We start from the raw sequence: 142048 nt of genomic DNA, 5'->3' as shown, positions 1-142048 counted from the left end.
ATTCATGAGCGAAGAGAGGTTGCTCCTCCTTCCCAATTTGACTATTGAAAACAAGACTACAAGGGACCACGTGGCCCACAATGCGACCGTGGTGCACGAATGCTAAATGCAAATATTGTGTAATCAAATTATTAAGAATTGAGCTTTAAACTGCGCAAACTAACTTACATTTTTTATTTATGACATCCACCCAATAATACTGCAGCAGAACAACACCCTAATGTTCAATTTCAATTAGTTTTATTTTGTATAGCCCAAAATCGCAAATTACAAGTTTGCATCAGAGGGCTTTACAGTCTGTTCACATGCGACATCCTTGCATCATCATGTTGAAATGATAGTGTGTTTTATTGCTTATTACTTCAACTTTTAATTATGTTAGTCTTCTTTGAACTTTACATTGTCTTGCTTTAGGGGGTCGTTTACCCAAATTACCAAAGAAAACGTACATTTTCTCATTTTCGATCACTTTTAAGTTGGGCAAGTAAATATAATTTTTGTTTGTGGTCACACTATTTTACTAATGTTATTGAAAAGAGAAACAATCAGAAAGATTAGATACAACAATAGGACAATTTGGTTATGTCATTAAAAATAACTAAATTACTAAATTTAGCATAAAAAACAGAATATCATTGGTATGTCGGAGGGATAAAAAACAAAATGTTTATGACAAGTCCTTCCCTTTCTAAAACATGCTTATTTCCTCACCGGTGAGGATTTCTAACCCAGGACTTTCATGTATTTCAGCATTGTTGACTAAGCTGCTGCCAGAGGAGCTTAATTCATTTACAGGCAGACGTGTTTTTTTCTGTTGAACTGCATTGCCTTGTTTTGCCTCCTGGTCTACCTCTGAAAACTAACATGCCTGGAACACATCTGAGGAAATGTTTGAGTTTTATCTGCTTTTTCCATCAGACGTGCAGGAGATGTGGATCATGAAATCTTGAAATAACTGTCGAGCTATTGTTGTAGTCACAACACTCATCTCACCTCACTACATTCATGTCACCTTAAATGAATGGAAGTCAGCGTGAGAGGTGCATCTTGACTTAACTCCAGCCTGGTCAATGTATTTCATCTTACCCAGGCTGTCTGGATATTTACACTCTATACTGGGACAACGTTGTTCTGTGATCTTACTGATACTCATATAGTTACATGCAGTACTTGATCCAATTTCAGCTATTGAAAAGTTGATGTGTAACTTGAAAAATCCACTTCTATGCCTTACTTTTAACACAATTTTGTAGTTATGTTATTGATCGTCATCCACTTAATTAATACAACTCACAAACCTGTGATATATATATTTTGTTACGATTCTTTAACATGTGACTTGTGTTATTCTGCTTTATCGCTTTTTAATAAAATATCACACCTGCTGACTCTTTTGTTATAGATTTTTGGACAACAAAATTCTTTCAAATTGGTTTAAATAGTTTAAATGTGTATAGACAGAAACCGTCCTTCAATGCTCAAAGAAGAAACCAAATGGTGAGGACAGTTTACTTTCGGATCATAACGCATCCGAGCTTCAGTTCAAGCTTGTCAGAGACGAAAGTCCACCAAATTAGTATAATACAAATCTACGTTTTTCTTTTATCAAACATGGAAGTAGATAGTACAGCTCAAAGGAGCTTCCCTGACAAGCTACTAAACCTTTTAACACCAATGACATAACATACATCAAGAAAAGTGCATCACACTCCATTTGTGCTCCAAATGAAAACAGTGCAAGATCATGCGTGATGCTTCCCGTTATTCTCCCTTGGACACGCGACCTACGTTACCCTTGTTTTCCTCTGAAAACCACGTCCACGTCACGTACTGTGTCGCAGGGGTGAAAACCTTCACCAGAGCTCCAGTTGTTCCCAGAACCAGTCCACTTGTCCCTTTTTTGTTTTCCTCCCTCAGAGACTGTCTGCTTCTGCGTGATGTAACTAATGGAAGAGAGCTGTTAAGCGTTGAGGGCTTTGGCTACGTCTGTGAAGACCAGGCGACTGGGTCTCTGCGTGGTCCCCTGGGAGGTTGTGAGAGTCTGCAGAGGAGATGGAACCGTTAGTGACATCAAGGAGTCTGCAGCCTTTTTGGCCCATTTTCATTCCCTTTAGGACCATCAACAGCTGAATGAACTGGAGGACGTAACGTGTGACTGATAACTGACCAGAGGCAACATATAAAATCAAAGACTCTGCAAACCGTTTATGGTATGGAACCAATCCACTAGAGAATTTGAACTTGCATTCTGAATATTGATAGATAACTAGAAAATGCATTTCCTGCTGAAAATGCGTTGGAATGCAAAAAGCTGAAAGCTGAAATGAACTTTTTAAAATAGCTGAAAATACAGAAAGTTGAAGGGAATTTGAATACATTTGCTGAAATTATAGATATTAGAAAAGCTGAAATGAATTTGAAATTGCTGAAAATACAGAAATGGGAGAAGCTGAAAGGAATTTCAATAGATTTGCTGAAAAAGCAGAAATGAAAACAGCTGAAATAAATTTGAAATATTGCAAAAAAATACAGAAATGAATATTGAAAAATTGCTGTTGATAGAGGCATAAGAATAGCTGAAATTATTTTAAAGAACTGCTGAAAATACAGGAAGTGGGGAAGCTGAATTTCAATAGATTTTCTAAAAACAGAAGTTGCAGGAGCTTAAATTTGTTTAAAATTGTTTGTAGTAATATTAGTAGTAGTATTAGTTATAATTGTGGTATTAGTAGTACTAGCAGTAATAGTAGGTTTAGTATCAATAGCAGTAGAAACAGCTGTAATACTATTAGCCATAGTCGTATTTGTAATAACATTAGTAGTAGTTGTAGTATTAATAGCAGTAGAAATACTAGTAGTATGGTAGTAGAAGTATCAGTTGTAGTACTAGAAGTACGAGTAATATTCGTAGTGGGAGACAGAATGTTTGTTATTCAAACTAAGAAGTTTTTAATTAATAGGCCTCATCACAAACATTACAGTAAAAATTCCCTCCATGTGGCTTTTATTTTGAAATTATTGGATTGGGTGGGTTGGGGGGGTGTAGATAGAGGGAGGGAGGGTGAGAGGGTGAGGAAGGGAGGGGTGGTGAGGAAGAGATAGAGGGAGAGAGAGAGGAGGAGAAATAGACAGACATACTGACTGACTGAGTGATTAACAGTGAGAAGAGGTCAGGGTGGAGGGGGGAGGGGGGGCTAGTGTCTTTATCATATTGGTCTGTTGACAGAAAGCATAGCTGCGTCATGTGACTCCACTAATCAGGTCACAAGGAGCAGCTGTGAGCCACAGACAGATCCTGCAGCATGTGAGTGCTCGTAACCACGACAACGCCGCACCTGTGCGGCTGCAAAAGTGCAGACACAGGACAGCGAGTTACACAGAATCCACACCTCAAACAAATGAGAACCAGCTCAAAACTATAACAGCTATCTAAAAAATACGGCGTTTGTATGAGACCCAAGACTCTACCGAACGCGTGGATGTGTTTTTATGTCTGTCCGGTAATGAATACGGCTCCTATGGCCGTTGACAGAACGTGTACCTTGTGGATTTTTGTGAGAAATATGTCGGCAGATTTGTATTGGAGCCTATGGGGCTTTTGGCAGAGGTTGTGTCACTCAAACACTCCTTGCGCCAAAACTAAAAAACTCTGGGATTCCATGAACACATTAATCCAATCAGCACAACCATACCCTCATTAATCTGAAGAAATGAAGCCTCTAGAGTGTATACTTTGGCTGCAAGGACAGAAGTTCCATATTTTTTTAACCAGATTCCTGCGATGCCCCACACTCTAGCCTCGAGCTCTCCACTGTAGCAGACGCAATACACACTCATGTAAAAGTCAGAAACGGAGCGAAAAACTAGTGAAACATAATCAGTGATTATGAAAAAAGTACAATAGATATCCACAAGCAGTTTTTTTCATAAAATAGTTTAGACCTGTGTCAACATTTGAAAGTTTAAATGGTGTCTGTAGCTGAAAGATTTGCGAAGCTGAAAAATCTGAAAGTTGAAGAAGTTTAGGAGGATTTGAAAGCAAACTCCATTTGAAAACCATGTTAAAATATTAATGATTATTGATTTATATAAATTCAAGCATAAGAGGTAGAAAGCTGAAAAGTCATAGCCCTCAAGCCAGAAAGGAGCTGAACATTTTAATATTTGAACGGTTTTAATAGCTGAAAGTGTGAAGGAGTTGAAAGGTGCCGCGGAAGAAATAGAAGATGAAGAATAAAGATTCGAAGAACAATACTTGGAATGCATCTCAATGCATTCCAACAATTAATTGTAGTTCTGATATGCAGATGTTTCCTTTGAAACAGGGTTCTGACTAAATAATCTTTACTAGTTTGCTGCTTACAACAGCTGGCACAGTTTGGTTGTAGTTTCCATAAGCAAGATGGGGTTAAAAGCTATGGAAAAAGTTAATAAGCAGACCAATAAATATCTCAAATAAAACCACATTTATCAGTACTTCTCAATATATCCGTCTGATAGAACAACACAAACTGGTGTTTTGCATCGTTTTTGCACACTTTTTGTGTATGTGGCCCCTGGAATATTTGATGAAGTATTAAGTTGAGGGAGCACAGTGGAAAGGATGAAGGATAACATGGATGTATGGTTAAAGGTGAAGACTGAATCTTAAATTAGTATATACTTTGATTGAGATTTGAGATACCAAGATATTGATAGATGATGAGGCTGAGGAAAAGATTGGATTTTAGAGGGATGTTCAAAAGACACACGGGTGATACTTTACCTAGTGCGTATTACCATTACGCCAATGTCAAAACTTAAAAGAAATCAAAGGAAATGAAGATAAATTATGACACAAACAAAAACGTAACAGTTTCAGATTCACAGATATAAGTTGCAATAAATAAGCTGATCATTAGTGATTGGAAAAAATTGAGAATTTATCCAATAGTTATTACGTTTATAAAATGTGCTAAACGGGCCAGAAGAACTGCTCTGAAGCATTTTGATCATATTTTGTTACTGATAATAGTAAACATTGTATATGTCATTAGAATATGGTTATCAGGTATTTCGTGGTCATCGCTGCATGGACTGCTGTGGTCTGAACGGGAGCACTTTAATTCTCGTTAAGTAACTTGTCAAATGGCGTCAGTGGTTCCGGTGGGAAATCTACCTTTGCATTGGGACCCGTGAGGCTGCCGTCCCGGCCGTGGTCCAGTAGTTCCTGTTCCAGCAGGTCATCCTGTTCTTCCGCCGGGTCGAAGTTGTACATGGGCATCAGCTGGTGCCTCAGCTTCTCCAACCTGGACAACAAGAGTAAAAAAAAAGATGAGAGACCAGTCGGCATTTAAAGCTGCCGTTTGTAATGTTCTCTAAACCATTTTTGTTGTTATATTTTGTTGAAATTTCAAATGCTTTGACAAAGAAAGGAGAACAAAATCGAGTATCTGTGGCTGCAATAAGCAAAACCTATCGTTTTATTTTGTCCTGGATTTTACGGGTGGATAAACGTTAATCTTGCATACTATAACTAGCTAAGTGATGAGACGGTGTACTTCATTGCCAATGTGTGTATACAGTACCGATGTCTCCAAGGTCACACTAATGCAAACTCCTCTGATGGATTAATACACAAATCGTATGTTTGTTTCAGTGGCAATGTATAAAATGAAATAATTCAACTTTTTAAACTACATTTTTGACTCTTTAACACAGCCACAAAATAACCAAATACAGCAAGACTTAGTTGATACCAATTGGCATTTTGTAAACTGAAGCTGTGGGATCAGCAAAAAATGTTTTTGAAAACTTACCGCTTTCGTTTCCGAATATACAGCATCTAGGACGGAGACAAACGGATATAATGACAAACAAGCAGTGTTGATGATGGACGTAATGCCCAGAAATTAAATGACTGAGTGCAAGTATACGGTAGCAGTACATAGTGACAATTATAGATTAGCGGTTTGACGTCAGCTCTTCTATTCCATGTCGATGTGTCCTTTGCAAAGACCCTTAACCCCTGCATTCTTCTCAAAGGCTGTGCCACCAGTGTATGAATGGGTGCGAGTGGGTGAATGACAAGTGGTGTTAAAGCTCTTTGAGTTGACGGCAGACTAGAAAAGTGCTCCATTTACCACAAACGGGAAGAATCCAATCGGTCACGATAGTTCATAAGGAGAAAATGATTATTTTAGAGACATATATTTAAATTACTCCTCACAATTGCCACGGCCAAGCCAATGACCGTGATGATGCCGAAGGGTACGAGCACCATTCCGAATCCCGAGCCCTCAATGGCCGCCTCCGGATACGCCGTGGCATTGAAGCTGGTGTCGTTTGTTGTTATAGTAACAGTCATTAATGTCATTCTGGAGGTGACATTGTCTCTGGCGCTCTTGCTCGTCGAGAGGAAGGGGATGGCGCCGGTCGTGGAGAGAAAACCTGTCGTGGTCTTGGCAGCGGTGACCGCCATGGTGACAGCGCGTAACCGTTTACACTGAAGGGCGTAGTTTCGATGTCTGTGTGTGGGTCTCGTCGTATCGCTCAGCCTCTGGGGAACATCGCATGGTCGACACAGGTGTCTTCCTTTTGGTTGGAGGTCTGCTGAAGCATTGATGATACTCTGGTCATATGATGTGGGGGCTAAAACCTAAAACAGAAACAAAGAGGTCAAAGGGTAGGTTATAAGTAGATGGTGGTTGCATGGAGCATGAATAAAGATGAAGTCTTTTTAAGTGCAGCCCAACTGCCGCGATATAATTTCCAGTTTGCTTCTGTGCACTGATTATTTGCTTGAATGTTTGTTTTTAAAAAAACAAACCCACAAACGCTTAAGTTTTGGCACACCTCATCCTGGAGCTCAGTCGAACCCCGGCTGATTGTGCCAGCAGGCGTGGGGTGGGTGTTTTTGGGCAGGATGTGGGTAGCAAAAGGCACAAGAGGAAAGTGGCATAACGAACTTGATAAAATATAGAGAAATTATAACCACTCAAACTGTAACGCGCAGTGTGAGGAAACGTTTTGGCAGCTTACACCCACACGTGCACAGCTTCCATAAATATCCGCATCCAAGCCCTCAGCACATGTACCTCCGCTTCCCCCTCCCCACTACACACACACACACACACACATTTCCCATGAGAGAGAGCAGCAATGTATGGGGAGGACTTGCATACAGCATGCGATGTACAACGTTTAGTTTAAGCAGAAAATGGACACATTTCTCCTTAGTGCATCCTGTCTGCTGAGCCCTTAACGAGGAACATGTGCAGATGAAGCAAACAAACAACGAAACCAAAGGCTGGGGTTCAGACTGTTGTCTAGGTAACAGCCCCCCTGCACAGACATCTTGGTCTGAATCACGTTAAGAGTTGTATTCTGTGTGTTACTGACGCATAACGATGTGTGTGTCATCTCAGCTGTCCTGTCCTAACAGCTGAGCTGCTAATCCCTCCAACGTGACCGGGTCCTCCTCCATGTGTCCTCTCAGATTAGAGATGCGCACACGTACCTTAACGTGCAACATGCATGGTCTCAGAGGTGATCCGCGGTGGCCCGGGGTGAGCTAGAGGGGGGTAAATTCCCCTGGGAGAAGCAGCACTTCCTCCAGCGGCTGCTGCACCTCCTCCTGCTCCTGCTCCTCCCCCTCTTCTTCTGCTTCCCCCCTCTTCAGCAATGCAGGTACCGCACGGGCTGTTTACAATGACAAACCAGCCATTTTTTTTTGTTAGGATGGACTCCACACACCAGATTTAACACTATCCCTGCAGCCTGCAGCGGATCACCTTCCCGTTCTCCGGTCGTCTCCTCGGATCTCCTCCTCCCCCCCTCCCACTTCCCCGTCCTGCTCTTTTTTTGTTGTTGTACTTGAAACAAACAGAGCAATCGGAGGCTGCTGCAAGGATGCTGCAAACAGAGAAGCGGTGCGACAAGCTCCCTCCCCCTGCCGCCCTGTGATTGGTCTAACGGCTTTAGAATGACGTACGCGGTTGGCTCGCTCGGCTGTCCGTCTGGCTTTGCGGGATGGGAACGGGATTTAATGGCTCTGCACACCAGATGCTGTCAGACTTGTGTGAATGACTGCATCCGGGCAGCAGCTCTGTGGAAATTAACCCTGTGATGTCTTCTCTTCAAGTCCCCATCCCCTTATACTCTGACCAAACAGGACACGGAGGGGGAGAAAGAAAATCACACAGGCATGTGATTGCACACTTCTCTTTTTTACGACTAAAATGATTTAGAAAACAAAGCTTTGTGTGCAATTGCAACACGCTGCACAATAGTTTCTTGAGCTCAATTTTGAATGAGTCCCAAATCATCATCTGGAATCAGGAAACATTTATTGCCAAAATATGTCAAACATACAAGGAATTTGTCTTGGCGGTTGGTGCGTGACAGTAGACACAAAACAGACAATAGACAACAAGACAGCAGTGCACAAGTAATAAAATAAAATACAATGAAATGCTAATGCAATGGGTTAGTAGAATAAGGCTATGGGTTAGTATAAAATAAGAGAATAAAGTTAGTTAAAAATTTGAAATATTTAAAAAGTTAAAAAATATTTTAAATAAAGTGCACTATCGAACAACTGACAAAGTGACGAGTGACGACAAAGAACGAAGCGCACCGAAGCACCGTGGCAGCCATCATTGGCGCAAGATAGCAAGATATTTTGATTATAAGAAAATGCATTATAATTATGCAACTCACTTATCATCTTGTCATCCAATGTATTTCAATCTAACAAAATATCTTTGCATATACAAAAGTATTTGGACGTTTTTTAATGAAATCATGAATGCGGTCCTCGTCACAAAAACTACAATGAAAAATATAAAGCATTGTGTATTTTGTAATTAAATGTTCTAATAAACAACAGAAGATAGCAGGTAAAATAACTCTGGAGTTAATCTCAATCAGAATTATTTACGAGTGTGAGTGAGTGTGAGCAGACTGGAGTCTGCATGTTCTCCCCGTGTCTGCGTGGGTTCTCTCCGGGTTCTCCGGCTTCCTCCCACAGTCCAAAGACACGCACTGGGGATCAGGTTAATTGTGGACTCTAAAATGCCCGTAGGAGTGTTAATGGTTGTGTGTCTCTGTGTTAGCACTGCGATTGTCTGGCGACCAATCCAAGGTGTACCCCGTCTCTTGCCCGAAGTTGGTTGGAATAGACTCCAACCCCCCCGACCCTGTGTGCAGGATGAGCGGTGTGAAGATGATCAAGCTGATTTGAAGTGAATAAAGAAGCAGATGTACATACATTGTTTTTCAACATAAGTCGATATTGTTCTAGTTTTTATTTTTTTGCCTACAACACATATGAAAGAGAAAAAGATTGTTGGATTCTATGTCTGGTGAAAACAACAACACAGAGATTACAATTATCCGCATCCCAATACTGCATCTCTGAAATAAGCCAGTGGTCACTGGTTACAATGAACAAATTGCATGAATTTGTTGAATGATATTTTGCATTAAATCGAGTCTTCTGTTTTCATATATGTATTTACGAGAACCCACAGATTTTATTAAGAATCTTCTATTTGGATGAAAACGGTATAGGGCTGCTTTTCCTCGACATCAACACGTAATATTTGATAAAAATAGCACTATATACATTTTTTCCTCTTTTCAGGTTGGAGACAGATGGTATAACACGCTTGTTATAAGATAATAAGATCAATAAGAGCAAATTAAGATTAGGGGAAGACTGAAACCAGAACAGAAATGGTGAATTATAAAATGTGTACTCAAGTATGGGTAGCTTTATTTGACTAAAAAGGCAACTTCAAAGATTCGGAAATTTATGCTTTGAAGCCCTTTTTTATATTGTATTTAATATTTTTATATCTTATATTCTTGATATGGAAATGTGATCATATTTTGAGGTAATTGCTTGTGTAGGTGTTTGTGTGTGTGGTGCAAAACAGGATGCACCAACAGTCATTTCATGAATAGACACAAATTACATATAGTGAAACACTGACATCCAGTGATTCACTTTGAGAACTGCACTAAAAAGCTATACTACCAGATAATGTTTTTATAATACAGAATATAGATGTATCTAGATTTACATTTAATTAAAACCCAAATTTGATCACCTGCGAAGAGTGTTGTACACATTATCCCACACATAGGTTAAGGGCCAGGTTATTATTGGAGAGCCACCTTTAGCAGATGAATTACCTCATTGATTTTGGGTAAACTTTAGATACAGTTTCTAATACCTGACTTCCTGGTGCAGCTTAGAATACAAGCATTGCCTAAAGGTTTTAAAGGTGTGTGCGTTGTTTCTTACAATACAACAGTCACCTATGACTATGACCTATGCTCCCAAATATTGAGTTTGACGGCAAGTCTGTCAAACTGGATTACATTGATGTGTAATATATAATATACTTACTATAAAGGGGAAGTGCATATGGTATCAGAGGTGTGTAATACCTTAATATGTCTTATTTCAAACTTAAAGTAGGTAAAAAAAAGGCAAGTAAAATGTAAAGTAGGGGAAAAAAGGCAAGTAAGTCTAACCTCATTATTCAGTGACTTGCAGCATTTCATATAACATTTAAGAAGACGTACATTGGAGAACAAATCAGCACAGCGTCTGGATTTACTTCATGTTGTACCGACTCTTGTCTGTGGAGTTGGATCCTTCCTGAGGACCGGACAGGCACTGTGCAAACAGTTACCGAAGAATGATGAAGACGTTTTTGCTTCATCATGGCTACAGTTCTATGCTCTTTCCCCAGAGGTTAACGGGGCACGCTTTATGGCCTTTTATGGATGAAGTTGCTCATCACCATGAGGAATATTTGATTACTCAAGTAACAAAAAGGTAATCTGCTTTATAACAATATTGGAAGATAAATGGTTTAATAAACGTGTATTAGTTTAAGAATAATGCCGTACCCAGGCAGGAATAATATCTAGAAGATAATGAAATATGAAAAATGTGCATTTTCTGACCTCAACATCACATGATGTACTTTTGGGAACTGCACCAGCTTGCTGTTAGCTATTGTCAGGTGTTAATTCAACTTAACACTATACATATAATAACGTATTGTTGTGTCCACTCTTTCTGTAATTAGCTTTCGAATGGAATGAAAGTATCATTGTACATTGCTAAAATGTATCAACGGTAAATATATGACTTCCGATCGTTTGGTGATATTTCAGGTGAATGGATGTTTACATCACTACAAAATGAATGAATATATATATATATATATATATATATATATATATATATATATATATATATATATATATGTATACATGTATATATATGTATATATATATATATATATACACAATATATATATATATATGTATATATATACGTGCCCGGGCACCACAGCAAGACACCGCAATGTTTCCTATGACGGCCAGATGTTGCTGTTGTTGTGCTATTATTAGCTCGTTACTACTACTTCCTTCTTCAGGAGCGAAGTTTGCGGTCCGAACAAGCCGACTCAGCCAACCAACAAACGCGACCCTCTTCGTTCCACAGACCCACCATCCTGACGGGGTACTCTACCGAAGTGACCCACGAGTGTCCCCGCCGTGGGTTGAACACCCCTCGAACGTGCTCTACCCGGCGCTGCTGCAGCGTGGGGTTTCCCGGCGCCGACTGCAGGGTTTACCGCGCCCACCTCCGCCTCCACATCTCGGCGGCTCGACGGCCGGACGGGAGCGTGACGACGCAAGGCTGCTCCTCGGGAAGGAAAAGGAAACAACCTTTACCGCTGGCCGGCTCGCTAGCGAGCGAGCTGCCGCTGCGCTGTCCGTCGATGCGCGGATCGGAGGGTTACACCGTCTCCGCTTTCCCCGTCAATGGCGACACGCAAAAGAACCAAACGCAAATTGAACCTGGTAATGTGAAACGATGCTGCTTCTCTCGCTCCAACACTGCGGTCCACTCGGCAGACACTCGAGTTTTAGTGCACGTGTATGCTGACATTTACGGTATTGATATACATAGAATGCACGCTATTTAATCAAAGATTCTGTGTAGTATGTGTGTGTTCAGGACCATTCACAAAAACTATTTTTGTACAAAAAAAGGAATACATTTACTGTACAAAGTTCAAAGGGACCAGTTTCTCAAAGTTTCAACTGCAATAAAAAGTTTTTTTCTCAATAATTCCAGTCAAAGACTGACATGTGTTAAGGAAAGTCCCATAAGTATATGTTCAAAAAGGTAATTTCTCCATATTTGAGCTAGATAATAAAAACATTCTTCCCAATAATTTCACACAAAGACCATTGTACATGTGTTAAGGACCCCTCTGACTACTCTTGTACGAAAAATGAAATAATTGCATTATCCAAAGTAGAAGTCGAAGTCCTATCCTAACAGATAACTTCTCGATGTTTGAATGGCAATGAAAATACTTTTCTCAATAAGTCCAAACAAAGACCAATGTAAGAAGGACAAAAAAGACTGGGGTATAAATAAACAAATGCTTAAATACATGTATGAATAAATAAACGCTTAAACAAAACTACAACGAGATACATAAATGTCTTAATATAAGTTGATACCTGAACAGAACATAGTTAAATAAATTTATTTCTACATTTCTGTATTTCTACCTTCATTTATTTCTACATTTCTTCATTTATTTATGTCTACATTTCTTCATTTATTTATGTCTACATTTCTTCATTTATTTATGTATGTATTTCTGTGTCCGTGTGTTAATGAGCTAAGCGACCTGAAGCAGGATTGGTCAAGCGGAGGAGCAGACAGAAGCAATCGATCCCCAGCACATCGCTCCTGTAGAGCACGTCTATAAGGCGTGGGCTTAGTTAGCCATCAAGTTTATTCTCCAACGTCCTCATTCTCTTTGCTGATTATAGCTTCTGTTCACTTGATTCTAGCAGAGGAGAAGGACAACAAGGGGGTGATCTGTTGCTGCACCTCTTGTTGTCCTTCTCCTCTGCTAGAATCAAGTGAACAGAAGCTATAATCAGCAAAGAGAATGAGGACGTTGCAGTTGTATGTTCAGTGTCATTTGAGAAAAAAGTCTGTAAATAATGTTGAAAAGTTCAGAGAAGACTGTTTATTAAAAAAATAAAAATTATATACACACACAGTGCTGTCATTAGCATTATTTTTACTTTTTTGTTGATCTTACCGACGATAAGTTTGAGATTAGATAGATGGAGAAGGTCCATTGACAAAGGCATTCCACCAGGGGGCAGCACGGCATTGGTTTTGTAATCAAACCCAATAGTTCTGAAAAAAAATACAATCAAGAAAAAAACATAATATAATAATGCCACATATCTCTAGAAACATCAGAGCCCGGGCTACAAAGATATTAAAGCGGTTTCTAGATGCTCAAGCAAGCAATAAATAAATCCCTTCCCAAACTGCACATTTCATCCACCATCCCTGCAAACACGACCAGAGACCAAATGCTTTGTTTATCTCTGCAGAATAACAAAATATATAAAACACACACATTCTTTACTTTGTTCCTAAGAAACCTCTCAGAGTGGCAGGATAAAGATTTATGTATATATAACCTAATCTCTGAAGGTAAATCTATAAATATCCAGTTATGTGGATTGAATCAAATTCACCACAAACACCACATTCACTGAAACACAGCAGATGTTACAGTGTAGGTAGCATATGTTTTTGTAAGTTACACTGTTGGCTATTTTAATAAAACAAAAATATCAGCACTGCCATTACCTTCTAACTGGAAAATCTCTTCTTCACATAAATACAGTGGTATGAAACAGACGAGTGACACAATGAAGGCTCTTCAGCATGGAGACTGGCGTGTAAATAGACAGGGACCAGACCCCAACACACATCTCGGAGGTCTATTCAAGTGCACTTGGCATCCGTATACTTGATGTGTTTATAAGTATATTTTAAGATCAAGTTGTTCTTTTGACTTGGTGATGCAAGTACAGAAACATCTGGCTGTGGGAATGCCTGAGCACTGCAATACAAAGACAACAGAGCCGTGTGTTGGTACAGCTGCCCTGTGGTTTCTGTGCACACACACACACACACACACACACACACACACAGGTATAAAGCAGCAGTCACTCTCTTATTCCTGATCTAAAGCATGTGTGTGGTGGTGGAAGGGTCAGAAATCATTCAGAACTGAATCATGCAAGTGTGACTAACACAATGTTTGTGTGAACACTTGAAGCCCACAACAGACGTAGTCTGTGAAATGGAAATCATTTTTCACTTAAGTGCTGGTAGTTTATGCTAAAAAAAAGAAAGAATCCGGGTTGATTCCTCTTCAACCTCCCCATCAGCCGTAGCGTCCGTATCAAGTACATGGATATTTGCCGCAGGGCGAAGGCTTTTACATTACAGGTCATTTAGCTGACACTTTTATCCAAAACGACTTACATTGCATTTTTAGCCCATGGCTTTTAACATTTTTGCCTGGGCAGCAATTAGGGGTTAGGTGTCTTCCTCAGGGACACTTTGACATGGGACATGGAGCAGCCAGGATTCGAACCACCGACCTTGCAGTTCCCAGTGCACCCTCTCTGCTCAATGCGCCACCGGCTTCAATTGCCGCTCTCTTTGTTGACTATAAATGTGTTTGCATCCCTGAGCTACTCATCTGGGTGAGCTGATCCCCGAAGGTCAAACATGTTTATTTCTTCTGGGATTGGATCTCCACTCTGCTGAGGAGGAACCTCGCAGCAGCCTCAGACGGGTTTGCTCAACAGGGGAGTCGGGACTTCACACACTCATGCATCAGCTCCTTTTTTGGGGACATGCTGTACTTTGACCTTGTTTGAACCGCAACACTATTACAATAGTATGGAGTGGTAGTGGCTTCCAACTTTAGAATCTGAAAGAGTATCGAGGCTCGACTTGCTGACTCCACAAACAGCAGAATTAAAGAGAGGGCACAGTGTGTGGTGGAATAGTGCAGGGGACTAGCTGTAAGGCTGAAGTGTGGAGGCTCCTTGGTTCAAACCCTCTCTCTGAGTTGGAGCACATGACTGCAGACATACATTTGCACAATAGGCTTTGAAACAGGTTTGAGAAGCGCAATTTCAAATTTAAATACGAGAAACAGAGAAAGCAAGGAGGATGTGGCCAAATAGTGCAAGGGAATGACTGAAGGGCTGCTGTCTCAGACCTCCTGTTGTAGGTTGTGGGTTCAAGCCCAGTCATGGGGATGAGTCCCAGGGTTTGAAAGAGTTTTGAGGTTTAACTGGCAAGCTCAAGGTGGAATAGGAGAAATTAAAATTGGCTCGATGTGAGGTGAGCTAGCGCAATAGGAAAACTTCTGTCTCAAACCTGCACTTGCAGGTTGTGGGTTCAAGCCCACTTGTGGAAATGAGTCTTAGTGTTTGAGGAGTTTTGAGGTTTAACACACATTCGCAATGTCAAATAGGAGAAACCAAGTTTCTCAAGTGTGAACAGGACTGGTGGTGCAGTGGTGAGTGCAGGGGCCAAAACCTCTGTAAGTGCCAGTGGGTTCAAATCCCAATGTCGCCAGGTCTTGAGTACGCTACTGTGGAGGTAGTAGTGGGGGCATTGTCCCCACTGGATGTTCCAGAGAAGTTGAGCCTGGGGGTTATGCAAAAACAGAAGGAGACATGGCTACAGTTTTGGTGGCATTGTCAAAAATCTTTTGGATAAAGAAATGAACTAATCAATTGCTTTAAGCTGTACATGTAGCTTTCAACTTTTTTGCCCCCACTGTGACACATTTGTGTTTCTTCTTAACTGGCATGTTTCCATGTTATACTTTTTTTTCCCTATGACATCCCCCAACATATTTTGAAATTTTCCACAAGATTACATGTCATTTAGCTGATGCTTTTATCCAAAGCGACTTAAAATAAGTGCATTCAACCAAAGGGACACAAACTCAGAAGAGCACGAAGTGCAATTTCCTCAAATAAGCCAATTTGCTATGGATAAGTGGCAATATAAGTACAATTTCAGTGCTACAACATGTTAGACTTTTAGTCAAGGTAGAGTCTGAAGAGGTGTGTCTTTAGTTTGCGATGTGTTTATTTTTTATGGCATATTAAACTATGACATTTACAACATGCTCTAATATATCTTGCAGTATTTTAGTGGCACACAATTTTATTGTATTTATTATTTGCTCACCTTTTATCATACTACACTATGACATTTGTGGGCCATGAAATATGTTTACCTCATGTTCATTGTTTAAAGAGGACATTGCCTCCATCCACAGGGTACAGATAGTAACTGCATGTTTTTATGTAAGAAAATGTGAAATACTCCGTACACTAAGATCGTTTACCCAAGTGAAGGTCTATCCTTTCACAATAAAGGTTTAGCATTCAAATGTTTCACTGAAGTAAAATAATTAGTATTATGAGCTTATTATATTCAAATTGGCAAAAGCGAAAGTACAAAGTTCCTGCACAAGAACCTCTTTCATAGAGATATTGTTACTCTTACTTTATAGATGAGGTGTTTGGTCAAGTTATCGGTTGGGTGAATTGTTTGCATTTTCTTAGAAATGAGCCCTATTTCCAAAATTCTTATTAAGATAATGCAAAAACTAAGTGAAACACGAAGGTCTTTTAACAGGAAGAACGTAAAATCTACTGACCAGTAGGCGGCAATGCAAAACCACTTCACAGTCAGTGCATGTATGAAGCAGTTCACTTCATCGATCATCTTCCTCATCACCATGAAACCCTTTTCATTGGACGTCACAAGACAAAAAAAACAGACGTTTCTGTGAGGTTTCACTGATTTATTGTTTTGTTAATGTTTGTGCAGGGATAAGAGTAACAAAAATCTACAGGCTAGACATGATATTTCCTGTTCCTATCATACAATGTTATTTATACAAGTATCCTTTAACAATATGTATATATTCGATCAAATTAACCTTTTACACTTCAAGATATATTGATCATCTTTTTAAGACGGACGGAAAACATTAACGGTAAACAAATTAGCCTAAACACCCATATAGCCTGTACTGACCAAATGCAAATCTAGACATTATGTAAGTTTCAATGATACTGATGTGTTTTATCATGTTTCTAGTACAACACCATCAAAATGAACAAACACATCCTACAAATACAGCAGAGTTCCCTGTAGTGTTTGTAACGTTCACTCGAATTGCAGGAGAACATGTCACCTTTTTCTATTGAGACAACACACTAATATTTTATATAGAGATATTACTTTATTTTGATAAGAACATTTTGTTGATTGTATTATTTATTCATGTGTATTGGTTATAAGGGTGGCTTGTCTACAAAGTTCACAACAGCTGTCAATGTCGTCTGTGCAACGGTGTTGTCCAGCAGCTTGGTCTCCTTCTCTGACCCGTTCTTAGGTCAATGACAAATATAGTTCTTAAAAAAAGGGTACATTTTGTTTCCTTAAATCTACATTTTGAAACAACTTCCATGCAGCAATTAATATCGGATATCAGAGTCACAAAGAGTTTGTGTCGGCCCCTTTTCCACCGCTGAGACGCTGCTACAAGGAGACGCTGAGTCTCAGGTTGTTTCTGTTAGTGGTGCTGTACTGGTACCAGTCAACCTGGCCCGTATCAGTGCTACTGGCTGGTGACGCCACCACTGCCTCTGCTGCTCAGACTGGTTGTAAATATGATGTGGTATCTTTAAAATATTATATTCTTCTCAAATTATTTAGTAGAAAAAGTAAATCCCAGTGACAGTATACCATACTTCCTTTGTAATTTTAGTTTCCAAATAGTGGCTCGAACACCATCTATGTGGCCATTCGAAGAACTACATACATAATCGGATTTCACCTGGGTTTTACAAGTCACCCATGGCTGTGCCTGAAATCATCCTCGCTCACATCTCCCTATGGAATGAACTAAAAGGTGTAGCGTAAAACTATCATTTCTGCGTCTGAAAAGTTACGCACTGGTTTGCTGGCTTGAATGCAAATTTGTTACATTCGATTAAATCAATTTTTTTAAAGGGGACTATTTACAGTAGATTCAAATTCCCCACGCAGAATTCAGACACTGAAGTAAAATGGGGAACGGTTAATATAGTGGTCGACGTAGTGAATAGAGAGGGATTTCAGACACAGCTGGCACATCTACCAGTCACTGAAAACCTATAGTTGCGGTCGGTATATATTGGCAGTGTGTGACAGGCTCACAATAAAAACGGTGCCCAAGAGTTGTTTAGTTTTAATTGACTATATCTACCAGCAGCACACACTAGATGTCTAGATAATTAGTGGTGTAATATGACCGTAAGTGTTCCCTCATAACGGAACAGAACACCAGACACAAAATCCAAGCTCACAGCATTTTGTGACCTGATTTTGTGATTCACAAAAGATTTTCATTGTCAGATTTCCGTAAACAGGCATTTTCCAGTGCGTCCCTTTTTCATCCAGCATGGCTGTTTAGCACGGTAGCATTTTATAAAAAGATTCTAGTAGATATATATTCTGTTTCTCTGTGATATTGTAATGCAGTACATAGACATCGACGAGTTAGTGTGCTGGAGCAAAGTGGCCAGACGCAAGAAGAAGCCGTCCTGCACTTTAGAAGATTATACAAACCAGGTGTTGTTGTTTATTTTGTGGTCAAGAAGAGGTGCAGGGACATGAAGGAAATCACTATCAGTTGGTTCTCCAGCGTTCTCCAACCACTGGTCATGTGACTGACCGGAGCTACATGTTACCTTGCCTGTCTGAGCACGAGGAGGAGGTGGATGGAGATGGGGAGGGCGGTTTGGGGAAGACCCTGTCGGTGGGCGTGATGCCCGGGCTGCTCAGGCCGGAGGAACTGGAGCTGCTGGAGCGGTGTGGCCCCTGGCCCGGCCCAATCACGGGGGCGGGCCGGACCGGTCTGACGGGCGGGGGCCTGAGAGGCGCACTGGGTCGACGTACGGAGATAGCAGGTTTGAAAGTGCTCATGGTCTCGGAGGAGCTGCTGCTGCTGCGTCGCTGGGCGGCATCTGGGTCCCTGATCACCATGGTGTGGAGGGGGCTGCCCAGCGGGTCCTGGGCTCCGGCGGTGTGTTTCAGGGGCTCCAATGTGTCCAAAACAACATCTGGGGCGTGTTTGGCTACGTTCTGTCGCTCCAGCTCACGCAACTCATGGAGCGCTGTGTTCATGGTTTTCTCTATGTCCTGAGCAGAAGGAAAATTATATATAGGAGGTTTTTGAAAAGATATTGAATAATCAGTCAATAAATAACTGAAACCACGTCCCCCCCTGAGGATGGAGCAGACATGCCACTGCACTTTTAAAGTTCCAGTTTGAATGACTCCTCAAAGATTGCATTATTACTGTCTAGCTCAGTGATTCCTAAAGTGTGGGCCGCGGCCCGAGAGGTCATTTCCAATAAATAAATAAAATGTTTTTAATTTTCAATTTTGAAAAGTTTGAAATTAATATAAAAATATGTCCATTGGGGCGCCCTCTTGTAGTATTAAAGTAAATATATATGAGCTCTGGGGAAAATGGTATACAAAACATACATGGCCGGTTAATACATTTTGAATCGGTTAAATTCTTAAGGTAATTTAATCATCCCTAGTTTATGTTTTGATCAGAGTTGTGATTAAAGGTTTGGGTGGGCCGCAAAAGATTTTCAGATTTCAAATTGGGCCGCGGCATTCTTGAGTTTGGGAACCGCTGGTCTAGATTATATTTAGGGTCGCTATCACTGTAAAGACTAAAATGTGATATGAATCAAATATTAAATATTGGGCTGGATAAGGCACTAAAGGACAAAATCAGTCTAAATCTGTGTAGTGTATAAAGATTACAATACGTACAATACGAACTATGATCCGGTTTAAACACTCACCTCAGCGAGTGCTTCGGCTTCAAGGGTTTTGTGATCCCCTAGACTGGCGTGCCGGGTGGTGCTGGGTGAAGATCGTTGAGAGTGACCGTCCACGAGGGCCCTTCTCTCCGAGAACGCGGCGAGACGTCGCTTCTCCGGACTGTCCGCTGGGCCCCTGCCAGCCGCCAGTTTGTGTGGGCTGCAGGGCCGAGGCATGACCCTAGGGGGCTGGTCTGCAGCTCTGGGGGGGCTGTGACCGTCAGCGCCGTTCCTGTGGTGTGGACCTGCAGCTCCATCCGATCGCACCCTCATCCTGAGAGAAAAAGAAACCAAAAAAAAAACAATTTGATGCTCTCTCAGTCAGAATACCAAGTGAAGTGTGTGTTGTGTGTGAAAAACAGTAAAAACAGAGTTTTTATATCACCTTCCCAGTGCTGCACCCAATTGGCGGTCACATGGAGACCGCCGGTCACTTCTCAATGAGGCTCTCTCATCGCGGTGGGGTCCACTGCTGATCGCACTGTCAGGCCTCTGAATGCTATCCGAGAATGCATCATCCCTGATACGGAAAGACGGAAGAGATTGGTCTTGATTAATAACTTACGCCCTCGCGAAATGTTGGCTTTCAATTTCCGAGAATGAAACTTGAATCAGTCAAAGAGCACATAAAAATCTTTAACAATTAACTCTCGCCACAACAACAACACCACCACTATAATGTCATCAACACAGAGAGAATTGATCAGGTATCAGTCCCTTGAAGCCACTGTTGGCAGCACATTCATCACTCTTCTTGATTCTGCTTTAATTTGTTACCAGGTCATCGGGCAAGAGTTATGTTGCGAAAACAAGAAAAACAGACAGGAAAACGGGTAGATTTTGTTTTTTACACTGATCATCGATGGGGATGCAGGTTTTATAAGCCCAGCTTGAGAGGATAATAAGAATAGAAAATGGAGAGAAATAAATAATGAGCCCAAAGTAGACCCAGGGTACTGACTTTCTGACTAGGTCACCTTTTGTGATGCGGTTTATACAAAAATGTATTTTGTACTACAAAAGTCTCCCTCTTGTGAGATTTTTTTGGTTACAAATGCATCTTACTCACATGTCTTGTACCACAATGTACTGATGTGGAATCAGACCGTCGACGCCGTTATGTCGGCCCTCCCACCAGTCCTCAGAGGCTCGCAGGTAGAGCAACAAAGAGGCTCCCTTCTTAAAGGAAAGCTCTCTCGGACTTCGGCCCACGTAGTCAAACTTTGCGATGGCCTCGATCTGCTCCAACTCTGCAGTGCAAAGAACGTAACGTGCAACACGAATGAATGGGATGGAATCATATGCAACACTTCTGGGTCGTGTCAGCTCTTACGGCCTTTGCAGTGGACCGACTGTGGTGGGTGACTCACCTTCATCGCTAGTGTTGGGTCCGGTGCCATTGTCTACCTCGTCGAGAGTCCCTGGCTCACTGTGGGGGCTCTCACTGGACGAAAGATATTGAAACAGACATTTCCAAAACCATGTTTTATGTTCATGCAAAGTAAGGTGCGTATGTAAGTTTATGTAATGATGATTCTCACACACTTTGGTTTTAGGGTTTTGTCAGTTAACATTAACATAACATTGTTATTGAAAATTACTGTATATATTTTCTTTGAATCAAAAATTAAAAAACTGAAATCCTCTGTTGATTCTCGACAACATTTTGCTTCCAAATCATAAATAAAACCCAAACTAAATCCCTAAGACGTTTGAATATGTTAATGTTTCTAAAATGGTTCTGTGTATTACATAACAAGCCCACATCCTGTCTTGGGTTCTGTATGTTTTGTATCACCTGCCTAAGGAGTGGGTAAAGTATTAGCCTAGTTTTACACGGACCACAGGCACTTTCCACATCATCAATATTTGAATCATTGAGGACTGCACAAAATGTATAGAATCAAACAAATTACATAAGAATTTAGTCAAGTGGAAAAAGTACAAAAAGTTATTCCGTAAAGCTGTTCTGAGAAAAGTTAACGGCTGCATGTAAAAGGCAGCTTTTTTAAAAATCAACCCTTTATTTTCCCCTTTGAGGAAGAACACACTCCCAAGTAACGGCCTCATAATCCATGGACACCTTGTCTCACACTCACCAGTACTCTTCCCCACCCGCCATGCACTTTTCGTACACGGGTCCGTCCAGCTCCCGCTGGCTCGGGAAGATGACCTCGTGGTGGATGATGACGGTCTTAATGATCTCGTTAACATGTGCCTGGCAGGACACGGGGTCCTGTTCATCTGGTATTGGCATCAATGTGGGGCCGAAGCAAATGGCCAGGTTGTAGGGATCCATCATGTTCTCGTCGCTGTACTGAGACACACTGTCAAACCAAAAGCCAAACGCTATCAGCGCTGATTCATCAGTGTCAAACAAGTGTGATTTGTTTTTTTGGGGGGGGACTTACTGATTTAGAAAAGCAAACAGGTATCTCATGACGATGATCACGGACCGCTGGAGAGTCACAATTATCTGCTGAAGGTGATGAGCCCTTTCTGCGCCTGAGTCAAGCTCTGAAATAAAAAATAAAAAAAAGTAGGAAAGTTACAGAAAGCTGCACTAAAGAAAAAAAGCATACTGTTACATGCATTAGATGTTTCCCTGGAATGCGACTCACTGGTCGTGGATATGAGGTCGAGAAAACGCTCTTTAGGGAACAGGGGGTTTTCCAGCCCCCTGAAGTAGAGCTTAAGGACACCTGCCACAGAGTTGATGTCATGATCGGACTGATCGTCCACCAGTGGATCCTCTCCTAGAGACGTAAACACACAATCATTCATGACTATCAATGTTAATATACACACAACACTGATGCATTCTTTTTTTAATGCACATATCAAGTTGGAAGGTTGGAGTGCAGTTATGGTTCCACATTTATTATTACTCCAAGAACACTGATCTTATGCATTATGCATCTAAAATGGTTACCATGTGCATTACAGAGTTACATGTGACATATGGGCTCTTCATCTGCACTTTAGAGGGCCGGTTGTGGAGACCGTGGCTGTTGAGGTGGACCGAAAAACGCAATTTAAAACCAATCAAGAGAAAATGGCCGAGCGCACTGGGACTAACCTCTTTCAAATGCATTTTTAATATCGTTGACTTCGACGTGGGAGCCAGGAACTCGAAATATACCTTGCTGCTGGAGACCTGTGGCGAGATTAAGAAAATGAAACAATCACCGCAGAGTTTGGGCAGCACATCAAGCCTGAAGGTTAAAGCACACTTTTGTCATTAGAAAAAGCTTAACGTGGCTGTGTTTCGCTGCGGTGGGGCAACGACACTGAATTATTATTTGGTTAGTTTGGTTATGTTCTGACGGGATAATGTTAATCGTTAATCGTTTATACAAAAAGAAGGAGAGACAAAGTAACTGCAAGCACAGGTTACATAATTGGAAAGAAAGTTGAAGGAAACGTGTTAAATAGGAACCTACCATACAGGTTGATGTATCGAACGCAGCTCTCAACTACCACTGGAATCGGCTGCCCTGAGTCCTATCGCACAGATTTAAATGATTATTGTAAGCACATAAACAGATGATTATAGAAAACAAATAGTCATGCTTGCAGGGTTTTATCATCATCATCAGATAGAGGCAGTCCCTACAATGAATTAACTTAACAATCATTAATGTTTTCTTTAAACAAATAACTGACTAAAATGTATTAAAAAATGATGCAGAAAATGTATAAAAAAAGGTAGAGTTGTGTCTTTATTATGCAAAAAAAAGTTTGTAAGTAAAAACTAAATAAACTGAGAATAAATTATTTGTTAGTTTTGCTTATGAAACTATTGTTTTTGCCTGCAAAACAAAATAGCAAGTTTTTATTTTGCAGGCAAAAAACAATATTTATTTTTGTTTGCAATGCAAGAAATTTGCTCTCAAAACATATTTCTTTGTTTGCATAATAAAAGACACAAATCTACTTTCATAAAAATGATGTTGACACAAACACATTTACGTTACTACCAGTACATTATTTCCCCAGGCAGACAGAGACACACACATGTCAGCATACTAAAGACAGTGACTATCCCGCCCTGCTGTAAGACAGAGTACCTGACTCCTGGCCCGGACATTCCGTCTTCCCCTGGCAGAGAGCAGAAAGGCCCGCAGACGGAGGAAGAGAAGCAACGAGAACCACAACAGGTTAGTGAGAGAGACAGACCGTTCAGGGGGAGAGAAAAGACGAGGCCCGGCCCGAAAGAATAGCCGAAGCATCAGTGCCCTGTGGGGTTTTTAAACGTGGCTCGACTTCACAGGGCGAAGTCTGTGGAGGGGGGGGTGGGGGGTTTCTGGGAGGACGGCCGTTAGCTGCAAACAATTACTTTTACTATCCATTTATATAACAATTTATTGCTCCTTCATTTCAATACGCAAACTTGCCTTTTGTTCACAGCCACACAACAGTAACAGCTATTGCTTTCGCATGTGTGATCGCTTTAGCTGCAGGGCTCCACTGCTTTAGTGCAGGCTCCGTCTTGCCCGCCCGCCCGTGTTTGTTTGTTTGAACATTTGGAGGTGGCCGTTTGCTCATTTGCATAGCCGAATGTAACTGGTACATGGCCAAATGACACGAGGCCAAATGATTTTAGTGTCCGGAGGGTGAGGATGATAGGAGAGAGGATGTTAAAAGCAGACCCGACACCAGCGCAGTGCTACCATCTCCAGAACCTCACGCCCTCTTTGCTAAATTACTGGACCGTGAACACAAGGCAGCGAGCAAGAGGAAAATCAGTGCATGAGTGAGCCAACATTGGGGTAAAAAGAGTAGTCAAAGGAAAGAGAGCCCCCCCCCCCACCCCGAGGACCGCTAGCCAGACAGCTGAGCTCACGGGGAGACAAAGAGCACAGATGGGCCAATACCTGAATGGAGGCCTCCATGTTGCCGTTAAACAGCTTACGGTAAAAAACGGAGCGAGGTTTACACTTCCGCATTCTCTGGGGTTTAGGGGGGAGAGTGGGGGGCCTGGGGAGATGGTGCGGGGTGTACGGTGGGTACAGGGTAAACAATGAATGCTAATGCAATTGGTATGAAAATACAAAAAAAACAAAACACAGAGTGAATTGTGTTGGTTGTCGTGCCTTTGCCACAATAATTTCCACTTTCAAAAACATAATATTTAAATATGATGCGCAGATCGAGAACACTTATTATTTACCTTTACCTAATTGACACACAGATGGAGCTGCCTTTAGCAGATTTAATCAAAGTCAAGTATAATGACTACAGAGAATCATCCCAAATAAAAACGCAATAAAGATTTTAATTGCATTTAATAGAAGGTAGCTCCAAACAAGTAAAAGCCAAACACTTTGTGCATATTCAATTTGAACTTGGCTTCTTCAAGAAGAACAACAGCAGACATTCTCTCCCTCTCCCTGGCATTTCATTTATTGGTCTAACATATTGTATAGATTAAAACTGCGAGGAACTTCGAGCACATCCTTCTCTGATTAGGATCAAACCCTTTGTTCAACAAACAAAGAGAAGTTGAGACGACTCTCATGTCCCCACACTGTGATCTCAGTCAGGACACTGGAAGGATTTTACACATCATTACCTACTTCATTCATCCTATTGTCATTGTCACTCTTACCTTGTTGTTCCATATTCAGCCCTCTCCCCTATAAAAAAGGAAAAAACAGCAGAGAAAGAGCCCTAATTAGTATGCACTAGTTTCACAATCACAGAAGATAGCTGTACGGTTGAGTGCTGGCCGACTATACAGGGCTGGCAGATGGAGGCGGAAAGGGGTGTTATGAGAAAAACGTGCTTCTATTCAGGCCGGCTCAATCGGGTGAGAGCCACGGCTGCATTTGACTCACCGCCAGGCAGCAGTCATTCAGCGGTTGCCCCTAGAAACGGCACAAGATTCCCAGAAGGGGGAAAACTTGTCTCCTCGCTCTGCAGAGTAAAAAAACGTATCCAGGGGCAACGGGAGAGGGGGAGCTTTCTGGGAGCTGATTTCGTACAGTGCGGCGATTTTATGACGCCTGCAGCGCATCCGCGCGCACGTCTCACTGTACGGCAACTAATGAAGGCCCCACCTCGCCAATCCGAAATGTTTGTCCGTGTGCAAAACAACGTTTCTGGCACAATCACATGTTTTGTCGAACACACATGACTTTTCTTCTTCACTGTTTTGTTAGTTAAATCAATATTTTATAGGAGGAATATTTTAACAGAGTATGGTGAGGATTATCCTTTAAGTAGAGTTATTGGTTATTCTGAATCAGATCTATGGGGTTTATGGTACTTCACCCACCTAATAAAACACCATATGTAAAGGACAGACCCGCCATCTACCATCGCTCTCCCTCCACTAATGAATTGCTCAATAAGTCTCACCTTCTCCTAGCGTCTGCTTCAGGAGGTCATGCTTTGCCTGCAGTTTGATGATAAGATTGCTGCCATTCAAGTACTCCTTGTATTTCTGCAGATGAGATGCCGAGAGAGACAATAAGCAAAAAGGTTATTTCACCGCAGTGCAGTTGTGCTCTCGTCGGTCTGAGAACTCACGGTGAAGTAGAAGCCCTCCGTCTCTTGCTGATTGGCTCGTCTCTTCGCAAGGTTCGCCTTGCTCATGTAGGAGTCAGAGGAAGCCGATTTGACTGACTCCGTGGATTGGCTGTGCTGGAAGGCCTCCGAGACGTCGAAGTCCTCCACTGTGAGCATGTCCTGAAGGGTCTGCATGGTGGCATCGAGAGTCTTCCTCACCTGACACACGCAGCATACGAACGCGTTTAATTCAGTGTATACAAAAAAAATACCCAAAAGGCAAATAGTTCCTGCACACCTCCTCGGTGTCAGAAACAAGCTGTAAGGCCTAAACTGAGCCGGGAGGACATTTTCACAGCAGCGTGACTGACGCACCGTAAACAACCGAGCGGTTGGCTACCAATCATGAGTCATCATGACATGAACGAGGAATTATGTTCCTTCCACCCGGAGGTGGACATAACACACAGGTGTGACACACCCAGGTGACCTTTAAAACACGTCCGTGCCACTGACAAAGGCCTCCGTGGCTTCAGGGCAGCAGAGGAAGGAGACTGGATGGGAGATGATTCATAATCAAAAGGTGAACATAAATGCAGGGCGTGACGGAAGTAAGGCTGCCGCTCCCAGTTTGAAACATACCGTAGCAAAGCCAAAAAGGTGAAACGCTTCAGCTGCTTTAAGAGTGGTGATTCTTAACATGAGAGACTTTCCCTGATGTTCAAACTCAGTGTTTCAGTAGTTGTACGTTTTGGGAACTTAAGTACATTATATTACATTACAGGTCATTTAGCTGACGCTTTTATCCAAAGCGACATACATAACATTTTTGAACCGTGGCTTTTTACAAAATTCCCCGGGGAGCAATTAGGGGTTAGGTGTCTTGCTCTGGGACACTTCGACATGGGGCAGCCGGGGCTCGAATCGCTATCGTTATATACGGTTATTGACGTCCTACATTAGAGCTGCTGATATCTTCAAGTCATTTTCCGACTCTCCTCCCTGGGGCCGAATTTGATTGATAGTTTAAACGATTAGACATTAATTTCCTGCCTGGGTACCTTGCCAAAACCCGGTGATATGTTCTTTAACACATTACCCGACTCAGTAGAATTTCTTTGTGCTTTGGAAAATGAAGCTGGGACACAATGTTTCATCTTATCATTAAAATGATATATTCTTTCACATTCCAATCACAAATCCAAGAATTTAGTCCCACCACAATTTGTCCCATTTCAGGGTTTCATGCAGCGTTTTCCAGCCAAAGCGGGCCACAAAGACCACATAACAGAACTGTGTACAGCTATATGGTTGCCTGGAGGGAAACCCTGTGTTTAGTGTGTGTAAGAGTTCATTTTCTTCTGAGTCAGTACAAAAAGAGTATCACTGTGTGTGGCACACTAGCAGTGAGCCTGCTAGACTTCATAAATGAAACGCTGGCCGGCCTTCAGCGTGTGTGTGAGCCCCGTGTGCACTCTTCACCTCCTCATTCTCTATCCTCAGCGTGGCCAGGCGAGACTGCAGCTGGTGGTAGCGCATCAGGAGCTCTGTCTGGACAGGCTGCTGTGCGCTCACCTGGCACACCTGGGATTAGGAAAGAAAGGCAGGTTGAACATCGAGAACAGCAAACATGGTGAGATACATACATTACAAAAAAAGGGCCTTTTACAGTCCTTTTATTCCCACGGTGACTCACCTCATCCCCCATGTGTGGCTGACAGTCAAAGCGTGCTGGAGGGCAGAAGATCTGGCTGTGTGCATCCATGCACTTCAGCTTGTCTCCTCTGGTGTCCATGGCATCCACGGCTCCCTCCAGCAGGTCCAAACCCTCGTGGCGAGAGGTCTCCAGACTATACTCTGCCGACAGGTAGGTTCTCAAAGTGCGAGCCAAGCTTGCATGGAAACCTAAGTCACAACACTAGGAGGGCAAGATTCAAAGCATTTAGTAGCAACAAACCAATTTAAAAAAAAGGCAGATAACTCATGCAAGGAGTAGACAAAAAGTTCTTTCGACATTTCCATTTTTAGTTCAGACAGAAGTTACTTACATCTATCAAGTCTGATACATCATGGATGTAGTACTTGGCCACCAGGGCATTGGTAGCTGCCAGGTTGAGAAGATAGTCGTTCCGGGCCTTTGTGCATTTCAGCTTGTTTTCAGAATACTTGGCTTGTCTCTAGGGAGAGAGGGAGAGAGGCAGTCCCATCAATGCCGGGATGTAAAATGGATTCCTAATGTAATGCAACACAGTGTTAATTTGATTTTTTTCTGATATACTCTACTCTGTCAATATATTTGATGCTTTGCACGATGTAGAGATGGGCTCCTTCCTCGTAGCGTCAACTTGAGTGTAGATATTATGCCTCTAATGCACTGCACATAACATCACATTAGAAACCCGTACACTAAAACAGACCTTCTCCTTCATTTTCTCCATCTTCTTGACTGAGCTCCGGCGCTGTGGACGTTCATCGTGTCCATAACGCAGCAGACTGGAACCGATGTCATTGGCTTTGCCGATGTGCTTCTCTTCCTGTTTCTCGGCCTCCTTCAGCTTGCTCTCTGCACTGAGACTCTCAGTGTGGTACATGTGGTACGTCTTCATCACCTGTCGTCAACAACAACAACAACAAAAGATAAACTAAGTACCAACGGCATCACAGTCTAACGTATGAGGGATGGGATTTTGAGGAGAACATCCATCGCATCTCAGATTTTTTAAATATGTTACCGGAAACTCAGTTAAAAATGTGGCTAATATTTAAAAAAAACTAATTTGTCCCTAAATGGCAGATTCTCTGAATTCTGAAGTATTTAAAATTATGCAGGCATATTAAATAGTACATATATATGACCACATGTTTTTTCAATGCATGAGTGTATATTACACATGAACTAATGTAACCCTGGAATTTATAGGTGTGGAATTACACACTGGAGGAGTTGTACAGGCGCTGCGTCTAATGTGTCCACATTATTGTGAATCTACTCACATTGGGCGGATTGCTTTGGAGGAATTTCGCATTAAGTGTCTTGAATGGATACATGTTTTAACAGCATCATTGAAAAGATCTCAAATAAATATTTGACCAGAGACCCTGAATAAACACTGCAATTAAACGGCATCTGGTCCTCCATAGCACACTCAAATGTTCTGGTTTCCTAGCAACCCTGACGGAAACGGACGTGCAGAGGACAGCGAGATTGATCAGCAGGGGATGAAGGAGGCTACAAAGCGACAGAGAGCAACCTTCTCTGCACCCTTGAAACAAGAAACTGCTTGATTTCCTCAAAAATCAAACAGCCGATCAATAGCGGAGCCAACAGGCTGAACAAAATAAAGACCCCTAATAGCTGAGATTACATTTTAAATGTAACTCTTAACTAATAATAGAACACAAATTATACGCTGAATAAATTATTAAATGGATTGAAGCTGTATAACTTTATCTATTTCAAATCTTCACAGACTACTGCAATTTCCTGTGCTCAGTAGCTGCAGACAGACGTTTAATAATGCATGAATAACAGAGAGGGAAAATCAATACCATCAAAGCAGTAAAGTGCTGTATAATATTACATGTACGAATATTAGTATTAGCGATTCAGAGCATATTCACGTGTACCAAAAATTCTTTAAATGATCAATAACCACTGAAATTACACTGCAATTAAACAATATGTATATGATATATTTTATAAGCCGTTTACTCAAACGAACTAAAGATCACAAAAGATCCTTTAAGCACTGTTAACTTTGGTGACGTTCTAGTATCGGTAACCAGGTTTCTTCATTAATCCCATACAGTATTTACTCATTTAGATAATTAGCTGTGCAGCAATCAGACAAAGTGTCTTTAGAAACAAAATAATTAGCCGAGAGAGAGAAAGAGAGATTCTCTAGTATTGAATTCTATACAACTTAAGAACACAGCTCGTCTGAACAACAGTAGAATCAAATTACAATACATCTGAAGCTGAAAACCACTACCAACGTACTCTGTAACTACGATCATGATATCGCCGGGAAATGAGGCCCAAAGGGAGGCGCACTGGTGTGTGTGTCCCACATGCAGCAGATGATATCACTATATCAGGCAACTATGTCTTCTGTCAAATGAAGAGGCATCGCCACTGAACACAGCTTTTGTTTATCCTCACCATTTCTGTGCATTCGCACGTGCCATCTATTGCATCCGCACTACGACATATGACAATAGACCGGATGGCATGTAACGTGTGACCGCATGTAGTATCGGCTGAAGCTATAACAGCGGCTCATGTTTGCAGTGAGCACAATGCAGTTCTGCAGCACAGACTGCTGAGTCTGCTCGGAGCGTTGCCAGGGGCAAGAACGTTCTCCCCTTCAAACTGTTGTAGAAGTTTTCAGTGGGCGGAGGGATGCAAATGTTCTCCTTTCCCGACCTCGAGGGGATGGAAGAAACGGCCTGTTTGCATGCGTTGCATATCTGCTGTGTCAGGCCAGCTGTTTCGCAGTTTTACAGGTCTGAAAAAAAAGGCTCAGGATTGACGATACGCAGGCTAACTGAGGGGAAAGGCAAAGAAAGGTCAGACATGAGGGGGCAACTCACAGTGTAGAGCTCGTTGGTGACTTTCACCAACTCCTCGTGCATCTGCACCCCGATGTCCTTGCTCTGTAAAACAGAGGGGAAAAAAAAAACAGGTGAGAAGTTTAATTTTAAGGAAGAATGAAGCCAGGTATTTGAACATATACGACCAAGAACAATTACCTTCCCTACAAGTGAAAAACTACAGCGTTGTGTGCCAGCAACATCTTTGTGTGTGAGCGATGTCAGCAGGCGCTGAAATGCTGTCATTACTCTGCACCAGAAAAAGATCTAATACAATGCCCAAAGCACACATGCAGACAGAAATAGAGCAGTGACAATGCTGCAGAGCATTTTCCAAGGAGTAGTGTCACAGTTTCAGCTCAGTTCCAGGGGCTAAGAACCTATGATGAATTGGACATGGAGCGACTCTGGAAATCCTGTCGAGGGGATATGGAGCGACGCAGAGCGCAATCAATGCCGCTTTTTTCGCAGCCTCTCGGTGACCTCTTGTCAATACAGCAGCCTTGAATTTCACATGTGACAAGAATTACATTTCCAACACATTGAGCGCAACTTTGGCTGGATGGTAGTTTCTCACACGTGGAATTCGTCAGCAGTGAGACGGCATTGCAGTTGAACCAGAATGCAGATCTTACAACAGCTTTTCTGCTAATCAGCTATTGGTCCTCCTCTTTATGCTGGCCGTAAACCATCCCAGTCTCATCAAGGCTCCCATCGTGACAGCGCAGAGCCCCCTAGAGGGCATGAATGACTGGAGGCTCATGCCGCTGTCGAACAATGCTGATCTAGGATCCCGAGGGCAGATTGTTCATCCCCGCCCTTGGATCACTGCCACTCTGCTACTTTCACACACACACACACACACACACACACACACACACACTGGAAATATTGCCTATTTTATGTGAACGTAAAAACCCAGAACAAGAGTGTTGCATTCTACGGCATCAACATTTTAAACAAAAGTCAAAAGTTGCATCTTATTTTCTGTATCTGCAGCTTACTGAATGAGTTTTAGTTAGTGGTAATCTGGCGTGAAATGGAATGATGGCCGCAAAGAGCATCAACAGAACATTAGTGATCCAAACAGAGGGAGCACTGAGCATCATACTGAAAATGACAATCCACATGATGAACGGGGGAAGGTTAAAACAACCAACCATGTTAAGCTTTAATGTGGACACATGCTACTCTCAGTGGCAAGTGTGGCACGTTGACGCCCTCAGGTAGCAAAAACAATACGTTGATTTTATGATTAACAATCCAATATCATAGATAAAGTGAAAACTTTGATACTAATTGTCTTTAAGATACGCCTTTATTTTGAAAAGGCCAATTTCCATCCGTTCCAGCCCAGTAATATAATTGTCAAACCGTACGCGAGTTGCTTTTGTGTGAGAACCGTAAAGCATGAAATATACGTTACTTTTTGAAACATTTCAACATCGTTTTGTTAGTGTGGCGTCGGGTCTCCAGCTGTGGGAACTAGTCATGCGATGTTGAGCGTACGAGTTCAGTGACTGTGTGCGTTAGTGACGGTCAGGGTCACGTGCCCTCATCCAATTAATTCAGTTTCTGACCTTTTTAAAGAGTCTGATGACATCCTCGCCCACGTGTGCCAGACGGACAATGACGTTGTTGTTGTAGATGTCGCTGAGCGTAGCGTGGTCTCTGCTCTCCCGCCTGGTCTGGTCCAACACCAAATACCAGCAGTTCACAGTGGACACCAGATTCTGGTCCTTTCTGAAACACACAAGGAGATGAACACTTCGGTCCAATTCAGTAACCAATTCCTATGAAGCTGCCCGACGTAGACCAATTCAACAACCGAGACCAGACATTGTGTCGCCAATTAGAAAGGAAATTTGGTTTCACACACACAAAAAAACCCATGGCAACTTTTGCCTGAGTGTCCAACAGACCGCACGTCTCTGTTACATACGATCCATGGGTAGTGGGGCGCCACGCATTACAGATCATGGGGTCACTATGATGTAGTAATGAACCAGCAATAAAGAAGAAAGCTGTGCACACACACACACACACACACACACACGAAACCATGCTGACTGCACTTGTCTCTTGCTTAACAAAGCATGTGAGTTAAATTATTATCACACCAAAGAGTTTTTCTTCTTCTTCTTTTGTCTTTAGAACGCTTTAAACGTTTTTTCTGACTGTAGTATAAAAAATGCTGCATAACACTTTTTGTACACTGCTTGAATAACAGCTATGTGTAAAAACCTTCTGCTCTTGGCCGGTAGTTGACCTGTGCTGGGATCCAATCCAAATTTAACTTAATTTCTCCTTTAATGACTAGCGAGAGTAGAAGAGTGCAGTAAGTAATAATAATTAAGATCAACTCATTCATGGTTCCTACACAGTAAATATTTACTGTGTAGGAACCATGAATGAGTTGATATATATATTTCACATGGCAGGTCATAGGACCTTTACCAACTAAATTTAAGGAACCTCTTGTTTTTCTGCAGAAAGGGTTATTTTGTAATAAGGCAAGGCCAAAAGGCTGTTGTGTTGACTTCCTAGTTCACTTTATCCGTACAGCGATAAAAAGAGCTGCACTTTACTAAAGGTAATCGACATTAGCACATACGATCATTTCATCCTTTAACACAAAACCAGAACAGGCTTCCCCTATAGGCCTTCCTGTAAAGCAGAGCAGGTGTCTGATCCTGTGCATGGCTCAGCGAGCTCTGCATATTGCTCTTGGCTGCTCTTGAATTTTTAAATGACCATCTCTTGTCAGCCGTTTTATTAGATCAGAAATAAAGATCCAAACAGGTCATGGGTGAGAGAGAAGGCACTATGGTTTTGCCGATAAAAGAAATAAATGTAAAATAAAAAAATAAAAAAGAGGGATTGCAGAGCCAGACGACACGTGTGGCATCATTAATGACGACTCTATGTATTGTAGTCTGTGAGTGTGAATTTAGCCTTTGACAGATATTATGACGACCACTTGATGTGACGGGGGAGAATCGGGGACAGAGAGAAGTCCCCCTTTGAGGGAACGCTCCACTTATCAATGTCCCGCCGACGGGAGCTCTTTGCCACGATTACTCTTCATGTGCAGCTGACAGAAGAACGGAGCGACCTGACGAAACCAACGTGTTTGTTACGCACGACTGACACGGCCAGGTCACACGAAAGGGTGTGCATCTGCTTATCTGTGGATCATACCATCTTTACTGTAGTGCCCTTCTTTTACTCGTGTCCAAATATTTTCGTTTTCAGGGGGTCCAAAAACATTTAGATGCCTTATTTTCGCCATTTCCAAGGCCCACGGTGCTGCGAATGATTTTTGATGATGCATTTCCTGTTATTTCTGCCCACTGATTCAAATGAACCACATGGCCATGGGCTGCACATACAGTTAGAAAATTATTTGAAAGTCACAGCGAGCTGCAGGCCGGTCGAAGCATCTAAGCAGCAGTTCTTCAACATGACTGTGGGTCATGTTTGTTTTATGACCACAAACATTTAAAACAACACGTAAAATAACCCCTTCTTTTTGCTTTCAGACTCCTCACTGACGCTCTGATTTGCTTTCAGTGTCCATTGAGAAAATAGGAGTATTTGGCACGAAGTTTAGTGTGAGAACGGAAATGAAATGACAGCCACAAAGAAAAGACGAAGGGGGGGGTGGAGGGGTGTCTGACCTAGTTGGGACGAACACAGCAGCCTGAGGCCACAAGCTTCTTTGGCCCTGGTTTCATTTCAGGTCATTTCTCCTGCTGTACCCCCCTCCCCCTCTCCTCCCCCTCGCCTCTTTGTTGTCCAACCTTCCTCTGTGGCCCTATTCCTCTTATTTCTGTCTCTGTGCCAGTTATCGCTATGAAATATGGAAGAGTTGTGTTTATCGGTCGAAAGCCCATTCGATACCGACAGTCCGGTGCTTGGGACTCACTTGAAGTGATGGTGCTCTCTGGAGGTCCGTATTTTACCAGAGAAGCGCTCGGCCAGTTTGTCCAGGCCTCTGGAGTACTCCAGCTGGAGCTCGGCCTTTCGACGGAAGAACTCTTGCAGGTCCTGCAGCAGCTGCAGCCGGGACTCCGACTGCTGCTCCAGACAACGGAACTGCTCCACCAGCTGGTTACGGATCTCTGGGTATCAAGAAAAAGAAGAGACCATCTTCAGAATATGGGGTGCAGGGGGCGCTTGCGCGTTGGTTCTCACTCTGTGCATTCAGCATTCAGCCCACAGTCCTTTGGAAGTGAAGTGGAGTAAATATGTATATTTAAGGCGGTCAAGAATAAGCAATCATGAAAAACAAAGTTGTCATAATTGGATAAAACTGGATGTCAAAGTGCATTTGTCCACTGCGTGCATGTGCGAGTGCATGTGCATTCACAGTGGGAGGGAGAGTGGCGATGTCTAAATTCTGGGGTAGCACGTGCACATGAGATGCATGTCTGATGATTGCAGCAGACAGCACGGAAAATATAAAATAGGTCAGCTTCTCAAAATGCATTGTGCTGAGGGAGCCTTTGGAGAAGTTGGTCTTGGAAAAAACAAATTACGTGGCATTCTTTGGTTTTTAAGATCGCTGTGGTTTGCCGTTTATTAGGTTTGGAAATTTACTGCTCTGAGGAAAATTATGTTGTGGTCTAAATTTTTAAAATGCGGTTGGTTTGGCATTTACAATTACAAAGTAAAGTAGGCTAAATGAACTACATTTAAACGATGCTTGTGTACCTACAATGCAGTCAATTCAACTAAAGCGGTTTCAAAATGATGGGACTAAATGTCCGCAGACTCCTTACTCCTTACTTACTTCCTTACTGGGCAGCTTGTACTGTTGGCTGATCCCGTAGATCTCAGAGATTTTAGGGGATAATAATGAAATAATAAGATAAGACATTCATTTATTAGTCCCACAATGGGGAAATTCACAGCATTGCGGCAGCAAAGTGGACAGTGCACACCAGATACATGGTAAAAAAACAAGAGCAGCAGTATAATGATACAAATTACAAGAATAAAAAAATATATATATATATATATTAGTGTTTATTGCAAGGGTGTCATATATTCAGTGACTAGGTGGCTGCTGAATGTGTTGCTGTGGAAAAAACATATATCCCATCAGAGCCAGACGCTGAGTGATATTGCTGATATCAGGATAGAGACGAGCTTATGTTCACATGGTTCACATAGATATAATTAACCGGAGCAGACTCGGGTCCACATCTGGTTCCTGGCGACACTATTTTTTAATTGTCTTTTTTCCTTTGTTTTAAGAGAAATGGCAATCAATCACTTGGAGGAGAGGAATGTGTAGATGTGGTAAAATCATCCCAATGGAATATTGAATTCACATCTGTACATTATACACGCAAACACAAACGCTGGAGGAGAAACAAAGCTTCACTCATTTGCGCAACATTGAGATGGCTGAAGATTCCATGACAGGCTGGTTCAAGCATGCACATGGTAGCTGCTCACAGAAGAAACCCTGACATCAATGGGAAAGAGCGCCCAGTAGAAGAAAAGTGCCCTTGTCCCCTTTTAAATGCGGTTTCTGTACGTACAAAATAAAAGGATTTCAAACACGTCTGCAAGTGTGAGCGAGAATGTTAAAGAAAGAGCCGGCACGAGAAAGACAGAGCAAATATGAAATCCCTTGCTTGTTTGGAAATGTGCCCCTCATGGTCCCCACAGTTCCCAGTTGCCTGGTTACGCCTCTGGAGGCATCTCAATGAGAGCTTGGCCAGTTTCCTTCTCTGACAGTCACAGCAGTCAGACTGTTTAGCATAATGGCCGAAGACGAGGGCAACTCGCTCTACTTTGAAATACTCAATAAATAGCCGGAGCTGATGAACGAGGCAGCAATCAAGTTTAAAATAGAAAGATATATCACTGCAATGTAGAGTGGGGGAGGGGAGTAAAGCACTGGACAGTACATCTTTCTGGCCTGTATGACTTTAATTTCTCTGAATCATGCAGTGGAAAAACAACGAGCGGACAACATAATGAGCAAATCTTATCACCGAGACATCAAATAAACTCATATTTGCATTCGCTCTCCTGTGAGCGTGTTATTTTTAGAACTTAAACTGTTACTAGGGACTGTGCAATACTGCGCCTCATTCGATGAATGATTCAAGCCCTTTGCAGAGTAATGCATAATTACGAGGAAGCTGGCGAGGAGTTCAAGTGAATAATGTGCAGACAAGTAAGCCTCAAAATATGAACGTAGCCTTTTTGTCTAATCGAAGTTTACCCATTTATAATGGTTAGTTCCTCCTTACCCAACTAGTAAAACATCCCGATGCGTTCTGGGGAATTTAACAGGCATTTTTTAGGCTGCATCCTTTTTTTTTTTTTTACAGAGTAACACTGAAGCAAATGAAAAGAACTTCTAAAGATGCCTAATCTGGTAGTAATTCAGCACTAAATATAGTTTTCTGAATACATAAAACTAAAGTCAAAGCAAACCCTGCACGGAATGTGCCTCAACAGAAGCATCCCTCTCATCAGCCACATTGTTGAGCCATGTCTGAAGTTTGAACGGGAAAGTACTCGCCTGGAGCTCCTCTTCTACTCTGCACACTCAAAACAACAAACCACATCCGAGTGCCAACTCGAAACACGCCGTGTCTGCAGAGGGCGACGTGCCCGGATCTCTGATGTAACGAAACAGGGGGGAAACCATCGGCCACGTCTGCCAGTGAGGCCCCTGCAATGCAGACAGAGGTCACCAAGAATCGAACGGCGAGGAGTCCTCACCACGGTAGCACAGATTAGCTTAGCACGGCTGTCGCAACGGCCTGCAGCGGTCTCTGCGGCTGTGACGGCAGTCAGCCACGCGGGGTTAGTCACGTGGGTCTTAACCCAGACTGACACGTTGACATCATTTCGGTACAAGTCAAGGCCGCGTTCTGGGTGCAGTAATGGCCGCGCTACGCCTTTACTGCCTATTTTGCTAGAGGTCTCGCCCTCGCAAGAAAGGGCATCGCTCTTTGTGCGACCACAGGACACCGAGATCCAGGATGTGGGGAGAGCCAAATTCAAAGCGTCTCCTCTCTTTAAATCTAACGTCGCTCAACTCTTGGCAGGTACCTGTCGTCGCGACAACACTGGTGCCAAGGCACGGCAGACAAAAGACATTGTTTCGCTGTCGAAACCCTGACATTTGAGGCAGTATCAGTCCAGGCCTTCTTTCATTATGCTCAATGCACACAGAGAGGGCTGTGTCTGCATACTTCTGGTGGAATCCAACTCTGCAGCAAATGTGGCTGCAGCAGAAGTGAGATACTTGCTTTGCAGCAGTCAGATTGCCAACAAGCCAGTACAACCAAATCCCACAAGCAGACAAATTAGAAAAACATTACAAAAGTAACAACTTGCATTACAATTTATGTCATAATGCTGCAAAAATGTATTTTATAAAGACAATGTCACAAAACTACCACATGTCTACAGGTTACCTTGGCAACAGCAAATCTCACATATCAAACGGCGTTAAAGACAATGTTGCCCACAGCTGGAAGTACAGCATTTCCTTTTTTTTAAATTTTCCAATACTGTTACACACAATTGATTAGGATGAATATGTTACAATGCTATGTATTGGGAATACAGCCGCAGGCCTGTAATGTGGAAAGTTAAATAAAAAAATCCTGTGCATTAGGTACGTTTGCCTGATTGAACTGCTCTGCAGTCATCCGCTCGGCATTAATGGAGGCCAGTGTCAGTGTCAGAGTAAAGCCCCCAACAGCTCCAAACTGATCTAAGGCCAGTTAGTAAATGAGCTTAAGATGTCAGCTTAAAAGCTTTTCCTGAAACTGAGTCGAGAGAACGCAATGTCTCTCTCACATCCACAGCGCTGGTGTGGAGGAGAGAGAGAGAGGGAGGGAGAGGAAGCGAGGAGGACAAGGAGTCCAACAAATAAACAGACAAAGAGAAGACAAGGGGAACAAAAACCACACCGGTCTACAAAATGCTGATCATACTCTTCATTCCTGGCAAATGCTGACAATGTTTGGCAACGTCTGCTCAAAAAAACTGGATTTGTCTGCACCCGTTTGGGCCACTTTGTAATTTACTTGTTGACTTAGATGAAAAGATTCTCATGAGTGGATGTCCCCACGGTACAACCAGCAGAGAGTTAGCTTAGCTTAGCATAAAAGACAGGAAGAGCCAGTCGTGCTCTGTCCAAAGATAACTAATGACTAAATATAAAAAAAAATGTTATATTTAGCGCTGTATAAAATACATATACATGTGTTCCTCCTTAAATCGTCAGCAATAAAGCAAATGGTCCTCCCAAAAGACGCTAGAGTTCAATTCACACTGCAATCCGACATGCATGTCGCAGCGTTTCCCTTTAGGTTTACAACGTGTCGGTCCACAACTTCATTTTTATTTCTTAAAAACTATGCAAAGGCTGCTCTGCTGCTATTCGGATCACAACTGGAACGCGGAGCTCAATGACTGAACCTAAACACCAAACACGACTCTGGTGTAATTGCCGACACAATTAGCTTCACACAGACATCGATTACTACGGTCGATTAAAAAAAACAAAAAAAACAGCATATAACCGTTATCCTGGTTTAAAATATTAACTTCTAATAGAAGGAAACCTGTCCGTGTCTGCTAATAACACCAAACACTGGGAAAAAAACACTACTGTGAGAAGTTGACGCACAGAAGTGTTGTGTTTATGTTTATTTATTTGCACAATTTAAAAATAAACAAACCCAGGAATAGGCGGGACTCTGCTTATTTGAAGCCTCCATCTAAATAATATAAAAATATCACAAAATGATAAAGAAGACGTAATGGTGTTGATGTTTTGTGTGGCTATAAGGCCTGTGTGTATTAAGGGGACACGGGTTCATACGCCTGAAGTTGTCTCCAAAAGGCTGAAAGGACAACCGGCCTTTACACGTCCTGCAACGTGTGTTCCAACACAGTGCCACTGTCCCTGACCCCCTTCTCTCTCTGGGTGGTTCAGCTAGTCACATATTTTGCGGCAGACAGTGAAATCCTTTCACGGTTCATAATTCATACAGACAGCGTTCATTATTTATAGACTTTCTGAACGGTTTGCTGTGTGATCTTCTCAAGCATCCCCCTCTTTCCATTTCGATAGCATTAATTGCCTTTTAAAATGATGCCATTCAATGCATTCCTCGACCTTCATTAGAAATTATAAAGGAAATGTACCTCTCAAAATATTCTGTATGAATACCTGGGAGGTGCGTGACCTCCAGTCCACTGGAAGCATTGTACAAGGTGAAACGGTACATTCCCCGGGTGGGTGTGCAGCATCTGAGCAGTCTGCACTTTGAAAACAAAACATACCACTAAGCTGTTTGACCACATATGCAGTGCATGGCACAGAGAAACCGATTCAGCCACTTTGCATCTTAAATCAGACACATCCCTGGATCCCAAATGACAGGACGACACGAATTCTCTAAAAGAGATATGTTAGAAAAAATAAAAAATGGCTGTCATCTATAAGTATGCGAGCTGTCCCGCCCAACAGCAGCAGCGCACACTGAAAGCCGCACAAAGCGTGCGGGAAAGTTACGCAATAAGCGCCCTGACACCAGAGAGCAACAACAACGCGCCTCACCGACCTTTCACTTGGGTCTCATACTCGGCGATGATCTCTTTGTCCTTCTTGACTTTCCCGTGAGATGACATGTTTGGGTGCACGGCGGATTGCGCGATCCTCGGCCGGGGGGGGGGGGGGTGGAGAATCAGCGTCTCTCCGGAGGGCCACGACGATGCAGCGTTCGTGCCCGTGCGCGGTCCTCTCCCCTCGGCGGCGATCAGATGCGATGCATCGGTCGCTGCGCACACAAACTTCGGGTGGTGGGGAGGGGGGGGGGGTGGATCGACCGCACGTGAGGCTGCGCTCGCGTTCAATGCGCACGGCGATCCGCGTGCCCGACCACTCCTTTTCCAGCGGCACTCTTCGTCGAATGACAAATCAGTTCCCGCGTGATGCACATTTCACGAAGCCCGGTCGGAGCTCCGGGAGAAACGGCAGCAGCCTCGACGGTTGCGGCGGTGAGCTCTCTGCAGTCTGTCCGGTGTGGGCTTTCCTTTTCTCTCTCTCTCTCTCTCTCTCTCTCCCTCTCTCTCTCTCTCTCTCTCTCTCTCTCTCCGGTCTCTCCTCCTTCCCTCTGCAAGTTCAATGCTGCTGCTGCTGCAAGAAAAAAGGCTGAATGGATGTGAAAGTCAATGTGAGGCTCCTCCCCCAGACCCTCCCTTTAACCACCATTCTCCTCCTGGATGGATTAAACATGCAAAGCTTCTCCAATTTTGGTAGATCTGCATGTAGTTTATATTTTTTAGTTATATGTTTATGTTTAAACCAATACAGCTTTAAATTATCATCCTGATATAGTTTGGGGTTGATTACAATTTTAAAAAAAATCTAAATTATTGTGAAAATAATACTCAAAACTTTCATTTGGTTCTTAAATTTAGAAAAGCTGGAGTTGTGGATTCTACCTGTGCGTGAACGGATCAACCAGCTGTAATCATAGAAACGGATTTCCAGGTGGAAGAAACTGTTGTGTCACAGATGTCCAACCTGCTGCACACATTTCTGACCGATCCTGTCGATCAACTTACTGTGGCTTCCCAAGGGCCACTGCGTGCCACGTCCTCCATGTCATCACCACACCAAATGTGGTTTTGTCCCAATGCAACGTAAACAGATGCCTAGCGCAGGAATAATTGAGCACTCTCATTTTAAGACTGCAATTTGAACTGTGTCAGAGAATCTTTCGTTGCCTTTGCACCCGAGGAGCTCTGTGGCCTACGACCTGTGACAAACTTTACAGCTGGGAGAAAGCTCAGCAGAAATGTGCACAACAACTCTTCAGTTGTTACGATTGAACCTCGGGGTAAGCCTGATAAAAGTTTGGAAAACAATGTGAAAACGCTGTGTCCAACTAGGCCAGTGAAACTAATACCATCCACTTATATGCCTTTATGGGAGGAAAGATCATTGCATAGTTACACAAAATATTAGTTTCCTTCAGGAGGCTAATAAAGATTCCTCGTTGCGTAAATGTAATAGTTACAGCAGTTTTTGTGGAGGTATTCAGGGATATACCTAATGTTCACCATATCAATTTGATCATTTTAAGGAGATTACTTTGTAGCTACTATGATGAACTTAAATACAAATCAATCAATCTAGTTAAGACTCGTGTTTTTTATTACCTCATATCCGCTTGTGGGTATTCGTAGTAGACAGCATTAAATTATACAGGTGCCCTGAAAGAACTGATAATTAAGTGCAAAAAAAAAAACTTAGATAATTGCAAATTATAAAACAAAATATTCTATTTGTTTAGTCCTCATATTCACAGTACAACTGATAGAGCTCATGACCAGAGATCTATCTTAAATGTTGAGCAATTTATATGTTTATATTCAATACACTGGACATAAATGATGGCAAAAAATGTCCATACCAGTGTGAAATATTTTGATGTAAGTAGACTTTCATCATGCATTTTAAAGGTATACTTTAAATGCTGTCATAAAGTACTGTACACATTCTTTATTCTTAAATGTGATTTGCTTATCAGTTAACTCATCACAGACCTAAACCTGGAAGAATATGTACATTTAAAAACAAAAATGCATTTAATATGCTGTATTAAATCATTGGTCAGGTCAAGTCACTATGAAAATAGTCTGTGTACTGGTGCCATAGATGTACAAAGACAAACATGGATGCATTATTTATAGAACTGATACAGAAATGTCAATGGCTTAAAAGTGACACTGTGACTTAGAAATTATTGTTTTTAAAATAAAATGTGTTTATGTACAGATTCAAATCACCAGACATTTAAACATTGGTGTAAATGTTTTAAGCAAACTGTGAAATTGTGTGTGATGCTTGTTTCGTTATGCTATGTCGTTTCCACTGCGCCACACTGATCTTTTATGAAGCCGGTGCTTAAGGTCATTGACCTAATAACATATAATAATTCCTGAGAAGCTTGCTTTATTGGCTGGCAGTATTTGTAGTCGCTTCCCTTCCCGTGATAAGAATAATGATAACAACATGTCAATATGTTGTTGAATTGTAATCTGTTTTAGCATAGAATATGGCAGAATTTGTAATATATTGAATAGAGATTTTTTATTTTTTTTATAACAGTCAGAGACAAGAATGCTTCTCTTCAAATTCATCTTTGGACAATTCATGCACATTTTCCGTGTAAATGTTTATTTCAGGAACGGAACAATGAGGTGGTTGTTTCTAGTCGGTCCCGTTAGCGGAGAGCACACTCGATGTTAACTTACTTACGCTAGGCGGTCATTACAGTGTTGTAAATACCAATTGATTCCAAATATTGATCTTATTATTACCGCGGGTTTTTTGCTGTGATATCATGGGCTTTCTTAAATATGTTACGCGGGATGATTTATTGTTTAAGTTCTTGGGTATTTGATTATTTGTGCTTCCGTTGGTGCGTGACTTCCCTCTGCTGGTAGAAAGAGGGCCTGTAAACATTCCTCTTGTGGCTGCCATTATTTCTCATGCATCACATCGAGTAAGTTATGACTCACTGGGCATTCCTTCATCTACTAGTAAAAATATCAATTGAATCCCAGTATCACATACCTTGTGACAGCTTTGAGTAATAGCAAAAAAACATCCAGTAGCCCAACATGATTTAAAATGTTAAATCTTCCAAGTGCTGTTCCCATAGGAACCAGTTTTCCTGTCTGTGACGCTGTGAGGGATGAAGATGAATCATTGGTTTCAGTTTAGCAGACGTCGTCATCAGGACATTCTTGTCCCCTGTGACTGTCTTCTTATGGGAAGGAATGAAAATAAACATTTCACAATGTTGAATGGAATGTAATGTTGTCAGGGCAACGTTTCGAAAAAAAAAAACCCACAAGGACTTGACTTAATAACACCCTGTGTGAAATTAGTGCGCGCTGACATCAGTTGTTACAAAATGCAACGTGAGTTTCTTTTCCTTGTCGATGTCACTGCTGGGAAATGTTGTGTCAGGTGGCTTTTCTGTCTGTCAATAAAAGATTTTGTGCAGGACGACTAACCTGAAGAGTCTTAAATCTCCAAATATTTGAAATAGTTAAGTCACGTTGTGTGTCTGTGTATGTGGTTTTTGTGGTTTGGTACACTCTGTGCTGTAAAGCGTTGTGTAACCCTTTGACTCATTGCCACACCTTTCCACGCCTCCTAACGAACACTTGAGCCGATCTCAAACATAAGACAGAGTTGCCAGTAGCTATGGAATACATGATCCGCGGGACAAGACAAAAGACCTCTCTGAAACATGTTGTGGACAATATTCTTACTACTTAGTGGACTGCTCACACTACTTCTCCTTTACTCCACTCGCACAAGGTAAAGACATTTATTAATGTGTTGATATCGTGTATTTGATATTAAAAGACGTTAATGAATAGGATTATTATACCTCGTAATTCATATTGAATCACCTTTACTGTTATTTGTGTGTTTGAAAAATGCTGACGCTTATCTGCTGATTCAATTCATTTGGTTGTCAAGAAAAAAAAACAACTCAAATGTTCTCACAGCGTACAGTGTGTCCTTTGTTTCAACCTCTCTACGCAAAGCTATCATGACAAAAACAACTCCAAACCTTTTAGTTAAGATTCCCTAACAAATTAATCTTAATCACTTAATCAAGGGTCAGAAAAACGACCCGCTGGAAACAACCGAGTGAGGAAAGTGAAAAGCATCACTTTCCCGACCTCAAGCAAGGTGCTGCTCGACTGAACCGCTCTGGTGGAGCCGCTCCAGGGCCCGCAGATTTATGAATGGGATCATTGAATGGGATCTAATGCAAAGCTTCCCGTTGGCGTCATTTTAACAACTTCCCTTAAAACTCCACAGACAGAATAATGAGCCTCCTCTGGACAAAGGTGTCCTCCCGTGGTTGGGCCACGCTCTGGAGTTTAGTAAAGACGCCGCAAAGTTTTTGGGCCGGATGAAAGACAGACATGGGGACATTTTCACGGTGAGTTCGTGACTACGGGAAGATTTGAATGTCAAATAAAAAAAAAAAAGAAATATGTAATGTTGACCGATGGTTTTGCAAACATGAACAAGAGGTCTGTCTGCTAATCAGATTCATGATCTGAAATGCAAATAGATTTTTTGCAGGATAGCAACCAGCTTTCCATTTTAACATGACATCACTATGTTACTACTGTAACCCAGAAAGTTTCACAGAACGTCTTTGAGCAAAACACTGACTATTCCACACAACCTAAAACTAAAGAAAAAAATGAACATACTTTTTAGAATAAACCCTAAAAATAATGGTTTCAAATGTTGCAATTTAAATGAATGAAAATCAAACTAACTAAAATGATGTCCTCCCAGGTCCGCGTTGCTGGGATTTACCTGACGGTGCTGTTGGATCCAAACTCCTTTGATGCCGTGATGAACGACACCGTCTTCCTGGACTTCACCCGCATCAGAAACAAGCTCTTGCAGCGGGTCTTCGGTCTGCAGCTGCCGTGTATCAAACCTCAAGCCGAGCGGAAGTGGATGGAACAGTAATGAATGCATGCATCTAAACACGTACTTTGCAGTCAATAAAACGACAACATGAACCCTGCCCTTCAACAAGGATCGTGAGAATCTTTTCATTGTTTCCTCAGGCACTTTCAAGGTGTCAGTCTCTCAAAGCTCAGCAGCTCCATGAGTGCTCACCTTCATAGCCTGCTGCTGAGGAACCAGAAAGAGTTCAACCCTTCGGAGTGGAGGCAGGACGGACTCTTCAGTCTTTGTTACAGCCTACTCTTCAGGTAACACGCGGCTCTGGATACCCTGCAACAGACTGTAGATCAAATGACGTCACTGTTTATACCAACAGTAATCACAGACAAGATCTTGAACCTCATTGTTGACCTCAGGGCCGGTTATCTGACGATGTTTGAAAGGAGAGACGATGCTTCTGCAGTTTACGAAGAGTTTCGCAAGTTCGACGATCTTCTCGCCAAACTGGCTCGTGGGTCGCTCAAGCGAGGTAAGCTGAACAATAGCGAACGGAAGAAAACTTGTTTTGCTTTTGCTTTCCTGCTCGGCCTCCGCATGTGCACAGCAAGTATGCGTGAAACAACCTCGTTCCTTCAACAGGTGAAAGCAAGACAGCCGACTCGTGCCGGGGGCGACTGTGGGAGCTGCTGTCCCCGAAACGTCTGAGTGGAGGGTCAGGGTCGAACTCCTGGCAGCAGAGCTACCGCGGCTTCCTGCAGGACGAGGGAGTAGATGGAGAAATGCAAAAAAGAGCTTTACTGTTGCAGTTGTGGACCACACAGGTGAGAGCTGGTTCCACTGGCTTGTCTCAATGTGCCGCAGAGAATGATACACACACACACACACAGGGCCACACAAACGCTCCACATTGTGTGCTCAGCCTGTCTAAACATCTTCTCTAGCAGTTGCTCAGAGCTACCTGCCTCAACTTGTTACTCAGAGTGGAGTTTGGCCACGTGTGTTGACGCAGACCAGTTTCCATGACACCGTGTCTCGTTTAAGGTCAAGTAATTACACAGCAGTACGAGTGAGGAAGAGGCTTGCGTGATTCAGTTGAAGCCGCTTCCTCCTTCTCTCATTTTGAAGTGCAAGCACGCAGTTGCAGGAGGTCATGTGCAGGATGTGTGCAGTCACTCTGGTTTTCTACACGGCTTTGTGTAGTGCAGGACCTGACGCCTTATTGATTCATAAATCCTATATTACTTACCGATTTTATTATTAATAATGGGTGTGAACACAGAATTGTCCGCACTGTAAGAGCAACATGGTGTATTGGCTCTGTGCGGCCACGTGGGGGAGATAGCAAGTTGTTTGACTGTCCTAGTGGCTGCTGCTCATTCATACTACATTTTAGCTGCAATAGCTTTTTAAATACCAGTCTGACTTTATTAATAGTTGTTCAGCCAGTAATAAGGAGAAACTTTAGCCAGTCCACCCACTACAGGCTCTTTCAGATGCACTGCTGGCTATTCCCTAAGCGTGTCTATTTGTGCTTTAACCTGCCTTTTGGGATATTAAAGCACACACTCTCGGTCTGGGAAGGAAACTGGAGCACCACTGCAGAGAATAGAGGCATTAGATGCGAGTCCAGCGGGATGTGCCGGTGTAAATGTGGCTTATTCTCCAGTCACAGGCAATGCTGGGATTTCACCAAAGCCACATACCAGTTCATCCTGAGTCGGTAGCTGTTTTTTTGTTTCCTTTGCAAACAAGCTTGTTGCCTCATTTTACATCCTGTTAGTTTAATCTGTTCAGAAGCATAACATCTGCGAATAGAGCAGTAACATATGCAGATATTAAAATGTATGCGTATTTCCCAAAATGCTATTCTACTGAAAAAACAATTTCATTGTGAGGCATTAAATCTGTCGACCCTGATGATCCAAGAGGGCGGAAAGTCACCGTGTGCCCCCTTAAGTCGCCTGTGGGCATTTTCTCTGGCGGTCAATGGAGAGCTGACCGGAGATGTGCAGAGGTTACACGCAGCTCCACTAACCCACAACAATTACTGTCTGACAAGCTCAGGTGATCTCCTCAAAGGGCTCAGCGAAGTGTGTGGACCTCACGTCAGTCATCTTCACACAGCAGCATCACAGAGAGCTCCATATTTACTATCTCCACAATAAATGCATCGCATTACAATGTAAAAGTTGTTCACACTAGAAGCTCGCATGAAGGAGCTTGTGCTAAGTGGGGTGTTTTTCTTTAAGTGCAACGCTGGACCGGCTGCCTTTTGGCTCCTTGGCTTCTTGCTCACTCACCCCGAGGCCATGGAGGCCGTCAAATCCGAGATCAGAGGCCTCCGGGACACCAACCAGCAGCATCCCGCCGCCATCACCCTGCTGGAAGCACACAGCACACCTGTGCTCGGTACGCAACAGCTGCTCCTTTCCACCTACTTACTCAGCTAGCGGGTTGAGCCTCCCCCAGAGAGGTGGAATCAAAGGCTCATTTGACTTGTTGATAGGAACAAGATAAGTGCTGCATGGGGAGACAATGACAGCGTCAATACAAGTTTGACCTTTTGAACAAATTAAAATAGCGACTGTCTTTTTCGTACGTTGTAATTTCCGTGCCATTGTTTGTATCTCTGGCAAATTAATCCCGAGGGCGGATTGAACTCACGCTGCCACCCGTGTTACATCCTCCGCTCTGCCGGCCTTTTTCCATTCTGCAGACAGCGCCCTGAGCGAGACCCTGCGGCTCACCGCCGCGGTAATGATAAACAGAGAGGTGGTGCAGGACAAGACCCTGCTCATGGCCGGCGGGAGGAGATACCACCTGAGAAAAGGGGACAGGGTTTGTCTGTTCCCCTTCCTCAGCCCTCAGATGGACCCACAGATCCACCAAGAACCACAGGTGCTTTATTTATATGTATTAAAATAAGAGCATTAATGTCACACACGTGGAAAACAGGTCTTATGATGTGCTCGCGATGTTATCACTTAATATGTATAGTGGAACACGGGGCCTCCGCTGCCATAATACCTGTGTGGCTCTATTGTGATTTCATATTGTGAAGCGCTAAGCAATCTTGAGGAGGAAGGATTAAGCAGTGTGATTTAAATTACCAACAGAATACATCCTTTGGGATGAGCTGCTAAATGCCTACGAATGAAGTGAGTAGGTGTTGACTTGCAAGAGAACAAGATCAATTCCCCATGTTCATTCTGTTTGTCTGTGATAATTACAGATTATGTGAGTTTATTGTGTTTCTTAAAAGGTGATACTTCCATATTATTTTTAACAACAAAATAGAGCAAGAGATTTGGGATTAAACCTGTTTGCATGATATCATAATGTACACATCTCATGCCTTTATGTTTGTTTGTTTTTAATCTCCTCTCCAACAGATTTTCAAGTATGACCGCTTCTTAAATCCCGATTCCACAGTGAAGGATGAATTCTACAAAGATGGAAAAAAGCTGAAGTACTCCACCATGCCCTGGGGTGCAGGCAGTAGCATCTGTGTTGGGAAACAGTTTGCTGTCACAGCCATTAAACAGTGAGTATAAAAATCTGCCGGTTTTCAATCTCTTTAATTTTCCGACGCTGCACTGAGGGTTTAAAATTGTACGTTGACGATCAAAGCCTTTCCTGCAATATAACCCCATCAAAGAATATCTCCACATAACAATTCCGCTATTATTTTCCTGCTTCCTTTTTCATCTCATTTTCATCAACAAACTGTGATATAATAATTGGTTGTGCTGTCAAATAAACTGCAGGGTTAAAGAAATAGGGCGGCCCAGGTAAAACCACAATAGGTTGTTATGTCTTGCAAGTCACTGATTGAGCAAGATGTAAAACAAAAAATAGACACGGAGCCGGTGATGGATGTAGCTGAGGAGAGGATAGTAATTTGGGAGAGCATGCGTTTTTCAGACTCTAGATCCAGTTGTAAAGGTTAAAGGTCAATCCTTACAAGTAGTAAACAACACAAACAAAACGGTTATATTCAGGTATTTTGTATTTATGTCAGATTGGTTGATTTACCTGGTGAGATTTTCACAGAATTTCTGCATTTACCCGTCTGATAAGTCGTGCTGGCCGATCTGTCATTCTAAACTGCTTTTGCCGCCTGTTTTTCTAGATTTGTGTTCTTGCTCTTGACCAATCTTGATCTGGAGATGTGCGACCCGGAGGCCAAACTGCCACCAGTTAATCCCAGTCGCTACGGCTTTGGGATGCTGCAGCCAGACGGAGATCTGCAGGTCTCTTTCAGGCTGAAGAGGACACCGCGTGCAATGTGAATACTTTGATTAACTGTATATAGCTGTAAAAATTAATAAAGCATTTGTTTTATGTACTGCCAACACTATTTACCATTTTATATTGAGAGTGAATATATGTATTGTATTTAACTGGTTTGTCATTAATATTTTAAATTAAAAAAATTAACCTGGCGTGTATCGAATTGTATTATTGTTATCTCCGTACAACAGCTAAATAGTCGTAGGCGTGAAAGGCTGATTGTTCAGGGCTTTGAAAGGGAAGACCAGGTCAGTAGTGGGGTCTGAGGGCTCTGGGCTTGGGTTAGAAGTCTGGTGGATGCGTTCCGGACCTGTTGGGAGTCTTTTCATGGGGCGACATCTGATGCCAAAGAGGAGTTTGTTTCAGTAATGAAGAAGGAAGAAAACTGTTAACGGGTGAGGCACGGACCAAAAGGCAATACGACAGACAGCAGCAGCAGTTCCAGCAGTCACCGGGAAACGACGTGGTTGGGGACGGAAGACTGGGTGGATTACCGGGGCGAGACGTGGGTAGTCCAAGACAGGCCGGGACGGCAACGGGAAATCAGTCCAAACTAAACCGCTGGAAGGTTCTGCCATGAACGCGGTGAACGATCTGGCAGCGAGTGAGCGACTGACTGGGGTTTAAACACTAAAGGGAGCGAGGAGGGCAGACGGGTGGGTGGGATTGGGCTGACGAGGTGAATGTGACTAGCAGGTGAACAGAATGAACCGACTAGGTGGAGTGAGGGAGAAATGACAGCGCTGTGACAAAAACAAGACGTTTATCTACTTTTCAGCAGCAGGGCGTGTGAGAGAAGGCCCGTTTGTGTGCTATGTACTTTCACGTTGTACAATTTTAAACTCAGGACTTTTACTTGTACTGTTTGTAATGTAATGTAGGGGACCTGAATACTTGTTCAACCATTGTTCAGCCTGAGAAATAGAAGGGTAAACTCAGCTATTCTTGCCATATTAAGCAGCACTATTATTTTCTCTGAACATCAACCATCATGTGTAGTCTACCAGTGGCTCTCTGCTGGCTCTGTGCTCTCACATCTTCTGCTCATCCATATTTCATGTGCGCTGTCATTACATGGCGCCTCTATCTAACAGCACACCCTAAGGACGACCAACAGTGCCTCGGAGTGAGTGTGTGTGTGTGTGTGTGTGTGTTTTGTTTTTTTGTGTGTTCATTGATAGGAAGCTGCGTGCAGACGTCAAGACGCAGCGCCGAAAGAGTTAATCGGATGTCGGAAGACGGCGCCGAGCTGCCATGGATCCACTTCGGGAGCGATGCGGCGCCTCCTCACGCAGCTGAGCGGGAGCATCGCGCGGAGGATCGCGGGGAGTCTCCGGCTGACCGAACGGACTCCGGTCGAATACTTGTTGATCCTCGAGCCCGAGAAACCGGTGCGAGATGCGGAGCGGCAGATGAATCCCTCTGCCATGTCGGAGGCAGAAGAGGGGGAAGCGGATCGGGTTAAAACATGGCAATAGCAAACCAACAACGTCGCCCCTTCTGTTTTCTTTTTTGACATTTTTATTTTTTTTGAACGCTTCCTCTCCGCTTGCGCACGGAGCAATGCGCGCTGGTTCGATTCCGTGGAGGATGACAACTCAATACGGTATTTAATCCCAAAGCTTATTCGACTTTGAATCCTGTATGTAACCCAGCAATTTTAATCGATTATCGGTGGCATGTGGGGAATATTCGCAATTGAAACTGCACCAATATGGAGCAGGCAGCCTTGGACAAACAGGGAAACGCTGGGAAACGACGGAGGATTTGGATTCACAACACTGTCGATGATTAAACATCTACAAAATGAGCTCATTCTCAGTCAAACGCGTAGCTGCACATGGCAGTCCTACGTTATGTCCACATAATGGGGTGGGGAATGTTTATTGGGCCAAATGCTAATTGTCGAGGCATTGACTAAAGTAGAAAACAGGAGGGTGGAGGCTTCTTCAAAATGAACATTTATTGTTGTTTTACCTCTTCCTCGCAGCCGGTTACTGCATAACCCCACATGACAATGCGTTCACCCTTTATTACACAGCCCCCGCTCTCGCCTTTATCTCCGATGTGTAATTGAGGCTGACATTATGCACGGTCCCAATTGCGTTTGTGAAGTGTCCAAAACTTTGCGTGACAGCTGTCAATGATCACATCTGCAGGGCCGAGGTGTTGTTTGGCTTTCCACGCTCTCACCCCACAGACATTAAACCAAACGAACAGCCGGAAAACCCAAAAATAAATTAAAAAAATGTGCGACTGGTGCCACGTCTTCAGGTCAGGGACGAGCGATGAAAGCGTTGGACATCTTTTATCTGGACATGATGTAGCCTGTGTGTCTTCTTCTCCGTGTCAACCTGCCTTCCCCTGGAGGGGGGGAGGGAGAGTGATGATGGGAGTGAACAGCGCTTCCTGGTGTTTCAGCACCACCCGAGTGGACAGCGCACACGTTGCGCCGCACTGATCGCGGTGGTGTCCCGCGTCCCCGACCGCAGACCAATCACTGTGAATATTTTATTAAACGATGATAATATTGCATCAGTCGACATATAGAGATACCTCCAGAAAATAGGGTCGGTGCGAGCTCATTGGAAAGTATTTGGTGGGGAGTTTTCAACAAGGCAGAATATTTTTCTATTTCTCTGAGCCTCAAAAAGAAATGTGTGATTCTGGACACTGAGTTTTAGTCACCTCAAGAATTCCCATCTTACATAAATCGATATGATGGTTATTTTATTTTACAAATTAAAAAGAAAATAGTATTGAACTTGATATAAAAAATACTAGTGTAATTTATCTGTTTCTCTCCCCTGCATCCTTTAAAAAACACAATTTCTAAATTATTATTTCTATTCCTTACTGGTTTTAAATGATGAGGGTTCTCTAGGACAAAGATGTGGCAATAATAGAAAGACTCAACTAGGAAATCTTTTATTTTCCATCAGTTCTTTAAACAATGCATTTTGAAATTTGGTCTCGAGGACTTTGCAGTTATAGTCAATCACTGTAAGCAAGGCCTAATCAAACAAACCAGGCAGGAAACCAGTGACTATGGACACAAGTTGTCAATCATCAACCATGGAGTAATTTTGCTGTCTTGAATTTGTTTGATTTAAAAATAAACAAATATATTTATATTTTGTTCTTTTCTTCTGAACTCCTCTTTTCACCTATCAAATGTATCTCATACCTTTTGACCTCCAGGTCAGGAACCGCTGGGGCGGTGGCCCAAATCTTTAATCATCAGCAAAGAGTCAGATGATTGAACTGTGCGTCTTGAAACGTGAGGCTAATCTAAGATACTAATGATTTCTCAATGTTTGTTTTATTCCATTCCATCAGGTAAAATTATGAAAGAAAACAGAAACAGCCGTAGTCCACAGCCCTGGATGTTTGCCTGATTCCTCAACCTAAAGTCATCATGGAGAAACCCTTGGTCGAGTTGAATAAAGCTGGCTCACAGTCAACGTCATCGCTGCCCCCTGAACCGGTGGAGATCATTCGCAGCAAGTCGTGTTTCCGCAGAGTCAGGCTGAACGTTGGGGGTCTCCCGCATGAGGTTCTGTGGCGAACATTAGATAGGCTGCCACGGACACGTCTGGGAAAGTTAAGAGACTGCAACGCCCACGAATCTCTGATGGAGGTGTGCGATGACTACAACCTCGAGGAGAACGAGTACTTTTTCGATCGACATCCAGGGGCGTTCACCTCAATCTTGAACTTCTACCGTACTGGTAAGCTGCACATGATGGAAGAAATGTGTGCCCTGTCCTTCAGTCAGGAACTCGACTACTGGGGCATTGATGAGATCTACCTGGAGTCGTGTTGCCAGGCGAGGTACCATCAGAAGAAGGAGCAAATGAATGAGGAGCTCAAACGAGAGGCCGACAATATGAAGGACAGAGATGGAGAAGAGTTTGACAACACGTGCTGTGCCGAGAAACGGAAGAAGCTTTGGGACCTTCTGGAAAAGCCGAGCTCATCTGTCGCGGCAAAGGTAACGGTCTTTGGATGACGGGTGTAGGATGAGGTTGGGGTTGGTCGGGGCAAACCTCCCCCAGCATTATGAGGATTTACAAAAGGCAGAAAATCATGAAATCTGCAAAAACGAATGCAAACACGCAAATCTAAAATGCTGATGCAGCAGTAGAACTTTGTAGTCAATCCGGAATGAGACAGGGAGCCAGTAGTGAGTGTGGGATGGAAGCAGGAACCTGGCAGGGCTGTTTTGGATGTATTGTAGTTTCTAACACCAGCATGTTAGCACCGTCATTGTGTGCATGTTGGCATGCAGACATTAGCATTGAGCTCAAGGAACCATCCATCTTCAAACTGATTATCCTGCACACAGGGTCGCAGGGGGGGCTGGCGTTAATCCCAGCCCACTTCAGGCGAAAGACAGGGTACACCCTGGATTGCACTCACATCCATGTGGCAATTTAACCCAACCTCCAGAGCATGTCTTTGGGTTGTGGGAGGAAGCCGGAGTAGCCGGAGAGAACCCACGCAGACACGGGGAGAACACGAGTACCTAAATAAGGCATCGCATTGCATTGAAACTGTATATGTTGAAGTCCCTCTTTGAAGTAAGTAATGCCTTTAGGCACCGAGACAAGTCGCTCGAAATGTGTTGCCTGTAAATTACATTTTTTTCCAAAGATGCGGACAGCGCAAGGGAGCAGGTAACACCAGGGATGACGTGGTTTTTAAGCTGTTTTTAGACGTGCTTAAAAGTGAAAGTACTGTAACCGCTCATCAATGTCACGCTGGCCGGAAGAAGCCAAAGAAATTTGCAGAGGCGGGCTGGTGAAAGTGGTGGCAACAAATACTGATTAGCATTAGTCAATTAGGATGAACTACACACAGGGGCAGCGTCTGAAGCAACGTGTCTCAGTATGGTTGACACCTTAGGGGGCTTGCGCTTGAGTTTGAATTGGAATATTATAGGATGATATCATTTTTTGAAAACTAAATCTGCTTCCTATGAAAATTTCATCTGGATGAAACTTTAAGGAATGTCACAAGATTCATTATCTGTGTCTAAGGTTATACTCTTATTACCACACTTGTAATAAAAGGTCATTGTCATATTTTTAGTTTGCTTTTGAAAACATGTGAGCTAACTGATCCCACATTACCACATTCTTAAGCATTGCAACATGCATGTGTCCCACTTTGTCCCACTTTGTGAACTGATAATCCAGTGAATTCATTAAATCCAGTAAATCAGTCAAATATCTCTCACAAAACAAATGTAAGTCATTTGATTGCTTCTTTGTGAGAACCCTACCCAACATCATCCTGGGCCAATTTAATTTAATTTACTGCAGGAAGCTAAGTGAATTAATATATTTTAGTACATAAACAACAACTCAGGATCATTTTTGATTGTTTGATTACATTCATTCGCATTAATCAATGCTTGGAAGGAGCATTTTTTTCATCAATAGAATGTGTTTGTGTCATGGAACATATTTCAACATTCAACTACAGTAAAATATAAATTTTATCAAGGAAGACAGGTTTAGTTTGCCACCGTTTAGTGTCTCTCATGTCAGTTAAGAAAGACCACACCTGAGCAGTATGTTTTCAGTATAATTTAGGAACCCTGCCATTAGTATTTAACATCTGTGTTAAATGTCATGATTAAATGACAAAGGAATCATCCTAAACGATAAAGATAAAGATCTCCTTATCTTTAAAGGCATGGCATAGCGTGTTGACTTATTTAATGTGCTCACCTTTAGTCTTTAACAAAAAACACAGAGTTGCCCTGCAGCTGCAACCTCAGAGGCCACAGCGGAGCCAGAAACGATTCGCCTTTGATCACGTTATCTGACATTGAATTGGAGGGATCAAAGAGGATGCCGTTTCTTTTCTATATGATTTTAAAGGGAAGCACGGTGCCCAGTTTGTGAAATGTGGAGGAAATGAAACTATTAGCAGTATGTGCCGGCTGATGCTTCGCAGCGAGAACGGTCAGCGCTGCTCCACAAACCGCAGACGCAGAGAGAAAGAGAGAGATGAGTGCTGGGAGCCTGTCAGTGAAACGTCTTCTTCAATCAAAGAGATCAATGCTTATTGTGTTCGAGCTAAGGAAGTGCAGTAGAAAACAGAGAAGATCACTCTAAGTCGGCCACGCGCTGCTGTCTCCATTGTAGCATTCGAATATCTGCAGTTGATCAAAACAACACCGGAGGACAGTTTAGAAGAAGCACAGATGTGGGTTCTTCCCTTTGAATAATAACACAACAAGGTGCTCGTGCACATTGCCTGCTGCTAATCTATGTCTCCCAATAGCCACCAACTAATGAGTGGGTGCAAAAAAGTGTTAATCGCTTCTCTCGGCATCATTAGGAGCTCATAGCGGAAGATGTCATGCCAGAAAAAGAAAAAAAAGAGCAACCTTGACACAGCCAGGGGCAGAGTGGACCAAATTCTAATTAGCTGAGAAGGTCAACGTGAAACCACAGATCAAACTACCAAAGCATTGATAGGGGTTGATGTACGGTCTTGGTCTTTCCTTAATGGTCTGCAGCGCGCTGTGGGCTTGTCGCGCGGTCCAGCGCCGACCACAGAGCGTCCCGGCGTGTCGGGTCAGAGATGGAAACGGGTGTCTGACCTCTCACAAACAGCCGGTGAATGGTCGAGTTCAGCACTGAACAAATGGTCGCTGAGCAGCAAAACTATAATTGTGTCATCACTGAAGAAGTGGTACTTAACATTGGACTAAGTCTATTTGTGTGTGTGTGTGTGTGTGTGTGTGTGTGCGTGCGCACCCCTGCAAAGTTCCTGTATTTAAGTGCGTGCACAGAGCAACACAAGAAAAGCATGTTGTCACTGAATTATTTGTTAAGACGTGCAGGGAAAAATCCAGCCTGTATTCTTTCTGTCCTGTCATCCTTTACCTCTATTGGCTCATGTCTCTGCTTCCTTCCTCCCCTCTTCAGGCTGCTCCACTATACCTCTGACTAAATGTCAGGGAAATGTCACGTTAATTATTCTCCAGGAGACTCCAGGCCCAATTTGAAGCTTCCTTTTCTCTCTGTTTGCATTCTTTTGTAAGCCACGCTATTGTCTGTCTCTCGCTCAAATCAGATTTGAGTCACCGTAAAACAAGATTGTGTCTGTGCGCTGACGGAAGCTGCTCGTAACAGTTGACTGGCAAGAAAAGCCCTTTTCCACCTGTAGTGGCCTTTATGTGATGCCATGAGTCATCTGGATGGTTTTCACAAAAGAATTGTGGGCTTCACTTAAAAACAAACATTCGTTTCTCATGCTGTCACCTCCAAACAAAGCTCACTGAGAGATTTAAGAAGTAATGAGACTGAATCTAGCTGTGGAATTTGAAAATTGTTCAATATATTTCACTGTCCCAGGACATATTATTGAAGTAATTCAACTAATTGTATTTGGGATAGTTTGACCTAACATTTAAAAACGGAAACAAACATGAAGGTTTCTGTCAATTTGTCCTCCGTGAATCAAAAAATGTGAATGTGCATCAGATGACAGGAAACAAAGTCCAATCATGCTCCTCCACACGAAACCACATGTATCCGTCACCTTTAGTGTGGTATACACTAAAGGTAACGGATACATGTGGTTTCGCCAAATTCCTCAGCAGCAGGATCCAAGACACAAAGCACTATTTCTGACAGCCAGAAAAGTCTCAATAAATCAAATGGATGATGATGGACTGTAAACAATTGACTAGAAAGATGTGTCCCAATTCAGGGGCTAAATCATCCGGAGTCATGAAAGGAATAAAAACACTCATTTGAACGCAAACCATGAAGTTAATTAAGTGCCTTAAATCCAATAAATCATTTTCCAGAGGTCTGAGAGGCCGTCAGGCTCATTAACCGTTTCCGATGTCTGGACTGCTTCATTTGGGTAAGAGGCACAGCTTCAGCCCGGCCCTTGTATCATGGCCGAGATCCATCCACCAATTGTTTTTGACTGCCAGGTTTTAACTGCCAACGCATTGAGACGGCCTCGTCGTGGCCGTTAATGGCCGTCTTTCAACCATATTTGACATTTTAGTGCTGATGGATTAATTCAGCCGGTCTAAACGCTGGAGAAACCAGTGTGACTCTGGAGTCACAGGCCGTTTTCAGGAATTGGTTCTGTTTGGTCCATTTACTTATTGGTGTGTTTTATATACTCTATGATTTCACTTTGAAGGAAAAGGGGTGTGGATCTCATGGGTCAACAGGACAGTTTCTACCCTGTTGCATTCATTCTTAAACCTCCATAACACAAAATGTCATTTCCGTTGTCAGGGCAAACTTGTTTTGTGCTTTCTGGGCACACACAGCCATCAAACAAATATTTATTGCTGACCCTAACCCAAAACACGATGATGTTAAGCCGGCTATTTCAGCACATTCTCACGGGACTGAGTCAATAAACTTAACCCGATTTACTAACGTCACTACAGAGAAAAACTAATCAGGTGACTAACGACCACATTTACAAAATGTCAACTTCTTCCAAAGCAAACACAGCACCCCGCAGAGTGCGCAGGGTGCTGAGTGACCATGCAATACTCAAGTCACGAACATATCAGGCCTTCGCAGGCTATTCGTCAATGTTGTCTTATCTGTATGGCGCTGAGACATAAACTAGGATCATGTGCACTTGGAGGGCCTCAATGATCGCGTTCATGCCGTTCTGCCTGTCAGGGGAATTGATCCCACCTGTGACCTGTTTTGATGACACACAGACACACTTATACTGCAAACATTGTTCAGTGTATAGAGTGTTGAACCACAATTTATGATTCTCATGACTGAGAAGCATGGGAGATGCAGGCATTCCGACATACGGAACAGACATTTTATTTGATGAATATGATGAATGGTGCTTCCTACGTAATTGCTGTGTATTATTATTAATGAAGGAGTGTGACAGTAAAATAACCAAGCCTGCACACCTGCACATTGATGGACTACAAGGCAAAATGGCAGATGTTTTGAAAGCTGAGCTTTTGTCTCTAAAATGCTCCTTAGAGCTGAAGAGAACTAAACAGTTTTGAGATAATTCTCTGTGGGTCCATCATATGACTGAATTGGAACTATTTTCCAATGAATACCGGCAGCGCTAGATCCAAAAATGGGTTGAGTCCAGCAAGAAAGTTGCCAAAAAAACAACAACATATCACCGTGGTCATGAACAACAAACGTGGCTTTGTTGGTGCTCACAGCTGTTAAAGTGAGTGCAGGCCGACCGGCACGTCGCCTGTCCAATTGTTACATTCGGGTTGAACTAAATGATCGGAGCTTTACATCACGGCCCTGCGAACGCCCGAGATAACTGAATCCCTGAATCGTTTTATCAGAGTGCTCGGTTCACTGATTGCTATTAGGATGTAGTGGGAATTTCAACAAACATAACAAAAATGTTTTGGGGGGAAGATTACTGAATATGGTTACTAAGCTTACTAATATACCAATATATATTTTAATATCCCTGTCACAGTCAATAGCAGTATATCATGTACTTAATTACACATTTTCAGAAATAGTTCATGATATATCTTTTTCAACTCCGACAAACAATGCAAAAAAGATAACTTCACACTGTATTCTAAATTAAATGATAGATTTAAAATGACACAAATTGTTGACGAGAATCTATCAAGTGTATTTTTAAACGAGTTAACAAAAGGAGCCTGAACTCCAGTGGCGCTTCAGTGTTTCTTCTTCTGAGAAGAAAGGAACAGAGGTGATTACAAAACCACGCTGACAGTCTGGATTATCATTTGATGTGAAAAATGTATTCATAGAATGAGTTCATGTTGGACGGATGTTTTGGAACGAGTTTGGGATTATTTGGTATCTGTTTTAACATTGTGCTGCATATTTCAACGCTCATTCACTGTTAATGTGCAGTGGTCTGATTCTCTAGTGGTGGAGTCGTGCTTGTAAGTATTACACAAGTCATGTCATGCATTTTGTAGGGGATAGTCCAGGATTTGTCGTGGCATCTCGGCTTTTCTGGTTTGCACTACAGGACGCAGCTCGTTGGTTTTCGTCCAGTGTGTGTTGGGTAAGGACACTTGCGTGCGTTTCACTGGGGCAGAATGTATTTCAGTAGATCCATTCTTTCATCTAAAACTAAAACTCATAAATGTGTAATAGGTTACATAACTGTGGTCATCAAAGCAACCTGGGGTTCATGCAAAGCGATCGCTCGCATCCGTTGAAAAGAAGGAATTAACTAATAAAGCTGCTGCTTTTGCCACTGATGGACAGAATATACCATCACGCCATAGGAACGGCTCCGAAATGTGCATGACAAGAAAGTGAAGCTGGTCGAGAATAGCGCACTGCAAAGCTCGACAGCTCTTTTGTTCGTTCAATTTAGTGTTGAGCTGTTACGTGAGACCTCACAATACCAAAGAGGACGAAGCCCGAGGAGCAAAGACTGTAAGGGAGATAAAACAGCAACAGATCAAGAGATCTGGCAAGTGAAGGACTGTTAATGGAAGATAAAATTACTGTGAAACATGGTTAAATCAGAATATTCATATTGTTGAATTAGCCTGTGGGAACACTTTGAATCCTGGGTTGTCGGTGTACGACGTTGAATTATTGCTCACATGTGTTACTTTTAGGTATGGGAATCGATACAACACAGAATTGGGTCTACACAGCCTCCAACAAAAGCATCATAATACCTTTTAACATTCACACAAATCCAAATTAAATTGCTAGTGAAATGTAAGTGATGCTTTCGGACCTTTATAGAACACAGAGATAATAACGAAATCGGAGGCATTTAGCATTCGACCGCCTCAGGTTCAATTCCAATCCGCTGCCCTTTGCAAGATGTCGTCCCTTCGCGCTCTCCACCTTTTCCTTCCGTTGTCCTGCTGCGCAGCAAAAGAAATCACCTTTTTTAAATCGTAAACTACTTACTGGCGGAAAGGGTTTCATGAGCCATTTCAGTTTGTGGTTGCCTTTTGGACCACATTACATTTTAAAAGATAAGGCTACGCAGCAAAATATTCTACCTTCCCAAAGGCTGAAACAACATAAGCATCTGGTTAGTATTTTGTTTCTGCTACGAGTGCAGAGAAGAAAAAGCTCAGCATGGAAGACCCCTCTCCTCTGAATAAATTCTAATCCTGAGCGGTCTCAACAGACAGTCGTCTGCAAATAGCAGGGAGCGCCCCTCAAGGTTCAGAAACACACATTAATCACACAGTTTACGTTTACGATCCATAGATAACAGACTTCAGAGCGGGTCGAAATTAGTTTTGGGACGGTGAAAAGATGAGTAGTCCGGAACCTTGTGGCCCGGCTGTATAATCAAAAAGCAAAGGGACCCGGATCAGCCGTTACGGATCAACAGTGATCAGCAATTAGTGTAATTGGTTTCGCAACCAATTTACACACTTCATAGAAAACAAATGCGCACACACATACTTTGAAACACTGACGTTGTTTGTGGAACAATATTATATATAATATATATATATATATATATCCAGAGGCTGTGCCACTTGTTTTTCCTCTTCGGTGGGTTTCACTCCGCTGTGTAGGTCGTGCGTTGAGGTGAAGGAGTGACCTTGAGGAAAGTGTGAAGGACTGAGACGGAAATAGAATCCACTAAAGTGAAGTAGAAACCTTCATCAAGCCCACGGGGGATTTTGAGGGGGGGGGGGGGGAGCACTCGACTGCTGGTGTGAGGTGCTTTTCCCCTTGATGATCACTTTCCACTGGCCTGGGTCAATGACTACTACTACAACTACAACTACTACTACTACTACTACTACCTCTACCACAGGCACCCGCATTATCAAAAACACACCATTTGCACATGTGCAACATGACACAATTTCTTCAAAAATAAAAAATAATTAAATTCAAAGAGAACATTCACTAAGCCCCTCCCCCAAACAGTGCTTGTCCTATAATAGGTTGACAACCGTGACAAGAGAGAGGAGGTCTGTCAAGCTTGAGAGTTCTCGACATGTCAGAAGTTTCCTCAATTAGTCTTCATCCTGATACTCGTGAATCGTGATGTAATGGCACCTGGGATGAAAGCAGGCGTTAACCAAGCAGTTTAGACGCATGTGCATGGCCCCTCATCATGTTCCTCTGTAGCCACTACGTGCACAACAAGTCAACCGGAGACCTACAAAGTTCAGCCTAGAAATTCTAAATTCACCTCCACAGACCAACATAACTTCAATTTCCCAAACAGCCAGCTGATCAAATCTTGTTCATACAAAAGGAGACGAGTGCTTTATCTGACTTGATTATCCGTATGCACATGTATGTACATTACAGTACAGAGCATCCTGTATATGCGGTTATTGAATTTCTATAGGATCAATACAATGGAATTAAAAAACTTCAATGCTTGTGGCTGTCCGATCGCCAAGGATTTGCTCTCAACGGGATTAACAGTACTGATACTGAATGGCTCCGAGCTCTCACAAACAGTGAGAAATGGACTCAGTGTAAAGTTACATCATCAGTAAATGTGCTTTCTGCAGTAAACCCGTGTTTGACTTCAGGATTAACCGTCATTTTCTTGCTCTGTGAATAAACGCTACAGTCAGTCGTTTCCCCTCTCAGTTTCTCTCTTTCATTTCTCGCTGTTGTCCCTAAAATGTTTAGAAGTTCACTGTCACTATCACCATGGCAACTGTCATTTCATGATGCTTAGAGTTACAGCTGCCTCCTATTCAGTCATCACTGTCGATTGAATGTGTGCGTGTGTCTATAGAAGGGTTACGTGTGCCTTTCTCTCTTTTCTCTTTCTTTGCGTTTCAAATCAATGCTTTTCTAATGTTTACATCTTCCTTCTGTGCAGCTGTCTGCAGGGTTACTGTGGCGTTTCCTGGTCTCTGTAATAAATAAACTACCATAGCCTGCAAGACTACGTGAACTGCGTCATACATCATTTTTAGAAGATGGCCAATATCCCTAAACAGTGTGATAGAACCGCTTGTATACTGCGTCTGTGATATCTGTGATATGGTGAGATTCAGGGTGAGACATTTAGTCGGGTTTTCCACACATTCCCTTACCAGCCATGACTTCTCTATGATATTTCCTCAATCCAGAAATGCCCCTTCCAACACTGACAACTAAGATGTCTTTCATCTCGCTCCAACAAATGCCGCTTACTCCGACGTTCAATTCCTGATGAAGACAGTCTCTTCTGGTGTTCAAGACCAAACCCTATACTGTTTCTATTTATACAGGCACCATGGACCAGTCAGAGTTTAAATATAGATGCTGAGTCTGGATTCTCTTCTTCATATGAAATGCATGAATAATTGAGAGGGAGAGGAGATGAGGTGGGATTCATTCAGGAGATGGATGGTCCAGGCTTAGTTTTCGTACCTACATTAGCAGTTTGTTGAATGGGATCGTCGAGCGCTTCCAGCATGTGAAAGCTGCATGAGTCAGGGGAAAGTTTTGACGAAGCCCCCCAAAGGGATTTAAGTGTATTAATGGGATGCCTTTGAGAAAACAGAGAGCATGTCAGGTATTATTGGATGCATGAGGATCATTTCAATACCACTTATACATCCAATCTAATGAAAATGATATTGTCAAATGAATGTAGTAAATATGTGGAATTCAATGAATCTATCAGGCCAATGTGACGTTCAGACTTTCTTTTGCAATGTCAATTGTTAATTGGTTAAGCAAATGACCATCGCAGTATTCAAGCCCTCTGCATGAAGGGCTTTCACTCAGTAAGATGTATACAAGATGATTACAGTTGCAGGAGAAAGATGGTGATCGTACAGGTCGTGATGGGTAGGTCACTAGATGAAATGTGCAGGCCTGTTTTTAAAAAGCTAATCTGGCAGGAGGTCCCTGTAAGACGGAGGAGGTTCGGATTAATGAGGCTCTGCTTCTCGGAGTTACAATCCGAAGTGATGTAGGGTGGGGAGACTACAGCGGGGCGACTCTAAAGAGCGTGTGTTTCAAGCTATCATGCTGGGCGAAATGTGGAAGACACAGTCTCCTCCCGTCACCATGGAAACCCCATTTCTTTCACAGGCAGTGAGGCAGAGACCTTCTACATACAGAGGCAGAGGTGTTAATTATTACACTTTATTTAACGCCCATACTATCAGCCACTGACAATAACAGATGAAGATCAATACTGTGCTTCTGTTAATCAAATCGAATTACATAACAGCTGAAGTGTGGCATACAATTTAAACATCAGCTCTTGAATATGTAGCGTGGTAATTGCGTACTTCTTCTCTTTAAAGAAAACATTGTTAAACATGCAAAAAAGAAGGCAGCACATCACCAGGTAGAACATTGACATGCAGTGCAGATGGTTCAGAGCTGGGTGAGCTCTGAATAAGGTACAAATCGGGGAGAGAAGGGAAGGAGATAGCGAAGGGAGGGAGAGAGGGAGGGAGGGAGAGAAGGAAACTCTGTCAGACTTGCTTTTCACAAGCAGGTCTACTTAGGCACCTCCTGTCGTGCTTCAAGGGGTTGTCATGGTGACAGTGGCTGGCAGTGGAGCGAGGGAAAGTGTGGCACGGTGTCCCTGTGGCCTCGGATGTGGCTCAGGGGATGATGGGAAAGCAAGTCAGCCAGTGAGAGGACCGTAGTGATCGAGCACCCATAAACTAGATAGACCTTAAATAAAACATTTTCATCCCATGCCTGTCTAGGGGTTAAGGACTATTTCATGACAGATGTAGGTGGATCTAATGTTTCCCTGGGTGACCTCTTACATAGTTAACACACTAAGGTCTCGGGACAAAAGCAGAACAGGGATTTCCACTACTGGAGCTCAGCAGCGTGTCTGTTGCTCCTGTTGCTGCTAATGAGAAAGGTTCCACTCGGGGCACCGGGAGTTCCTGAACTGTCACTTGGGGAAACCACAGCACTTAATAAAATGTGAAAATACTGACGTGAGCTGCACCTTTTTACAAGTGGCTGAACCAAATAAACAAACATCAACATCAAACCTGAGCCAACCAGCAAAGCAGTGCAGATACGTTTATGAAGGGTAACTGACTGAAAGTGTTGCCGTTGCCCTTAGCTTTACAGGGAATTTTCTTTCCATTGGTTTTACAGCAAATATCTTATTTGTTTAGTTCACTCTTGTTTCCAGTCAAAGAAAACACACCAACTGTATGTTAACAAACGGAATAGAGACAAAGTTAGTGACCAGCTGGTGAAAAGAGTTGTACATTTAGTTGCTGAAGAGATCAAATAATGTATAAGAAATAAGCAAAAAAAGAAAACACTAATTGCCATATTCTAACACGTCACATTTCAGACGAAATCCCTCAATATTTTGTCCAGCCCTCATTCAGTATGATAAATACAACATGACATGTTTTATTCTTTAGTAGCGGATGCCTTAGTGACCATCACTGCAATTACCGTTGCATTGTGCTCACATTCACATCAGTGGTTTAATGGTTACTGGTCATGCTAATCCTTTTTTCGAATATCTATATAAAAAGTGTAAAAGTTCAATGTTTCGTCCTTGTTTGGCGAGTGCTGAATTGGCACATGAATGGAGCAAACCCCGACAAAACCCAACGTAGCACAAAGGAAATTAATCACGGCTGCTGGGACACGGCCGATATATAAAACCAGGCCATTTGAGTGGGAGCTGGAGAGGGAGCAAACAGCACGCACAACTACATTACGCCGACTGATTGTATTTGAATATGTTTTTCTTCTCCCTGAGCCCCAAGTGTATGTGCTTCTCCAGAACAGAAAGAGTTTTGGTGTATGAACGGGGAACAGTCAATGTGCTTTCTTGTCTGTCCCATATATTAAATAAACTCCCACCCATATGTAACCTGGAGAATGTCACATACATTAGTGTGTTTGACATTTATACACGTGTTGCTTTTTTGGGGGTTGTCCTTTTAAATGATTGTGTTGGTCAATCAGATTTCATTAAGCCTAATGAGGGCTGGTGTCTCCGTGTCCTATAGAAACGGGGGTCTGTGTGGACTAATTGGTCGGCTGAGCCACACGACGATGTCGCAAGAGACAAAAACCAGTGTGATCTGGCTTTGTTTCAGGTCACAGTTGGATTTCCTGTCAATCTGCTCGCTCTCTCTCTCTCTCTCGTTCTCTCCCTCCTCATCTCTTGAACACATGTTGACTTTTCCTCTCCTCTAGATATAAATATCTCCCCCCTTCGTCTTCTCCTCCCTTTTCTTGGCCACCAAGGAGTATTCCCTGGGAGTCGCACTCACATTTCGTGTCCACGTAATCTAGTTGGAATAATGGAGCATTCATCACACATGCACATGCGTCCACTGAGAGTCTATAAATAGCCCGTGATTGCGTTGAAACCATCGCAATCATGTCTGGGCGTTCCATTCAACCGATTTCATGTGTTTGTTTGCTTCCTCCTTTTTGTGCACTGTTAAAATCTCTGTCTGAAATTTAGAGTGCAATAGTTAGATGAGATTCGCAACCTGTGACATTAAACAATCGAGGATGGAAAGAGGTAAAGACCGGCAGGGCAGAGTGAGTGTGTAGAGATAGTGGCCGTGTGGGAAATGAGCAGGCTTTCCTTGTGGAACTTGACCTCATAACCACGATGTTGCACAGCAGCACGAGTATGCCTTCATTAGCGACGTTATTGTGGCTTCTCAATCCTATTACTTCTGCCCTTTTTCCTCACACATGCTATTATGTTGCAAAAATCTTCGGGATTTGTTATCCACGTCCTTTTTCTGACTCATCACAACTCGGATCTGGTATTCAGTGAACTTTAAAAGGATATGTATATACTGTATGTATATGTATAGAAAATGTTCACACCATTTAATGTAAAAGAAAAAATGTCCCACCGTCTGTCTGAATATACTTTTGTTCAACCTTTGTCTGAAACTCTCCATCTCAGTGTGTTTCACTGGAATTGTGTTGCTAGGCAACAGCTTGGGTCTACGTCTACTTCCTGTCAGCTGATGTCCTTCTTACACACTGCAAGCGTGAATAAGCTTGGAGACAGTTAGAATGTTTACGGTTGAGACTGATAAATGGTTTACGTCTGGTGCAAACATCCTGACCGCTCGTTTGAAGGCAATTCCTAAATATGTGTCGTGTTTATTTCTCAATAGGTTGACCGTTTCAACACTTAAACAGCAAAAAAAAAATGCTTTATAGTAGAAAATAATGTAACATTCAACACAAAACTTAACATAACCCTACACTGTGTAATTCACTTTGTACGAATCGTTTTCTCTTTAACAGAATCATACTTTTCTTTGCGGCCGTTCTGTGTTGTTCGGCACTCGTCATCTCACCTTTGCTCTCTGGTTCCAGCACCTCCCTCTCTTCAAGTGTTTGATTTAACTCAAATTTATTTCCAGGGCAGGAAGGGAGGAGCACATTGGGGAGAGGGGAATTAACAGATAGGGCCATTATTCATTGCTGCCGTGACGCTATGGCAACAGTGTCCTCCTGCTCTGATTGGTTGTAGATAAGGTTGCCTCTTTAGCCATCACTTTTACTCTTGGGAGGGGGCTCCTCGATTATTAGGCCGTTGTCGAGGCCTATGCTGTCAATCTCGCCCGAAAACAACATTTGCTATTGCTCTATTTCTGCTGCTGTGCTTTTTATTTCCTCCGGATGATGCAAAGGGAAACCGTGCATCGTATGCTCTGGGCTGGCCTTTGGTCGGTTTCTTTACACAAGTGGCTGCGTTTAACAAGCAGTTCCAGTTTATGGATGATATCTGGATCTAGATTAACAAGTAGGAGGAGGAAAAGAATCACTTTGCACTTAAATCACATTGAAATAATGAATTTCATACTGATATATTCACATTTTGTTTTTCAGGAATATACATTTACTTTTCTTTAATCGTATTTGTGTGGGTTACTGTGTTCCAGCTATCACCTCCTATCCTCCAAGTCGTTTGGTTGTTTTGTCCTGAGTCAGGTTTCCTAAGATTAACTCAGGGTTAAGTGTAATCTATAAATCTTTGCTCACTTTCTGCATTTGCCGCTGCGGAGTTCACTGCTCCCAGAAGCCACCCGCAAAGGTGCGTTTAGACTGGCTAATGGAGGCACACTTATACATCTGTGTAATGCTTTGCTTCGCCACAACAGTGTAAAAGCATATAAATGGGGTCTATTATATCAGCATATTATGATGAATAAACACTGCTGGATTATGTTGCCTCTGTGAATCATGAGCTGGTCAGGCAGGAGCCCTGCTTTTAAACCTGGACACCCGGATCAAGGGAGAGCTGTTCAATTTGGGCCTTTTGTCCCCATTTTTATGGAAAGCTGATATCAGAATCTCATTATAAAACTACTATTACAGCCCAAAGGGCAGCAAGTCGAAAAAATAAAATGTCTGTTTACCCAAAAATCGAATTAAAAAAAAAGACACTTTCCAATTTATTCCTATCGGCTCATCTACAGACCAGTTTGTGTGGTTTCTGTAGTAGTTCTGAAGACCATAGCTCAAATGTATGTGACTGTAATGTTTCAGAAAGATGAAGAATTCTATGCAGCTTCCGTTATTATGTCTTGGGGACAAAACAACTACTGTAAATATTAGTTTAAAGTGAGGATGAAATATGATTTTGATAGATTTTTGGTAAACTGACCTTTAGTCTGTGATGGGATAATTTATGTATAGATTTAAACAAAGACGGCACGGTGGTGTGGTGGTTAGCACTGTCGCCTCACAGCAAGAAGGTCCTGGATTCGATTCCGCCCAGTGGCCTTTCTGTGTGGAGTCTGCATGTTCTCCCCGTGTCTGCGTGGGTTCTCTCCAGGTTCTCCGGCTTCCTCCCACAGTCCAAAGACATGCTCTGGGGATCAGGTTAATTGGTGACTCTAAAATTGCCTGTGGATGTGTGGATGTGAATGGTTGTATGTCTCTGTGTTAGTCCTGCAATTGGCTGGCGACCAATCCAGGGTGTACCCTGTCTATCGCCCCAAGTTGGCTGGGATGGACTCCAGCCCCCCCGCGACCCTGTGTGCAGGATAAGCGGTTTGATAATGGATGGATGGATTTAAACAAAGAGTGTCATACTACGCAGGACAAAGCAGTAGTAATTTATTTATTTTTTTCACAAAATATGGTCCCAAAATCAATTATCTCTCTTAACTGTTATATTGTGGGTTTGCTGGGATATTACAAGTTGGACGACAAAGTAGTCCGTTATTCAGATCAAACAACCTCAAGATAAAAGAATAATAATAGGCTTCAAAGTGAATGCGATGATTTTGTTATTTTCGCTATGAATGCTAGTTGAGATGGGAGCTGTCATACAGTGCTAAAAGAAGTGGGGTCTACCACCACATGGTACTTGCTTGTTAGCATGATTGGTGCAGTGTGGGAGGGGTAATGTGTGTGTGTGTGTGTGCGGTTTTCTGACAAACCTCCCAGTTCTGTGTGCTGCGTTAGATGAAACAGGCATCATCTAGTGCCATGGATTCTGCAGACATTCTGCTTTTATCTGACTACTGCATGTTCATTTTTTATGTCTGGTGGTGCCAAAGCAGGTGGTGCAAGTGACAAAAATGTGTCTTTGGTAATTCCAGGGGGGCCCATAGAAGGAGGAACAGGGTGAGAGTAACGTTTTGTAACCCCGGTTATGATCAGAGAAGGAGTCTTTTTAGCTTGCTTTGTTAATCAGCATTCACCGTGTCACTGATTTGGTGGATACTCTGGATAAATCGACATTTTTAAGTGCAGATAGAATACCTGTGTTTTGGGTATCGGCCGACAGAGTCCTGGTCCGGTAACAGTGTCCAATTAGGAAGCTGTTTGCCTCAATGTGCGGAAGTGACTGGGAACCTATTTTTAAGTGATTTTGAGTGTAAAACATACAATCATAAATATTATTAACTACATGTTTCTTTATGTAAAAGAGGAATTACAATGCAAGTCTTACCAGAATATACAGCTATTAGACGCATGCGCATCCAACTTCAATTTGGTAAAAATCCTTACGTTTTATTTTTCTAAAAACTTTTACCCACCCAAAAAGAAGAGTTTTACATAATTTACTAAATAACGGACAAGCTACAGTGCATTGTATTGTGTGATGCTCTTGCTTTTGTTTATTGGTTGGTTGTAAAGCACTATTTCTCCACTCAAGGAAACTCACTCATGTGAATAAGCCTGATAAGAGAGCCATGAATAAATAAGTGGTCAAAGCCAACCTAATCCATTAGCCCTCAGCCAATCACACTTCACACTCAGGTATTTTTTTTAAGTAGTTAAACTTAAGGTTATTAGAATTATCGTTTCCACTTTATTGATCTATTCAATTCCCCATAAAATGTACTAAATGCGTGTTTATTGTATTTTGAGGGGTAAAAATAAGTGTTTTATGCTTGAATGCATAGGAAACTGTATTTTAATGTGTAATACCCTAATCATTCAAGCCTTACTAATAGAACTTTCATAACGTTTTCTTTCAGATCCTGGCCATTATCTCCATCCTCTTCATCGTTCTATCCACCATTGCCTTGTCTCTGAACACCCTTCCGGAGCTGCAGGACACGGATGAGTTTGGCCAGTCTTCAGACAACCCACAACTGGCCCACGTGGAAGCTGTGTGCATTGCCTGGTTCACCATGGAGTACCTACTTCGCTTCCTCTCCTCTCCCAACAAGTGGAAGTTCTTTAAGGGTCCTCTGAATGTCATTGACCTGCTGGCCATCTTGCCATACTACGTCACCATCTTCTTGACAGAATCCAACAAGAGTGTACTACAATTTCAGAATGTCCGCCGCGTGGTTCAGATTTTTCGAATCATGCGTATCCTACGTATTTTAAAGCTGGCTCGTCACTCGACAGGTCTTCAGTCTCTGGGCTTCACTCTTAAGAGGAGTTACAATGAGCTGGGCCTGCTAATTCTCTTCCTGGCCATGGGCATCATGATCTTCTCCAGTCTTGTGTTCTTTGCAGAGAAGGATGAGGAGGACACAAAGTTTAAAAGCATTCCCGCATCTTTCTGGTGGGCCACTATTACTATGACCACAGTAGGCTACGGAGATATTTACCCCAAAACTCTACTGGGAAAGATAGTGGGGGGTTTATGCTGCATAGCTGGAGTGCTTGTGATTGCCCTACCAATTCCTATTATTGTGAATAACTTCTCTGAATTCTACAAGGAGCAAAAGAGGCAGGAAAAAGCACTTAAACGAAGAGAGGCCCTAGAGAGGGCAAAGAGAAATGGTTCCATTGTCTCAATGAACTTGAAAGAAGCATTTGCTCGTAGTGCAGAACTGATGGATGTGGTGGTAGAGAAGAGTGAGAGGCCACACGACAACAATCTCTCTCCAAACCGTTGGAAATGGACCCCAAAAAGAGCTGCATCAGAGACAAGCTCAAACCGTTCCTTCAACGCCCAGGAGCAAGGCTCTCCCAACAAGGCCCAAGCCACCAGTCCCCAAAGGCTGAATGTTCAGAAGCTCGAGGAGATGTACAACCAGATGGCCAAGACACAATCCCAGCCAAACCTCAATGCAAAAGAGAGGGGCTCCAGAATTGGAAAACAAAGGGATGAGATAGAGCTGGGGGCTATCCAAGATCACGGGCCACCGGTGATGGGAGTCAGAGAAGGGGTGGGGGACATGAAAAGCTTGTCCAGCATTGACAGCTACATCAGTTGCGCTACAGACTTCCAAGAGAATCCACGATACCCCCACAGTCCTGCAATGGAACTTGGTCTTCAGGAAAGCAACCGGTACCCCTACAGTCCGGCTGCAGCTTTCTCTCAGCACAGCAGCACAAAATCAGGCCAAAAAAACATCGGGGATCGTGAACCCATCCTGACCCCTGTGTCCATCATAAAGCCCTCGTGCACGGAGAGCACACGGAGATTCTTCTTTTCTGGCAACTCTTCAAAAAGTCTTAAGCCCAAAGGGGGCTGCCCCAGCGACGGGGGATCAGGCCCGTCCCCTCTCTCGGACAGCTCAGTCATGTCGGACAACTCCCTACTGAGCCCCGAGGTCTCTGTCTACACCACTGCCAGCAGCAGGACTCCACCCAAGTCCCCGGAGAGCACCACCCTGGCCGCAACAGTCTTCACCTTTCACGACTCCTCCATCAGCAAATACATCGACGCTGATACAGATGATGACGAGCACCTTCGCGACATCTCTGATATCAGTCCCTCAGAGTCTCTTTTGGCTGGTTCAAGCCCAAAGCGAGGCATCAATTATCAGAAAGGCTGCAACCATTTGGAAGCAGCCCAAAAAATGCTAGGCCATAACTGTCTGTTCCCCATTGAAGGGATTCGCGGGGGGGCTCACGAGAATCACGTAGTACCTGAGATGGCACGAAGACCAAAGGTTGAGAGGGGGCGTCAAAATACTTCAGATAAAAGCCTCTGAAGTACAAGTGCAGCAGAAATGAACAGAATAATGGGGCCTGGGTGTTTGGGATGGAGACAACAGACAATCTTAAAAAGACGCTATAAGACAGAGAAAAGGGGAGTGGAAGAGAAAAAAGGTCTCACCAAAACATTCCACACATTACCTGAGCATGCCATCGTGTACTCGGCTCAGGGTGAGGATGTGTGCTCAATACTCTGGGAGAAAAAATACTACTAATTCCGAGAACGTCACTGCCCCTCCTTCAACTCATTCCTATTAGTGTTATTAGACAAAACGAAGGCACTCCCAGGTAGCCAACGGGTCTGTGGACTCACGTGGAAGCAGAGGAGTCAGAGAAATTGAAACATGGCTATAACTGCTGTGACCAAACTGAATGGTGGTTTAGCGGCATGGTGGTTTAGCGGCATGGGAGATTTCTCTAAACTCTATAGGAAAAGAAATCCCAGTTGCCCACCAGTACGGAGTCCCGATTAATTTTGTAGTCACGGAGATACAGGAGAGGACCTAGAAGCCTATAAGCTACTTACTTGCGCCCTCCATTCCAAAAAACTGGCCTTAGTCATTTACATTTGTATGGTACCGAGTGTGCATATCTGGATATAATGTAAGCGAGCGTGTGCGTGCACGTTGTGAGTGAGTGTGATTGTTGACGGGTGATCTAACGGTAGTTCATACACACTCTTGAGATTGTCTTACTTGATTTATTTTTATATAGTCTAGATACAAGAAAGCTAATTGTTGAAATGTACGATTTGCTAGTCTGCTGTGTCACATGTGAAGAGTAATCCTGTGTAAAATGCAATGTCTTGGCACAGAGGCTGCAGCTCTAGCCAGTCATCCATAATGAGGCGTGCTTTTTCTTTAACAGTATTTTGTCATCCCCCATGTTATCATGCCATGGTTAGAATAGCCAATACTTTAAAATCTCAACCAGTAAATATTTTCTTTGCATCTCGGTATCATCTTTTGAGGGATGGCAGTAGACCATGACTTTTTGAGAACAACTAAAGAGCCAGAAGTAATAATCTTGATAGCTGCACAATGCACACATTTATGAATCATGCATGCACGCAAACGGTCAACGTACAAAAACATGAGGCGCTTTTATGAAAGAAAAATATGAAAGATTCTATAATATAATTTCTTTATGTTAACCATGTATGTTTACTGACACAAAGTTTAGATTACATGTTCAGCATGCATTGGCCTTCCATTGACCAACACAAAAGCATCCAAAGGGATCACACTCAGATAATGGAATATACGTGTATTTATAGAAAGGTCGTTTTCCATCTCGTCTTTCTTCCTTTTATTATCAAAATAAACTTTAATGACACAACATAAGCGCCGCTAGGTTAACTCTACCATAAATCAGCTGCTAAATGCCTGGCCTGACCCATGCATGAGCATAAAGATAGATAGAAGTATGAAAGACAATTTTATGGATATATAGACACATTTAGTTTCCATGGAGACAGAAGCTGTTGTCATAGCTGTCGTGAAAGGCTGGCAGCAGCTCAGATACGTTTGTTAATTGGGGCGGGAAGGACTTGATTGCATGTAACCTATGTTCAACGCATATAGAACACACACATAGGCATGTACCCGTTAAGTGACAATTTGCAGTCACATGTTAGCAGCCACTCCTCACTGCGCATATTAAGTACTGTGTAAAAACAGCGTTATGATGTACGGACCTTGTACGTTTTTATGTTTGTGTCTAAAATCTAATTTCATAAATACAACGATTCCCCTGAATGCATTCTCTATTATCTGCTTATATTCAGAAATAGCAAAAAAAAAACAGTCTTACTATTCCCGACAATTACAGTTATTACCTAACAATACCAACCTTGAAAATGTGAGCACAGCAGAACCTCGCTGACAAGTGAACTAATTCTTGAAGAAAATTGACCAAACTGTAAAAGCTTCCGGACACAAGCTGAGATATATAAATAATAGAGTTCATTGCATTAATATAAATGTTGAGTAAAATGTTAGTCCGTAGTCGAAAGAAGAACATCGTCAAATGTACTTTAGTGTTGTTAAGACTAAGAGTGTCACCACAAACCCTGATTTCATTTCCTGTTTCAATCACATAGTTGAACCATTTCATATTGCTCATCCATAGTGAGAGGAGCAGAGGTGTGGAAGGAATAGCAATGACTATGCGAGGCCGGGTAAACCTGTGTGCTGGGAGTGAAGCCAGGGCATTAGAGCCGTGCCGCTTAATGGAAAAGAATGAGCTGCACCTCGGGGGGAAACTTGCTTCTGTTCCCCTCGTAGTCTAACCGCAGTTCTGACTGACATGCAACTGCAGCACAAGTTCCATTCTAAACATAGGATATATTAAGATTACTTTATTTTTAATGTGCAGGTTCACTTACTGCTAAAAAGAGGGGAGGCAAATTTTATGAATCTTAACACACACCATATAATTAAGCATGGATGGATATTTGAGCTGGTGAAAAATGATTATTATGATGCTGCTTCAACACAAAGTTCTATTTTATTTAAGAGAAATACCTATTCAAATAGCTAATCGTTTTGCACATTTGCTAATATTAAATGCTGAGTTCACAAAAAGAGAAAATGGCCACTGTCAAAGAGATCCTAAACTTAGATATTGTGTGCAAAGAGGGGTTGCCAAATGATTGATTTGATTTTATAATTTAGAAAATGTTCTATGACATAACATTAGAGAGCAGTTTGACATTTTTTAGATGACTTCTGGTAATATTCACAATGTATTATTTGTTTGTCTCCCCAACAACTTGCTGTGCCTGGCTGCTCCTTTGTTTTTTAAAAACACACATTGATTAACCATCCCCACAATAAACATCCTCATAGCAATTTACAAGGTGGAATTGGCACAAGTTCAATTGTACTAAGAAAAGATGATGCATTTAAATTTTGTCCGTCACATTTCATTTTCTTTTGGTTACAAAACTTAAGTCTCATCTAGAGAAACATTTAGTTCCTGATTGGCTTTTCACTCCATATTTATCCTCATATTATGAAAGGGCAAGGCCAATGTATGTCCATTGAGTCCATTTCATCAGTCCAAAAAAACTACATGACAAATTGAATTTTCATCACACAATCCCTTATACGGCAACATTTGAGATTCTGCATTACACAAAAGGTTTAAAGAGTAGGCTGCTATCATTGTACTCAAGCAAAAGTACTGGTATGAATACATTTTAACCATGTTAAGGGTAGAAAGTAGATTGCATCAAATGTGGATGTACATCAACAAGAAGACCCCTTCCATCTGCAGACTGGGAATACAACTGATTCAATTAACGTTATATAAATGTATAACTGCCTTCCAATATAAATCATTCCAAGAGTTAAGAAAGGAAGACAAAAAAAGAATAGACAACAGCTACGGAAACGTAGCACAATGTGGACACGTCATTGTGAACGACGTGGACAGCAGAGTAGAGGCCGCACAGTTCCTACACACCTCAGAGCGCGCGTGCAACCTAGTTGCTAGGCAACGACGCGCGTCGCCGACGTTCCTTGCCCCGTAGAGTTCAGCCGCGTGTCGCCGGAGCTCGTCTGTCCCGGACGCAACTTGCAAAGTGCGGCCGCAATCCGCCCCTGGCTCCGTGTCCTGGTTTGAGTTGTTGAGGACACCACGGAAAGTCCTTCGGTCCTGAGATGCAGCCGGTGTGCTCGGGAGGCTGTTGAGACCCAGGTGCTGTTACAGCGAGACACGTGACCTCTAATTTGCTCGTGATTGAAGTACTAGAATTTAGGTGCCGTGAACGCAAACGCTTTACGAAGTTGTCATTTCCGGGCAGCCGCGTTCTCACCTGCAGTTTCCGTGCCAGAATGTGTCAGGACTTTATCACGTGACCTTGGTTTTAACCTGTAGCGCCTTGAAATATAAGTAAAATACTCGTGACAAATAATAGGCTAGGCGACAGATTAAATGACGGATCACAAAAACACGACATTGTTTCTGTAACGGAAGAATTACAGCACGTTATGTGTTTCAACGCCACGTTTAATATCAACACGCACGAAATATTCTCTAATGATGACAATCAATATTCCATGAACAGACAGAAAGTATTATTTTAGATAACTGGAATGTATTACGGGCAAATACTACCCAAATACTCAGCCATGAGCATACACACAGAAATCCCCAAACTAGTATTGATACTCCTTATCTCTAGGGTTTCGCAGCAAAGGCATCAAACCTGATGTGATTTCATACGACTGTGATACTGTGACATGGTACCATGATAATTCAAAAAGAATATATAGATCACATCTCGCTACTTTCCATTCCCAAGAGAGCAAATGTAGTCTAAAGGAGCTTTTCATTATACTGAGTGATTCAAAGGACTAAACCATCATGCTTTATGAAGAAAACACAATCAAGTGACTTGTTGTATTTATTGATACAAAGAGCACAGATTCTCAGACCTTTAAATGACAAGGCTCCCAACTGTACTGTAAATGCATTTTTTTGTAATTTATAATAGAAGTTGTTTGTCACGCTAGCTGCTGAATTTAGCCAATATGAGGTTCAGGTATTTTTTTTATTTTCTGTTAGAACCCCATAGACACCTTTTCAAGGATGTGATGCTTTCCAAACCAGGTGAGAACCACCGCTCTAGCAAGTAGAGCCCAATGCCACATACTCTGAATCTAGCACTGTATTACAGGGTTGGGGTCGATTCAGAATGCCTTGATGGAGTAAAACACACATTACACAATAAAATGAACCAGTGTTAGAGCATGAGACCAACTAAATGTAGTATGAATTAAAACACAAACTGTAGTTTCTTTTCTTTTTAAACTCTCAGTGAAATTGACCCCAACCTTGCCTAAGCCATCAGTCTTTATAAAAGTACACTGTTTCCAGATAATTGAAAAAACTATATTTGAACAACCTTAGCCAGCTCTTATACAATGTTGTTTGTAGGTCCCGAGGCTGTCTGTTTTGTAAAAATAACAAAACTAATTTTTACCTGTTGACTTTCTATGCTGTCGTTCCTGTGTAAATGTTCTATTGTTCCGTGCATGTTGTAACTCTGGCGTTGTAACTGGTTGTGATTCACACAGAGCCAGTACCTGTCACGTAAAAAAAAATGTCTCAATGTCCGCAGATATTCCTATTTCATAAAGACAAGCAAAATCTCCCTTGAATGACTAAAATGAAATAAATCAAATCACTTTACATTTAGATTAGGGAACTCTGACTTTCATTTTACTGGTAATTTGCAGTTTTCTATGCAAACCGACACAGGAATATATGTAATATCAAATTATATATCTGTTGAGCAGTAAGGATTTTTCATTTGAACAAATCAAGCCTCATCAACTAAATGTTTACATGTCGTTGCTCCAATCTGGGGAAGAAAGCACAACAGATCATTTTAATGAGGCCGGTGTTTAATATTTTGGCAGGCTGTTCTTTTACCACCAGTCTGAGTCAAAATATAGAGGAGGAGGAGGAAGAGGAGAAGGAGGTTAGATGAAGAGGAAGCTGTGGGCTGATGGGCAGGAACAGGCCTCCAGCCTCCCCACACGCCTCCACACACCCGTGCATGGAGGATTCCCCACCACCTGCCACCGGAGAGATGGTCTTCTGCAGGAATCGTGGAGGGAGGATGGAGTCAGTGATCGCAAGATTTCTCTTTAAGTTCAACAATTGTGCCATCTAGTGGTGCTCCTCTAAGAGATCCATCTGATCCAAACAACAGTGATGCGTCCATAACGGCACCTCTTGAAACACAGTTTGCGTGTCAGAAACAGGCCGAACAGTCTTATGCAAGCTGTAATTTAGAACTTCTGTCTACGCAGTGCAACAACGTTTTTCCTATGGATGTTGTTAGGGTTCAAGTTAGGGTGAATTATATTTGGAATAAATGTTCCATTTGGAGGTTTTAACATCTACTAAGGCTTTGGAGGAGTTTTCTACCAGCGGGTTCCCATTTTATTTGTACTTTCCACATGCACGCTGCACACATACACATCGTGCCAATGGTGTCCCACAATTCTACTGATGGCGGTAATGTTGCAACACAGCAATACGTGAAAAGAGGCAGAGAAGAAGAAGAAGACTTCCTACTGGTAATTTTGGATGTCGATAATGGGAAATCTAACTTTAAAGGTTTCATGTGAAAGCAAGTGCATTCATCCCTTTTTGTCTCAATACACACATTTCACATAGTGTAATCATTGTTTCTGCAATCACAGAGTTCATTTTTCAGTTATTCTACAACATGTATATCCATAAAGGAACAGTTCTTATAATAATCATTTGTTCTGTTAACGGAGAGTTAACAGAACAAATGTAATTTCATGGTTGAATAAACCCTTGGCAAGGCTTTAAAAACAAATACCGTATCTCTTCTGGTCATTAACAATTCCTAAATAACACATACCTAGAATTTATGTGTGAGGATTTATATATTTTTATCGTGGTGAGAAAGAAAAAAAAAGTTGGACAATGTTTTTACATTCTTAAGCGTAGAAAGTAATTTCTTCATTCTTTCCATTGTTACCTGCTCTCTAAATTTTCCTTTCCATCTCCCGCACACCTGCTGCCCCCCCCCTCGGGTGCTGCATCCACTGGGTGTGTGGGCCCCAACTCTGCTGGCATCCTTTGGTTAGAGGGCTCAACTGAAACTGGACACAATACCTTTTTTTTACATAAACACAGACACTCAAACCAAAAACAGATTAAATACATTGGGACAATACACGAGAAGATATCAAAGACAAAAAAAACCTGATGATGGTGTCGGGGATGTGTCTTTTCTTCCTGGCGTTGCCATAGCCACCCGTGATAATCATTGCTGGGACTGCAGAGGGAGATTTCACGTTGAGAACATCATATATGCAACATATGTTGCATTAAATAACACATTCAAAATGAGCATTTGCTGGGACCGTGTTCACCAAAATAAGACTTTACGTGCCTCAACGTGTAAAATAGCGGATTACTGAAACTCCCGTGGCTCAGGTTATTCATGCAAAAAGAACGACAACGAGTGACAGTGCAGGTTTACACTCAAACTACCACCAGCTTTCTGCTGTGTGTGTGTTCAGGGAGAAGGTGGAACACGGGAGCTGGAAGGTTACACTGCTACATTACAAACTCAAGTTTAGGAATTGAAGGAAACATACAGGGACAGTGAAACAAACGCGGCAGTGTGGCTCCCTAAAAAAACGCTTTAAAGGTGATGAGCATTGAATCCTCCATTAAAAAGCCGGTCAGCACTAACTGGATACGATCGCTATAAATATCTCTTCACATGATATATTTATTTCCTCATCATATCCTTTCATCGGGCAACTTGAAGTCATTCTATAGCAGCTCTTACAGCAAAGTCATAGACAAAACTATAGAGTACATTAGAGCCATGTGGGATTTGGATTTGTTTGCCTGTTGGACTGACCCCCCCCCCCCCCCCCCCCCCCCGGTTTTGACCCTGCCTGAACACAAGTAAAGAACTGTGATTGCATTTCTGTTTCTGAGTTGTGCTTTTGGGTTCTAGTACTCGGTTCTGAAACGACATAAATAGCCTGGTGTTGGACGGCTTCCTGCCAGCAGCAAACACTGCAGTCAAACAGTTTCATGGCTCATCCGACAGGAAAAACTGGCGGGCAAACAATCAGAATTCAGCTCCACACTCGATCCACATCACTCGAGCTGCATCACATTTAAGGCGCTCACGTCGAGGATCTTTGAGTTTTACAAGTTTTACTCAAACACAGTCACAGCGGGGCAAAATTCTTGGCAGTATTTAAACTGAACTCCTTTTACAGCCTTTTTCTGTGAATACATTCTGTGTTACAGAAAGATATTTATATTTGTCAGCACATTGTTGCAAAATAAAAGAATTCCTCCCGGTTAAGATTGTTTAACACCTAAAATACACTACATGAACTTTCACATTCTTGGTAAGCTAAGTTGCAACAATAAATGGAGGTGATTGTTGTGACGTATTAGCTCTTTAAAGCCAGTGAATTTCACCATTTATAATTATTGGGTTTGAACATGCAAATGGCTCACGTGCATACGGAGAATAACATAATCTCCTTATGTTCTTATTTGATATGATCAGGGTCAGAGGTAGAACTGGGACCAAAGTGTGTCCACGGACGTCGTCCTCGTTGAATCACAGATGTACAAACTGTATCTGAGGTTACAACATTTGGACACAATTAGCAAATCTTTTCTTATTTTCTTGTATATTTAGTAGGACCTGAAATACATATGTAAATAATTAACTACTCCTTGTGCAGTTGAAGCTCAATTCAGATACAAACTGCATTGAGATCCTCACACAATTAGTGGGAACATTGGGATGTAATAGAGAGTAATGGGGCCTTAAAATAAACTAACAGTGAAAATAATCCCCAGTACGGCCCATTTAATTTCTTTTCCTCAATGTAAGTTTATTCATACTGAGCAGCCTGAGAGCCTGTTGCATACGCATATAACGCAGATATTCACGTTTACATAAGGGTGCAAGTTTTCCAATTAGTTACATGTGAAACAGTGTTGAGAGGCAGCCTATTATGATTTGCATGTGTACACTAAACGTACTGTTAACTTCTTAGTAATAATGTGCTTCAAAATCTTTAACTCAGTGTGATTCCATTTGTTGCAGTTGTGGTGAAAAGGCAAACATTCCTAACTTGCATCCGCAGTGATTTCATTAGGAGCTCGAGGTATTTCCTCTAATCCCAGTGGAGTGCTTAAATAAACCAGGCCGAGGGTCACAGGAGGAGGGAACGACCAGCTCGGGCCGCCTGGATCTTTTTCACATCCCCCCGATCGTGGGAAACGCACCTTGGCGGCCTCCAGGTGTGAAGTGTAAACCCACGGCGGTTAAAGAAGCAGTAAAGCGCTGCCCAAAACATGATCTTCCTCATGGACCTCCAGATGATGCTGCTGGACGTGATCTACTTCATCCTGCGCAACTCCGTCCGGGCGGTCCTGCGCCCGCGCACCAAGCCCATCGACGGCGAGCTGGTGCTGATCACCGGGGCAGGTGGCGGCCTGGGTCGCCTCTTCGCTCAGGAGTTCACCAAGCACGGGGCGGACGTGGTGCTCTGGGACATAAACAGCGAGCACAACGAGCGGACGGCCAGGCTGGTGGGCGAGATGGGGGGCAAGGCGCACGCTTACACGGTGGACGTGACCGACAGGGTGGACGTGTATCGCAAGGCGGAGCTGGTGCGAAGGGACTTGGGCCGGGACGTCACCATGCTGGTGAACAACGCCGGCGTGGTGGCCGGGGAGCGCCTGCTGGACTGTCCCGACGAACTGATCGAGAGGACCATGAAGGTCAACTGCCACGCCCTCTTCTGGGTGAGAGCGCTCGGGTCAGACTTCAACGTCAAAAGTGTCGTCCAACCGGACTTATTGCGTAATGCTAAACGTCCAGAGAGACGATTGTTTATTATTCGCTCTGCACAGATAATAAGGATGTAACTCGTTATTTGTCGACTCATCTAGAATAATATTTGCTTCTGTGATTATGGTAAGGAAGTATGCATCAGTAAGTATTAGTAATTAGTAATACCCAGAGGAAAAAACTGTCCTTCTGAGACCATCCTCAGTGGACATTTAGCAGAAAATGACATACACACAATTTAAGACCACGGGTTGGTGAAATTTAGTCACCTCAGCTTGTTTACTTACTATTCATGCTTTAACAGAAACTCAGCATTATTAATTCAGTAAAATATAAAGCTGCACACACATTGACTGCTTTGATGTGGGGGGGGGGGGGGGGCACTTATTCTGATTAGTAGTAATCTCTATTTAATTATCAAACTCAAATCTGGACAGTTTAGCAGTCGGCATACACACCAGACAAGACGCTGATTTACCACGACCAACGTTTAGAACGGTGAAATGAAGCTTTTGATTTCCACAATGTACAATGTACAATGCTCTCAGCATCAGCTGCTGTGCAGAGCGCCTTATTGTGCACAGTGTGACGCGTGACATGTCAAATGTGTTACGTTAATAGCTTGATCCCCTACACACTATACAGCAGGATCCCCGAATAAATCCTCTTAAGATGAAGCTGCTTGAAAAAAAATAAGCTTACTTCCTATTGAGCAACATTTAAGTCATTTAAGTTGCATGAACACTGAACAGTTTGTTGCCTCTCGATAACATACTGCCGTTTAACAGCGTGTCTGTGCGTGTGTGTGTGCCTCAGACGGTGAAGGCCTTCCTCCCTCAGATGAAGGCCCAGAATCACGGACACATCGTCACCATTGCCAGCGTCCTCGGCCTCTTCAGCACAGCTTGCGTAGAGGTGAGGCGGCGAGGGACCGCGGCGCGACACAGAGACACGACAGCGCCGCTGTTGCAGCCGCTGTCTCGTTTCTCGGTCCTTGAGGCATCAAATAAAGCAACAGATTAAAATGTGTCCTGCAAAATAAGCTGTCTGAGCAGGTCCGGCATATTTTCAATGCAATTGTGTGATTGTTTCAATTTTTCAATGGAAGTTTTGATTTTTGTTGGGAGACAGGATTACTGTGCCAGTAAGTTTGCCGCAGTGGGCTTCCACGAGTCTCTGGCACATGAGCTACTGGCCGACGAGGTTGAAGGAGTGAAGACCACCCTGGTGTGCCCTTACATCGTAGACACGGGCATGTTTGAAGGCTGCAAGATACGGTACGTAAACGACAGTCTAGTTGACTAAATGCATGTATAGCTCCTCTATATAGGTTCTACAATGTATTCTCTTGCAGTTATGGTTCTGAAAAGTCAATGCATGCTGAACTAAATACACATAAGCAGCTGCACAAATGACATCAGAGGGATGTGAATGGACTTGTGTGGCTGCTCGTGTTTGTTCAAAAAGCAAAAGCGCCAACTGGTAAGCGACAGCCTGCTTGTGCTTCCATGCCACTGCTAGGGAGGAAGCCGAACTGTTCCTTCCTCCTCTGGAGCCCCAGTACTGCGTCGAGCAGGCCATGAACGCCATCCTGGTGGACCAACCGTTGGTGTGCATTCCCCGCCTCACATACCTGCCTTTCCTCTCCAGAGCGTAAGGACAAAGCTAAATCATCACATTGACTGGCGACCTTTCAAAAGCCTTGTCTTTTTTCTTTGTGTGCAATTCCATCTCTAAGCGGCTTACGTTTGGTTGTGTTTCAGATTGTTGCCGTGGGAATCTAACGTGATTACGTATCGTTTCCTGGGGTCTGACAAGTGCATGTACCCTTTCATTGACGCCAAGAAGAAGCAAACCTCTAATGGCGCTATCACAGTGGCATAGTTGTACCCAAGTGGACTAAAGATAACTGTTGGGAGTCAAAAACCTTCGTATTAAATTCAAATGTCCCTAACAACAAAAGAAAGGTCTTGCTGCCCGTGTGGACATCAGCGGGTCGTACTGCCCAGCTGCAGCTACAGAGCGGATGTGATCTTAAGAAGGATCCATTCTGAAGTGTGTGCTAGATGCCGACTCAGCCAAGTGGTCATCAGCACGCTAAAGACACTTCAGCACAGTTTAAACGTCCTTTCAAACACACACACATCTGTGAAATGACACAATACTGTACAGCGACGGAGTTCTGAACCATCCAAACCATCCAAAGGGGGAATTTGAGTTACTGCAATATCTGAATAATACACTACAGTATTGTTCCACCTTGTTTACAGAATAAATGAAAACCACGACTCTAAAATACAACATGTGATTTGTGTGATTAAGTTCTTATAAACTCACATCCAGACGTTTTGCTTATGAAAATAAGCAAATGGAGTAATAACACTGACAACACAACATTAAACAGTAACTGACTCACAAGCTAATACCAAAAGATTGACAATTCTTTTGTTGCTCAGATTTGGACCAAAAAGAATCCATGTATACCTTTTTATGATAGGAATATCTATGAAATATCTAGCATGTCAATTCTAATGAAAATGATGTAAAAAGATGTGTGTATATATTAATATTAATAACATATTTCACAATATGTGAAATGATAGTAAATCAACAGTGATAAACAGTTATGCCACAACAGATCAGGGCCGTTAAATAATGAATCACCCAACAGCAACAAGATCAACCGCTCAGTTATTGACAAGTGAAGAAAAAGACACGATAAGCAAAGGGTTTGTTTTGCGCACGTATGCACGTAAGTTTAATTACCATGGGGAGCGAGAAAGAAGGGGGGGGGTGGGTTGACATAAGGGGAGTGGAGTATTGGTAAAACTGACGCAACGGGGAAACGCCCCCGTTCACACACGGCAGAGACAACTTCACATTACATCACACGCTACATTTAGTCACAAATGCCCCCCGGCCCCTACGTGGTGACGTCAGTAACACTTCACTTGAGGTTGTTGATATAAATCACTCAGCTGCACCCGAGACAAAGAGGAGGTCCAAACCGTCGCAAGATCTTGTTTGATGAACGAAAGTAACTCAGCGGGGGAATGAAAGGTTAAAGAAGAGAATTAAAAAGGTCGCACAGAGGAAAAAGGGTTCCAGGTCGAAAGAGAACAGAATTCACAGTTAATTGCTTCTTTCTTTCTCGTATTAACTAGGATGCAGCTACTCTTCCTACAAAGCCACAAAATAAATACTGCGTACAATCAAACCAAATCAATCTGGTTTGACTGTGAACATTTGGGAACGATGAATATGAGGAGTGATGGTTCGGACTCCACGGTGCCCGACGCGTCCTGTTGCTTTAACTAATGAGTGTCTTTAGTTTTCTGTAGTGCTTTTACACACAACCAAACCTGATCGTCTAAACAGTGCCATCCAGGATCTGTGCCAATGTGCTTGAGTTTGCCTGTTTGAGGTGCAAGTCACCCTCCAGTTCCTGCTTGCCACACCTGTAGAAAATAAGACACATGTAGTGTCACTGTTAACAGTCTGATCACTCCCAAAGTCTTCCCTTCATGGCTGTACTTACCTGCACCGGTGCAAATTTATCTTGATGTAGAAATATATGAACATATATACACATACATGTGTGTAATAAAATGATACAATAAAACAGGAAAAAACATCAGGACCACATTGAATACTGTAGAAAGTAACTGATTTAGGGCAGTGTTTTTAATCCTCGAAGAAAAAAATGTTATGCGCTTATCCTACGACCCGAGATACTAATCAGAAGAAAAGCCTTCAGTTTGTTTTCACAAAATCAATAGATTATCTCCAAAGGTTCTCTAGGAAACATGCAGCACTTGGGAGATTAGTAGAGCATAAGTGACAAACGCATCCATTTTATGATAATTGAAGTGTTTACACGGGGCAATTTTTATCTGATTACTCATTATGGTCATTAGCAGAATGAAAGGCTTATTGTAAAAACGCAGAGAGACCGTGTTTGTCGAAGCTTACCGAGAGACTGGTCCGTTTCCTGTCCTTTCACCTGACTGCTGGTCCAACTCCGAGAGCAACTTTAATATATTCAACGCGGCCTGTAGGGGTGAAGAACAGTGCAAGTTACAGCGTAGGACAGAGAGAATGATTACAATCCTAATTGGCCTAATCCTAATCTTTTTCTTTTTTTAGAAAGATCCTTTTTAATGCATAAATTTAATACATAAAATACAAAATATATTCCTTCTCTACAATCTATTTTATGTTGCTGTTAAGACCTCTCCATCAAATAACACGTTTGAACATATTGTGATAAAAATAAATATATGTATTTTTGCAGATTTTACAGCGTAAATACTCCTCCATGCTTTGTTATTGTTGTACGATACTGTTGTGACACTAAAATGGGGCAATTCACATTTTATTAAGCTGAAAATGTTCAGCATTTTATCCCTGTTGGTTAAAAAAAACTTACCATATCATGACAGGATTCTACATCTTTTCCAATCCCATGACTGATGAGCGGTGGTTGGAAGGAGCAGTTAATTAGCGATACAAACTCATTTTTATTGTTTTTGGGGAAATCTTTGTATTCCACCTGCAAGCAAATAAAAGTGGTCAATGAACCTTTACCTTTTTTTCCGTCTCAATCGAATGCACTCAAAATAAACATGAAGTCAGTTACCTGCAGGCCTTGTACTGATGCCAGAAAGCTGAGCTGTTCTGAAGGCCTGGCGAGGGGTCCGTGGGGAAGTTGGTGCAGATTATTTTTGTTCTTTAGGATTGTCTCGGCAGTCGGGGACGTCCCCGCGTAAAGCAGCTCGTTGGCAATCATGGCAGTGATTGTGGCCTTGCCGGGGTTGGGCACGGCGCGACTGTAGTCTTTAGCCTGGGATGCCTGGAAGGCCCCCACTGCTTGAGCCACTTCAGGGACCATGGGCAGGATGCCGGCAGGTAGCTGCTGGTGGCTCAGGTAAGGCAGGCGGAAGTCCTCCTCCTTGGAACCTTTGCAGAAAATGCCCATTTCAAAAGGGTGAATTGGAAAATAATGACACAACTACCAAATATTGGAGTTCACAGATCTGCGGTTTCTTACACAATGCCACCTCCTCTACAGAGCCAGGCTCAAAAAAGGTCACTTTGCGGCCATCACCAGGCTTCTTCAGTGGGATCTAAATATTACACACCCGATGGAAAAGAATGAAAGTTTGTCAAAGATATCAAATATTTATTGTCGGGAATGTTCAGACAAACGTTGCCGCGGTACCTTTTCGTCTGTTTTGAGTGCCGGTTTCGGGGGCTGAGGCTGAGGCACTTTGTATCCCAAGAGCTCCAGCATCTTCTCCGCTGCGTTCCTCTTGGCCACCTTCTTACTGGGGCCCATTCCTTCGGCTGTCTGGCCGCACACCGTCACCTGTACCACGGGACCCCCCCCGCCGGCGGCCGCAGAGGAAAAGAGCCACACGGGTGAGAAATCAACGAGGAACAAGGCCGGTATGGGTCGGCAAGCCTTTTGTTGTTGGCGTTCTATCACCTGCATGACGAACTCCCTGCGCCGAGGTAGACCTCTCTCCGTCACCATGCTGTACTCTGGTTCCTTCTCCTTCTTGGCCTGCTGGATCTGAGCCAGGCGGCTGATGGGATTCATTCCCTGGCCGTATTCTGGGCTGGTCTGCAGCTGTTGGGTGTGACAAGTGAATCGCTACTGTGTGAGGAGTCGCCAGAACCAAGGATGACTTACGGCGGCTCCCCGGTGCGTTACCTTAATAATGGATTTGGTTTTCTTTTTGATGCGGGGCAGTGTCTTCTCCACACTGGGTATGTGCGGTAGCCTCCTCAACTCCCCGAGCACTGCAGCTGCTGCAAGCTTCTTGGCAATTTTTTTACTCTTTCCTTCGCCCTCTCCAGTGAACTCCCCGGCTGTCACGCATACTACAAAACTCTTCATATGAGGGGGGCCTTCTTCCTTTAAAACCTGGGAAACAACATCGTCCAATCATGATACAGAAACCTTTGTCGTGCATGTTGTCTACATGTCACTGAACTAATGTGTTCCTGTAAAAAGAAATGCGGAAATAACCTCAAAGTTGACAGGTAAGTTGCGCTTAAGTGCAATTTCAAACACTTGACTGATTTCGGATTTGTTGAGGTTCTCCTCCTCCTCGGACTCTCCATTCATCTGTCAAGAGGACGACAATTTTAATGAAGGAAATTGCGGCGATAACGTCGCAAAATGCTTTCTAGCGCCATTTCATGCTGTATGTATGTATGTGCACTTATTTTCTCACCACTGGCAACTGTTGCAGTATTGGCTCCTTGTGAAGCACTTTCAGGGCCTTGGCGGCAGCTTCATGTTTGGCCAGCTGCCGTGTGCGTCCCTTCCCAAAAAACTGCTGGCCCCCGATGGAAAGCTCCATATGGTATATTATTGGTCCCACTGGAGGAAATGGGTAATAGTACCTGGACATAAGAGAAAAGGTTGTCACCTGCATTTCAAACTCCGTAAAATATTCCATAATCAGAACAGAAATGGAAGAATGTCCTCTTAAGGAAACTCACTGTTGCATAGAGCGCTGGTAAGGTCCTGGAGCCCGAACGTTATAATTGAAGTTTGGCGGTCTCATCCCCGGGTATGGGTCGATGGGTTTATACATGGGCTTTTTACCGATCTTCATACATAGTGCATTTAACTCCATGGTGTGTGTCATGCCGTCTGCTGTAAGACCAGCACAAAGAAAAACAATACATGTGAAAACTCTTTTCTTGCCAAGCGTCCAATAGAAAGCGACTGCAACAGAGCCAGTGGGAGGAGCCCGCCGGGGTTCTTGCCTGTGTTGCGGGGCATCCTCGCGGTGGGCTTGGGCAGTGTCGTCTCAGCGAGGGCAGACGCAGCAGCCGAATGCTGGGCTTTCTTGATGCTGGTACCTTCTGCCTCCCAGTGCTGATCTCCCAGTGTGAGTCGAACTGAGAAAATCTGAAGACGACGCGGGAGAGAGGAAATACAACAGATTGGCCGTCACCATGGCCGAGAGCCAGCATTGTAAAAAAGGAAAAAAGGATCCGTGAAAGTACCTTGGAGTGAGCTGGTCCTTGCTCACACAGCAGCTTGTACTCAGGTTGGATCTTGTTGAAACGGGCTAACTCATTCACCAAACACATGGGGGTCTTCTCTTTAGGGTTTGCCATGTTAGATACTGTGACAAAGCAAAAAATGAAATGCAAAATAATCACAACTAAGCAAACAGACGCGACTTCTACTCCCAAAGTCTGACAAAATATCACTTAAAAAGAGCCGCAGTGCTTCATGGACCTTTTAAAGAATAAGAAGTGTACAATCCAAAATATTTCAAACACAGAAGCCCTTCAAATGTTAGTGGCTAGACAAAAAAAAAAAAAAACTTTACCGTGGCACCAATGACAACAAATGCATGAAACAGACCTGCATTATAGGGAGTGGCCGAGCCTGCGGGGAGAGCGGAGCTCCTGATGGGCTGGCTGGCGCTCTCCGAGGGTAAGGTGCCCGAGGGACAGGGGATGCTGTAGCAAGGCTGCGGCTGCATCGGGGCGGAGGCAGCCATCATTGGGCTCGCCGGGCACTGAAATTGGAGCTGGGACATGGTGGTCGGTGCAGCTTGTAGCGTAGTCAACCTCCGGCCGAGGTCGAGACGAGAGCTCGGCAGTGCAGCAGTGGTGAACGCTGGAGCGGGAGGGAACTGTTGACTGAGGACGTCTGGATGTGAGCTCTGCCTGGGAGAGTCAGGGGGGGGGGATAAGATAAGTGAGATGCCAAAGGAAGTAAATGGAATTTGTTTTCTATCCACGTGAAAGAAATGCACCATCACAGATACCGGAGCCTCCGGGAAGACGCCGGACACATTACACATAACCATATTATGTGGTTATCGGTGGACAAAATGCCGTACAAATGAATGAACTTGCATGTTTAAATTGTGTCAATGAAGAAATGGAGAGAATGTGCCAAAAATAAAAGAAAAAAACACCGCTGGCTAACTTGACTTTGTTGTTGTTGTGTAGCAACACCGCTAACCAGCTGGCTTCTCATATTGAACTTTATACTATGAAAGACACGTTTTGCACTTTTGATCATCACAATTGATTAACTGAATGGTATTTAGAATATGCTGACTGTCAATCCGAAAAATAAGTGACAAAAAAGATCCCCTCAAAATGAAACATTAACCAGATTTTCTGCCCTGGTTTTTGGATTGTCATTAGTCAAAGTTACATTATATGTTTACCATTTCAGATGTATTCAAAACAATAGATATTTCATCTGTGGCAATAGTGACGGAATGTATTATTAGGGAGTTTATGTGTGTCATTGTGACTTTTAACAGATTACTTAATTTTACAACAAGTTTAACACACAAAGACAACTCTGGTAGCTTTACAAATGTATATTGATCTAAACATGATCAGAATGCACATGATACTGTTCTGATCCTCCTCACAGGTAGAGCTCTTTGTGCAGGGTCCCGACCCTCCTAACCCAACGTTAAAGAGCTCATCTTCATCCATTTAATCTCATCTTCCACTGTTTCTCCAGCACCTGGTTTCTCAATAGAAGACCCTTTAAAGTCATTGCGAGGGGTCGCCCACACTCCGGGTGCCGTGGGGCCCTTTGGAGCCTCGGCGATTTCATTCAAATGGTCAGATTTTAACAGGTGACACGTGCTATTAGTATTCACGGATGACTGAACGTAACGGTACCAATGAGTGGAGAAAAAAAGGTCCCCCATCAATATGCCGTTACTTGTAGCAGATTAAACAGCAAGCTAACCTGGCTAGCTGACACATTATGCAGCGTGTCCTCACAGGAATGGGCTTGTGCATCCCACAATGAGTGGACACTCGTGTGTGATGGTGTCTACACAGCAGACATTACTGGAAGAACAAGCTGTAAATAAAAGCAGGCCGACAGGTCCGGTGGCTTTGTGAGAACCCCTCGCCCCCAGAGGACCCGGTTAGCCAGCTAGCTGACTTAGCTAGTGGGTGGAGATGATGGGACGGGGGGGAGGACCCGCAACACTTAACGTCAGCTGAACGGGTGTCCGGGAAGAAGCGGCTCATTAGCAGCAGGACGTGACACCGCCAGTCACGCGTCGCGCGGTGTTTCCCGGGGAGGCTGAGCCGGTGAATTAGCTCGCTAGCTAGCTAGCGTTAGCGTCAGCTAACCCCCGCGACAAGTCACCGGCAAAAAACGAACCTCACCTCGTCGTTCCCTTTGTTCGGTTTTTAAAAGTACTCCATAATACACGTTGGTTCCCTATCGCTTGCTTTAGGTTAGTGGTCAAGTTTGAAGAGTCAGTCTACGTTGTTTAATAGATATCAGAGTGCCGGCGGGGAGGAGGTGGACATTGGGAGAACAGGGCAAACACTAAAGAGAGTGGCTCCGTCTGGATCCGCTTTCCGGGAAGTGACATCAGCTGAAAGGAAGCGCTTCCACAATAATGCCGGGTTCATTTGTGAGAGGTGTCCCGATTTTACATACCATCAGTGCAAAGGGCAGCGCACGAGCACAAAGGACGGCTCGTCGCAGACAAGACAGTAGAAACAAGGTATTAAGAATTTTATTTTTATAGTTGTACCAATAAGCAAACGCACACAAAAAAAAATACAGGTTTTGTAGCACCATCAATCCCATGTTGTAAAACAAACGCACACACAAATGACTATGAAGCTCATTATGCTAATAAATACAAAATCGATCATGATTGACTATAAAATATTGCTTCTATTGTCTATCATCCTGCCTACACTAAAGGATAACAGCGGTGGGTGAGCTGGCTAGCGTGGTTATTCTCACAAGTTACAGGTTGTATCCCTGGCAGATGTTGAGAGAGTCTCTCAGCATCAGGTCACGCAGGCGCCACAGTGCATCCGCCATAGTTGTGTGGGCTCCCTTGCTCTTCAGCCAGTGCGCCGGCAGCCGGCTCTCCTGCTCTTTGGTCATGTGCGCGTCACGCCTCTGAGCTGTGATAGAAACATAGGGTTAAAGTACTTCCAACTAAGGAGGACGATGGGGAGTTTTTTCCCCCCGCACTTTACTTTACGCGAACAAAATCAAGAGCTTCCCTAGATGAAGAAAATAATTGAGGAACACCACCTTTGAGTGTTTGGTCCCACTTGCTGACACTGCTAGACTCTGAATTCAAGCCCTCGATGTACTTCAGATAGGCCTCTGAGTGGAGCACCCGCTGGGTCTTTGGGGGCGGCGCCACAAACATGGGCGTGGTGGGCTGCAGGTGTGAGGGCGAGCCTTGGCCTGGATATGGTGGGGGAGCATGCGGTCCCGGGCTGAACATCCCAGGCTGAAAGAAACAATAAAAATACACTTCATAAGAATGAAATTGGTTTATTTTCTTTAATTTGCACATTTCTATTCTAACTTGTTATGTGTGTGAAAACACACCATAACCAAATCTCATTACAAGTAGAACACTTCATTTAAAGAATAAATTATGTGAACTCAGTAGAATGTTGTGGACTGGAGCTCACCTGTTGCATAAAGTTTCCTTGTGTCGGACTTCCTGCCATACCATTCATACCAGCGCTCATCATACCTGTTAAATGACATCATTTAGTTGCTGTGTATTTTAATAATTAATTCAATTACTGGGTTAGAAACTGCCAACATGTTTTACAAAGACTTGTAAAAATGTTACTTTTTCCAGGATCAGCTGAATATTAGTAGCTTGAATGAATGAATTATTCCGTCAAACGTGAATCCTGAATATTTTAGGTCCAGCATACAAGAACACTTGTTGGAGACCATAGAACAACGACTGCTCGGTGAGTAGATCAGGCAGGCCAGCCTGTGGACCAGGTAAACCCCTCTAGCAAGAGGGACACGACTGGATGGGACCGAGCAGGCGTGACTGGGACATTGAACCTTACCCTGATGAAGCATGCCAGGGTACCCAGGCATGCCTTGCTGAAGATGGTGGTGAGGCAGAAGGGGCCCCCCTGCATGGTGAGGTAGCATAGTGGCCACGCTCAACAAGCCTTCATGGGGGCCCTGCATGGGCATGTAAGGTTGGCCGTAAGCTCCCATCATGCCTTTGGGAAGGAGGCAAGGAGAGGACAACAACATATACATGCATAAGTGACATGCAGGTGACTCTATAATAACATGCACTACGACAGCCCACTGCGACCCCTTTCACACATGCACCTTCAGCTACGCATGCTCTCTAAATATTTCAGTTTGTTTATGAGTGGTTAAGACATTAATGAATGTGCAAGTCCAACTTGAATGGAAATGAAAGCAGCAATATACCCGTCTAAAGCTGAATTGTCTTACTTGGTTGGCTTTACATAAAGATAACTGCACATTCGATGAAATTGTGATATTATTTTGACATGATTTAAACGAATACTCCTTAAAATTCGGAGGTATTCTTTTTTTCAGGAAAGCCATGCATGTCTTTTTCTGTATTAAGAGACCAATGTGTGGATGACGACAACCCACCGGCTCAACCAAACAACCAGACCTGACAATGTTAACGGTTCAATGTGGGTTGGGGGGGGGGCGTATAAATGGGTCCGAGAATGAAGCAGGCAGAACAAACAGATGAAATGAGGTTTTTAGTTATTAATGGTTGTAAATATATCATGCAGTTCGTCTCATGCATAAATATAAAGCTGGTAAAAGAAAAAATAACTAAAACAATGTGAAACAGCTACAAAACAAACCGGTTGCTGTAGTTTCCAGACGAATACGAGTAGGTAAAATAAAATAGAAATTTAAAACTTAAAAATAGATTAAGCCTTTTAACCGTCCAGCCGCATTTTCCTGCTGCCTGGTTGTCAAACACTGGTGCTGCCTCTGGGGGGGGGCTACCTGACAGAGGTGTCATGGTCTGGTTGATCATTCCCATAGTGCTAGGCGAAGGTACCACCCCCATCAGTGTCCCTACGGGGGTACCTGCTCGTGGGGACGCTTGCTTCTGAGGCGGTCTCTCTCGCTCTTGTTGATCCACTATCTTGGCTGCACGCTCTGAAATGAACCAAACAGTTGGTGTCTTGACTTCAGTTCTGATTGGCGGACTCCTACACCGGCCAAATGCTTATTCTCACCTTCATAGTCAGCTTTCTTGGTGGACTCAAGGTTCCTCCACTCGGTGCCCACCAGGCGACTCAGCTCCCCGAAGGAGAAGTCTGGGTGTCGAGCTTTGATGACGGCCCGCATCTCACTGCTGAACAAGATGTAGCCACTCATGTTGATCTTCCTCTTGGCCCCTTCCTTCTTAGACATGCCCTTTATCTTCGGAGTGGACTTCAATGGAAAACAGAAATGCAAGTTAAAAAACAGTTTGTCTTTCATCATGACAACATGGGGTTGTGTTGCCTTTGGGTTGGGGTTGTATGGATACCTGAGGGGTGTATGGCAGGGCATCCATATCATTTGCTAGAGGGGTTTGCATCTGAGGCATAGATGGTGTCTGTGGAGCCTCATCGTCATCGTCCATGTCTTCCATATCATCGTCTCCATCCTCTATATCTGCCAGTTTAACCTCAAGCTCATTGATTTTCTTGTCCAAAAGGGGGGACGCTTCCTTCTGCGGTACGATTAATTTCCTACACAGAAAAAGACCCCACCCAATTCAGACCCGGAGAGAAACTTCCTCCAATCAGAGACAGTGCTCCGCTTGATTGACTGACCTGAAATAGTAGATCTCATCCTCCACCACTTTGGAAGAGTACGAGAAGCGTTTCAGACCCTTGAACTTTTTCATCTGCTTTTCCATGTCAATGTAGCGGCTCTCGCACAGCAGGACATCCTCCTCTGAAACCTCGGTCGGTCTGCATGACAGGTAGTCCTTAAAGGAGGACACCACGCACTTGCCTGGGGATGAGAGCGTTCGAGCAAAACTTGTTAGTTAATACAAGTATGCCAAGTATCATCAATTAAAATAATGTTGCCGGCAAACAGGCAGCTGAATATTAGTTTGGTAACATGCTTGTACCCCGTTTAGTGGAGACTAGTGTAATTGTGGTTGGAAATAATTGGTGATCAGCTATGAGAGCGTCAATGGTTTTATTTAACTTGGTGGAAAATAGGTCGCAACTTAGGACCCACAATGTTGAACTATTCCCATAAGTGCATTAACTGTGATATAATATAAAATATAAGTTATCAAAGCAGAACCTATGACGCAGGTAATGGGCAAGGTCTCCTCCAGGTTGCTCAGAAACACTTCTCTCTTGTAGAACATCTTCGTGGGTTCGTGCTCCGTTTCCTCAGGGTGAATAAAGATGGGTCCAAAGAAGAAAGTAGTTCCGTTCTGCACCCACAGCTTCTCTATCCTGCAGCCGAGTGAAGACGGCAACGTTACCGATAGCTAAAGATTCCGTGATAACCGTTGTATGTAAAATACTTCCACCCACCTGGCAACCCGGGGCTTTGACAGGCCGTGTGACTGAATGTAAACACAGTCTCCCACTTTATACCACATTTCGTTGTAGCGCATCTGTTCATAGTGCTGACAGCCGGGATCGGCTCCACTCATCTCAATGGGGACGTCCTCTCTCTCCTGCGCAAATAAACAACGACACACATATTTTGAGTAAACGCTTATATCTTGAAGTAACTACTCCTCCACCACCACACTCCTTGTCGAGACGCACCTGCTAAGTAGAGTTAATTATATATATATATATATATTTATTTGTTATTTTGTTATTCGTGTAACATCACCTCACCTTGTCAATGGCGCTCCCGCTGCCTGCATATGAGATTGTCAGCTTGTCGTAGTCCGGCTTGGCGAACATGGAAGCGACGCGGACAACGGGCAGCGGCACCTCCCGGGGGACGAGTTTCACCGAGCTCACGGGCACGGCCATTATCTTGATCTTCTTGAAGGACTTGTTCCTGGCAGCGTAGCGAGATTCGCAGATGTACACGTCCTCTGCTCTGTAGCCCTCGGGTTTCATTTTGAAATAATCCTAAATACACCACCACCACCAACAAAAAAACCCCCTCAAGATCCTTGCATGAAGACCAAACTATTTGCATGAGTGATTCAGATTCTGTAGAAAGTCTTACCTTTATACACAGGACCACACATTTGCCCAGAACTTTACTGAGAGACACTTTGTTATAGTAGTCGCTCTTGAAGACCTCCTTTTCAAGAAACTTACGAGTTGCCAAGTGGAAGGTTTCACTTGGTCTGTAGAACCAGCAGCCATAGAGCCATTTCCCACCTTCACACACAAGCCACAAACAAACAACCGAAAGAAGAAACAAAGTATTAAGAAAATAGAAAACACTAAACTAAATTATAATCCGTCATATGAATGGTACAAAACCAGCCGTTTATATGATAGTTTGCGTAAAGATGTCCGAACCAAACTCATGACAGTTTCTTTTTTTGAAAGAAAAGAATGGACGTGCGTTACCTGCTTTATCCTCCCACAGGCGCTCAATACAGACAATGTGTGGTTTCAGGTTGACCTCTGACGGCTCCACATAGACAAAGTCCCCCACATGGTAGGTGGTGTTTTCAAAGCTGCAGTCCTGAGTGTAGACACGCTCTGACTCAGGATCTGGCTGACCGGACTCTCCCTGCAGGTCCTCGGCTTTCACCCCCCCTTTAAATGAAAAAGAAATCAAACAATTTCACCTAATCAGTTCAATACATTTCTAATACCGGTTTAATTAGCCAGAGGTGTTCACCTACCTTTGTTTTCCTGCTTCTCTTCCTCAGCCTTTAGCCGATCCTCCTCAATCTCTTTGGGAATTTTCTCCCTCTTCTCCTGCTCCACGTCGCTGTGCAGGTGTTTTGAAGTGTAGATCAGTGAAGAGGACTGCAGAATCTCTCCGTTCTTGCATAGCTCATCCCGGATTTTAATGAAAAACTGTTGTAGCTCCACTGCATCCTCAAAGATCTCGGAGTCAGTCCTGCAAATGCATAAAGGACATAATTTAATTCACCTAACACTGTTATGCTGTTTAATAGAAAATATTACACTGTTTTAACAAGTATGACTTAATTCTTTCTTAATTCAAATCAAATTGTATAAATATAAAACTTTGTAAAGTACTGTCGTCATTCTGATCTCACAGGATCTGAAAACAGACCACTTCAGTGTAATTTTTTTCCCGTTGAAATGAAAGAAGTTGTGACCAAACTTTTCACTCGTACTGCATTTCCCACCTTGATGACATTCGAGTCTCCTCAACATTATCTGCCTGGGGGTGGAGAGGGGGGGGTTCCCCCTAGACTGAGCAAAACAAACCTTATTTTCACAGCTATAAGAGAGGAAAAGTCGATATACCTGTGCAGTCTCCTCCCCTTCTCCAACACCTCGAACATGTGTTCCTGGAAGACGTCCAGTCTCCTGTAGTGGCCCCGTTCCACGTTCACCCTGATGACATCAAAGTTTAGCGGTGGCTTTTCGGGGGCCGCTGGATCCACGGCGGCTATCTCGGCCAGAGAGTCGCTGTAGCATCGGCCCTCCTCGTCCTGGTGGCCCATCACGGAAACAAACAGGTTCCTGATCAGCTCTCGCACCAGATGTCCCACATTAGGAGGTCCGAAGTCCTCGCCTCCTTCCTGCTGCTTGCGCGTCTCCAGCAGCACCCGGTGCAACACTAGAGCGTCCCGATAGATGAGGGACTCCGGCTCATTGTAAATGCAGGCGTTGTTGAACATAAGAGAAAATTCCTCCACCATGGCCTCGACGTCTTGGTAACGGCCGGCCGCCATGTGGCTCCGGAGACGCTCCATGTCGATGGGTCTCTTGATGGTGGCGTAGTAGTCGGGCAACTCGGCACGAGATGGCAGGCGAAGGAAGATTGTGCTCAGGCGGCGGCCTCGTCGGTCGGTGAAGTTCCGCACTGCGTCGTACAGCTCGTTTAGCCTCTGCTGAAGAGGGGTGAGGTATTTGGACTTCTTCGGAGAAACTCCAATCTTTCCTTAATACAAAAATACACAAAACAGAATTGTAAAACCAAAAAGGGGATCCTAGAAAAACACCAGGGCCCTCAATAAAGTACAGATCTCGGTGTGAACTAAAAGTCAGGCCATTGTTTTCAGTTACCATTGTGCAAACCAAATAAATGGCAAAATTGAGATAGAAATTTGCTTGCTATGATATATTAGAGAGCCGTAGTCGTTTAAAGCTTCTGCTGATTCCTTTTTGTACTATAATAACAAAATGACGGAAATCATTGGATGGTATAATATTCTGCGTCTATGTTGGAGTCACAACAAGCTCCATCTGATTTTTAATGGGCCAAAACTTGGAAAAACAGTGACACAATCAAACTTACTTAGTTTCAGTTTGGGAGATACCAGATCTTCTTCTTCGGGGAAAGGACCCATCTCCTTACGCTTGTCTTTCAGTATCTTCTCCAGAATATCAGCATCATTATACACCTGCATTGATCACCACCCCCCCACAAAAAGTAGCCATTGCCGAGATTGTTTTACAACGATCACAATGCATATTTTAATCTGTATGCACTTTTTTTTTTTTTTTACCTGAGATCCCTCCTCGTTGTAATGCCGGGCGTTTCGAAACATCAACCTCATGTCTTCCATCAAAGCATCCTCCGACACGTAGCGCTCAGTGTGGATGCTGTGCTCAATGGTCTTCAGATCCATCGGTTCTAGGATGACTTTGTAGTAGTCAGGGTAGTCCTTCTTGGATGGTTTGACCATAAACAGATCACAAAGACGACGGCTGGTGCCGGCCTCCCTGGCCTCAGTCACCGCAGCGTATAAAGTCTTCATTCGGTTCTTTTTGACATTTTTCTTGTGGCTTTAAAAGAATAAATAGTAGAATATGAATGAATAGAATACTAAATATTTTCTTTGAGAAATACCTTGGATGAACAAGTCGTTAAAATGGAGAGAAAACCGTGGATACCTTTTCCTCTTGACGCTCCCCGCATCAGATGACAGAAGGCTGTCTCCTTCCTCATCGTCCCTCCTCACGAGTCCCCTCTTTTTTGCCTACACCAACAGACAGGTGGATATGTCAGTAGACAAAGACCCTTATTTCTGCAAGTTCCTCCATTGTTTGTTTTTTAATTACAGCATATTATTTTCATTCTTGGCCTGAATAGAGTTAAAGTAAAAAATAAAAACCTGCAAGATCTGCTGAAGCCGAAAGGCCCGTTTGTAAATGCTTGAGTTAGGCATGTTGTAGCGCTTTGCATTCTCAAACATCAGATTGAGGTCCGCCTCCATCTGCTCCACACTTTCATACTCGCAGTTCTTCATTTTTGCCCTTAAAAGATAAAACCAGACCACAATATTACAAATGGAAACAAACAAAACATCACACGTTTTTTTAAACAATCTGTCACAGCCTCTCAACGCGATACCCACTGAATCATCATTCCTTACCGGATCTGCTGCAGGGCGATGGGTTGTTTGATCTGTTGATAGTAGTCGGGATACTCCCTGCGTGAGGGCAGGTGCTGGAAAGGTTCGGAGAAGACCTGGCCCTGGCTGTTCCTTGCACCCCTCACAGCTTCATAAAGCTGGAAGATCGGGTTGCTCATCTCCATGCTGGAACTCTGACTCTCAGCCTCTGACTCTCCCTCGTCGTAGCACACAGAGCCTGGAGACATCGAATGGGGGACTCTTATTATTTCAAAACAAAAAAGTAGAGATGTATCTGCTGCTGATAATTACCAGAGAGCACAGGGTCGTCCTCACTCTCTGAACCATAGTGGAGAGCTACACTGACGCCAGAAAGTTGATCACCCTGGCCAGACCTGCGATTTCTGAATGGTAAAGGATAAATACACTGTGTAGGTGTTTTTTTTAATGAGAATCATTTGTTGATAGAACTGTGTCACTTAATACCTTATGCGAAGACTGGATTTAGTGGGTTCAGCATGTTCAAGTTCAGTCTTCCGCTGGATGAAGACTTTCTTTATGGTGTTCGCATCCTATACAACAACAAAAACGAGAACGATTGTTAAAAGTTTGTTTGAAACATCTTCTAAAAAAGGAAACAAGAAAACCTTAAATCTTACCTTAAAAACCTGAGATCCTGGTTCATTGTACGTTTTGGCATTTTTGGCCATCAAGTCAATGTCCTTGGCCATAGCATTGACACTTTTATAGTATCCAATCTATGCAAATAAATAATACAACAATGAAGCTAGCTGTAAAAACAACAACACGATAAGTTATGATATTTGTGATTTTTAAGGAGGACTGACAAAGGACAAGGTGATCAGTCACTACCTGTATTCTTTGAGCGATCGTTCGGAGATCTATTGGCTCCTTTATAATGGCGTAGTAGTCTGGGTAATGCTAGGAACAAAACAGGCCAATAATTGTCAAGAATGAACAATTTCAGGGGACAAATTAAAGGCTAAAACCAAAGGACTTACCACTTTGGAAGGCAATTTCTGGAACAGCTCGCTGATCAGACGACCTGAGGGATCAGCGTGTGACACCAAAGCCTCCAAGAGTTGCTCAAACAATTCCTTCAAATTGCCAGTCGGGGTCTAAAAGATAGAATAGTATGAATTGGTTACTTGCTATGACAAACATACAAAACACCTCCAATATATCTTTGCTGTGACACACTTCAGTTAAAACTCACAGGTGAGTCATACAAGCAGGCAACAACGCTTTTAGGAATGCAAGAAAGGAAAATAACAAACCTCATCTTCATTTGACATTCCCGGATTATCCATCATATCATCACCGTCTTCATCATCCTCATCTCCGTCCCCAGGTTGCACAAACTCATTCCTCGTTTGCAGATAGACCTCCCACAGTTTGCATGCAGCTTGATACTCCTCAGTATCACTCTGAGTTGTTGAACAAGAAAGGAATTATGCAAATTAATAAAAGGTTGTATTTCGCTGTATAAAAGGGGACACTTTAATCGTACTTACCTTGTAGAATAATTTGGCATTGTTGAACATGAGCTGGAAATCTGCAGTAAGCTGCTCCACATCATTATAATCCTCTGACTTCAGTTTGTACAGAATCTTTGTCATATCAATTGGCTGGGACACTGCTTCATAATAATCGGGCTGATTCCTGGGGGGGGGGGGGGGGGGGGGAGAGTGATCAGGCTTCACTTAAACATCTGTATGTTGGTACAGTGTATGATGGCCGGTCTACATGTAAACTGATGAGTGGGACTGTGTTCTATGATGGTCTATGATGGTCGATGATTGGGCGACAATACCTCCTCTTTGGTACCCTTTGGAAAACTTCACAAAGTTGCCTCCCTTGGCCGTCCTTGTGGTCCCTGACAGCGTTGAACAGCTCGTGGCACACAGCAATCTAAAGACAACGAGGCGTGAAGGATCAAAAACTGGTTTGCTAATCCACGCAAAGAAGATTGCCCGAGCGGCGGTTGTGGTGATAGTATGAAACAAGTGTCTTTACTGTATCTACTGGAGCAACGTTTGAGATTCTTCTTCTTTTTCTGCCACTGCCAGGCGTGGAGGAGGAATCATCCAGGTCCCCCCCTCCACTGACACTGCTGGAGGGCGAAGTAGCCCTTCTCCTCTTGGAGCTCGCGGACATCGCTTGTTCAGCAAACAGGCTAGCCCGCTAGCTGCAAACGGAGGATAACGTTATTGTGGGTAATAATCCGATTGACACGCGATTCATTCTAGGCAAGGGAAGAATTGGTCGTGCGTCTCGCTATTTGCATACAGACTAAAAACAGACAGCAAACTCAACCGGCTAGCGATAGCACCGCCTGAATGTTAGGAAACAAAAGCAGCGGAGCGGCGGTTAGCTCGATGCTAGCGTGCTATCATATCTTGCTCGCCGCTTTCCTAACAACGCAACTGAATTAATTCGTCTAACGTTACCAGAAAAAGAACCATGAACGCTGGGATAATTCAAACATATTAAATAACTTTCAAAAGCAAAATCTCAACCAGAACTAACCAAAAATTCACCGTTACGTTAGATCCCTGAGCAAAAATGTGTAACGGCTAGCTTGTGTTGTTTGAAAACTTCTGCTGCCCCGGATGTTGAGGTTATTTTGCGTTTGTGCGCCACTGGGAACAGTGCTGCCCCTTCAGTGCAGGAGTTGTAATGCGCCCACTGAGGTAGATTCACCATCGTCGAGAGAAATCATTGTTTCGGTGTATGTAATGTTATTTAGCCAAGTGCTCATTTTCCTTAGACGGTAGTGTAAGGAGCAAGTTTGCTCGGAAAGAATATATATTCTTTATATATATATAGATAAATTACTAACGTCTCTGGTTTCTTTTTTTTTCAGACGAACACAATAGCATTAATAGCATTTGTTAATGCATAGCAAGAGGACAGTTGTCAAAAAAAACTATGGGTGTGCAAATGGAGGTTAGATGAGAACAACTTTATTCCTGCAAAGGGGATCCATTTTTGAACATGCTAATGAATACATTTGCACACAAATTCTGGCTAAAACAGGTTTAGTTGATACAGGGCATGTATGTGTTTGTCCAAAACGTTTTGTTTTTAAACATTTTTATCGTAAAATCTTTCCAGAATCAAGAATCAAAATCGATATCTGAGTTTTCAATGTGCTTGGTTGTCTGCTTGTAGAGCGGGATGAGGGGCGAGATGATTTGCAGATGCATCAGTAGAAATTATCTGAGTTTACAGCATGATGTAACATGAAAGTTGATTACTATGCATCTGCCATGAGGATTAGAGGAACGCAAGGAACACACAGCATCCATATTATTAATGTCCTCCATTAATGTCCTCTAGCTTGTGGTCAATAATAAGAGATTCATGTGAAAAACAAATTTCCCAGTAACAAAAACTTCCTTTAAAGTTGTAATATGACTGTAAGAAAATATTTTTTTGCCATACTATGCTTACAATTAGGCCTCTTCTGGGCCCTGTGACTGGTGTCCAAACTCTAAGTGCTTGAGAGAGCAAAGCAGGGCGTTGCCTCAAAATGACGAGTAAGTAAAGTGTGCATTGGGCCTATTTGTTTAAAACACGCTATTGATTACAATTAGCCCGTAATAAGACTTGTATTTAAACAGGCCGCTCAGCCTGTGCAGCTCTCTACGATGATAGGCTCGGGGACTACATTATTCACAGTGACACGTTCTTCCTGTTCCTCAAAGCCTCTGCAAATTGTCCGCACACTCTGCGCACTCTGCTACACAGCGACAGCGCCAGACGCTTTTTTGAAAATAATAAAAAAGCTGTTGACAGATTTTGTCCCGACTCTTGTCGGATCGCATTATTAGGAGAACAGTGAGGTTTTTTTTTTTGTTTGTCCACATGCGTGTGCTTTTCTTGACGTCAGGAGAAGTGTGAGCGGATCCAGCTCTGCGCACAAGCGCAGCACCCACAACGCTCCCACAGGGAAGGGCAACGCACCACAGCCGCGGATCGCAATTTAGGTACGTCTTTTTTTTTTTTGCAAACGTATCATCGATCGTGCGTTTTGTTTTTTGTATATAAACATATTTTTAATCTGTTGGCACCAGAACTTGTGAAGGTTTGCGTGCGCCTCCATGTCGCATGCCCGCAAAGCCTCCTGATTTAACCCAACGATGCCGCCTTCCTGTGACTGCCTTATATATATATATATATATTTATTTATATAAATATGTATATACCCTTGAGCGCTGCAGCAGCGCCTTGCATGATCACCACCAGCACGAAGGTGGGACTCCTTTTTTCAGTAATGCGGATCTATTGCACCGGCGCAAAAAAAAAAAAAAACACCCCAAAACGTTTGACTTCCCATTCATCCCCCTGCTTGCCATTCACGCCCTGCAGGATACCCGAAAAGCTTCTCGGTGAAATGCAGCTTCCGTTTCAGCCGAGCTCTTGCATGCGTAGATCTTTAGAAGCGTGTGCATTGTTTGAATGCTTCAGTTGTTTAAATATAGCACATGTCCCCCCCAGCTGGTTTCTGCCTCTTTGGACCATGCGGTAGTTTTCTTGCGGCGGTGCATTGGTGCCCGTGTCCGCTGCACTGTTTGCCCTACTTTCCGTTATTTGTTGCTATTCATTGTTGTCCAGCCGGCGGTGAGCAAAGTGAGCTGTGGTGGACGTGTGTGGGAGACGTTCTTTAGGGGGGAAGTAAGCGTATTCTCTCCTCGGTGTGCAGGTTTATTTATCTGTCTTTCGCAATTTGATGTTTTTGTTCCGATTCATTCATTATTGTCTTACACGACATTTTTCGCAGACTTATCAATATTTACTCTGATCCCCCCCCCCCCTGTTTTATGTCTGTAAAACACAAGAGATTGCGTTCAGAGATCATGTCTACATGCTTCACTGTTTTCTTTCGCCTTACTTTTGACATTTCAGCGTGTATCATTTATACGGGAAATATCTTCTGTAATTGACATGAAGTGGTTTGGTTTGATTTAGCACAATCCTCCAGGTCAGATTTACATCTTGATTTGAGAACACTTGCCATGGTTCGAAACTTGACTGTTCATTCTCTTGAGTACATTCACTGTATTTGATTCATTTAACGTTGTCCTATTTGCCCCACAGCTGTAGTGTGGCGAGTCCGATCCAGCGTTTGTAGGATGCCCCTGGGAGAGGATGGGAATGGGTGGAAAAAGAAGACAACGGACATCAAAGAACATTACGACTTCAAAGAAGTGCTGGGAACGTAAGTTGCTCTGGTAGTTTAAGTGCTGTTGTCAGGTCATGGCTGACCAAAGACCCTCAGTGGTCCCCAAACACCATCGTTCATGCCAGTTAGCTCGCAGGTAGGCAGTTGGAGTTCTTGTTATTTCCCCCATCCGTGCTGTCAGGGCTGGAGTGTGTGACTCTGGATTCTGAAGTGTCTCTAGAAATTTGACTGACATTTTGGACGTGCCTGTCACTTCGGCCTATTTCGACTCGGACGTGTCTTGTTCTTGGCCGCTGTTGGATGCTCACTAAACTATTTCCCATTTGCCTGGAAGTATTTTAGACACAGCTTTCCCCCCCAGGCCAGTTTGACTCTCCTTTGAGCTCTGCAGAAACATTAGCAAATAGATTCAAGTTTGTATGGATTGTCTATTCAAAGATAACAAAACAGTCAATTACAGAGTGTATAATAACAAAAAAAAGCAGTTTATATATTTCCAGATTAATGGTCTTAATTACAGCCAAAACGCGGTTAATGCAACTGCAATCATATGTGTTTGTTGGTGAGCGTTATCATTAATTCAGTTATTATCTTGGACAACACGACTGTTTTTGAAATGTGTTCTGTTTCGCTGAGACAATATGACCACAATTTGAGATCTAATGGCAGAATAAAACTTTATTTTAAACCATCCACCACAAAGGATCCAAGCCGATCCTGCCAGGCCAGCGTGGATACTGTGTAATGTGCCTAACGTGTAGATGACATGATATTCAGGCAGTTTGAGCGTCACGAACGACCGAACTTCACTTCCCAGGGGAACAGGACTTAGCCCAGATGGTCCGGCCCCCCACGCCCACCCCCACAGGACTAAGTAGAATCGACCTCTCCCACGTCCACCTGTGATGATACAAGTGGGCCATATGGACCGCGTTGGTTTTCTATCTTCTTGAAAATCGCACCTGCTTCCCCAGAGAGGCTGCACAGAATCTGATTTTAATGACTGTACAACTCTGGTTCACATCCAAAAAAAAAGTGGGATGGCAGTGGGCTGATGATGAGGCTGTCTGGTTGCGTCGAGTGCTGTGGGAGGACATCAAATAAGACGCCATCGGTCTCATGAAGCTCAAGTCTCAGGGATGCGGATGACAGACAGTTTCTCTGGCAAAACGGCTGCCGCTGAACTTCTGTTATGAGTCAAATAATAACTTCCAACAGTGATTGTAATTTGAAGTATAATATGATTTCTTAAAAGAGATGCGGGGGGGGGGCTGTAGTGATATTCTGTCCTATAGCTGACCTGGCAGAGGGCAGAATTAATGTGTTGACGGAAAGCTCCTTATGCTGGAGAGAGAAGATTACAGAGCCGCTTTATCCAGGAACTCCGTGCATGAAGTTAATTGATTTATTTTGAAATATTATATTCAGGTGCAGCTAATCCGCGCGGTTCTAGTCCACAGCTTGGAGTCCACTTCCGGACAAACCGTCCAAAGGGTTAGCAGATTGAAACTATTCCTCCCCCTTCGGTCGCTTTCACTTACAGTGAATGTGATGAAATGGAAAACATTGCAGCTGTAAAACTCTGATAAAACTCCCTCGTACTGTGGTTGTAATACCTCTTGTACTTTTTTAGAGTTGTAATCCTGTGAATTCAAAATCAATATGGAGCGTTGCATCTGGTGGCTTAGTCCGTAAAGAGAATATAAGGGTTTGATTAAATATACCTTTTTCTCTGATGTTTACAGAAGGCCAGAAATAGATAGAATGTTGGCTTGGTGTTGATAATGAGGCCTGAGCGTTTGAGTCCCTCACAAGCCGACAGCTTGTCGAGCAGAAACGCGACACTTTTATTCAAAAGATATTTTTATTGAACGTGAGATGTTAAGCATATGTGAGATGGTTGAATATTGTACTCAAAGCATGTGAGAGTTGTGGTGCCTTTAAAAAAAAGAAAGAAACAACTGTATAAGAAGATATGGGCGAGGTGAGTTTTAAGAACCACTCGTGCGGTCCAGCTGGATAATGTGTAGGAGCCTAAACACTGCGTTTGGTACTAAAGACCGTTGGAAAGCTCTCATGCTGCTTGTTTATAGAGAAGAGCCGAGGAGTTAAGAGGTTTGACCCACGCGTGACTTCAGTAGAGTAGATAGAAAAGTGAATGATGCAGTCCAGAGCTTTGTCCATATGAAGGACTCAGAATTAACAATGAATGTGGGGATTGTTTGAAATGACATAACGCTGTGTGCGCGTACATATCCACTCTCTCTCCAGCCTCTTTTTCTCAAACACACACACACAGAGAAACACGAACAGAGTATGGATCAGGCTAAAAAGAGAAAGGCTTTTTGCGAGTTGGAGGCACGTTGGACTCAAAGGGCGCCTTCAGGTGATATCGATAAACTTATTCTTGCTGGAATCCGTTTGCCACAGAGCCAAGCGGCCTCACCGACCTTATTGATAATGCACCTTCCGAACAGAAAACAGAGAGCGTTAGGATCAACATTTGACACGGAAGTAGACATCCATCATTTTCAGAGCAAACAGGATTTAATTACATCACACTCGCTTGTCAGGCAAAGCCTTTAAGACATGGAAGAGTGTAAGAAGAGCACATTTGTCACAAAGCAGAAAAGACGCAGAGAGACGCCGAGTATGAGTATGTGAGAATGTGTGAATCAATATTTTCCCACAAAGACAGCTGGGATTAAAGTGCCTTCAACCACCTGTGTGTGCGTTTGTGTGTCAGACAATGTCTGTGCATCCATCTTAGGGAGATTAATCTAAAAAAAAGTGTTGCGTTAGTCCTCAGGCCAATGACTCATGTGAAACTTATTTATTTTAATTTGTTAACGGCGAGTGCATCTGCACGCCAGGATTCATTTTTTGGCATGAAACCGAGCAACGGATGTGTCAACGTTACAGTGGTCTGCTGCCGGTTGCTGGTGGAAAAATAAATAAACTGTGTGTTCTAATTCGAGGTTGAAGAATTGACGTCTTTAAATCCGGACAGTAATCATCTCACTCCTGCCTAATGCCAAGATTTACACATTAGCAGTTAACTAAATCTCCCCCTTTGTGAATAACAGCACTCGTTTCCAGTCTTCCTCTGACTGCGCCCCCCCCCCCCCCCCCCCGGGAGCCCATCCCTGCTACGTCTCCAAGTGGAAATTAGCAACTGGATGCTTACAGTAATTATAATGTGTCTCACGGCAACAGAAGAAGCAAGCGGTTCCTTTTTTCTTTTCAGGATTGCTGAATATCGCTTGGTTTCCATCTGTTGGTGTGGGTTCTTGGACAGCGTACCATTTTTATAATATATTACACAATCAAAGCTTTGTTCCACGCATTACCAGAAACTGAAAACATTTTTGTCGGTTGCCAAAATAAGTACTCGGTGTCCACCGTTGAGGCCACGAGTTGTCTCCCGGTGTGTCCCGGCAAATTGACCCCGCTTACATTCTTACAGCCAGTAAGACTAAATACATTAATAGAGTTTTGTTGCTCCTGATCTCCCCGTGGAATAAATGCTGCAGACTTAAACACATTAAAATGCTTTTATGGGTCGATGAGAATTTGAGCTTCATGTGATTTGGCTTTGAGAGGTCTTTCAAGGACTGAAAGCGGCGATGTGTGCGAGAAGGGCTTCTCCTCGTGTGCATCGGCTTCGCTCGGCAAACGTTTCTGCTGCGCTGGTTTGTTGAGCACAAGATGGCCACGCTACAAAGCCATCTCCGGGATTACCGCAGTTCCACAGTGGGCATTTGTTATGACGCGGCGATGGAAGGATGTGCACCGACGGATGACTCCAGGACTCTTTAATGAACTGTTAATAACCGTTAAAAGCAGAATAAATAGAACGTGAGAGATGTTTGTCTCCTTATTACACGGTCTTTGTTGGCCTGGGATGTCTGAATCCTTCATTAAAGGTTGCACCCATAATTGAACTTCAGATTAAGATGTCCTCAAGGTGCTCCACAAGGAAAATGGGAATATCTGCAAGAAGATGAACATTGAACTCGCATTGTACATTACATGACGGTGCTGTTTGACACACGTGTAAAGGATCCGTGCGGTTGCTAACAATGTTTGTCCTCCAGAGCTCCCTCCCACGCTCCTTTGGGGAGACTGTGTAAATACACACTATTCTGCCTCTCACCATCACCGTGATACATAATGCAGTTGAGTTTCCCTCAGAAACAGCCACAGCACATTTTCTGTATCCATTATTGAAGGGATTAAAAATAGGTTTATTCTTTTTAAACCAGTGATATAAACGTCTGTGTGCGTCTGTTACTGCACCTCTCTGCCCCAAAAAGCTCTCGGTTATGTCACCATTTTGAATTATTTATCTAAACATCACAAACACACATAGACAAGCAGACAAAAGGACACGCAAACGGCAGATATTTGGAGATGTTTTTCAAAGCGTCGTTGATTTCTGAGAAGCAGCTTTTGGGAGGATCAAGCAAAAATTACAAAACGATTTATGTGAAAAGCTCTGAAGGTTTTGTATCATTAGTTCCTTCAAAACGTGAGTCAAATTTAAATCCGTCATGGCCCGTAGACCCTGAGAACAATACTCTCCCATCTTGTCTATTTCAACTCCACCATTACTTTCTTTAATGTTTGCATTCGTTGGTGTGTGCGTGTGTGTGTGTGTGTGTGTTTGTTTCTACTGCCTGGGTTTCAGGGGAGCTTTCTCAGAAGTGGTACTAGCAGAGGAGAAGAGGACCCAGAGACTGGTAGCCATCAAGTGCATCCCCAAGAAGGCATTGGAAGGCAAAGAGAACAACATTGAAAATGAGATCGCTGTCCTGCACAGGTGAGGTCCCCTAAGTTCCTCTCGATGCATCAGCTGGTGCTTTGTGTCCAACGGGACTAATTAGTCTGTGCGGTGTCTTCCAGCGATGCATGCGCAGATGCACAATATATCCAACGGGTCAATTGAATGGGTGACTAAATGCATGGTGTCAGTAGAAACAGTTAGGATTTTCCACCGGAAATGTCAGGAGTAAAGAAAATAAACCTATTTTTAGTGTCCCTGTTGCCAGGGCAACAGCACGCAGAGGCGGAGATGGCGTGGAGTTCCCCGCAGCAGTGTATTGAAGAAAGAGAAAGAGACAGAGATGTTGGGGGAGAGGAGGAGGAGGGGGGGGGTAAGGGTATGATGGAAGGAGAGATATATGGCAGAAAGGGAAGAGGGGAGTTTGGTCAAATACAAATACAAAGTCCCTGTTAAATAAATGAGAGAATCATGAGAGCAAGAGACTTGAAGTTCATCTGGGAACATAAATATTCTTCAATCCTCTCTGAGCTGCTGATGTGTTACTGCGATGTCGTGTCAGCTTGACTAGAGGAGCGACATGCTTGAGATGCTCAACTGTCTGGTGGCGGGTTCATAACAATTAACAACCAAATTGGTCAGGTTTGTCTTAATCTGTCATGCCCCGTATAAACAGCCAACTATATTATCCAATTCCCCATTTGCTGATCGCAACGCATCGCAGTTTGGTATCTGAATAATCCAGCAATAATACCATCTGGTGACCAATTAAAAAAAATTAAGAGAAATTTCACTGTTTCTGTCCATTTGATCTTCCTCAGAATCAAGCATGCCAACATCGTTACGCTGGAGGACATCTTTGAAAGTACATCCCACCTATATCTGGTCATGCAGCTGTAAGTTCCTCTTCCTCTTTAACTTGTTCAGGGGCCATTTATACGATCGAATTGGTGCTTTCAGCATGCAGTTCAGTAAAGAGGTTTACTGAAAATTGATCTTGAGTTCAGAGTCTCTATTCAAACTTTTGGCTTCTCTTTCTCAGTTTATCATCATCATTTTAAATGTAATATTTTGGGGTTGGGGAGTGAAAAATATAAATATCTACAAATGTCTCCAGGTATATGTTGCATGCGCATCATATATATATGTTATGTATACATTTACAGCAACGTCAATATCTAGAATTCTTTTTTTTTTTTGTGGTTGGAACAGTATTTGGCAGCACAGCTTGAGATCTACTAACCCAAATGAAATACAAAGACACCCTTGATTTTAACCTGGCAGGGTATCTGGAGGCGAGCTGTTTGACAGGATCGTGGAGAAAGGCTTCTACACAGAGAGAGATGCCAGCCAACTCATCCACCAGATCTTGGACGCAGTCAAATATCTCCACGACATGGGAATCGTTCACAGGGACTTGAAGGTATTACGGCTCACAGTGGACAGAAATAAAGCGGCTCAATCTGGCGCCTTCGCTTCCCTTTTTCTTCCCTTTTTCTAACCCGCCTCTTTCATTGCTCTGCAGCCAGAGAATCTATTGTATTACAGTATGGACGAGGAATCCAAAATCATGATCAGTGACTTTGGACTGTCAAAGATTGAGGGATCAGGGAGCGTCATGTCCACAGCCTGCGGCACTCCTGGATATGTGGGTAAGGCCTTCAATCGACTGGTCAGCCTCTCTCTCTCTCTCTCTCTCTCCATGTCATGTGACGGCACATGCTGTTTCAGCTGATATCCCCTCTTCATTCATTGCTCCGAGAGAAGATCTTTCATCCACTACTGAATCAAATGGAAGTGTTTCACAAGTGCTCTCTGCCTGTTTATCGGGACCTAGATCACATAGTATTACAGAAAAGGTCAAGATTACTTGAATTCACCCGCTCTGCTCTATTTTCCACTTTTCCGTGTGTGTGTGTGTGTGTGTGTGTGTGTGTGTGTGTGTGTTTCACAGCTCCTGAGGTGCTCGCTCAGAAGCCGTACAGCAAAGCAGTAGACTGCTGGTCCATAGGAGTTATTTCTTATATTCTGTGAGTCTGACTGCATTTGTCACTATAAGAAGAACTATGTACAGTGATCTAGTTAGTATTGAACATGTTCCAATATTGCTCCCACAGGTTATGTGGATATCCTCCGTTTTATGATGAAAACGATTCCAAGTTGTTTGAGCAGATTCTGAAAGCAGAGTATGAATTTGACTCTCCCTACTGGGACGACATCTCAGATTCAGGTAGTACAGATTATCAAAAATGCGTACAGAAAATCCAAAATGTAAAGACCACAAAGTCAGCGTCACCAAGAACTTGATTTTTGTTTGCAGCCAAAGACTTTATCTGTCACCTAATGGAGAAAGAACCCTTGAAGAGGTATACGTGTGAGCAGGCCCTGCAGCATCCATGGTGAGAAAGGCAAAATCCTCATTATCTTCATATCTAAAATATTATCTAAGAACAAATCTATACTTTTCAATTATTGTGTTTGTATTGTCAATTTCAATTTCAAGATGTTTTATATTACTGTAAATTCATACTATTTTGCATTTGGACAACTTTGGGTTCATGATCATTTGCAGGTTTTATTTATTTTCTGACTTTAAACGGACCAAAATAATAACTGGAGGGAAAAAGAGAGACATTTGTGGCTGCAGCTCAATAAATGCATGAATCTCTTTCTCTATAGAAATTATAATAAAATAAAAGAAATTATATAAAGCTCTATAGAGTTTTGCATTGCGCTTTAAAAATGATGACCAATGATTTGTTTTCCCGTCAATCCGCTAATTGACAAATAAGAATAAGAATAAGCGAGGTCCAAAAAGGCTTGTACATTCTGTCATTTCTGTTGACTCCTCAGGATCTGCGGGGACACGGCTCTGGACAAGAATATCCACGAATCTGTCAGCGCTCAAATCAAGAAGAACTTTGCCAAAAGTAAATGGAAGGTCAGTGCTGTGTCTGAATCCTAGCGCAGCCTCCCCAGTGAGAGCTATCACGATTGGCAGACGTGCATTTTGTGCAGCTTTGCTGTTTTCCCCCCTCAATAGCTGTCAGACACAGACGGGTTTTTCCTCCCTTTATCTCTGTCCGTGCAGCAAGCATTTAATGCCACAGCGGTGGTGCGCCACATGCGGAAGTTGCAGCTGGGTACTAGTCTCGAGGGACCTAGTCAAATTACTCCCACCAGTCCCTGCCACGGACATCTGCTCCCAGAGGAAGAGGAGGAGGAGGAGGAAGACGACTTGGGAAATGGGGAGGAGGAGAGCTGTAAGTCAACAGTGAACACTCAGTCTATTTCAGACGTCTGCCTCTCTTCACATACCAGAGTCATGCCACAGTGTGCCGTTAAAGGGTTAGTGACCTAATACGTATACGGTGATACAGTGTCAATTTACAGTATTTTAACCTTCTTCCTGTCAACTTTGTAAGGATTTATCTGTCTTGAGCAAGTATCTTTCTCATCTCGATAACTTATTCATGAAGTTAACTTTAAGGAACCGTATATGCATTTTCAACCATATTCAGTTTTATTCTCCTAATTCTGTCTGTCAGAATTTTTGGTAATGCGGAACATCGCACATGCCACCAACAAATAATAAACACAGAAATCAGCACCAATTATTAGCTAAATATGAAGGCCTTACTTTTTAAGTGGAGGATATTATTATTTTATATATTTATATATATTTTATATGTAATACTTTATTTTGAAAATAAGTAGGTCAGCTCCTGCTGATATGTTGTTCTGAAGGTGTAACATTTCACAAATTTCAGCGCAGACGTTATTGTAACCCCCGAGTCAGAATAGTCATTATTATGAGAATAGGATGCTACGGGAAAAAGTACCAGAACTTCCACTTGACTTCACGCGCTCCCGTGGTTTTGCTCTAATCTCCAGTGTCCCACTATGAGGAGGGCCGGCGCGGGAGCACCGAGGGCAGCGCAGACCGGGACAGCCTGAGAAGCTGCACCTACTGCTGCAGGCCAGCCAGTCGCGTTTGAGCAACTCCCGGTGGCACTGGTGACATCGTTTACCTGCAGCACCTAGAACCCCACCCGCCCCAGTCTGGCCAGGAATGCAGAGTAGTTATCAGCCAGTGTCCAGCCCAGTACATCCACAGGGAGCCGGTCACTGTCATAGTGTAGAGAAATATTCTTTTTCCCCTATAAAAAAAAAAAAAAAACACATCTGGACTCGAGACACACAATTTGTTACTTTTTCTTTCGCGGAACAGAATGCAAGGCTACGCCGAGTGGAGGGGTCTTTTTAATGAAAGGGCCACTGACTTATGGTACTTGTAGTTGTTATTTGGGCAGCAGACAGGCGTTATTTCTACTTAATTACTAGTTGTGGGTGTGTGTCAACAGGCGTATGGAGTCTCAATCAAAGATGAGGCTGCAGACTAACGGCAGTCTCCTACATTACTTTGGTTCTTACGTCGTCTATCACATCTACCTCTTATCACAACTACCGTCCGTCTGCATTAATCTGGTTCTCACACTATATTATATTATATTACACTATATATTCACCACTGGCAGCTTTCTCCAAAATTCTGGCCAGACAGGGCACAAAGAAAATGGGGGAGCACTTTTCTAGGTTGAGCAACTGAAAGCTACTTCTGCATGTCTTTATACTTCTTACCCATCAATGTGACTCGGTCTAGTCACTGACCAAGTAGCTGTTGACTTGAATAGAGTTCAATCTCAAGGCACGACTTCACTGCTGATGCCACCTGCTCATTTGGTCCCCCCCCCCTTCATATTAAGTGTTTTTGTCATTGTAAAAGTTATTTTATTTAGACCCTTTGTTGAAATGTGGTGGTTGACTGAGGGGTTATGGCCTCTATATTCTGGCTCAGACTGCGTTTGTGAAGAGTGTTTCTGACCCGGAGGGTCTTGCATGCTTTAGTTTGGGAAATGGGAAATCAAAACGTATGAATATCAAAAGGAGACTTTTTATTTTTTGGTTTGTTTTATGGCTGTTCTGTTATCAGAGGCTCAAACTGAGATCCCCGTAAGTCAATAAATCACAGGAATGTGACTCCGTAGGCGCACTTTATGTTAGGGGCAGTTATTTTAAAATTATATATTTTATTTTTTTTGCTCATTCTCCCTGTTCTGTTTCTGACAAGCGTATGGATATCTGTCAGTGTCTCACGCTGAGGTGGTGGGATCTTAGTTTGGGTGCTCCGCCTGCTCCGTACTGTGCACCTCTAGTGGATAAAGTTTTGGTCTACTGTTTGCATGACCTGGTTAAATATGTTTACATGAATGATGATCAATTAGTATAAACACACATGATTATTATTACTATGTTGTATTGAAAAAAATGATGTAATACTGTAACTTTTGAGATATATAATGTGAAGTGAGTAACACCAGAATGTTGATGTTAATGTTGTTGACAGAGTACAACACAGCACAGTGAACTGTTTGCATTGACTGAGATGGTCGAACCTCTACCTGAATGACATTTCAACTTTCAACATTTCTTTTCTGTTTTCTTGCCGTTGCTTTTATAGAATCAATTTATTCTTTTGGACCGACAGGCAGAAAAAAAACATATATCGTACATATCGTAAACATCACCTGGATGAAGCATGGCGATGTTTCGGCAGAACATTTAATGTACTGGAAATACTTTAATTCCTTATATTAGTCATACCATTCCATTGCTATATCTTGTATTTATTTAAGGTATGTCATGATACAATTCCATATCTTTAGTTAGCTGAAGAGACCAGGAACCAATCGCTGAAAATAATTGTTGCCCAGATAAAACCAGTTCCCTCAATTTTGCCATCAATATTTACAGGTCCATAGAACAATAAATGAAGGAAACCACTCTGGATTTACATGAATGCAATTGTGGAAAATATGCAAACTGTGTGTGAAGGGCTCCACGTTAACTGTAAGATGTTGATGACTTTGATAAGCTGGCAATTATTTGTTTGGTAATGACCTTATATTGAACCTTACCTGGGATTTGTTTCCACTTGGCTGTGTTTAAAAAAAAAAAGAGCGTATTTTACCCATTACAAACACATCTAAATGCATAAAGAGACACATGTATATTATATATATATAGATATAAGTATATATTGTATATCCTTTTTTGTAAAAGCTGTTTTGAGCTACAAATGTATGGATGCAATGCATCATGGGTTATTGAACAAGTTGTAAAGAAATACAATGATTTCTACCCACAGAGATTTGATTGCAGGAAATGAAATTAAACTTCTTGTCTATGCATTGTGTGGTTGGTCATTATGCAATAACTTTACTTTAAGATGAACAAGTGAAACACGAGTGAAAAGCTGGAAGAGATTTAACATTTAAAATTTGCTGATCACCCAAATAAAAGTGTACTTTACTCGCTTTACACATTTATTATGCAAGCATCCCATTGTCTTACTGGCTGAGCAAAATTCAAAAGGTTGTGAAGATATAATAGAAGTAAAGTATACAATCCAAATAGTACCCCTGTAAACATCAGCCTCAAAAAGGACTACAACAATTAGTATTTCTATACATTGATTAATATGATTTCATTAAAAATATTTATGTACTCTATTATTTAGAGTCATTCGTGATCAATTGAATGTCAAACGTATTTTCTTATCGCTGTGAAAATACAACGAGTTGTGAGAAAGTTGAAAAACATTTGACATTTGAAAAATGTCTCGTCACCACAGTGTGACATTAGTTCTCAGTGTTCAGTTACCTTCCCAGGCGAACGTGTCTCAGTTATACTGATGATGTTACACATCCCAGCCTAACAAAACACACCTAACGTGGCTGCACAACACACAAGACAACACAAGATGGAGAGGTGAATACTCTATGAACACCTTCAAAAAGTGTGCAGTAAAACTGTCACTTATTTTCATACCGACGACATTGAAACACGTGCGTCTTGTTAAGTACGGAAATAGCAACAAGACGCAATGTGTACAGACACGTAAGACGAGCATTGAACAAAGATTTAGATGTACATTTTGTTTGCATTGTTAAGAAATGTTACCCGTACAGCTGCTGTTTATGTGGCACATTCAGATGTCATCACATCAACATCCAGATGTGTAATTCAGCTGTATAGACTACGTCATTCCTGACGTCTCATTGGGCTCAATACAATACATGAACATATAATCACAGCTGTCACTCATCTTTTCCTCCTGCACCATCCTCCAACACGGCAGTCCTTCTCAGTCTCTCTTTGACCCGGAGGAACTGTGGCCCCTCTCGTTGTTGTCCTCTGTCTCTCTCTAGCTGTGGAGGAAGGAAATTATACAAACCAAATTTGGACTCACGTGTGTATCGCCACAGCAAATGAGCAACATTTTCAAGATAAGTGTCAAGGTCGAAGGCTAATTCCCTCAAATAAAAGGCCTTGAAGATCCACACAATCCACAGTTGTTGAATAAAACCAACTATTTGTATATGTTTTTTGATTATTATGATTTTTATTTTTTTATATATCTTTTTAGTTGTATTTTAGTCCCATCGAACTGCATTCATGAATATCTAACTAATTGTTTTATCTTTCCTTTTAGGAGCCCTAACAGTTAAACAACATCCACACTGCTCTCCAATGGCCAACAGGAGAACAACACGATGCTCCACGCAGCACTAACGTCAACCTTCTGTGAGGGAATAGTAACCATTTTCATGCAACACAGTCATTTCTTCCCTAAGAATAGATCATTTAATTCAACGTCAACCACTATGATAATGTGTTGGTCAAATGTGATAAGATCTTTTGGGAAAATTGAGGATAGAAACTTCAATTTTCAAGCAAAAATCGAGCACGACCTTTTTCAGCCTCTGGTTTTTTTTCAACAGTTCCTGATGGTGATCGGTTCTTTTTTGCTTTTCTTCCTGATCTCTTCTCGCCTTCATCATTTGTTCAGTTCAGTCTTTCCTTCCTGACGAACACACGGAAAGACGTTTCATAAAGACAATGAAAGAGCAGCGTGAGTATTCACTTGTGGGTCAGCAGTTCTTGATGAAGCTCCTGGTGGCTCTTGGAGGCCTTTAAAGGATTAGGAGGTTCTTGTGGTCGGATGATGTTGCTGCTCTCCTCCTCACTCTGTTGTTGGGGAGAAGGAGCCTGAAGCTCAGCGTATTGGTGTCGCTGTTCACTTTGGTGCGTCCGCAGGCTGAAGAGAAAAACATCACATAATGTATTTCCACTTTTTAGTTTGGGATGCCACATTCTTCTAGTGATACAGTATTCACCATTTAGCTGCTTAAGTGTCAGTAATAATGACACACACCAAATGTGACTTAATATGTGTATGTGACTGCAGAATGATAAAGGGATTGACACTTTCTGTACACTATATTTAGGATTGGATGTAAAACCATTGACGCCAGTGACAAAGTTCTGTTCGGGGAGTTTTGGACCCCACTTGCCAATAAGAGCAATCAACTATCTCAGATTGTACCATTCATCAACATAAAGTTGTACACTTCCGCAAACAACCGTGAGCATCTGGGCGATGGTCTGTGAAGATATTCACAGATTCGGACTTCCCGGTTCAATAGCTGGACAGCGAAACACAAAGGACGCCTCTCTGTAACCATGGTGATGTGGCTTTGCAGACGACCCCTGAGTACTCGTCTCACAGCGCGTGCACATTAAGACCACTGTGATCCGTCCAGGATCGGTCTGTTTTGGTCAAATGAGGGTTGTAGCCAGTTGTGGACATCACTATGGTTACAGAGAGGTGTCGTTTGTGTTTTAAAAAACGCTTCGCTGACCAGCTCTTGAACCGGAGAAGTACGAATCTGTCGTCCGCCTTATCCTAGAAACGTTGTGAAATGTCCCATTTGCTGTCACTCATGATTCCAAGCGCCTCACAGTTGATGCCCCGCCCCCTGCGCCACATCAGGGTCAAAGGTCTGAATGTGAAAAAAAAGATTTGAATCTGAAAATATAAAATCCACCACCGAAAAATATAATATAGCGAATATCATTAATGAATAATGAATTACTTAATTAAAGTCTCAAACGAAACACTGTTTGGTTCCCACGGAGAGTCTCGTTTGCTGGAGTTTGAGCAGAATTAATAATCGAGAGAGAAGTTATTCCTACGTGGGACTCGACGCGAGTGGACTGCTAAATAATAATAAATAACTTTTGATGACTATTTCAATAAAGGAAGAAACATGTCAAACCGACATTAGAATTACCTACTTTAGTTTAGTTTAGTTAAACATGTTACATGATATTTGCTGAGGTATTAACATTAGTTGCAATTCAGCTGCATCATGTCCAGCATCCGGTACCGTTGCTAAATGTGTTTATAAACCTGCATTCAAATTAAATAATCCAAACAATTACTTTAAAAAGTGCAAGTTAGGCCTTTTAGTTACACGTGTGGTGCAGGCTGCTGTTGTCTCTCTGATAAGGGAAGCGTTGCACTGTTATTGTGGATATTATGTGGATAAGAGTAAGAGTTAATAAGACATGACTTTAAAATAATTTCCCACTCTGTAATGTTCAATAAAGATTGGTGTTTGGTTCAGAAACCTTTAAGAAACATGATTAAGTTCTGGAAAATTAAAGGTTAAATGTGATCAGGAATCCATAATTTGTACAATATTTGGTGACACAGAACACAATGTAATGGTAGGTTTCTTCATTAGTTCACAGTGCCTCAATCTTTTCAAACAGATAATGGATTCCAAGAAACTATTTTTTCCACATGAACGCATCTGCTGGATCGTCACAACCAGACTTGTGTTGTATCTCACAGACAAAGAAGAATATGAATAGAAGAATACATTTACCTTCTGCAACAATATTTTGAGGTTACTCTCTCTCTCTCTCTCTCTCCTTCTCTCTCCCTCTCTCTCGTTCTCTCCTCCAGCAGCCATGAATGCTAGAGAGAGGAATATGTTCTGTGCTTGGGATGATAATAATTCTCCAAGACAAACCCCGAGAACAGGCCGAAAAATGCTGGAAGAATATTGTGTGTGTTATCCCTTAATCCTCTGCAGGAGGCCAGGCAGGTAAACTGAATTAGCGAACTGTACATGAAGTAGCTCCAACTAGCGCTAGCTGATTAAAAATGATTACACTTGAAACAGCCTTCATGGACTATAGTTATGTACTTCTTACATTACCGGTGTACCGCACAGAAGACAAAAGTAAACAAATGTGCTTCGGTGGAAAGTAAAGACAAGGTGAGATTTAAAAAAAGGTCCCATTAAACGTATAGTCTACTAGTAACTCACGTCTGTCAGTGCGTGAAATGCTTTCATTTCATTCCGTTCTTTCAATACTATTAACAACAGCCCTAGGGAAGTTCAGTACATTGTATTTATAAAGCTTGGAATCACAAAGGAAAATGTTGCGTCAGACATCTTTACAATATGTACGAGGTCCTGAGATAAAAATAAGGAAAAACTCCAGTAAGAGTGACAGAGGTGGATCCATCTTCCAGGGTGATGCTGTAATGCACTTAGCAGACAGCCAGAGGTAGTAAAACCACAACGTGAAGAAGCACAACTCAATAAATAATGTATCCACATTGTCAGTAACGTTCAAACGGGTTTCAGAAAGTGGCGTCATTTCTTCAATGGAAATCCTAAATATTCTTCTTTTCATTCCTCGGGTTCTTTATGCTCAGTCGGGGTCCTCGGGATACAGCCGCCTACCTCCACCATCTCTGGCCATTTTTCGTAAATGTTGGTGTTATCGTCGCTAACAGCTTGCTGGTGGGTGAACAGGGAAGAAGATCAATTTTGTTGCTTTTTAATTTTATTTTTAAAGCATTTTAAAAATAGATGGTCTTTTCACACACAAATAGAACAGGCCCACTGACCTTCTCGAGGAGGCTTTTGTTTTCTGTCCCTGCTCTCCCAGCAAACACCCAGCCATCTCTGGGCTTTAAAGACTTGATCAAAGTGCTTCCCATTCCGACAAACACCTCCCTCATTTCGTCTGTCATTCTGCCAAAAAGGAAACGAAAGGAGCTGTGTTATGTTTCTGTCAACAGTTTTGCCGTTGAACCACTGAGAGTTGGACTTACTTTGTTGTCACATCATCAAACGAGGCCACCAAAGCAATCATTCCAGGTTTTATGTCCTTCAGGTATGCCAGGATGTCTTTTTCCTCTTTTGGTAAAAGTCATTTTAAAATACCAAAAAAGCAAAAAAAAACAATTTCAAGGTTTCAATGAACTTAAATTTAACAGAAGATTTAAAGACACAAAAATAGAACTTACTTCCACTATTCATGTTAAGGTAGCCATATTTCTCCACTTTTCCATTTCTACCTTTGGTGGGAAATACAACATTTGGTTGTCAAAAACTCAACAAAGAAGGAACGAGGAACTGAAGCAGGTACCTTGTCTGTGACGTGATCTGATCGCTTAAAGGACTATTCTGATTAACCTGCTGATCACGTTTGTGTTATATGATTATTGGACCGTATATAAGATTTTTCAACTGTCAAAGATGATGTTAAAACTTTAAAGGCCACAACTATAAAAAAAATTGAATGTTTTAAAGAGTTGTTTGAGAAAGTCTAAATGATTTACAGCACAGTACGTCTGTACTAACTGTACACAAATCTGTACCAAACCAGTATTTGTACTCACCATTTACCAGCACAATGTTCAGTCCTGGTCCCACATTATTCAACACATTACTCATGATGCTGTTGAGATACAGACACGGTTGAGTTCCCCTGAGTCACACACATTGCCGTCCTTAGTCACGTCCAGTATGATACACGCACATTTTACCATCAAAACAGATCTTTGGCCCGACAACATTTGCTGCTCCGCTGGTGATTCGCACAGCGAAATGGTCGGATGGACAGACTCTGGAGAGGCTGCAGTCTGGCTCAGTTGTTGGTTCTGAAAAGGCTCAGAGAAAAGTATGTCTGATCATGAAGGCAGACACACACACACACACACACACACACACATTATATGTGGCAGTCACGTAGTGTTAAAAATTGAGTGGTTTAATTGTGGAATTTACCTTTTTTCAATTTGGGTTTGACTTGATCTTTGTCATCAACCCCTAAAATCAAAGAGAGGAGGCAGTGTTATTCAAAATAGTCAAATAAAACTAAATGAAAAGAGGTCGTTCAGTTCAGGTGGAAATTTGCTCACCAAAAATAGTTGCCGCTTTCTCCCAAACATCAAATGAATTGATGGCAAATCTTAAGGTTATAAAGAGGACAAAAAATACAGCAGCGAGGTGCAAAATATCTGTCACAAAGAGACGAGGGTTGGTACGAATAGAACAGAAATACCTGTTTTTGCTGTAAAGTAAAATCTCACCTCGATTTCTCATAGCTGCAATAGACACTTGTGTTTCCCAAAGTTTTGCAGGTACGGCAGAGCTCTGCTGTGGTCTGACGTGTGAACATCCTGATCATTCCTTGAACCATGCCTCTTCTGGGGGGAGGTTGTTTGATTATGCATTAACAAAATCAGCTCCTCTTTGTGCTACACGTTACAAACCAGGATGTGGCTCCATGCCAATGTGTCCTAGACAATCAACTTACTGAAACTGTACACAGCGTCAAACATGGGAGCAGTAACAGATTCTCCTCGTGGTGAACGTTGCCTTTAGCAAACAGCAGACAGGACGATGATGCACATTTTTTGTCAATCTGATGTATTATATGTAGAGACAATGCTAATAGTCACAAGAGAAACTACGTTAGACTCAAGTCACAAAACAACATCATTGTTTTCCTCGTGTTGTGGGTAAATGTCTCTGGGACATTTCTCAAAGGAAACCTGTCTAACAGTGGGCACACAAGTGGGCAGATGGTATAAATGTGCCCATGAATGAATTCCATAGCTCTGATATATGGACAACACTGTTCCCACAGTTGGTCTTGACTAAAAAGCATTTCCAATAAGCAACTTGAAAACAAAATGGTAAATCTCACAGTTTTATTTCTGATACATTATTATTATTATTATTATGTCAATCCCAGAGACCACGCCTTTGTGTGAATAGTCTGCTTCTTTTGGGCTTAAAACCAAAATAGCATTTCCCCACAGGCAGTAATGACCGGATGTTATGATGTTTATTAGAATACTGTGGTCACTCATAGCACGGCCATCATTTATCCACCAGCACGCAGTTGAGTGGGTGATTAGGGAATTAAAGCCTCTGTGTGGCCATAAACCACACACATAAAGATGGCTGGCAAGTCACAACGTGTATCGCTTCAGCTGCAACAAACAAGCATAAAACAAACAGAGATAATTTACTGATAATTCCTCAGCAAGTTTGATCACTAACATTAGATACTGATTGGACTGATTGAAGTAAATGAATTTAACGATTTGCTATTTTACCTATTTTCTGTCCTTTCCTTCATCCCCCTAAACATATTTAAATTAACATGAACATTTCCCAAATACATACGAGGATTTCGACATGGCGGTAGGTGCACAAGATCAGACAGTAAGGAAATGGACAGATAAGACAACATAGTGCAAGAAAATGGCATGTTCAATTTACAAATTTAGAATACAACTCTTCGGAATAAAATATAAGGCTAAGGGCGAGGGGGATATAGAATAGACAGCTTAAAAATAAAGAGTAAGATGGAATTTAAATTAAAAATAAAACTGTACACACTGTGTTGTGAGTGTATGTGAAAGTGACAAGTGATGGGGGAAGATGGGACTGCGTTCCTCCTGAAATCCACAACCATCTCCACTGTCTTTAGAGCGTTGAGCTCCAGGTTGTTCTGGCTGCACCACGACACCAGATGGTCAGACTCCCACCTGACGGCGGACTCATCCCCACCAGAGATTAGTCCAGTGAGGGTGGTGACAAGAGTTTGTCCTGCAGCAGAGACGGGATGATCATGTTGAAAACAGAGCTGAAGTCCACAGAACAGGATCCTGGCGTAGGTTCCTGGGGAGTCCAGATACTGGAGGATGAAGTGGAGGGCCATGTTGACGGCATAGTGGCTCTGTAGGCGAACTGCAGGCTGTCGGTGAGGGTTTTCAGGTGGGACAGGATGGGGGAGGGAGGGGTCGGGGTCTTCATATTCCTCACATGGTGTAGTACTAAAGATAACCAGCAGAGGGTCTATGTGTACCACATTAGACTGATAAGAGGGAACGTTTTGCATTGAGAGAAACATTTGACTGAATGACGTCACTCAAAATATACTTTTACTATTTTTGTAAATGCTGTAACCTTCTGATAGATGATTAATCTGTGTGAGCTGTCGTCAGCATCCTGTGACACTGACGTTACCCAAATTATGTTCACTCGTGACTTAACAGGTGAAATTGGAGGTTTTCATTTTTTCTTTGTGGCAAATAACGCAGTCTAAAAAAATATCATGCAACATCAGTCAGCCTTAACACCATTAAAGAGCAAATTGACTTTAAGTGGGTTGAGGTTAGCGTGAAAATGGAAATATATTTCCAAGCAAATGACCGGCCAACTGGTAGTTATTGTGACCATGTACAGCTGCAGGTCAGCTATGGAGTTGAAAAAAGCCCATTAAATGGCAAACCTCCATGTGATGCTTTGTAGCAATCATATCAGAAGTGCTGGAAAACGATGCTGAAAGATTGTAATATCTAAAATTGAAAGTGAATTGATGTCACCACTTGTTTTTTATTAATTTGAGGCATATTCGATCGTGCTTAAGACGTTTGGCGTTGCTGCTTTTAAATTATTAAGGAGTAACTACACTGATCCGCACTGCGCTCATACAACTGTTGCAGCGGATAAAGCTGTTGGTGGTTTATTTACAGGTAATTGCTGCTAGCTCTGCCTGCACCTTCGCCATATTGGTACTAACGCAGCGGAAGAAAAGGCACCGTATCTTGTATTGATTGAGGTCGTTTACATTCATAATGAATGTTTTTTTCCAGAGTGGCTTCGGAGGGATGATGACATTGTTGCTAATTTCCTAAACCGTCTTGAGAGATCTAGCTGCTTTTGTAGCTATTTCTGTTAACACTCTGCAACACTGGGGTCTTCGGTTAGACATTTAGTTTTTTAGATCTAAATTTTGTTGTTGTGTTTTCCAAACACAACCTACTAAAGCTTTAACTGTTTGGGTTAGCAATAATAAAAAGCAACACATGTGTTGGTTCCAGCTTCTGAAGCATTTTTAAAATCTATTACACTGAAAATGTTGGGGTTTTGGACTCTTGTGTGAACAAAGCAACACATATTCATGATGTCACAATGGGGTGTAGGAAAATGTGTTATGGGTATTTTCTGATGTTGTGTGGAGCTAATGATGTTTTTAGTATAAAAAAGAAATAACCATTAGCTGCAGTGCTAAAAGAACACGATTCATCCCCGTTAAACGCTTTTTTAGCCGGTTCATCTGGGTCTCGGTCTGAGCTTCATTCCAGAAGATCCTGTGAGGAGGAAAAAAATGAATTCACAAAAATGACATGAGAAGTGATAAGGAAAGTTACAGCTGTGTCAGCTTGTACGGGGCACGAAGGACAAAGAAAGCTGCAATCAGGGACGATGCACTGACCTCGTCTGAGTCCTCTCCGACGAGGCCGGGCCCCCTGTCGCCTTCACCCTCTGTCACTGCTGAACCCTGGTCCTCCATCCGTCTCAGCTGTGAGTATCTGTATCTTGCCTCACTGAAATAAAGTCATGTGACAGAACGGGGTGATGTGTTGTCACTGGGATGGGAATTCTCAAATAATCTCATTAATAAAGTCTGCTTACTTGACCGGGTGGCAGTATTTTCGGATGATCAATAGAGCGGCTAATATTGCCGCCACAGAGACAAAGATCACTGACGCAATAATCCCGGGGTGAAGTCTTAACCCGGCCTGAAAAGACAAATGTATCCAATGAGATCTAACAGTGGGGTGGTTAAAGAGCCCATAATCATAACAGTGCTGTTCACAATGTGTTGCTGAGATAAAAAAAAAAGGAAATATGGGCAGGAGGTATGACAGCTGAACAGCATGTGTGTTATGGATCACACTGATGTGTGACCCAGCAGCTCCACGGCAGGGGTGTGATTCACATGCCAAGCAGGACTCATGTAATCTTTTATAAATGATCACTCACTTCAGAACTATGATCACAAGCCAATATCTCTTATATCAGAGCTACGCATGAGATTATATGTAAGGAGTACTGCCAGAACTTGTCTTTTTAGTGATAATTAGGAGCCACATCACCTAAAAGTTACAACAAATTGAACCCATGAGGAAGGACTCAGATATGGAAGATATGATGAGATATCCACGTATCCATGTTATTTTGTGACATCAATACATTTTTTGTAATTTTCTTAATCCTTGTGGAATGTGTTTGAATGCACTTGGATGCCAGATAAAGCCACATTTTTGTAACTTCTCACAACATGAATTCACTGTTTCCAATCACTAACATTGTTTTGTATTCCTCTTCACATGATGGCAGGTGGATTTAACAGCTTAAATGTAACATTATATACACACCTAATAATGAACTTATTTCTACTTTGTCGCGTGTTATGTTCGCAAACTAATTCCAACCACGGCTGGATTTCAACGGACCAAACCGCTGTATGGCTTCTCAAAGTTACCTGTTGTGCTGACATCCTCGTCACTGCAGCGCCTGGTTCACGTCAATCAAGGAAGAAAATAAAGTGCGCAAACATTATAACTTATATAAAATATATTATTTAAAGATATAGTCGACACGTAAATTGATTTCGCATTTCGCGCATTTGGATAATTCAATAGAAACTTTTTCTGTCCGACTGTAACTGGGTCAAACGCCAGTTGTTTACTTCCTGGTTGCTGTCACCTGTTGCGAACAACACTTCCACGCCCCCTTTCCGGTGACGTCATGTGACGGACAGTTTCGTGTCACGTGGCCGTCCGATGGTTACACTTTTAGAAGTGTTTGTGGTTGCTGTTCCTGCTGCATTTGTTACACACTTTCAAAACAAATTAAATTCTTGAGTTGAACTATTTTTCAGGAAGCATTTTTAAATTGGCGTTTCTACAGTTTGGAATAAATTCTTTAAGAAAAGGAAACATATGAAATACATCTTGTATCATCCTCAAGGCACAATTTCTTGAAATCAGCTTCGGTTGGGAAACAAATCTATATTTAAAAGCTCTATTTTGTCTCTTGAATACACATAAACCTAGTGAAAAGGTTTTTTGTTGCAAATACATAGACGTATTCCACATTTCATATAATGCAACACTGTACAAAGTGCACATGTCAGTATTTGACAAAAAGAGACCTGCAATGCTCTGAGTCCCAGTATGCTGGCCGCAGAGCCATCTGAAAGGTCAGCCTTTGATCCAGATGGATTTATTGTTAGATTAAAACTACAGGGAATCACAATTTGATAAATGGATATGGGTTCTCCTTTCATTTCATTATTCTCCGGACAATTCATCTCAGGCTGAACATGAATCAATGTCCTATCAGCCACTCATCAGGTGTGATCAGTGCTTTGGCAAGACTGATGAAAAGAACTAACCGCCTGGTGTTACTGATGGTTACATTAAAAAAATCTAGTACAGGTTCACATGTAACAACAAGGGATCATTATAAGTGTGGGGACTTCAACATTTGATTAATTTCTATTAATGATGAATACATTAAAAATCAATCATTTCATTGTTTCTGCTTTTGAGGCCATTAAAACAAGTAAATCTTTGTCCAACTTACCATGAAACCTTCACACAGCAACATTGCCACTTCAATTCATATTTATTTCAACCAATATATAAAATAAATCAACATATTTTCAATTACTCCTTTAAAAACAAATGATAACAAATAGAGAACAAAATTAGCTATATTGTTATACTAATCCAAGCCAAATTTAAATGTCAGAAACCTTTGATAAAAGACAGTCCAGGAAGTTCTTTCAAAAGCTGACATATTAATATGCTAGCCAAGACTCTTCCGAAAAGACTCTTTCTTCCATCGGATGTGCTCCTGAAAGGGCAACCACTCAATTTTTTTGCAAACAACATGTGTCTGATTTATTGAGTCCCTCTTCCTTACACACCAATATGTCTATTCTAGAGACACACATCTCCCGCTAGCTTCTCAGAAACAAAAGCAGCCAGATTTCTGTGAACCATACATTCATTTCAAACTCAACAATCGATGATGCCATTCATCCACATTCAATAACATCTGATTTATTCATTCAGATTCTCTCAAGCTTTGAGTCAAGCTAGTTCATAGTACTTCCCCGTCTCTGGATCCAAATAGCAGTTCCGGCAGGGATCACAGAGCAGATTCAAACACTCATCCTCCTTCTCCTCTTCGTCCGCTGACTTACAACAATGCAAGACCATCACTCTGCAACACTTGATAGTAATTGTTAAAAACGTTCATAGATGACTCTGCATTGGAAATTCATATTCATTAAATTCAAACAGATAAAAAAAAAATGTAAAACCTATATTGTATTTTCTATGCCAGATATGAGTAAGGGCCTACTCTATCAGCTGTTGCTGGAATGAAATGACTTGCGTGGATAGTGAGGTGACCTTCAGACTCAGGTGGATTTAAAAGTTTTCTGTCGCTGCCATTTTTTCCTCTCATCAATCAAGACCTAAGACACCGAGTCCTTGTACCACATTATCAAGCTGTAAAGAGATTCTCTGTAATCCCGACTACTCTAAAGTGCGGGAATTTAGCCGTTAAATTGACGGGCAGTTAAATGCTAAAAAGGTTATGGAATGCTCCAGGAGGAACCTTTTATCTTATCAGAACTTCGGCGACGATAATGAAAACTAATTATAAGACACATCGTGTAAGAGGTTTAAAAATGATGTTGTAAACCGAAAAGGTTTCGTCAATTAACCTCGTCGATGTGTCTTGGGGGTGCAGACCTGTAATGAGCCTGTCTCGTATGACCTATGGAGTTATATGGAGGACAGAGAGCTCCACACTTATGGGCCTTTACCCTTAATTACATACAGTTTCACATGTTTCCCCCCATGTTGAGTGCAGTCTTCAGGGTAGAAGCTTTGACACCGGCGAATGTTTCCACCGTCTCGCATAATGTTAAGGTTTTTGTATTGTTTGCATGAGTGTAAAGGACATAATAGAGTGTCTGGGGGCGAAAGGAGCACGATTTAGGTCACTGTACCTTCGATTAGATCTTCTAAACGGTTCCAGGTGTTTGTCTGACCTTCTCCGCTGGGCCGCCAGGCATAATGGGAGGGCTGAGCACGTCCATCCACTCCCTACGGAACCCCCCCCCCCCCCCCCCCCCCCCCCCATGAAAGCACACAGTCACGACAACACAGGCCGTTACACACCCCATCCTACTGTACCGCGCCGCTCAAATTGCCTCCATATGACATTTTAACAACAAAGTCCCATCATCGTGGGCTCTCACGAGCCCGCCTAAGCCTCCGTTGTCCTTGAGCCACATTTCCTGCACACACTTAGCCTCAGCGCCTCACAGTTTTACCTGAAGGATCATTTATTAGATTCTGACTCCAGCTGCGATTTCCAAGTGTCCACATTCTGGCTCAGAGTGGTTGTGTCTTAACCTTGCCTGTGTCTAGGGGATCAGGACTTCCTTTCGCTCTAAATGGGTTTATCTTCCCCCAGACGGAGAGCTGGGGAGACTAGAACCAAACATCAATCATTTTCCGGTAAAGTGCAACACTGCTCTTTTAGTACAAAGCAACAGATTAGAGGGAGACAAAAAAAAAATGCCACAAGATGAATTTATTACTTGGAAGCACTGCAAGTTCTTCTTGCCTTTTCTTCTTAAACTGAATTCATAATAGTCAGTTACGCAATTACCCATTAACATCTTTCGCCTCTGGAGATACCATCTCATAAGTGCACATCACAACATATTTAATGAGGTACTATAATCTTCTTCTGTGCAACATTTAGCTGACAGCAGACAATTCAAACGTTCATTATCAATGATTGATAATGTCACTCCCTCTGAAAGTACATTAAAGTATGTTGACTGTAGACTAAAATCCTGTGTTAACGTGTTCAGCAGGCTTCCTTCAAAAGATTTACATTTTCATTATCTTCTCTGATGAACTGTAGTGTTGCAGATTTAACAGGATGTTTTTTTAATGTGTTCTAATGAATCCCCCTTGTCGTTATTCAGGTAAACATTGTATGGATATATGAATGTATTATCATTTGTATTTTTGTTTGTTTGTATGTGTATCTTTAGTGAGAGGGTTTCTGCAACCAACTACACCAGTAAAGTAAAAACAAAGATCAAAACTCTACTTCAGAGACGGGTTTGATGGTCAAAGATGTCAAAGAAACAATATTGCATTAAAAAGTGAAAGGTCAAATTCCCAGCTTTTAATGAACTAAGATCTGAAATAGCCCCCCAGACATAGATGTTTGAGCCCCATTGTTACCATGGATTAAATAATTAAACCAGCCATGCAGGTCAAATTACATTTCATACATTTCATCTCCCCATGTAATTAAACCTGAATAAGGGATTTCTTCACAGTAAACCGAAGAGTCCATTCTGAGGCTCGGATTCTTGTGAATTTATTTTAGTTTAACACCCTTTAGACTGTGCGATAGGCAAGAATAGTACAAACGTTAATGAGTGCAATTTTCAAGGACAAAGGCCTCTGTAGAGCTGAAAATCAAACTTCAAATGTCAAAAGGAACTTTGAGAGAGTGATTCAATTCATTTATTAATATTATTAATCAGATATGGAAGAACAGGCGATCAAGGGAACAAATTAGTTCGACATAAAAAACTGAGAACACTGATTTCGAACGCCAAAGGAGTCTATTGAAATAAACTTTTCCAAATATCTCCCAGTGAAACACTGTCAAGGTTGTTTGCTTGAGGTCCTCGCATGCTACCGCCTTTAACAATTGTCTCATTGTAAAACAATTCTATTATAAACTTTTCACTCTTCAACTTTTGAATCACAACTAGGCTGCTTAAAGCAGATTACAGGTTTAAAGTAGAACCTCTTTAGTATATATAATCTTTCTTTAATTAAACAAAGTTAAGGTTTCTGTAAAAAGGTAAATCAGACACCTGCAGCTGATTGAGAACGCTGCAGCTCGAGTCCTCGCCGAGACCAAAAAGTGGATCACGCCACTCCAGTGCTGAGGTCTCTGCACTGTTGACTTTAAAATCCTGCTGCTGGTTTATGAAGCCCGAATGGTTTAGGGCCAAATCCTTCAGAACCAAACATAGAGAAGCAACGTTCAGTTTTTCTGCTCCACATATCTGAAAAAATCTTACAGAAGGCAGCAGGTCTGCTGAGAGTCGGTTGCTTCAAATCATCGAGAATTTCCTGTTGGAGGCTGCCCTCAAATGACTACTGCTACTATTACTATATTGTATCTCTTAAACTACATTGTAAGTTTGTATTATATTCTTAGCTAGTTTATTGTTTTAGTATGTTTTTCTTTTCCTTTTAGTGATTTTACATTGCCTTGTTGAAATGTTCTACACAAAGACCTTGCCTTGCCAATTACAAACAAAAAGTAAATATCTTCTTAAGAAGCCCAGTCTTGATTCAGAGTCTGCCTATTGAACTGTTTCTCCTTTCCTCTCCAACATCCTTGAGGAAGAAGAGAAAAATCAGTTGTGAGACTTTTGTACATATAACAGTAGTTTATTTCTCAACGTTCAGGGCATTAAGTCACTGTGACAACGCTGGTGAAAATGACAAATTGCCTTCTACTGACGTCTTGTTAAAACTAAGGGCTGTATTTGATAACACAGACCATCACATCCAATTGCAGAGACGAGAACATTTGACTGGCAGTAAAGGAGCTGCACAGCTGGTCAATTCCAGTGTGTATGTAAACGATGAATCCTCCTTGCACACTACTGTTTGTCATATCGTTCAACAAGATTCAAGTTTATGTTTCTTATATGGGTTTCCTTTAGGCAATCTTATCCCCAAAACACTCAATAAACTTGGCAGATGGTACTAAATTATATCTATAATTATTATTATATCTATCTATGAAGCCAGATGAAACCCACCAGGTCGCTGAACTTCAAGCATGCCTTGAAGATATAAACACCTGATTGACTTGAAATTTCCTGATGTGAAACACGGGCAAAATTCTTGTTATTTTTGTTAGTTATTCTACAAGTCCCAGAACACCTCTGAAATCAGTGTTTAGTTACTCAAGATGGCATTGCGTAGTCATCCAACAGCCCCGTCAATAATCCAATTATCCAATGTCCTCTAACTCTCACATAAAACTACTTTTAAGGAATATATGTAATGTTGCCGATCTGACATATTTGGATAAAAGCATTGCAGAAAATGTGTTCCTGCATTCGGGTTTTCTAGTCCAGATGACTCTAATTCCTGATTGTAATGCTGCTCTATTAAATTGCTTAAATCTCTCCAATTAGTATGGAAAGCTGCAGCATGTGTGCTATCAACAACTGACTAAAGAGATGTTATCACTCCTGTATTAGCTTCTCTGCACTGGCTCCCCTGTAAAATCACGAAATGAATTTAAAATCCTTCTCACTGAGAAAAGCACTAATCGCTGAGGCGCTATTGTATATCAAGGAGCTTATTGTACCCGATTACCCGAGGAGAGCACTGCACACCCTGAATGCTTCCTGGAGTCTCAAAAAGTAGGATGGGAGCAAAATGCTGTTTAGTGGGAACCAGCTTCAAGTTTAAAGTCGAGAGGCAAACTCCTCCCTCACATGTAAGAGTAGGTAAGACTTTTATTTTCGATAGCGCTTGTTGGGCCTCGGTCCGGCCCCTCGTCATGCGTCTACGGGCCTGGACCAAGGATGCACCGAGCTCTTCCGTTCCCTCTCTCCATCCGTAATGTTCATTTCCCATTAATGCACATAACTAACATGGCTCCCCATCCCCCACCACCTCCCACCTGAGTCCCAATAATATTACTAATGCATATTTGATTAATACACATCCTTAACATGGCTTAATCCCCAGTGTCTTTGTGCTTTCTCGCCTCACGATTCCCTGCTCATACCCGCCGCTACTATCATCATTCTTAGTCTCATTCATATTTCTAACACATATTCCAATAATGTTTTTATGAATATTCACTTATATATACTTACTTATATCATATTCTGCTTACTATTACATTACATGAATCATATACTGTATATTGAATATGTTTTAACTTTTATGTTCATTCCGTGCACATGACGCGTATGGATCTTTTGTCTTTCCTGGTAGACGGATCCCTCCGTTCTTCTCCCTAAGGGTTCTTCTTTGGGGCTTCTGCCTTTTTCTCTCTCCGATTTGATGCTCCTGGGACCGAGGATATCCTGTATGCACAGATTCTATAGCCCTCTGAGGCTGAATTTGTGATTTCCGTCTATACCAAATAGATTGAATTGAATTGCTACTCAAGGTCTCTCTGGCACTGTAATGTTTGACAGTCAAATTGCATCACATGCAGAGGAACGTGTAAAAAAATGCTAGAAAAGCTGTGGAAACATTAAGCAAGGAAATAGGACCATTTAAGATGTCAAAAACAATCTCAAAGCGAGGAGACCTTGCAGTGATGCTTGAAGAATAGCGTGATAGAATTCACTGCGAGTGTCTCTCACAATGCAACACCTAAAAGAAAAAGAACGAAACAATGACAAATCCTGTGCAGCTGGTCTTTAGATCTGTAAATAAAAACTTGCTTTACAATCTTGAGAAGTACGGATGACGATGCTGTAGTTTGGGTGTTTGAGGTAGCTGTCAATGGTAATATTCAGTCAGTCAAACAGCACAACCACTGAATATTATAATATTCCAAAAGCATGTTAGAATTGAAACATTAAATTATCTACACGATTTCATCAATAAATCCAAAGCGTTAGAGGGTAATTTGAGTAGCAGACCTATGATGCAATCCCTTGGTCTTGTCTTGTAACTTGCTGCCGGGTTGTGTACAGCAACACGGAGATGAAGATGTGCAGAAACAAAGCTGAGTGGCTTGATGCGGCGTCTCTGGACGCCGCCGGGTACAACCAAGGGATCCGGACCCCCGGACCTCCCCCTCCCTAATGCTGACAAGCTTGGGTCTTGAGATGGATAAACTGTGCTTGTGAGCCTTCAGCTCAGATGGTTATGTGTGATAATGTATTATCAGTGATTGTAATGAATAGGCTCTTCTATCTTATTCTATATACGTTGAGTCTAAGTCGAAGAGATATTGGACTATTGGAGCCTTAAATCCTTGAAGGAATAAATTTAAAAAAGGGACTGATTGAATTTTGGGTTTCAGTTTTCAACAACATATCATCTTATCCTTAAAATGAAGAAGCCCCCGCACCTTCATTTAAAGGAAATAAATTGTTGCACCAGATAATCTTTCTTTGCAACATTACAGACAGATGCAGATGTGATGCTCAACACACAACAAAGCACATTGTCAGCGTTGTGTTTTGCCTTTTGGTACAACCACTTTTTCTCATCTAACTTTTTCAACTTTCTGAACTACAACAATGAATTTGTTTTAAACATCACATAAACCCGTAGTTGATACGTGATGCACTTCCTCCACAAAATATCAGTTCTAAATTCTGAAACCTCCTCCAGCGATATAAACCCATTCATCAATATGTTTTGTTTGTTGAGTTTAGAACTGTAATTGAACTCTGGTTTTATCCTGTCGGCTGGTAAGACAAGCTGTAACATGTCTCCTGGTTGCTCTGCATTATGAACTACACGTCTCCTGCCTTGCAGAGGTTTGCCTTTGCTTCATCAATGATGGATTTCTTCTTGTATGACTGCTGAAAGGCAGTGCTTAATTAATGGTAAGTCAAATCCTTGCTTTAGATTTCTAGTTATCTAGTGATAAAAAACGGGTGCAGCGGATGCAAAGGAGTAACAGAGACGCCGTACACAGCTCATGTGGTACTAGTCGTAGTCCCAGTAAGCCCAATTGGACTCTGAATGGGGCCGTTAGCCACTAAATGGACATCATGCTATGTTGAATAAAACTAGAAACTAGCAGTTGAGACCATAAACGCATCTTTACCATGTTTACTGAGGTAACAAATCAAGTGAGTAGCATCATTTAAAATGGACTTCCACATAATACAACTTCTTTTGCTGGCCAGTAGATTTAATGCACTTTTTAAACACACTTTCTTAGGTTGTGTAGGATATTAGAAAGAAATATACGACCCGGTTCATAAAAATAAAATGCATATAGTGTACACCAGAATACAGCCATGATTCTGAAACTGTGTAATCCATAAAGTAATGACAATATTGTAAAACCACTGTAAATCTGCAACTGTAATAGAATAATATCGATGCAGTTATGATTGTATTTGATGTAATGTAATCAACTGGAATGCATGCATGTAATACTTGCACAACCACTGATATTGACTAAGGATCATCCGAAATCCGAGTTACACTGAACTCACCAGAAGACCACTCCCAGAGGTGTGGACACTGACTTTCACACCTTTAAGCATTGTTATAAATACCTGTAGGAACCATTGTTCTCGAGTTCACTGGTGGAGGCGACAGACGGGCACTAGGGATGGTCAAAGGACTGACCTGGGGCCTGTTGGTCGCTGAGACCAGCGGCTCCTCAGCTGAGATGTTCTTTTTACCGCAACGCCATCTCCTTTATTAAATACATTTGATTTGAACCTTTCGATCAGCGATGACCTCTGTCCGTCCGGCGTTTCTTCATTACATGAACACAACAGTTGCAACCTGAAGACCCACCTAAAGAAAATCTACAGCAGTCAAAGTATAGACTATGTTTGAAATTTATTTTTGACTGGAAAACGATATGCAAGTGAAACGTATCTGTGTTTGGTCATGATCTTGACTTTTAGTGAATTTCTCCGTTGGAATTCTAAACGTACCGTAACCTTGAATGTATGGGGATGCTTTTAGGTGAGTCTTTCTTTAAGGTAGCTTGGTAGATAGGTTGGAAAAACATTCCTTTTGTCAGGAAGATACGTAGGGGAAGGTAGGACTCAAACAAGTTTTCAAAACAAAAAGGGACTTTAATATTCAAAACTTCCAGAACTCAAAAGGCCAAGGGGCAAAAACGCAGACAATAACAGGAGACAGGAACATGGGACGTGGGCTTCCGGACGATTAACAATGACGCGACACGTGACAAGAGACACACATGGCTTAAATACACTAGGGAGGTGCAGGTGATTCGACACAGGTGGAAACAATCATGACACTGCAGACAATCACAGGGGAAGACAGGACAAGGCAGGAAGTGAAGTTAACCCGGGGACACAAGAGGCAGGAAACTACAAAATAAAACAGGACACAAACCCAAACCGTGACACTGGATAAACAAGTACGTTGGCATTGTTTCTATCGATGTCAACTTAAAATCTCTTTGGATTCAGGCAGATACATTGGCTGCAAGTGGAGGGGAGTCAATGGCAATGACTGAAGATGGAAATGGAGTGCAACAAGTTGACAATTCTGTCATATCAGACGAGGAAAATGCACAGCATGTTTGAAAATATGTCAAATGTCAAGATTTCTCCCAATCTTTGGTCTGTTTTTCTAAAAGTATGACAAGTGTGAATGATAATATTAATATGATGTATTATATAATAATAATGTATTAATTGCCTTCAGCCATCTAATCCTACAATCTACAGATGACAATATGATGACGCTAGCAATAGCCTTTATCAGAGAAAGAAACTGCAGCACCTGTCAAACACTCAATTTCTTTAGACTTGTGAGTGACGGAGAAAATGCCTAATTTGCATATTTATCATGACAGTTAACATTTAGCATTAATCCTGCACAAGGTGCGGGTACCATCTGATCAGGAAATTTAGGCTGAGTTGCAAGTACATGGTGCCAAATTAAAAAGGTTATTTGAGGCCATTACATGAAATACATCAATGTAGCATGAATCTTTCTCAAATATCACCACAGACAGCATGTTGTTCTTTTAAAAGACAACTACTAGATCCATAGACTGAACTTCATGCACAACACATCAGAAACATAAATAAATGTGTGGTATCATTAAACAAGTGTGAGTGTTGTTTGTATCTGCAGACTGTCAACCTTGTGTGCAATTTTTTATAAATGTACATACGGTACCTCCACAAAGTACTTATGTTATAAATGTTGCAAATATTGAATAACTCATTTACTAAGAGAATGTTTCCAAAAAGGGTCGGTAATATAATCTTATCTCCATTAGGTTTTAAAGGCGACTGAGGGATCTATTTGCAGCACTTTAAAATGACCTATTTGGTTGAATGTACACTGCAAAAAGAAATCCGTGAAATATACGGTAAATTACTGGCAGCTGTGGTTGCCAGAGGTTTAACGTAAAAAATAAAGTGACACCGTATAAGACATTACGGTATGTTTTTTTGCACCCGTAAAATTCCCAGTTGAGAACAGTTTTCTTTAGAGAAAACGACGTAAAAAAACAGATACACCGTAAAAAGAAATCCGCGAAATATACGGTAAATTACCGTTTTGTTTGTAGAAGACAATATGGTATGTTTTTTAAAAACCGCATTCATTCTGAACCTAATTAAGGTTCTTATCTCAGAGATAAACACAACGCAACTCTATGAGTTACGGTATTTTATTACAAAGTTCAAAGCAAATTGCCAGCAACTGTATTTGCCAGAAATCTATTGCAAAGAAATAAGGTATAATGTATTACAATAGGTTGGCATATATTTCAGTCAACATCAGGAAATATTAAATAAAGCTTATGGTAAATCAACATCCAGGAAGCGGAGCGGTTTGGGACCTTGTATCCTCAGGTGTTCACTGCGGATTGGTATGATCCTCTCTGATATGGCGTTATATTTGTGTCACAATCCTGAGCGCGTAATTTTAAGTTTTGAGCACAGAGAACTATGTTGTAGCAAAGAAAAACATTCCGTGCGCGCAGTTTACTGAGGTGCCCTCTCCACAAACTGGTTTTCTGCGCGCAGGCAGCCGTTGCTGCGCTCGCTCGACGTTTCACTCACGCGCTCGCTCGACGTTTCACTCACGCGCTCGCTCGACGTTTCACTCACGCGCTCGCTCGACGTTTCACTCACGCGCTCGCTCGACGTTTCACTCACGCGCTCGCTCGACGTTTCACTCACGCGCTCGCTCGACTTGCAGCAGCGTTACATTTGTGCCACAAAACCAACCAATCAGAGAATTAAAGAAGGTCAATTGCGATTGGCTGTTGGTCTCCAATCACAACGCTTCCTAAAGAAGACGAAAACGAGTGATATTAGAAGTCCGGCTAGCCACCATCAGACATGACCGAAGCAAATGATGAGAACAGCAAGTGTTTTAATCCAGGCCATTAGCATTTAGCACAAATGCTGCAAACTTCAACAACTCGCTGAGCTTCCGCGATGCTGTAGGTAGTTCTACTAGCGTTGTGATTAGAGACCAACAGCCAATCACAATGGACCTTCTTTAATTCTCTGATTGGTTGGTTTTGTGGCACAAATGTAACGCTGCTGCAAGTCGAGCGAGCGCGTGAGTGAAACGTCGAGCGAGCGCAGCGTGAAGAGGTGGAGCGAGCGCAGCAACGGCTGCCTGCGCGCAGAAAACCAGTTTGTGGCGAGGGCACCTCAGTAAACTGCGCGCCCAGGATGTTTTTCTTTGCTAAAATATAGTTCTCTGTGCTCAAAACTTAAAATTACGCGTTCACGATTGTGGCACAAATATAACACCATTCTGAAGCCCAAAAACAGAAACAAAAGGCAAAGTTAGATTGATGCACTGCTTGAGCAGAGACACATTCTCTGCCTTCTTGTGTTTAACTGAGCTTCAATGACCTAGAAGAAAGCAACACTCGGAATATAATTCCACTTTATAGTTAATGAAAAATTAATAAGAGTCAGGTTGAATGTTAAAAGAGGACCCATTTTAGCACAAAGGCATCAAAGTGGCAAAAAACAGGACAAGGTGAACAAAGACAGCGTCTAATAGCAGGTGGCGTGAATACATAGTTACCACTCTGACGACAGAAGGATCTGGCGCTGAATGGCAGGAAGACCCGGGTTGATGTAGGAGAGTCCCCTGATGGCTGATTGCCGTCAGCTGTTCCAGCCACACCCTTCGGGGATAAACAGGGGAAGACCACACCTCCTTGCAGAGACAGGGGACACACAGGCAAAGCAAACAAACACAGGGGGAGCTGCATGACATTCACTCTCAAGACTCAATCAAGACTTATCTGTTTCATGTAGTTCATTTTTTAACAACCAGGATAACTGCACATCTAATTAATCCCATCAATTATACATTTTTGAATACATTTTGTGTGACTTGTGAATGTGGATTTGACCATGAAAACGTTTTTACATCCACTCATCGGATAACTCACAGCGCGTCCTTCCAAGAGATGCTCCTTCAAATGAGCTATTAGCTGTTTTGTATATTTTGTGTACTGACGTTTACATAACGCCACACCGCATTTGAGAGCTGTCCCGACAGTAACGTTAACAGAAGCTGATAAGTTAACGATATGTGTCCTGTAGAAACGAGTCTTAAATGCTCCATATCGAACAAAGGTCTTTTTGCAGCCAGCTTCAACGCACTTAAACAAACAACGTGGTTCATTTCTATGAAGTTTGCAATGAAGCACATAACCCCTCTGTGTTTTAACCGACCTGCCACAGTAATTGTATTGAACCATTTCCTTAGCCAACGTTTGGTAAACTAATGTTAGCTAGCTAGCTAACGTTCAGTGCAGAACAACGTTTTTGCAACAGTGATACAAAATTGTAGAAAACGAAGCATCAAATTAAAATATAGCTTAGATTATGGCAGAGATATAGCAGAGATAATGTAGGCAAGTTACCTCAGGGAGAAATGTAGCCCGGAGTCAGTCAGGCCGTTGTTCCAGCAATGCAGAGTGCGTAGAAATGGCTCTGAAGTGGAGTTGAAAAGTTCAATCATCGAACGTTGTTTTTTTTAACACAGCCACACTTCTGCCCTCCTGTCGTGTCTCTCTCTTTCCTTCTGTCTCTCTCTATATCCCTCAATTTGCCTCAATGTATTTCCATTATCAGTACAATCTTTATTACAATTAACAATTATAAACTGTATTTTCTACAAATAATAAATGCAAAAAATACTCGACCTGCTATGAATGCCATAATACGTTATATTTCCACTTGCAGCAAAATAGTCCGTACATTTAACAGTAACAAAATGTATTTTTAAATAGTAATACATGCAAAAACTACGGTATTGAGTGTTGTTCATATTACGCTGGATTACCGTCATCCGTACAATTTTTTGTATAGTGACCAACTGTATCCTTTACAAATAATAAATGCAAAAATAACAGGGCTGGCTGTTACATTTAAAATACGTTATATTTCGGTTGCCAGCACAGTAGTCCGTATATTAACAGGGACAGATTGTATTTTTTTAAAGTTCCATCCATCTATCCATTTTCAACCGCTTATCCGGGGTTGTGTCGCGCAGGGCAACAGCTCCAGCCCCAAACTTCCCTTTCCCGGGCCACATCAACCAGCTCTGACTGGGGGATCCCAATGCGTTCCCAGGCCAGTGCAGAGATATAATCTCTCCACCTAGTCCTTGGTCTTCCCCGGGGCCTCTTCCCAGCTTTTTAAAGTTATAAATGTAAAAATTACGATACAGAGTGTTTTTCATAATACGGTGTATTTCCGTTATCGGTACACTGTTTAGTACAATTAACAGTGAGAAAATGTCTTTCTTCTTCTTTTCTTTCTTACAAGAAATAGATGCATTAATTACAGTATTTCAATGTGATAGAAACAGAAGATGACCTATTTTTAATCAACGGTCTTTTACCGTTGCGATTTAACAGTCTATTACTGTAAAATCATCGTACTTTTTTTACAGTGTATGCCAGTAATAAAGGCTATCACTATTGCACCACCACACTACTATTTAAGCCTGATTGTTTGACAGATAATCGATGTCTCACAGCAGAATTCGGGAGGAAACTGACAGACATCAACAAGTTTTATACCTTTGGCGAGAACATTAATTCAGTTACATACAATGCCTCATTGAAATGTACAGGCACACATGGACATCCCAACTGAGCACAAGCAAGACAAAGAATATTTTCTCAGTGTTAGAACAACCTGAAATCATTTCTTAAATTTCTGCAGTTTATGCAAATCCATATAAAGCCGGTTCAGGTCACGATAAAAAATAAAAAAATCTCTATGTTGTGTTGCCATATTAACTGTAACTGTATGAAACGTCACTCCCTTTCTGGAAAACAACAAGCAGAAAAAACCCAAGAACAAGCAGCGAGACACAGAAAACATGGATGACAATGAACAATCCAAGATTATGAGGAATCACATAAAGAAATATATGTATTCAGGAGCTGGGTTGTATTTGAGATTGGGGTCCTTTTTGTATAAGATCCCTTTAACTGAGGTGTGAGATAAGAACGCTTTCAAATTCAATACACAGTAATATTGAGCTGTACGAAACACAAGCACATTAACCTCTATCTTGTCAAAGCTAAAGACCATATTAACGCCTCAGGGGGCTATTTAAATCCAGTGCCTGTTTAAAGGCTATTACGGTAGGCTACATGGCGTTGATGAAGCAGCAGTCATGCTGAAACGGTACTCCTTGCATCGCTTAAGTAAATGTTGAGCTATCTGTGAGCTCCAGTGCCTTCTCTATGCAATCCTCTTCCAAGAAAAAAGACAAGTCCTTAAACGGTACCATGTGGAATTGTACTGATGATGATTAGTTACTCAGAACGTAGAAATGTCAGGCTGCAGGGAGCTGAATCATTCCTGCACCAAGTCACTTTAAACCCGACGCCTCAAGTTTCATTTAAACTTGCATGAACTGCAGAGCGAAAGCAAAACACCCCAAAAGATTCACACGTACATCTGCCGCTGACGGGAGGACACGACTTATTTTGCTCACATCTTTATTCAGCAGCGCAATGCGGTCAGTGAGTGAACACAACAACACCTGGCTGCCTGTAGCTGCAGAGTCCACGTGATGACGTCTAAAACACCCCGTGCTGTCCAGCCTTTCCGAAAAAATACCACCAAAAGCAAAAGTCTGGGTTGAAAGGTTTCTGCACACCAGGTGTGGCTACGCCTCGGTCCTCGACACAACAAAACTGCAGCAGGCATCTCTGTTTCCACAGTGTCCATGACTATGGGCCGCTATGGACTGTGTTCAAAACATCAGGCCGCCCTGGTGCTCCAGCTGCGTTGTCACCCACCTTCCTCCTGGTGACTCATACACCAGTCTGTTATCCTGCTGATGCTACAACAATCAGAACACATGAAAGAGCTCTGCTTCGTCTCTGATCAGCAGCGCTTTTTTTTCTTTCTGGCGCTTTGCCTGTGTTGTGTTTCGGACACATCATCTCAGCCAAAAACTTTGGGTCAAAACGTTTGCTTGTAAAAACTGCGCTGCACAGCATTCGTCAACTGGCCCGACCCTGCGTGGCATTGACGTTCAACCAAACGCTGCCAGTGCCAGATCAGATTTGGATCGGTGGATCAGCTTTAGCTCTAGTGGTCCTTTTCCTGCTTTTTTCCCCTCTGTGTATGCTACAGTATACCTATTAATAACCATACCCCCCCCCCCCCACTCCCTCCGCCCCCCAATTGTACAACTGCCCGAGCAAAATTGCAGAGCTGAGCAAAAATAGCAAATCTCAGACCCATCAGTACTCCACCTTTTCGCATTATTCCCTCTCCCACTCAATACGCCTTTACATAAGAAGCTCGATTCCCAATTTGGACTTTGTGTATGTGTTATTTAACGAGAATACACCAGATGTTGTTTTACTGCCACAGAAACCTGGCTCATTGCCAGTGTTAAACCACTTAATTAGAAATATTAATTTAGCTGAGCCTGTTGGATATAATGAGTGCAGGAAACGACGTTAGGGCGGTGAAGGGGGCATTTCCCCTCGGAGAAATAAAATGGCAGCTAAAGCTCAAATTCAGCAGACACATTGTAATAACACCATTCCTTTACTTATACTGACTTTATTATGAACATTTGAATGAGTCTGTCTACCCGGATGTAAACAGAATTAGACTTCTTGTGCATTGTAACGCAGTCCGTAAATAACTATGTATGATTTGAACCATTGCTATTCCTTATTGAGCGAAACATTTTGTGATCATGAATCATTAGGCCACACTTTTACTATTAATTATGTATTCAAACCTTTGCTGTACCTTTACTACCGAATCAATTCAATTCTGCGTGAAGAAGACCCGCTCTCCTCGTTCTCAGCTGAGCCCGTGCACACATTTACACATATTAGTTTAGAGCAGCGCCTCCC

The 142048-nt window shown here is 42.4% G+C and overlaps 10 protein-coding genes, 1 long non-coding RNA gene and 1 pseudogene across 23 annotated transcripts in view; 5 read left to right on the top strand and 7 right to left on the bottom strand.

Annotated features, from left to right (window-relative positions):
• Positions 1–1388, top strand: part of LOC120835090 (uncharacterized) — an 8278-nt gene extending 6890 nt beyond the window's left edge. For all 3 annotated transcript variants that reach the window (XM_040203649.2, XM_040203651.2, XM_040203650.2), the window contains exon 6: positions 1–1388. This exon is cut by the window's left edge and continues 2013 nt beyond it. The gene's annotated coding sequence lies outside the window, so the exon portion shown is untranslated.
• The window catches only part of c17h3orf18 (chromosome 17 C3orf18 homolog), an 8631-nt gene extending 447 nt beyond the window's left edge, over positions 1–8184 (bottom strand). Inside the window, exons 1-6 of one of the 3 annotated variants that reach the window (XM_040203647.2) lie at positions 7499–7940; positions 6209–6637; positions 5799–5824; positions 5159–5288; positions 4766–4798; positions 1–2041 (exon numbers count right to left, since the gene is read on the bottom strand). The exon at positions 1–2041 is cut by the window's left edge and continues 447 nt beyond it. In XM_040203647.2, the coding sequence (XP_040059581.2) occupies positions 4793–4798; positions 5159–5288; positions 5799–5824; positions 6209–6637; positions 7499–7513 (606 nt within the window). In that variant the 5' untranslated portion in view covers positions 7514–7940 and the 3' untranslated portion in view covers positions 1–2041; positions 4766–4792. Of the gene's footprint in view, positions 2042–4765; positions 4799–5158; positions 5289–5798; positions 5825–6208; positions 6638–7498 lie in introns of all 3 variants that reach the window. The other 2 variants (XM_040203645.2, XM_040203646.2) reach the window with 2 other exon arrangements.
• An 8546-nt stretch (positions 8185–16730) lies between these two features.
• Positions 16731–41132, bottom strand: LOC120834947 (SLIT-ROBO Rho GTPase-activating protein 3). Of its 2 annotated transcripts, none has more exons than XM_040203358.2 (22): positions 40554–41132; positions 34868–35063; positions 32520–32682; positions 30940–31002; positions 28764–28955; positions 28395–28523; positions 28043–28264; positions 27829–27930; positions 26368–26565; positions 26197–26281; positions 25445–25472; positions 24711–24813; positions 23277–23337; positions 22913–22990; positions 22455–22589; positions 22245–22350; positions 21933–22160; positions 21204–21277; positions 20903–21083; positions 20219–20353; positions 19816–20107; positions 16731–19132 (listed from the first exon to the last, which is right to left on the bottom strand). In XM_040203358.2, the coding sequence occupies exons 1-22, from the start codon at positions 40618–40620 to the stop codon at positions 18671–18673; spliced, it is 3300 nt and encodes a 1099-aa protein (XP_040059292.2). In that variant the 5' UTR covers positions 40621–41132; the 3' UTR covers positions 16731–18670. The 2 variants fall into 2 exon arrangements, with proteins under 2 accessions (XP_040059292.2, XP_040059293.2); XM_040203359.2 differs by lacking the exon at positions 24711–24813 and adding an exon at positions 23904–23934 and having other exon boundaries at positions 40554–41130.
• A 3036-nt stretch (positions 41133–44168) lies between these two features.
• Positions 44169–49902, top strand: ptgis (prostaglandin I2 (prostacyclin) synthase). The gene is made up of 10 exons (XM_040203365.2): positions 44169–44332; positions 44846–44969; positions 45338–45513; positions 45619–45765; positions 45874–45986; positions 46097–46278; positions 47707–47866; positions 48174–48355; positions 48850–49001; positions 49590–49902. The coding sequence occupies exons 1-10, from the start codon at positions 44262–44264 to the stop codon at positions 49747–49749; spliced, it is 1467 nt and encodes a 488-aa protein (XP_040059299.1). The 5' UTR covers positions 44169–44261; the 3' UTR covers positions 49750–49902.
• Positions 49903–50919: 1017 nt separating this feature from the next.
• Positions 50920–78457, top strand: kcnb1 (potassium voltage-gated channel, Shab-related subfamily, member 1). Its single transcript, XM_040203360.2, has 3 exons — positions 50920–51356; positions 53090–53744; positions 70170–78457. Exons 2-3 carry the CDS (start codon positions 53169–53171, stop codon positions 72087–72089), a joined length of 2496 nt encoding a protein of 831 aa, XP_040059294.2. The 5' UTR covers positions 50920–51356; positions 53090–53168; the 3' UTR covers positions 72090–78457.
• Positions 77586–80557, bottom strand: LOC120834956 (somatomedin-B and thrombospondin type-1 domain-containing protein-like; annotated as a pseudogene).
• Positions 80558–80741: 184 nt separating this feature from the next.
• Positions 80742–84730, top strand: rdh20 (retinol dehydrogenase 20). Its single transcript, XM_040203368.2, has 5 exons — positions 80742–81441; positions 82304–82402; positions 82619–82764; positions 83009–83140; positions 83251–84730. Exons 1-5 carry the CDS (start codon positions 80989–80991, stop codon positions 83369–83371), a joined length of 951 nt encoding a protein of 316 aa, XP_040059302.1. The 5' UTR covers positions 80742–80988; the 3' UTR covers positions 83372–84730.
• stau1 (staufen double-stranded RNA binding protein 1) lies at positions 84218–90962 on the bottom strand. 5 transcript variants are annotated; one of them, XM_040203363.2, is made up of 15 exons: positions 90674–90962; positions 88881–89188; positions 88514–88635; positions 88271–88415; positions 88001–88157; positions 87730–87901; positions 87522–87620; positions 87204–87416; positions 86976–87119; positions 86709–86855; positions 86538–86613; positions 86127–86446; positions 85917–86039; positions 85460–85539; positions 84218–84945 (listed from the first exon to the last, which is right to left on the bottom strand). In XM_040203363.2, the coding sequence occupies exons 2-15, from the start codon at positions 89056–89058 to the stop codon at positions 84858–84860; spliced, it is 2064 nt and encodes a 687-aa protein (XP_040059297.1). In that variant the 5' UTR covers positions 89059–89188; positions 90674–90962; the 3' UTR covers positions 84218–84857. The 5 variants fall into 5 exon arrangements, with proteins under 5 accessions (XP_040059297.1, XP_040059298.1, XP_040059295.1 ...); XM_040203364.2 differs by having other exon boundaries at positions 88881–89184; positions 90674–90876; XM_040203361.2 differs by having other exon boundaries at positions 90243–90860.
• A 54-nt stretch (positions 90963–91016) lies between these two features.
• LOC120834946 (protein polybromo-1) lies at positions 91017–101462 on the bottom strand. Of its 2 annotated transcripts, XM_040203356.2 has the most exons (30): positions 101350–101462; positions 100837–101008; positions 100634–100731; positions 100335–100482; positions 100098–100247; positions 99822–99938; positions 99673–99741; positions 99459–99557; positions 99286–99371; positions 99112–99203; positions 98821–99037; positions 98560–98701; positions 98339–98424; positions 97951–98230; positions 97740–97845; positions 96743–97382; positions 96145–96365; positions 95864–96055; positions 95511–95668; positions 95168–95410; positions 94853–94998; positions 94614–94771; positions 94127–94310; positions 93838–94042; positions 93542–93740; positions 93390–93461; positions 92360–92521; positions 91961–92025; positions 91569–91773; positions 91017–91435 (listed from the first exon to the last, which is right to left on the bottom strand). In XM_040203356.2, the coding sequence occupies exons 2-30, from the start codon at positions 100975–100977 to the stop codon at positions 91272–91274; spliced, it is 4845 nt and encodes a 1614-aa protein (XP_040059290.1). In that variant the 5' UTR covers positions 100978–101008; positions 101350–101462; the 3' UTR covers positions 91017–91271. The 2 variants fall into 2 exon arrangements, with proteins under 2 accessions (XP_040059290.1, XP_077948140.1); XM_078092014.1 differs by lacking the exon at positions 92360–92521.
• Positions 100930–115042, top strand: camk1a (calcium/calmodulin-dependent protein kinase Ia). 3 transcript variants are annotated; one of them, XM_040203366.2, is made up of 13 exons: positions 100930–101036; positions 102716–102812; positions 103924–104044; positions 108699–108830; positions 109613–109687; positions 110076–110214; positions 110317–110443; positions 110746–110821; positions 110909–111021; positions 111112–111190; positions 111645–111732; positions 111883–112054; positions 112686–115042. In XM_040203366.2, exons 3-13 carry the CDS (start codon positions 103959–103961, stop codon positions 112787–112789), a joined length of 1191 nt encoding a protein of 396 aa, XP_040059300.2. In that variant the 5' UTR covers positions 100930–101036; positions 102716–102812; positions 103924–103958; the 3' UTR covers positions 112790–115042. The 3 variants fall into 3 exon arrangements, with proteins under 3 accessions (XP_040059300.2, XP_040059301.1, XP_077948144.1); XM_040203367.2 differs by lacking the exon at positions 100930–101036 and having other exon boundaries at positions 102526–102812; positions 111883–112139; XM_078092018.1 differs by lacking the exons at positions 100930–101036; positions 102716–102812 and adding an exon at positions 103476–103500.
• Positions 115043–118422: 3380 nt separating this feature from the next.
• On the bottom strand, positions 118423–121311 carry LOC120834954 (protein FAM3C). Its single transcript, XM_040203370.2, has 9 exons — positions 121096–121311; positions 120925–121023; positions 120791–120832; positions 120543–120663; positions 120403–120461; positions 120028–120078; positions 119833–119917; positions 119626–119752; positions 118423–119515 (listed from the first exon to the last, which is right to left on the bottom strand). Exons 1-9 carry the CDS (start codon positions 121106–121108, stop codon positions 119405–119407), a joined length of 708 nt encoding a protein of 235 aa, XP_040059304.1. The 5' UTR covers positions 121109–121311; the 3' UTR covers positions 118423–119404.
• Positions 121312–121705: 394 nt separating this feature from the next.
• LOC144388926 (uncharacterized) lies at positions 121706–125608 on the bottom strand. Its single transcript, XR_013453184.1, has 4 exons — positions 125352–125608; positions 124499–124605; positions 124299–124410; positions 121706–124173 (listed from the first exon to the last, which is right to left on the bottom strand). It is a non-coding gene; the product is annotated as an uncharacterized LOC144388926 (long non-coding RNA).
• Between the last annotated feature and the right edge of the window lie 16440 nt (positions 125609–142048).

Source organism: Gasterosteus aculeatus, chromosome 17, assembly GCF_964276395.1.
Source record: "Gasterosteus aculeatus chromosome 17, fGasAcu3.hap1.1, whole genome shotgun sequence".
Taxonomy (NCBI): domain Eukaryota; kingdom Metazoa; phylum Chordata; class Actinopteri; order Perciformes; family Gasterosteidae; genus Gasterosteus; species Gasterosteus aculeatus.
The sequence above is the reverse complement of the archived record's forward strand: the minus strand, read 5'-3'. Positions and strand labels throughout refer to the sequence as shown.

Coding starts and splice junctions, on each gene's coding strand:
- rdh20 (XM_040203368.2), top strand. CDS start 80,989: ATGATCTTCCTCATGGACCTCCAGATGATGCTGCTGGACGTGATCTAC. Junction 82,765..83,008: donor TTTGAAGGCTGCAAGATACG/GTACGTAAACGA, acceptor TGCCACTGCTAG/GGAGGAAGCCGAACTGTTCC. Junction 83,141..83,250: donor CTGCCTTTCCTCTCCAGAGC/GTAAGGACAAAG, acceptor GTTGTGTTTCAG/ATTGTTGCCGTGGGAATCTA.
- stau1 (XM_040203361.2), bottom strand. CDS start 90,295: ATGCACAAGCCCATTCCTGTGAGGACACGCTGCATAATGTGTCAGCTA. Junction 87,120..87,203: donor AAACCAAATCCATTATTAAG/GTAACGCACCGG, acceptor CACACCCAACAG/CTGCAGACCAGCCCAGAATA. Junction 86,856..86,975: donor GCAGGGAGTTCGTCATGCAG/GTGATAGAACGC, acceptor CCCGTGGTACAG/GTGACGGTGTGCGGCCAGAC.
- ptgis (XM_040203365.2), top strand. CDS start 44,262: ATGTTGTGGACAATATTCTTACTACTTAGTGGACTGCTCACACTACTT. Junction 47,867..48,173: donor ACACAGCACACCTGTGCTCG/GTACGCAACAGC, acceptor TCCATTCTGCAG/ACAGCGCCCTGAGCGAGACC. Junction 48,356..48,849: donor AGATCCACCAAGAACCACAG/GTGCTTTATTTA, acceptor CCTCTCCAACAG/ATTTTCAAGTATGACCGCTT.
- LOC120834954 (XM_040203370.2), bottom strand. Junction 120,833..120,924: donor GAAAGCGGCAACTATTTTTG/GTGAGCAAATTT, acceptor CTTTGATTTTAG/GGGTTGATGACAAAGATCAA. Junction 120,079..120,402: donor GAACATTGTGCTGGTAAATG/GTGAGTACAAAT, acceptor TTCCCACCAAAG/GTAGAAATGGAAAAGTGGAG.
- LOC120834946 (XM_040203356.2), bottom strand. CDS start 100,977: ATGTCCGCGAGCTCCAAGAGGAGAAGGGCTACTTCGCCCTCCAGCAGT. Junction 99,939..100,097: donor GAATGTCAAATGAAGATGAG/GTTTGTTATTTT, acceptor TCTATCTTTTAG/ACCCCGACTGGCAATTTGAA. Junction 95,411..95,510: donor GTGTGGTCCTGTGTATAAAG/GTAAGACTTTCT, acceptor TGGTGTATTTAG/GATTATTTCAAAATGAAACC.
- camk1a (XM_040203366.2), top strand. CDS start 103,959: ATGCCCCTGGGAGAGGATGGGAATGGGTGGAAAAAGAAGACAACGGAC. Junction 104,045..108,698: donor TTCAAAGAAGTGCTGGGAAC/GTAAGTTGCTCT, acceptor CCTGGGTTTCAG/GGGAGCTTTCTCAGAAGTGG. Junction 108,831..109,612: donor GAGATCGCTGTCCTGCACAG/GTGAGGTCCCCT, acceptor GATCTTCCTCAG/AATCAAGCATGCCAACATCG.
- kcnb1 (XM_040203360.2), top strand. CDS start 53,169: ATGGAGAAACCCTTGGTCGAGTTGAATAAAGCTGGCTCACAGTCAACG. Junction 53,745..70,169: donor GCTCATCTGTCGCGGCAAAG/GTAACGGTCTTT, acceptor GTTTTCTTTCAG/ATCCTGGCCATTATCTCCAT.
- LOC120834947 (XM_040203358.2), bottom strand. CDS start 40,620: ATGTCATCTCACGGGAAAGTCAAGAAGGACAAAGAGATCATCGCCGAG. Junction 26,566..27,828: donor TGAGGATAGAGAATGAGGAG/GTGAAGAGTGCA, acceptor TGCGTGTGTCAG/GTGAGGAAGACTCTCGATGC. Junction 22,351..22,454: donor CGACCTCATATCCACGACCA/GTGAGTCGCATT, acceptor TTTTTATTTCAG/AGCTTGACTCAGGCGCAGAA.